At 45.8% G+C, this 144,179-nt stretch overlaps 1 protein-coding gene across 1 annotated transcript; it reads right to left on the bottom strand.

Annotated features, from left to right (window-relative positions):
• Positions 1-68,979: 68,979 nt before the first annotated feature.
• Positions 68,980-134,793, bottom strand: LOC144167129 (diuretic hormone receptor-like). Its single transcript, XM_077696502.1, has 9 exons — positions 134,713-134,793; positions 130,418-130,538; positions 89,073-89,223; positions 81,366-81,453; positions 76,936-77,002; positions 74,202-74,287; positions 72,583-72,715; positions 69,968-70,009; positions 68,980-69,275 (listed from the first exon to the last, which is right to left on the bottom strand). Exons 1-9 carry the CDS (start codon positions 134,760-134,762, stop codon positions 69,015-69,017), a joined length of 999 nt encoding a protein of 332 aa, XP_077552628.1. The 5' UTR covers positions 134,763-134,793; the 3' UTR covers positions 68,980-69,014.
• Positions 134,794-144,179: the final 9,386 nt, after the last annotated feature.

The raw sequence follows: 144,179 nt of genomic DNA, 5'->3' as shown, positions 1-144,179 counted from the left end.
GCCTCCGCTTATGTACCCTCTCGCTGGCAATTCTAAACCGAACTAAGCCTAATTTGATTGCGATGTGCGAATTGGCAAGGCAAATTTGTGCGTCTTGTTACGAGAAAATGCGGTGGTGAGATAAAAGAATGCAATAAAAATCTGCTGAAATTTATCATAGGCGTTTTCAAATTCACAGCCTTCTTATTATCCTGACATAATTGAAAAAATGCATTAACAGGACGGGACTGAGGGAAGGAAACACAAAACAGCGCAGACTAGCAAACTGAGTTTATTGATCACAGCATATATACTACCACTTATCGGCACGTGGGCAATCAACAAGGAAAGATAAAACACACATCACTAAACGCACAAGCAGCCACATATCGGTAAATAGTCCTGGAACGCGATTTCTTTGGTCGATAGGGATATCGACGCAACGCTTATGCAATTATCACCCGCATGCGCAATTTCTCGTGCTTCTATAATCTCCCGCGTGAGCGAGTCACGGCTCTTGGCAATCACCTCGGTTTTGTTAAAAAAGGGGTAGCAATTTCTACAATCACGGCAATGAATAGCTAGATGCTCATTGTTAGAGTTCCGGACGTTATTTCTATTTTCTCGTAGCCTATCGTTAATGCATCTGCTGGTTTGGCCGATGTATACTTTTTTACAAAAAAGGGAAATCTTGTTTCACGTACTCCTTCGATGCAGTCCACGAACATGGTGCCGTGCCTAGTGTGACAGTCACTCTCCTTCTTGGGTCCACATATGCGCACCAAGGTTATTTCGTTTTCGCTGTTAATTTTCACGACGAGGCTATCTATGACCAGGTTTTAAAACATTCTGTTCATCATTGTTAGAACTGTATTCAGCTGGATAGCTACGAATTTATTCAGTATAAGTTAGTGTTTTGAGTTTCCTTCTTGAAAGGCGTCTCATGGGACGTTTTGGCTGGTCTTTTTCCCGTACAGCCTGAAAGGCTCTCAAAGAAACATGTTGACCAGTGTGCTTAATATCTAAACACCAGCTCGTCATCAGTGGCCCGTTTATGCGCGCATATGTTGCGGGGCATGGGGGAGGGTTCACAAGGAGCGTGCACACTCAGGCTTCATCTGACGTACGGTTGAGGTGTTGCGTGCTTCAGCGAGTTAGCTACGCTCTGCCGCTTGCAAGTGATGAGTCCCGCTACGGCGGCTCTACAGACTTTCTACATCACTGATTATCTCTACTGATAATCCCTCTGTTGAAACGTTATCGTCCTCTTCCATGCACCGATAAGTTATCATCATGCCCGTCATCACGCGGGAGCCACTCTCGCTCGAGCTGCTTCGTGTACATCTCAATCGCTGTCTTTGTAAAATAAAACCACTATCGTATTACCGGGACGTCGCGGTTCTTGGTCTTTCCTCTGATTCATATTTGCCCCACACTGCATTGTATGCTGCCGTTTGCTATAGCTGGATACAATAATATCGGCACAGTGCGTCGTTCTCTTATCATTTCCTTTTGAATCAACCACCCACAACAGAACAGGGATGACATGCCAATTGTACTGGTGGAAGAGCTCAGCATGGGCGCTTCACGGCCCGATCGCCCTGACTGCTGTCACCCATAGTCAGGCGGTTTTAGTTGGTGTGTTACACAGAGAGTAAGGTGAATACGACACCGGAGGGGGCGAATAGACAATCTGTGATGGTGCCCCTAAAATAAAACCGCAGTCCTTTTTTTTTTTAGCTGAAACGCACTTAGCGGCATCTTGAACAGCAAGGATTCTACACAGCTACTGAGCTTGCAGGTATGTTAAATCGCAAAGTAAAAATATGCTTTGTTTTGTGCACTTCTCGGACCACGCCCACCTCTCGGGTCATCCTTCTTCACAGGGTGGGAGGGCACATAATTTGTAATGTTCGTTGCCTTTTTTCGGCTCTTTTCGTGTCTCTACTTCGGGGGAGTGGCGTGAAAATTGTGTTTCCGATTTGTTAGTTATTATTCTGAAATAATTATTTTTTTATTTACTCCTCTTTCTAAATTCTGTTCAACTATTCTACTTCACCTACGCTATTTTTAGAAATACATGTCTTACAGCCGCCAGTAGTACATTTTTCATCAAATGCAGGGTGCTGGTACATGGGTGGCCTGTTTGAGCAATTTGTAACCCAAAAGCCTTACATTTCTGGTTTGATAAAAAGCGTCAAGCACAAAAATTGTTGCGATTGGACCAGAATTTTCCGAAAAAATTTAGTGTTGTACGGGGGTGGGCAGCGAGAACCGCAGATTGCTCTTGGGGAAGGGAAACACAGTGCAGTAAGGAGTGTCGCAGGAGCTTTTTGAACGTACCAACGCACGCCGGGTAAAATCGACACCTGCGGAAAACGAACGTGGGCCGCTCCCGGCACGTCCAGCCTCCTGCAAGCAAGTCGGGCGTGAGCTGCCTTTTAAAACAGACTTCCGAACTACGAAAACAAAAATGACCGCGTAAGACAACCGCGTCAGAATTGGAGGTAGCGAAACTGTACGCAACCTTAAAGGTGATCACGACGGTTTTTAGCTGCCGAAACAACCTTCACTCCATTATTGTTGCTATAAGTGGAAAATTCCTTCATTTTGGCGGAAGTTATAATCATTCGGCATCACCTTGGAGAAGCGTACGCAATGACGTGTCCTGCTCGTTCCGATCGAGTGTTGCTACAATTACGGCGAATGATGGAGTCTTTCTTGTTCCGAGTAATCGTTGCCACGAATGTTGGAAGGCTGAAATTTTCAATGCGGAGCATTTCTTAAAATCGCGATGTCACTCGTCGATGTTGTCGGCGCCGTCCACACGCTCACTGCGCATGCGCTTCGCGTCGAGGCGCAGGTGCGCGTCTCTCCCCCGTATACCCTCCTCGCTCTCAACAACAGGTGCGGCGGTGCGGGAGGAGCGCGTGTACCACGTGCGCTCCGTCACTCTCAACAACAGCTGCGGCGGTGCGGGAGGAGCGCGTCTGTGCGCGCATGCGTCGTAGCTACCCATGGGCTGCGTCGCGCTCAACAGTAACGGCGGCAGGGCGTGTACACGTGATAATGGTGTGGTGGGTGCGGGGAAAGTTTGCGCGCTTGTGTACGGAGGTGTGCGCATGCGCGTCTCTCCCCCGCACTCCTCTCCCTCGAACGCGGGTGGTGTGTATATAAGCGGTGAAGCGCGCGTTTGGAATTCAGTCAAGGGCGTCTTTGCTTGGCTTTCGCTTGACTTGACGCCTTGCTTGACGGCACCAAGCAATAAATACATACTTTTAACTTTACACTCCTTGCCTTCGCTTCTCCTTCATTCAATAAATAAGAATAATAAAGAAGAAATAACAATTAAGCATTCCCAAACATTACCCAATTACGCAACATTCACGCGATACCCCCACCACTCTGCGACGCATTTATTCGAGTTCCTCCCGTGGAAAGATGGTGGCGGGTTTTTTTTTTCGTCAATCTTGGCCAATCTACTCAAGGGGGTATGTTTGGCTTAACAAACCTGCGCTGGGGACGCATGGCAGTTGCCGCTAGGCACGCACATATAAGCGCACGGCATTTTATTTGTTTTCTTTTCTGCGGACACGAAAAATTATGACTTGCTATACGGTGTCCTTTTTATAAGGGGTAAGGGCCACACATTTTCATCCTCCAAAAACCAACGTCTTCACAGTGTTATGTAGGTTTGTAGGACATAAATGCCTGCGTCAACGCCTGCTACTCGCTACATAATCTAGAAAAGGAATTGTTGTTAAATTCCAAAAAGGCGAAGCTGAAAGACGTTTAAAGAGGGCGTACACTGGACTGCACTCCTTTTAAGGGGGAGAAGGGTAACCTCTTGGCCAGAATACAGGAGGCTACTTGAGTGATGGTCAGTGGTCATGCGCACGATTTCGCAAACAGTGCTCTAGCTTGCAGAAAACAGCAATAAAGACTACGGCTTTTTCCTTTATCTGACCTTCTTATCGATTTACGCTATAGAGTCCGGTCTAAAATAAAAGCGAGAGGGCAGGGTACTTATATCACCCACGGGAATTTCGATACACCTACAACCAGCAGGATCGATGCTCGGAATACGGGTGGTTTCACTGCTTTCAAGGGATAAAACTATTTGTTGGAGTAAAGAGGTTCTGTGGAAAAGCACCGACTGTATTACGGTATCTTTTTCTTCTTAAGATTGTGCGTTGGAGTTACTAGTGTGGTCTTGCTTTTTCTCGTTCACCAGCTGAGGGTGGGCTCTACGTCTTGTTATGCTCTTTCGGGGTCTCTGGTGAACCCAAACTCTACTGCCAAATTTTCCTTGTCTCACTTCAATAACCTGCATCCTTCTTCCATTCGTTTTACTATTTTCCAGTGCAAGAAATGTGGTCCGGGGCCAAAGCAAAGGCACGGAAGGATACTTGTTTCGTGGGTCTGCATTTTGCCTTTGCTTCAAAGTGCCCTGGAGAAACTGCGCCAGCATTGTAATTTTCCGTTGGTAATCATCGAATGAATTCGAAGTAATTCCAGGGATGTAGGCTGGAGATAACTCGATCTTCGACAGCTTCTGCTTTACCACTGCTGTGTGAGTTGTTTCCTGGAGCGTTGACGCAATGGTGGGCTAGTGAAGAGGGCGTAAGGCCATTGCACTCGGCTCTTGAGGTCAATTAATTTTGTTGCGAGCATTAGTCGCGATAATAAAATGGCGATAACCAAGAAATTCAAGCGGAAAAAAGGGAAACGCGAACTCTGGCTATATACGTGTTGCTATACAGTTTATTGCTTTAAAGAAAACAGACATGGGGTGTGTAGCACGCGATAAACAAATTTTAGGAAACGGGCAAGTGTTTATTCCCAAGACACTCAACGATATGGGCAAGGCGTTAATGTTTCATGTAAGTGCTCTGCAAAGTCCTGTTAACGTGTGCGAAGGTTTATAACAACCGAACGGGCAGATGCGTTAACGACCGCTTACGCAAGGACTCTGCGTTTACCAACGCTGACGGTGCTTGACACCTACTGTCATGAACGCAACTGGGCGCTAATTGGCGAAAATAGTACAAATCCATGCAAAACCGTAAGTAAAAATTAAGAGAGGAAAATGAAGAAATTTCTGATATTCAGCAACAAAAAGGAGATTTCATCAGGGTTCCTTTTGCCCTTGTGAGTGGTAAATAATGTTCGTCCTAAGCAAGTAAGATTGATCCTCAAAGCAATACCAAGAATTGCCGTACTCGAATTTTATAGGACTGTTTTTATCATAACGATTTTTATTTTGCTGAAAGCACTGCGCCTGCTTCCGCGGTTGGTTGCCTGTACAATGTATCGTTCTTCAGTATTATGTCAGTTGATACTATAGCGTTATTGTGTCGTTTTTGCTCTCCTTCATGTGCACGTGTTATTGTAGGTGCATGTTCGCCTTTGAAGCTTCAGTGTGAAAGCAACAGGCCCAACAAGCCGAAATACTGCGTTAAAGTAAAAAAATTATAGTACCTGGAGCCCTGCTTTTATTAATTCTCCACGGGTACACCGCTTCGGTATGAAACTTCAGGTGGTATGGTGCAAACACTTAGCGCAGCTTTGTTTTCCTTGTGCCACTTTTACTAGTGTGATGGAATTGAAAAAAAAAACATTCAAATTCAATGGTTCATGTAGAGTGAATGATGTGGTACAAATATTGTCGCTTAAGAACTTTGCCTTGAGTAATTTCTTGGAAAAAGAAGAAAGTAGAAATTCCATTTCTTAATCCTCCATTCCGAGCTTACTCGAATAGCGGAAAAGAACTCATACTCTAAATAAGCGGCGCAAGAAAACTACGCATTAGTAGACAATTCTGTGAATTTCTGTAGATTTCCTTTACATCAAAGCTATTTGCCTCTTGTTGGTCGGAAAATTTTCTGCCGTAAAGCAAAAACTCATGCAGAACTGGGGAGTTTAAGGACCCACCAGTTTTCGCCAAAGACGGTGAGCGCTTGCGTCAGGGCCCAGCTGTAGCCACCAAAGAAACCGAGTGCAAGCGACAAGCCCTCCGAGAAAACAAGGAACGTTTCATAGGCTCCCCACTCGGCATGCGTAGTGGTTTAAACCGGCTTAGCTGAATGTCCACTCTTGCAGGAAGGGATAGCGTCCACTAGTTTTGTTTTTGCATTTAAGCACCGCTCGTATACAAAGGTGATCAATTTGTTAGATGCAAAGCATCTCTCCCTCTCGGCTCCTTCGTCCGTCGTCCGTCCATCCACCGGCCCAGGAAGACATCGGCTACAATGCCGCTCCAGGAGCCCTCTAAGGGGAAGCGTGCTCGTCTCGTGCCGGCCGAGGAAGACACCGGCAACACTGTCGCTCCAGCATCTCATGGTCAGGGCTATGCCCCCCCCCCCTTTTTGTGGAGCCGTCCACACCCCCCCCCCTGCGCATGCTCGGCTCATCTCGGGCCCGTCCAGGAAGACACCGGTAACACAGTCGCTCCACGAGCCATTAAAGGGTAAGACACCACCGGGCGTACAGCAAGCCGAGCATGCGCAGTGGGGGTGTCGACGGCGCAACAACGACAAGGCAGGGACATAGCCCCGTCGCATTTATTAAAATTACACCATCTTCCCGTAGGTGAACCCTGAGTACTATGCGAAACAGCCATGGGTTCAATGCAATTTCCCATTTCGTAGTTCCGGTAAGTGAACAGTGTGGTAGTTACTATGGAAACCAAACTGTATATATAATGGTAGCTACGTATCTCAACCTAACAGAAACGACGAACTGAAAACTAATGGGCACTTGAATCGACCCCCTGGTTGCTTTGCATACTACTCAGTGTTCCCCTACGGGAAGATGGTGTAATTTTTTTTGGCTGTTTGGTAGAGCCTGCATTGGTTTTCAACAAATTGTATCTACAATCATTGAACGGCAAGAAAAATGTAGACTTTGAAAAAGCTAATAGTCGAATCGGAAGTACAACAAGTCAGAAAGCAAGGCAGAATGATTGGCTAAAATGAGCTGCAAAGCTGCTTGAATTAAGCCAAAATCTCAGGCTAACAAGAGGCACTGCAATATTTTTTTTCCGGCCTGTGATGGAGGCGATTCTAACTTGCGTTATAAAAATGACTACCTTCACTGAAGACAGACTTCATAGCACATATCTATCAGAGCATAGTATTAGGACTGAGGGACATTTTTTTCTATGCTTCCAAAATTTTCAAACTTTCTTCCAATTTCTTATGCAGTAAAATTCTTTGCTTGGGTAATTTCGTATTGCACGGAATCTGATCTGAAAAAAAAAGGTCTGATAACAGCACAGTAAGTCTCACTTACGATTGAAATATTTTTATTTATTTACACGCCTACTATTTCTCAAATCATACCCTAGGAGTCTAGCTGCCATCAACCTCCACAAGGAGAGCAGTAAAATACCTATAAGCAAGGGCGTCAGTCAATGAGACACACTCTCTCCAATGTTATTCACAGCATGTTTACAAGAAGTATATTCAGAAAATTGCATTGGGAACAGGTGGGAGTAAGGGTTAATGAAGAATACCACCTCAGTTACCTCAGATTTGCTGATGACGTTGCCTTGCTAAGTAATTCGGGGGGCGAATTGCAAAGCACGCTTACCGCACTGGACAGAGTACAACCATGGGCCTTACAAATAATATGCAGGAAAATAAAGTAAGGATCAGTAACCTCGGGACAGCACAGCCGGTTTGAGATAAGTGGTGAGGCAGTGGATGTGTTGAGCGAATATATCTACTTAGGCCAAGTTGTTACCCCGGATCCCAAAACATAAGGCAAAGATAATCAGAAGGGTAACAATGGGGTGGAGTGCACTCGGCAGGCATTCTCAGATAATAAATAGCAGCCTACCATTGTTCCTGAAGAAAGTGTATGACAGCTGCATCTTACTGGCACTCACCTACGGGGCTCAAACATGGAAGCTCAGTAGGAGGGTTCAACTGAAATTGAGGACGACTCAGCGAGCAATGGAACTGAAGGGGATTTGTGTAACATTAAGGGACAAGAAAAGAGCGGAGTGGGTCAGGAAACAAAAACGTGCTAAATACATATTAGTAGAAATTAAGAAGAACACATCGACGTGGGCCGGGAATGTAATGCGAAGGCGAGGTAGCTGTTGGTCATTAAGGGTAACAGAGTGGATCCCTAGAGAAGGCAAGTGTGACAGGGGGCGGAGGAAAGTTAGATGGGCAGATTAGATCAAGAAGTTTGAGGGTATAAATTGGTCGCAGGTAGCACAGGATATGGATAATTATGGAGTAATGGGAGTGCCTTTGCCCTGCAGCGAGCGTAGATAGGCTGTAATGATGATGATGATGATGATGATTGTTAACATGTCCCTAAAAGTGGTATGTTTTTGTTCTCTCAGCCATCATAAGCAGATGGAGTATTTAATATGGGAGGGCGAAGTAAATCCGCAGCATTTAGTGCTTCTTGAATGACATAGAGCTTTGGGTAAAATACTGGCAGGCCCTTCTAAACCAGCCCGAACACTTCTCAGACTATTCAAAGGTCCCGAACGGCTACATAGCACGGGTAGCAAATGCCACGGAAATATCATAAAGCTTCCTTTTCGAAAAACCGAAATTATAAGGCGCGAAGGGCGCAATGCGCTACGAGGCGCGGGTGCTAAATGGCTGCGAATGAATTTTGACCTCCTAGGTGTGTTTAACCGGAGTTATCAACACACGGCGTTCTTTTTGTGTTCGCTTCTTTCCGATTCGAGCCAGTGTGCTTGTGAGGGTATTTTCTAATAGTTCTGGCTCCTCACGGGTGAGCAATCCGCCGACGAAGCTGAACAGTAAAATGAACTGTCTGGTACTGCATATTCAAATATTATAAAGTGCTTACCGCTGTATAAATCGGTAGCAGTTTTTGCAACATCACTGCTATTTAAAATTAAGGCATAACATTTTTTCGCAGTTTCTGTGGGAAAAAGGCAACGTTTGAAACTAGCCTAGCTGGTTTTTTGTTGGGCTGTCGTATGGAGGCTTGCAGCCCAGGTACGACTGCTTCCTACCCCTTGCCAAGCGAACTTACAAATTTTAGGAGGGAAGACGGACGAACAATTTGGGTTATTGGAGACCGTTATTTCGATTTTTTTTAATTTATATCTCAAAGTCAGAAATCTTTGGAGTCCTCCGCATGGGCATGGCTCCACGTTTGGGGCAAAGAACGCCCGATCACGCAGATCTCTTTTATCTCGTCGCCTGAAAAAGACTTGCACGCGCCTGTAAGTATTGGAAGGTTTAGGGGAAAATGAAACCTGCTTTGTAAAGCAACCAGCATTTGGTAACTCAATCGGCTCTATTAAAGGAATGACAGGCGTATTTAGATAAGAATTGGTGACGGTCATGATACTCCCTAGTTGGAAATTTCAGCGCCGCACGAACTGCAGTCGTCCCGGAGAAAGCGAATAGCCGCGATGTCACAGGACGTTCCATGACGGCGTGCGCTATTGGCTCCGTGCACCGGTGCTTCGAACGAGATGTCAGCGCTGCCAACGTAAATTAAAGAACTGCGCGAATTTGGACGGCCACAAAAAGGGAGGGAACACAGGACAGGCGCAGACTTGCAACTAACATTTATTACATCAAATTCACATATAAGTACATTCGGAAACAGCGCCACTGCGCATGCTCAATACAAACACCAATAGGACTTCGCATAATGATAATAAAAACCAACAAATCAAACACCGTAACTCCGGTCATCAATGAATTTCTTCTCACAGTTGTGCAACCAGATCGACGTTTCGCTGACGCACTCATGACTAAGCTTTTTTATGTAATATGCTTCGCGTATCTCCCTCGCCTGACCTTACAACGGCGGCGTCACTATGCAAATGTTGGTCAGCCCGTACGCTTCCTGTTACCGTCCGGAGATATCACAGTCTTTGCGAAAAGGTTGGAGGCGGAATGTGCACTTTTGTGTGCTCCTGTGTTTACGGCTGCCACAATTACTACAAAAACACCACAAGCAAGCTGCCAACGCTCAAACTGTATCGGTTTTCTTCTAAATTATACGAAACGGAAAGACGGAAAAGATGAATCCGGGAAGTAGAAAGTGTGAGGTAAACTATGCCGAATTACGGCCCTAGAAGCAGCCTGTCTTGCTACTTTTGCGAATATGGTTTACATTTGCCAATTGTCTGTCTCTCCGAGTTCGCAATCAGCCCAAGCGGGGACATGTGGAAGGCAGTGCGGGACAAGACACGCATATGCAGCGCGCACTTCGCAAGGAGCGGCACAACACCGATTGCAATGCACCCAGATTACGCCCCAACCATCTTCCAGGAGTGATATCGAAGACAAGACGGAGGGCTGTGTGACACAAAGCTGTAGAAGTTCCAGAGGCAAGTATTACCGGCTAAACAAATGAAGCGCAAATGTATGCCCTAATTACCTTTGGTAAAGGCACTGTCTGCAGTTTTTTTTTGTCTAGGTACATAACTCCTGCCGCACAATAGTAAGACGCTTAGCTTATGTGTTAACGATGCATATGTTTTCCCTACAGAGGTTCGACGCTCATCGCTGCTTACTTCTTTCTGAGTGTCAGCGTCGAGCTTCTGCCGCTGCAACGGCGGTTGCATCGAGTAGAGGCATCGTGACGGATACCTTCTTGCCTGAGGCTCAGGGGGAACGAAATGGTGCTGAACTTTTCTAAAAGTGGGCAGTTTCTTTCCAGTGTTCTTAGTAGAGCAACGCCAGTACAAAAAGAAAGCTCGTTGTCTGTATTTGTTCACACCTGTAGTGAGCCACCAACTTACTTTCGTTACGACTAGATGTTGCCAACGGGGGTTCATTGTACCCTGCTGCCTGTTTGCCCCAAAATCACGTAACTTTGTTTTTACCTAACTTTGTTATTTCCTTTTCTGCCGTAAGCGCGGGGGGCTGTAATAGTTGTCTTTATTTATTACAGTTTTGCTTAGTGGCACTGTTGGTATTGCACTGCTGAAATGGTTTTGACTTCCGTTTCATTCGATTAACCTTGAAAGTTTTCACATGTGTACGTGCATGTATTTTACGTGCATGTATATCATATGTATTTTACATGGGCTGTGTGTGACAAGTTGTTGAATAATGGTAGATTTAATTTCCCCAAGCTACACGTGAGGTATTACGCGCCGTATAGTGCGGGGCTCTTCGGGATGAATTTTAAACGCCTGGTTATCTCATGTGCACCGAAATCTCAAAACGTGGGTGTTTTCGCTTTTGGCTTCAATGAGAAATGCACCTACCGCTGTCGGGATCAAACCTTCGTCCTTGGGCTCAGCAGCATAAATCGTTATCCACTGAGCCACCGTGTCGGGTGATGTGGCAGCCACTACAACAGTTTGGACTCTGCTACGGGGTGAGTTCAGTTAAAGCCGCTGCAATATGTATGCCATCAATAAAAGCACCATTGTGAAAGGTATAGAGCACAATTGTCTGCTTTGTTGTTTCATGAACACACTATTCTGTGCAGCCTGATAAAAAGAACCGAACATAATCTACTTGGCATTTGCAATTTTTATCCCACAATAACAAAGCCTCATATAACTAGAGGCACTGTTTCTGTTCTAGAATTAAAAGCTAGAATAAGTAAAATAAAAAAAGATCGCAAATGGCTAACATGATTTAGATATGCAGTTTTTCAGCATGAGCACAACACAACAAAGTTACGGTAGGGCTTTAAGTGAGACGAACTTCATTGACATACGCTCCTTTCACAAACTGCACGAACCACTGTGGAGGTAGTTTCAAGAAAACCGATGCAGTTTTGATTTTACAAAGCGAAAAGAGGTATTAGAAGGACTACTGATACCAAGGCACTCGGATTGTGCAGCCGGATGGATGTCAAGAACAAAACCCAATAGGCTATTTTGCTTTCAATCATCCTAGCCATAGACGCAAGACAACGGTGGTATGAGGAGACAGTTTTTAAAGGTTTTAGAGCGCAAGATTAGCGAAAAAAGGGTAGAAGCAAGAATTATAGAAGGAACAATATAAAAAATAATGAGCTACAACCAACTAATAGGTAATCTGTTCTGCTGATTTCTTTTTTTTTTGCACCTCTTCAAAAGGGTGAGGACAAAATATACCCTACCTCCGCGGTTATGGCATGTTCAAACCATTCAAAATTGATTTACAAGGCGGATTGCCCTACAAAGGTCGTTCCAATATAGCAACAAATAGTGCTAAAAAACACGTGCCTCTCTAGCAATCAAATAGGTAAATGTTTGCTGCGTATGCTTGACAGGCACGTCACATGACTCCAGTGGAAAGCGGTTGATGCTTCAAGTCGTAATAATACTCAAACAAAGGGCTTCACTGTACATACAGAGAGCAACGGGGACAATGTGTAACCCTGACGCACAGACCGTTGACGCTGGGCGGGTTTGGGGAATACTTTATTACGAGAAGCTTTTATGTACAAGCGATATACGTCATGTGCACACCGTCAAATGTAGCAATAATTGGTTTAGAAAAGTTTAAAATACAGTTATGCTGTACCTGATTGAAGGCTTTTGTCAGGTCAATCTGAAGCATGGCTAACGTACAATGAACACAATGATGACAATCTGAAGCACTTCGGGTGTTGTGAACATTCGTGACTATATATATTCCTTATATTCCGCTCTTTGGTGTGGCCCCAGAGTGCCTTTTATTACAGTGTGCAGGCGGGGCGCTAATACATTCATTACAACCTTAAAGTTGACCTCCGTCAGACTAATGGGGCGAGGTTCCAATATCTGCCAGAGTTTGGCGTCGTCCGCTGATTTTGGAATAAATAGTGCATGTGTGTTTAGAAATGAAGGAAGAAACACGCTGTTCTGAAATGGCCCCAAGTGCACTCTACCCTCCACAGGACTAGAGCGATCTTTAAACTTTCCGTAGGAAGCTGCAAAAAGAAGATCAGCGCCCGGTGTGTTGGAGGGGCTCAACTCATCGATATCTATTCTAACTTTTTCGGCAGTGGCAACTGCTTCAAGATATTGTGCAATATTTGGAGCCCGGCTAGGTAGCAAACACGCAAACTCGTCTGTAAGCTTAAACGTGCCTGCAGCGTGGAGCACGAGTAGCTTCCCGTAATAATCACAGAAACCCGTTGGATATTGGCACGGTTATGCACGCTACCTTTGTGCATGGTTTCAGCTACCACGTAGCGTCGACCTTGCGGAGTCGCAGCTTCAAGTCATTTATAAGGAGAGTTATCACGGCCCGCTTGTACGCGCAAGGCCCCATGTTTTCTGCTTAGCAAGGCGTCCAGTAAAAGAATGTGACGTCCGGAAATAAAGTAAGCCAGTAGAAATGCGGTAGCTAAAACCGTAAACACGTAGACTGCAGCATGCTAAGGTAGGAATGAAATAGTAGGGGCATCTCTGTATACACGCACCTGTGCCCCTACAACTATGTAAAAGTGGAAGCACAGTTGCACACCTTCGAAAACATTACTCATCGCGACAGATACAGAACAGCAAAAATTGCATAGAGTCAAGAAACAGAGTTCGGGAATATTAACTGAACCAGCAATGTTTGGACATTGCCAGCGTGCATGCCTACCCCTATTCAGTGTTCCCATTCTCGGCTGTTCCTTTAGTTTGACTTCGAAGTTCTAATTTCTAACCATCTCATGTTTTTAGCTTCTCAGGAGGAGCCAGTGGCAGGACGTACCGGTTTACTTCTTGCAGCGTAACCAGGTGCAGGTCAATTCCGGGGTAGACATGGCCTCAGGATGGTCCGAAAAATGATCGGCATCGCAAACTAAATAAAAGGAACGAAACGCATATAAAGTTGGTTCGACGGATACAAAACAACAGCAAGCTTCATCTCCTGCTCCACTGCTGAGGTTTGGCGTTCCAAACAAAACGGTGGACGCACTCAAGGCTGGGGTGTGATTCATGCTAGAAACGTGTCAGAGACGCGAATTTAGACCTATCGCAGTAATTGACGCCGGCTGATTGCGGAAATAACAAAGCATGTTCATGATTTAACGAATATTCAGCGCATGGATAGGTGCAAAAAAATTAAACAAAAGAGAGGAAAATGATTTACCTGTGTTTGCGGCGGTATTATGTTTACAGATAGGTGCAAGCTCCGCAATTGCAGGGCGATGTAAAATAATAATCTGGCTGATGAATCGGTGGTCGCACTATACGTATAAACCTACTTAAAGGTACCAACACACTCTTATTTGCAATAACGATCCGCAAAAGAGCGCTAGAAGAACAGTTGAGAGTATAGGAATCAAGGGCGTGGGTAACGAAATATAACTATAACTGCGGCTAGAATTCCGGGAGTTAGTTTAAGAACCCACGATTTTGCTCCTATGTTACTGAGGCCATTTTCGTTCTCCACTAAGTATTTATTGCACTACAAGTCGATGTAGAAACATCAGCCGAACTCCTTTAGCAGTTAATTAACAGAATAAAAGAAGTGTACCAAGACAAGCATTAGCTGACGCTGAGCGTGCACAGCAAGTTCCGGGCTCGCACCCACGAGAGGAAGGACTCTTGCGTGATTGCGTGCCAGTACTCTAAAGGAAAAGAAGACAATTACAAAGAGGAGGCACTATAACCATATACATGACCAGGGCATGAAGACAGAAACGATAGGCACAATCCGACTTTCTAAGGTTTAAATGAATACTTTGAGCGTGTTGTTACGAACGTAACAAGGCGTTTTTCCGCTAAGAGCGCATATGTATGAATAACCTGGGTGATTGGCGAAGACATTGCGTGAAACCAACAGAAAGATTAACGAAACGACGCAAGAAGGACGAGATCATCTGGACGGGAATCCGTGGACACGCTCCCACCAATTCACAAACAGACCAGTAATTTGAAACGGCTAATTAGAAAACCTCGCATCTTTCTCTTAAGCCTGGTTATGAACTCCGACATCGTCACTGCTTTGGTTTCTCTCACTCAAAAAGCTTGTATTTATTAAATCCGTCCTTCCAATGATGAATTACGTGGCGGTAACTTGGGGTCTCCCAAATGACTTGAAAAGAAACTTAGATCGGTACAACCTTCCTTGAAACGCCGAATTCTAGGGGTAACGTTGAGGGACAGGAATACAGCCCCATGGATTTGGGAACAGACCAAGGTGGAGGACATTCTAGTTCAAATTGAGCGAAGAAAATGGGGATGGGCTGGTCACGTATTGCGAATGAGGGACAACAGGTGGACCACCCGGTTGAAAGCGTGGGTGCCAATAGACCTCAACCACAATAGGGGTCGCCTGAGAACTCGTTGGCGAATGAGCCACGAAAATTTGGGGAAAAACATGGACTCAGCCAGTACTCGACGGCCGTGGCTGGAAAACTTTGGGAGAGGCTTTCGTCCTGCAGTATAGAAAAACAGGCTTACGATGATGGTGATGATGATGATTACTTACAAAACAAAAAATGTGTGGCCTGATAGCGTATATGTGTTCATAATTTGGACAATCAGCCTAGACTCCCAGCAATCAAAGCAGACAGAGAAAAACTACCTAATCGGAGGAAGCCGCGGCCATGATAATGAATGAACAGACGCAGCACTGGATGCGTCCCGGCATGTAAACGTAAAAAATCGTCAAGCATACAGGGCATACGAAAGTTGGGCATTTACGTTTCCGTGTAAAATGAAAGGGGCTTCACTACGTTCGAAGCGAGTGCGAGTCCACTGGGGGCGAGGCAGGGAGGACGGCCGCTTGGTTGTGCACCATCAGCAGTCGACGCTCTTTGAACTTTGCCGCCTACGGCGCCGCCCATAAAGAACCACGGGTGTTGCGTAGCAACGTGTGTTTTGGCGCGCGCGGTGTTTGGTCACTCTCCAACCTTGATTTGGAAGATTCGCACACCATAAAACCGACATTTTTTCCCAATTCTATTCTCAGGGGCCGCCGACAGGGGTCTCTAAACAATGAACAATGCTTAAAAGAAAATGCGCCTAAAAGACATTGCGCCAATTCACGCATCAGCTTACTTAAACAATGTAATTTGGATGGGGTCGCTCACTTTCTATCAGATGGCATCAGCCCTTGTTCGGTAGGTTCTCGTTCACGGGAAAATGCCCCACCCGCGAACGTGGCACCACTACACTGGACCAAGCCGCACCAAGGTGAGTGGTGCGGCAGGTAAATATCTTTTTTGGTGACAAGAAAAATAAAGCGAAGTGTGATAAATGGTGCAATAATTTAATCAGAAATCCCTGTCGCTGCCCATGAAGACAATTCACTGAAAGCCCACTGACCCAGAAGAGGCATATCCGCTATCACCGCGAAGAAACGTTGGAACCGCGTGAGCCACCATGGACGACCAGGTGGCTAGTCACGTCCAAGTTATGTTTTCTGGTTGCGGCTGGTCTCGTGTTGGCTTGATCGTTGGGGCATCAGGCTGGAGGAATCATTAGGATCATTAAGATGATTAGGCTGGCAGCATGGAGCGGGTGTCATGTGCGTAACGACGTCTTCGCCGGCCGATCGGTACGCAGAGATAGCTAGATAATTCTTGTCTAATCAACTATTCCTAATGCGTAGCGAAATCCTAGAGGCTAAATGCGAGACTGCACTTCAAAGTTTCAAATGAAAGCAGCAATGATGAATTACTCAACCAAAAATTATGAACCAAATGAAGTATTGAATACTCGATAACCATTGCCTCCATTGTTCTAGCGACATCAAATGTTCACACTAAACTTTTTTACACCCTTTTAGCAAAAACTGTGTCGCATAAGTGGAAAAAGGGTGTTGGGAGGCCTTACACCCTTTTTCTTGAATCTCAACACCCTTTTCCTAGCTCTATACTATTTTTGTGTGAAAAAAGTGTGTTGATCAACTTAAAAACCCTTGGTTGTTGCTTAGGTTGTTGAAAGGGTGTAGAAAAAGTGTTCAGCTGTTCATTGAAAAAGGCCATGCTTGGAGACATAATAGCACTGCAAAGAAGAAGACATTCCCTCATACACTCCTCTACTCGCAAGAAATTTTCAAATAGAAAATTCATTGCTCGTATGCAATGATCGCTCGTTTCCATATGCGGTGCACCTCATGCCACATGTTTAGTTTTGACAGGTGAAACACCAATTTCAACCCTCAAAATTAAAGACTATAGTCGTGTGGCGAAAATGGTGTCTACCGACTGCAACAACCTTGGCTTTCTGTAGGTTTGTGAAACGCTGTGAAATCGATGTTTAGTTGCAAAAAAAGCAGCGGACCTGGGGGCAGAGGTCGGCGAACTCACTCATGCGTCCACTCATTCAGACTCATTTGCACTCAAACTCACGCGTGAGTTTGAGTTTGACTGAGAGCGAGGCTAGAGTGGCATGGTGAGTTTGAGCGTGAGTGAGTTTGAGCCGAGTGATCCTGACTGAATTTGAGTCCGATTGAGTTTGAGTACGCCTGAGACATAGTGATTTATGAGTCCATTTTGAGTTCTGAGTACATTTTGAGTTTGAGTTCATTTTGAGTTCTGAGTAAATTTTGACTTTGAGTCCATTTTGAGTTCTGAGTACATTTTGAGTTTGAGTCCATTTTGAGTTCTGAGTACACTTTATTTTGAGTCCAGTTTGAGTTCTGAGTACATTTTGAGTTTGAGTCCATTTTGAGTTTGAGTCCAAGTTGAGTTCTGAGTACATTTTGAGTTTGAGTCCATTTTGAATTCTGAGTACACTTTGAGTTTGAGTCCAGTTTGCGTTCTGAGTACATTTTGAGTTTGAGTCCATTTTGAGTTTGAGTCAATTTTGAGTTCTGAGTGCATTTTGTGTTTGAGTACACTTTGAGTTTGAGTACATATTGAGTTTTGAGTACATTTTGAGTTCTAAGTACATATCAGTTTTGAGTCCATTTTGAGTTTGAGTACATATGAGTAGCCTAGCAGGCAGCTATGGTTGGCTGTTAAGTTTCATGCGTCACGGCGGGCTCGGAATTCAGGTTACCTGCGGGTACGGCACCAATCACGATCTCCATGATCGGTTTGGAGGGAGGCGGTGTCTGATTTTTTTTAGTTTCTTGTTGAATTTTTGTGTACATAAGCACTTGCTGTATACCTAATTTTCGCAGCTGGGCACGTGAGTGATAATTGACTGGTGACGTCATAAAAAGGGTTGTCCTAACTTTTCCTCCTAACGGATCCACTAAAAGCGTGGGAAAGGGTGTGGGAAAGCACACGGCGGCGCTGGCGTGCTGGTTGTTCGCCTGCTACTGTTAACGGCTTGATATACTAGGGGTCACAAACGAAGATGTGAGAGCCGGAAGGAAATGCGGGCGGGGGTTGTCCTTTCAGCTGTTTCAAATAAATTAGCTGAATTAACTGGGCAGCGCCCCTTAGAATAATGACCACATTAGATTGGGTAAAAAGTGAAACTGATGAGGCTAAGGCGTGTAAGGTATCAAATGAAAGGTTCGGATTAACGGAATCACGCAGGGTAAATAAAAAAATGCTTCCTGATTGTAGTCATCAGGCAGTCATAATGAGTCATAGATTGGGTTAAAATTCAAAACGACGCTGCGAGGGCATGTGGGGAATCAAATTAAAGTTCTCGTTGTGGTGAATTATTCGGGACGAAGATGCGTTATGGATATATCATGACGTAGTCAGGGTAAGTCATAGATTCGGTTAAAATTCAAGTTCATGACGCTAGGGCGTGTGGCATATCAAATTAAAGGTCTGGATGAGGGTAATCACTTGCTTCCTGATTCTTATCATGACCTAATAAAATGGGTTTTAACTTAGGTTAAAATTCACAATGATGCCACTGGGTTTCCGGAGCATCAAATTGAAGGTTCTGATAAGGAAAATCACGTGGTACAAAAATGTGGTAGGGCTATTTCATGAGATAGTCATGGTTAGTCATTGATTGGTTCAACATTCAAATTGATTTCGCTAGGATGTGATGGGTATCAAATTATTGGTCTTGATGAGTGGAATCACGTGGGGAAATACAAAAATGCGTCCTGGTTATAAACATGAGATGGTCATGGCGAGTGTTATATTGGGGTAAAATTGGAAGTGACCCCGCTAGGGCGTTCAGGGTATCAAATTTACGGTCTTGACGAGGGGAATCACGTGGTACTAATAAAGGGCTTTGTAGTTCGAATCATGAGATAGTCATTATGAGTCATAAATTGGGTTAAATTCCAGGTGAGGCCGCTGAAGCGTCTCGGGCATCAAATTGAAGGTTCCAGTTAGTGGAATCAGGTCGGACACTTAAATAATGCATCCTGGTTACAGTCATGAGAGTCATGGTTAGTTTGACTGGCATGAATTCTATATGACCCTGCTAGGGTGTGTGGGGTATCAAATAAAATGAATCATCGAGGGGAATCACGTGGGACGAATATAAATACGCTTTCTGGTTTTAATTATAAGTATATAGCAAAAGGCGTGCAGCAAAAGGTATTCACTCACACTCACACGCATACTCTCACTCACACTCACACTCACACTATGACTCTCCATCACACTCACACTCACACTATCACACTCACTCTCACAATCTCTCACACTCACACTTACACTCACACTCTCACTCCAATCACACTCTCACTCACACTCACACTTACACTCACACTTACACTTACACTTACACTCACACTCACATGCACACTCAACTCACACTCACACTCACACTCTCACTCACACTCACACTCTCACTCACACTCTCACTCTCACACTCACACTCACACTCTCACTCACGCTCTCACTCTCACTCACACACTCACACTCACACTCACATTCACACTCACACTCACACTCACACTCACTCACACTCTCACTCACACTCACACTCACACCCTCATTCACTCTCACTCATACTCACACTCACACTCCCACTCACTCTCACACTCACACTTTCACTCTCACTCTCACACTATCACACTCTCACACACTCACACTCTCACTCACACTTTCACTCTCACTCTACTCACACTCACACTCACACTCACACTCCCATTCACACTCACACCCTCACTCACACTCACAGTCAACTCACACTCACACTCACACTCTCACTCTCACTCTCACTCTCACTCACACTCACACACACACTCACACTCACTCTCACCCGCCGGGGTGGCTCAGTGGCTAAGGCGTTTCGCTGCGGAGCACGAGGTCGCTGGTTCGATTCCCGGCCGCGGCGGCCGCTTTTCTGATGGAGGCGAAAAGCAAAAACGCCCGTGTGTACGAGATTTCGGCGCACGATAAAGATCCCCAGGTGGTCAAAATTAATCCGGAGCCGTCCACTACGGCGCTCCTCATCGCCTGCATTGCGTCGGCACGTTAAACACCACAATATATCACTCAATCAAAACTCTCACTCTCACTCACACTCACCCCCTCACTCTCACACACTCACACTCACTTACACTCACACTCTCATTCTCACTCTCAATCTCATTCACACTCACACTCTCACTCTCACTTTCACTCACACTCACATTCACAAAACTCACACTCACACTCTCACTCACACTCACACTCTCACTAACACTCACACTCACACTTACACTCTCACTCTCACTCTCACTCACACTCTCACTCTCACTGACACTCATACTCACACTCACACTCACACTCTCACTAACACTCAAACTCACACTCTCACTCTCACTCACACTCACACACCCTCTCACTCTCACTCACACTCACACTCTCAATCTCAGTCACACTCACACTCACATTCTCACTCTCACTCTCGCTCACACTCACACTATCACTCTCACTCTCACTCTCACTCACACTCTCACTCTCACTCACACTCACACTCTAACTCTCACTCTCACTCACACTCACACTCACACAATCACTCTCACAAACACTCACACTCACACTCTCCCTCTCACTCACACTCACACTCAGACACTCACACTCTCACTATCACTAACACTAACACTCACACTCTCACTCTCACCCTCACTCACACTCACACACACTCTCACTCTCACTCTCACTCACACTCACACTCACACTCTCACTCTCAGTCTCAATCTCAGTCACACTCACTCTCACACTCCTCACTCTCACTCACACTCACACTATCACTCTCACTCACACTCACACTCTCACTCTCACTCAAACTCACACTATCACTCTCACCCTCACTCACACTCTCACTCTCACTCACACTCACACTCTCACTCTCACTCTCACTCACACTCACACTCACACTCTCACTATCACTCTCACTCTCACTCACACTCTCACTCTTACTCTCACTCTCACTCACACTCACCTTCTCACTCTCACAGACTCACACTCACGCTCACTCACACTCACACTCTCACTCTCACTCACACACACTCTCGATTGATTGTGGGGTGTAACGCGCCGACGCAACGCAGGCGATGAGGCGCGCCGTAGTGGAGGGCTCGGGAATAATTTTGACCAACTGGGGCTCTTTATCGTGCGCCGAAATCTCGCACACACGGGCGTTTTTGCTTTTCGCCTCCACCAGAAAAGCGGCCGCCGCGGCCGGGACCCGAATCCACGACCTCACACACACTCTCACTCTCACTCTCACTCACACTCACACTCACACACTCAAACTGTCACTCTAACTCACACTCACACTCACAGTCTCACATCACTTTCACTAACACACACTGACACTCTCACTCTCACTCACACTCACGCTCACACGCACACTCTCACTCTCACTCACACTCTCACTCACACTCACACTCTCACTCTCACTCACACTCACACACACTCTCACTCTCAATCTCAGTCTCAGTCTCAGTCACACTCACACTATCACTCTCACCCTCACTCACACTCTCACTCTCACTCATAGTCACACTCTCACTCTCACTCTCACTCTAACTCACACTCTTACTCTCACTCACACTCTCACTCTCACTCACACTCCCACCCTCACACTCTCACTCACACTCACACTCTCACTCTCAGTCTCAATCTCAGTCACACTCACTCTAACACTCTCACTCACACTCACACTCACACTCACACTATCACTCTCACTCACACTCACACTCACACTCTAACTCTCACTCACACTCACACTCACACTATCACTCTCACCCTCACTCACACTCTCACTCTCACTCACACTCTTACTCTCACTCTCACTGTCACTCTCACTCACACTCACACTCTCACTCACACTCACACTCACACTCTCACTCTCACTCTCACTCTCACTAACACTCACACTCACACTCAACTCTCACTCACACTCACACTCACACTCACACTCTCACTCTCACACTCACAATCACGCTCACATGCACACTCTCACTCTCACTATCACTCTCACTCACACTCAACCGCTCCTATTCTCAGTCTCAGTCACATTCACACTCTCACTCTCTCACTCTCACTCACATTCACACTATCACTCTCACCCTCACTCACACTCTCACTCTCACTCACACTCACACTCTCACTCACACTCTCACTCACACTCTCACACTCTCAATCACACTCTCACTCTCACACTCTTACTCTCACTCTCAGACCCTCTCCCACAAACTCTCTCTCACACTGTCTCACTCTCACTCTCTCACTGACTCTCACTCTCTCACTCACTCTCACTCTCTCACTTACTCTCAGTCTCTCACTCACTCTCACACTCTCACTCTTCACTCTCACACTCTCTCTCTCACTCTCACACTCTCTCTCACTCTCATACACTCTCTCACACTCTCTCACTCTCACACTCTCACGCTCTCTCGCTCTCACAATCTCCCACTCTCTCACTCTCTCACTCTCACTCTCTCTCACTCTCTCACACACTCTCTCACTCTCTCACTCACAAACTATCTCAAACACACACACACACACTCGCACACGCGTGCATGCTGGAAGTTAACAGCTCTGTACGGTGGCGGTCATTGCTTACGACGACAGCGTGGTGTTTTTCCGAGCTACGAGGGCTCATCCCACCTAGCAAATGCTAATAAAAACTAATACAAGTGCCTCAGCAAACGAGGCACTTTTTTGTTTGTCCCACGTGATTTCCTTCCTCGAGACCCTCAATTTGATACCTCGCATTCTTTAGCGCCACACCTCTCTGCACTTTCACCCAATCTGAGACGATCTATGACTCCCGTGTTACACGGTTCACCATTTTCGATAATTTTCTTATTTATTTTTTAGATTTTTAACATTTAGTTTTATCAATTCTCAACATTTACGCTTTTATAATGATTACAGGTTGAAATTCTATGATATCGGCATTTTTGTGTATATGCAGGGCGTTACAAGATCATGGACAGGTGTACTCGGCAAAGAATGCTACGCAATAAAATAGTAAAGGTATATCCATGAACGCCTCGCGCTTCAGAGATTCGCGGGGTCAGTTCGCTTTGCCACAAGGCCTTTTTTCAGGATGCAGAGCAAGAATACACGGATCCGTAACCCTAAACAGCTTCGACATAAATGAAGGGAGTAGTGAGCGCACGTCCCCTCACCCAATATTGCTTGTTTCGACCTGGGGACCCAGCACACCATCGAGCCTGGACCGCCTCGGTCATGAACACGAACACGCAGCCTACATCGAGAGTTTGGTATCCAATATATACGTACAATTGCTTCCAACCAGCGCTACTCTTCATGGGCAACATGTATAGCTGTATTAAATATGCAACGAAAATTGTTTCTGACCTCACAGGAGCTACGGTGTCATGTCGTGGCGAAGGCAAGAGTTTGAGCTCACGAATTGGCACCCGTAATATTTTTAACACGCGTGAATTTGAAAACACTGACTGCTAATGAAATAGGAGTCCATCTGACCACGAGTAAATTCCTAGCACTCTCACTCAGTCACACTCACACTCTCACTCTCACTCACACTCTCACTCACACTCTCACTCACACTCACACTCTCACTCTCACACTCTCAATCTCACACTCTCAAAATCTCACTCTCACTCTCTGACTGTCTCAATCTCTGTGAGGCCATGTGAGTTCTGAATTCATTTTGAGTTCTCAGCCCATTTTGTGTTCTATGTTCATTTTGAGTGTTGAGTCCATTTTGAGTGTTGAGTACATTTTGAGTTTGAGTACATTTTGAGTTTTGAGTACATTTTGAGTTTTGAGTTCACTTTGAGTTTGAGTACATTTTGCGTTTTGGGTACATTTTGAGTTTTGAGTAAATTTTGAGTTTTGAGTACATTTTGAGTTTTGCGCCCATATTGAGTTTGAGTACATTTTGAGTTTGAGTACATTTTGAGTTTTGATTACATTTTGAGTTTGAGTACATTTTGAGTTCTGAGTACATTTGGAGTTTTGAGTCCGAGTGAGTTCTGAGTTTTGCGCTCAATGTGAGTTTGAGTTTGAGTGAGCGCAGATGTGCTGCTCAGCATTGAGTCTGAGTTTGAGTGAGTGGTGATTCGAAAAAAAAATCGTGAGTGAGTCTGAGTGAGCCGCGCCAACTTTACCGAGGTATGCCTGGGGGTCCACCTATTTTCTTCCAGTGTTGCTAATTTTGTTATGTTTGCTAAGCTTTGCAATGTTCTTGCTAAGCTAGGGTGACCGTTAAAGGCTGAGGCCAAGTTTAACCGGGTTTTACAAGGCTGTTCCAGTGTGTGTGTGTGTGTGTGTGTGTCGCCCCACTGCCAGGGATCGAAGTGCGAAACAAGCTAGGTCGGCCCAGAGCTATGCGGTTTCTGCAACCTTGCATTACTATTGGAAGCTGCACATATTTTTTGCCTTTTAGAATCCGAAGCATACTATTACCTTTGAAATGGTATAGTCCGAGGTGCCCATACGCATACGCCGCTTGTGCTCACACCCTTACAAGCTCGAAAGCTGACTTCACTGTTATAATACCTACCTGCGGTGGTGCATCCTTTACTGGAGCTGCCGTTCTTTTTTGTATTTTTTGCTAACTCCACCGAAACAAGCTCAAGCTTAAAAAGCTTGATTGGTAATAAATTACGCCAATTCATATTGCTTCAAACATCGTGAGGTACAGAAGACACCTCGCTTGTAGAAAATGTTCAGTCCACCCGAGTAAACAGGTACAAAATGCCTCTAAAGTTGAAGGTCTCTTCACCTTTCTTCTTAGTTGGTGGACTTTTCTTACACCCCTTTTTTTAAACCGTTTTTCTTTCGCCCTTTTTCTTAGTTTCGAACACCCTAGATTAGTTTCGGATGGCCAGCGTAGCCCAAGGCATCCCGGACTAAGGAAGCCTCCCACCGGGCGGGTGCCCTAACATCAGCACCTGGTCTCCAATAAAGTTTATTCATCATCGAACACCCTAATTTGCAGCTTTACACCCTTCTCGGGAAAAGGGTGTTGAAATAATGAACACCCTTTTTGATGGGTGTCCGAGTGGATGCAAATATTTGTTTCGTATTTAATAAAATTCTATAAGGTATTGCACACAAAAAGTACCTCGTGATTAAAAATGTTTGCGAATCCGTGTGTTAGCTTGTATACTTTCATAGTAAAATCCCTACTTCGAAAATTACCGCTAAAATATGTTTTTTTGCGACAAGCCCACCGACACGATAGGGAGGTTTTCCTCTGCTGGATATACAAGCAAGAACAGCACATTTATTGTTAAGTATATTGCATATTGTGCGTATTGACTGTTTGTGTTGAATGCTGCGCGCTCGGCCGATCCACATTGCCACTACGCATGCCGGATGCTCAACACCCTTTGTTTAGGGTGTTGAGCATCCTCCACATCCTTTTTTAAGGATGTTGAGCCCCACACCCTTTTTTAATCCGAACACCCTTTTTTTGCCGAAACACCTTTTAAGGGTGTTTGCTATGGGACAAGATTTTTACAGCCTTTACGGCCAAAAAGGGTGTAAAAAGTTTAGTGTGTTAATTATAGAATACCAGACCGAGCTTGGTACAAAGCTATCACCGGGTTCACGGCATTTCGTAAATAGCGGAAACGTTGGCTGAATTGCTCAAACCGTCCTACTAAACTGGATAAATTGTTTAGACTTCCTAAGAGAAGGTGAAATATTTTCTTTACTGTTTGACGTTCGCGAATACTGCCACTGAAACCTAAAACATAAAATATTGCCACCGTATAGCATCCGCATGTCAACACAATTAGTGATTGCTTTTTTTTGCGTAGCGCTAACTGGAAACTTTTATTGCGGTTGTGATTCAAGAAACTCGAATTTAATCAAATTTAAACGCAGAAACTACCCTGAAGTTAAGGAATATATTTTGGGGGCGCTGGCACGCGGTATGGGCATATACAACAACAGTAGTGCAAGCTTTGCACAATCGATCGATTTGCGCAGCCGTTAGGTTTTCTGTATCCACAGCTGGCAGAATATGTTAGGTAAGCTAAGCTCGACAGAAAGAAGAGCCATCCCCTAATGGAGCCACTTGATAAATGCCTTCCTGGAAGCACGCTAGGACGCGATACCATTTTTGTAACAGGACGTTGTAAGCATGTGTCCCTGGAAGAAATTTCTACTCGTAGAAGGCGCAAAAGAACTGAGAATGAACAAAGGTAACACAACAAGCCAAGCACCTCTGAAAAGGTTGGATTGTACTTATAATCTCACGTGTGTGCGAGAATGTGAAGGCCTATTATGAAAAGAAACATTTGACTCGTCGCAGTAAACGGAAACAAGTAAGCGAATACCACGTGTTTTAACCGGTTTCGTGAATGATATCCTTTTGCGAATGAAAATTGTTACGCAACATGGAATGTCTGCTTTGTTGTGTATAAAGTATGACCCCTGCCGTCGTACAAGAACGCGAGCTGCAGCAGGTGAACCTTGTGCCACCTAACGCCACCGTTGCACGGTGGTCCTAAAAAGTTGTATACAGCTATGCTGTTTCCGTCCCTCTTGGAAAAAAATGAATAAATAAGCATTCCAACTACCGCAACTGATATTCGGCAATGTAACCCGCACAGTAAGACTTGCCTCGTGTGGATATATTTTATCGCGAAGATCTTCATTGGAGTTACCCGAAACTTTCATCGCTGTAGCTGAAAGGAAACTTCATTATACTCGCAATGTATTTCTTAAAAACTAATAGGCTACGCATCTGAGCCCAAAATTACTCGTACACAGACATTCAGAACACCGCCATGAGTGACTGTAAATGCCTCTTTAAAAGTGCAGATAGCGAATTTACAGCGCATTTATCATCAACCCATGCTTCTGCCATATTGTTCTCTGACTTAATGAAGTGCAAGATGTAAAATTATTGCCCGTATGCGTCGTTTCAGGTGAAGTTGCTGATGCTTGGCATCTTCAGCGAAGCCTAACCTTTCGCAGAGTCTCTCAAACCGACCTGTTTTAAAACGGCGTGTTCCTAAATTGAAGTACGACAAAATGGTTTAACCCACTTACAAATTATGAAGGGGATTGCTGTAGATCAGCAGGGAAGGCGTTTCGTCTGATGCGGAGCTGATATGTATTAAAATGTTCGCTGCAAGTGGCTTAGAAAGCTTCCCATGCAGGTTTACATGTACTCTTTCTACTGTGTAAGGTACACATTATTTTGGTGAGAAAGGGAAATGCATTCGAATTCAAAAATATTATCCTCCCCGATTGTGACTCACTTATCCATCTCTCTGCCCTTTTCACTTGGGGTAAGAGAGGAAGCCTCTGAGCATGAGGTACCCTTTTTAGACATTCACAAGACACCCATCACTGATTTTATACCACCATGGAATTTGCGCCCTGTGCTCTGTGACCTGTCTTTTACGGATCTTGATAAGAACAGGGCACCAAGAATTGCGATTCAGCAGCATTTCATGTATCTGCAGGATAAATACAGGGCTGCAGAGTTTTTCACTGATGCGTCCAAAACGTTCACGGTGTCTTGTGCTGCTCACGGACCCAATTTTGAAGGAGGTAGAACCATGAATGCAAAGACAAGTATTTTTTCGGCATAAGCATATGGCATCTTTCTGGCTGTAAATCACATAGTTGAACATAATATTCCTAAATCTATCATTCATACAGTTTCGCTGAGCATCGTTCGTGCATTATCAACCGGAAAGTCATCGAAAAACCATGTAGTTAACCTTCTCTTGAAATCAATTATGCTGGCGTATTCTTCAAACCTTGAGGTGACTGTGGTGTTGGGTGCCAGGCCACTCTGGCATCGGCGGAAATGAACTGGCAGATGAAATGGCCGCCAATGCTGCACTCCGAAACACAGTAAACATAACAACACTTCCTTACACAGACCTCAAGCCACACATAAGACAGCAACTCCGTAAAACGTGGCAAGCAGACTGCAGCGAACAGACAGACAACAAACTACAGGTAATAAAACCACACTTGGGACAATACACTACTGACTCACACAACAGGCACATTGACGTTACCTTAGCTAGATTACGGATAGGCCATACACATGTGACGCACTCGCACCTGCTCACGGGATCTCCAAGACCCTTGTGTAGGAGGTGTGGGGAGGGCCTGTCCGTAGTCCACATACTCATACAATGCAAGGCACTTGACACAACACGACACAAACACTTCAGAGAACTCTACCGACAACATATTCCCCTACACCCATCGTTGTTTCTGGGTGATCATGCCATGGTTTCTGTGAAACGCGTATTTAAGTATCTGTCAGACGTGAAGATTTTAAACCTCATTTCTTATCATGTATAATCAAATCTGGCCCTATACACCAGCCATCACCATTATCTTTTTTTATCTTACAATGTCCATTTTACATGTTTTATACCTACCTTTTGTGGTAATCACTTCTTTTCATTAAATGACTTCTCTGGCGCTCTTTGCCCTCGTCGGCCTTGCGCCGTTAAACAAATACCATAATCGATTCTGACTCACATCGCATAAGTAGGGTATTCTAGTTGTCTGCAGGACTTGGCTGCCAGGTTTAGTGTTTGCAGTGCTTATATGCGTAACAATTTAACACTACCTGTTTCTTTTTGCATCCTCGCAATGAACTGGAGGCTGCAATCTATCCCATGTTAGGTGGAAGCCACTCGGCTGACCATTACACAATGACACAATGGGGCCACCTCAGTTAAAGACAGAGAGAGTGGGGGGATGGGAAGAGAGCGGGATGGAGTAAAGGAAAGATTTAACAAATTCTGAAGTATTGACTCCAAAAATGGCGGCGTGTGCTACTTCAGGGGCAGAGCATTGATAGCGAGGCGAAGAAGTAATGCGAAAAAGTTGGTAGAATCAATGATATAGAGAAGAAAGTACATCCCATAAATACATTCCTTCTAGCCTCATAAATCAGATTCCAACTGTAAATGGTTTACAAACAGCTAAAATCCCTCTTCAACCGAACGAAACGCTTGTACAGATCGGCTCACCTAAGCCAAAGTCCAACTGCATGGGAGCGCTACCCCTCATGCGCGAAACAGTACTTAACCGAGCTCAAAGCTGCAAAAATTAAATTCTTTTCCGATGACCTATTATCGATTCTTCTATCAAACCCCAACAAATTTTGGCGCATGCTTTCCCCTACGTCGTAAACTAATAGAATAGACCTCACTAATGCTGACGGAGAACCAATCGACGCCGCACAGTGAGCTTCTGCTTTGAATGACCACTTTTCGTCTGTGTTTTCCTCTGCTTACACCACTGATACCGTAGCATTTCCGGATCCAGAAGCTGTAGCGATGCCAGGAATTGAAATCTCTCCAGAAGGAATTTTATACTGATTAACCATCTAAAAGTATCATCTTCGGCTGGCTGTGGCCGTATTAAAAGTAAATTACTAAAAAGTACCATTTCACTCTCTAGCCAGATACTTTACTTGATCTTCACACAATCGTTACAAATAGAAAACGAACCAGACGATTTGAAGAAGGCTAAGGTCATTGCAATTTTTTAATCAGGCAACCGCGCAATCGTAGCAAACTACCGACCTATTTTCCGTAACCAGTATGCCATTAAAATGCTCGAACATATCCAAGCTACAAATCTCATGACTTATCTGGAATCCATCAATTTTTCTTTGCTGATCAATATGGTTTCCGGAAACTTCTATCGTGCGAAACCCAACTAGCGGAATTCACACATGCTATACTTCACTTCATGGACGAAAATCTTCAAACTGACGCCATATTTTTAGATTTCTCTAAATCATTCGACCGTGTCCCTCATAACCTATTACTGTCTAAACTATGCAACCTTGGAATCGCTCTCAACATAATTTCCTGGATAGAAAATTTCCTAAAAAACCGGAAGCAGTTTACAAGCGCTAAAGATTATGACTCACGTCTCTCTGACGTAACGTCAGGTGTCCCCCAGGGTGCCTGCCTCTCCCCGCTTCTCTTTCTAATATACATAAACGACTTGCCCAATAATGTGCTAACAAAATTAAGACTCTTTGCTGATGACTGCGTTTTGTACCCAACAATCTGTACACCCGATGACAGAGATAACCTTAAAGAAGATCTAGATGTAATTGTAGCTTGGTGTGATCAATCTCTTATGCCAATAAACCTCACTAGGTGCATAATGATGTCATTCACCCATGAAATGATCCCAGCACAGTACACCTACAGCATAAAGTCTCTTCCTGTTATCGCTACACTATCATACAAATATCTCGGAGTGCATCTATCATCGTCGCAATCATGGTTAAACCGTATTCAAATCATCGGCTCGGGGGCCTCACGCACTCTCGGATACCTGCGCCGGAACTTAAAATTAGCCTCGCCAGACATTAGAACGCTAGCTTATCACACTTATGTCCGACGGATATTAGAATATGTTTGCTCAATCTGGCACCCCTCATAAACTTATCTTACTAACGATTTAGACCGGATTCAAAACCGCGCTGCCCGTTTTATTTGCCCCCTATACTCTAAGGATATTAGTGTTACTGTACTGAAATAATCACTGAAACTGCCGTCACTTGAATCTCGTCGCATAATTTCTCGGTTGGGTCTTCTGCATGCTTTCTATTATCATCCTAAATCACTGCACGTCCTGCTTCACCCATCGCACAGAACTTCAACCCGCATAAACCACAGTCATCCTATCGCACCTATAAATGGACACACATCTGCAATGACTACCTCCTTCTTTCCCAATGGGATTACACTCTGGAATAGACTACCCGATAATTTAGTAACATGCATTAACCGCCAAGCCTTGCACAAAAAACTAAAAATTCACATGTGACAACCAAACTAAATTTTCGGTTCTCCTGCCAGTTTTTAGAATAATTTTGAAGTACTGTTTAAAATGTTTCGTAGTCCGCTGAACGTATACCCTACTACGTTTACGTTTACCTTGCACTTGGTAATGTTTACTGTATACATTGCATTTTGTACCTTTTGTATTATTATTGTTTTCTGAATGTTTACCCTTGGTACCTTTTGAGTTTTTTTTGCGTTGTTTCCTACACCTTGAAGCCCCCCACCTTATGTAAAGCCTTCGTGTCTTTAAGGTGGAATAAATGAAATGAAAGAAAATGAACTAAATAGGCGAAGTTGAAAAACATGCAGCATGTGGAGAAAAGATGTCGGGACCTCATGGTCATACAACCTATATTAATCCTGGATCAGATAAACAAGTCACGAGAGCTTTTCTCTCTTGCGCCGCGTCAGCGTGATCCTGCCACAACCCAAGAAAGTGAGCGAGTGAGTTAAAAACATTTTATTGAGCCGGTGAAGTGGGAGTGCTTCCTTATTCCAGGAAGCCATGTGATGAGCCGGGAGCCTTCACTCTGGAGGCCAAACGTGCCCGGACGTCCAGATTGCTGCTGGTAACCAGGTTCCCCCACAGCTCTGGAAGAGGGAAGAGGTTGGGGTTGTGCTTGCTAGACTCTAATATGATGTGGGGAAGAGTATCTGGTTTTTAGCAGAGCTTGATTTTGGCCTGAAATTGTGCTGGAAACATGCGATGAAGGCGGACTGGGTGAGGGAAAATATTGCTTTGCATTCGGGCAAGTAGGGATTCTTATTCTTTTGAGAGTTTGGGATGTAGAGGAGGGAAGTGCTGTCGTTCTAACCGGTAATGTTTTGTGATATCTTGAAAAGTCAGTAGAGGGACGGACGGTGCGGTATCCTCAGTAGCCTGGAGGGAGAGGGCGCAGAAAAGTTATCGCCCGTCAGTGAGGAATGGCCAGGAGTCGAAATGAGGGTGACTTTCCGGTAGGGTTGATGCAGGGACAGTAGTTTTAAAGTTGAGCGGGCCACCCTTCCGGCTAGAAAGTTTTTGCAGGCTGCTTGATAATCTGTGATCATTATGGGGTTCTGTGTATGAATGAGAGCTAATGCGATGGCTAAATTTTCGGCAATCGATGTTGACGACGCCTCGATTGTTGCAGAAGCTACGATGGTGGTCTTGGTGGTGACTACGGTTACTTGATGCTGTCCGTTGGGGTCGGTGCTAAACGTCCGTGTAAGAAACATCTGTACGCTTTCCATAGACGGTCCCATGAGCTTGACTTCGCGCGTTTCGGCGGCCGGGTTGTAAGTCCGGGTACATATTTTAAAGGGGCTAACCCGGGTAACACTTCTCCAGTTATGAGGGAGGGGCTGAGAGGCAGTGGATTGTCATGGGACGTGAAGACTTTTCAGGAGGGCTAAGCCCGCAGGTGTTTGGGTGAGACGGAAACCTTGACTAGATAAATAGGCTTCATTAAGTTCTTACACCATCTTGTGGAGGCCCAGTTGTTAAAGACGGTACGTGGAGGGGCTTATAGGAAGATTAGGCACTTGTTTAAAAGCTTCCCGTATAATCAGGTCAATGGTGTCCGTGTCACGTTTGGTGAGGATAAGGTACGGTGTGACATACGTGGCACGTGAGATAAGAAAAGACTCTACCAGTCGGACCGTGTCTTTTTCTTCATGCCACGGCCGCGTTTAGAAACACGTTGAAGCATGTGGGAGCCTTGGTTAAAAGCCTTTGTGAGCTTAGATAAAGTTTCATTTTTCCGTGTATTGGCATGGATGGTGAGGCCTAAAATCTTAAGGGAGGAGCCGGGCCGTATAGTATGCCGTCCAGGTGGATGCAGACTGGTTCTTTCTGTAAAGGAGGTGGATGTTTACGGATGATGACAAGCTCGGATTTTTTGGGGGAGAAATGCATTCCCACAGAGGAGGCATAGTTGTGAACGACGTCGGTAGCCTGTTGAAGATAGTCTTGGATGATTCCCATGGAGTGTTCGTCTGTGCATATGGTGATGTCGTCTCCGTAAAGTGCCTGATGTATTTGACGGATGGCGCGAAGTTTGTGGCACAAATTCAGGAGGGCGAGATTGAACAGCAGTGGAGAAAGAACTAAACCTTGAGGTGTGCCCTGGTCCTCCAAAGCAATAGGCTGGGATTTAACGTCACCTACATGAATAACAGCTTGCCGGTAAGTAAGGAAATCCGCGATGTATGAGTAAGGACAGTGGCCTCAGCCTGTTTGATTGAGGCGGGATAAAATGGAGGAATGCCAAATATTGTCAAGTGCCCCTTTTAAGTCAAAGCCAAGAATGGCCCGAGGGTGCAATGAGTCGCTGGAGCTAGGACTTCTTTAATTCGAAAGAGAATATCTTGTATGCTGAGATGCTTCCTGAAGCCATACATGGTGTCGGGCATGAGGCCTTTTTTTTCAAAGAAGGGTTCGAGGCGCTTCAGTATCATTCTTTCCACTAACTTGCCCACACAGGAGGTCAGAGCGATCGGTCTTAGGTTATAAAGATGAGGGGACTTATTTGGCTTGGGGATAAATTGTACTGCAGCCGTCTTTTAGTGTGGAGGGAGGTGACCTGAGCTCCAGTGCGAATTGATGTGTTATAAAAGGGGACCCAGCGAGCTGGCGTCCAGGTTGGCAAGAAGCCGGTAAGTGGCTTGGTCCGGTCCCGGGGCGCTATTTTTATTCAATTCCTACAAAGCTGCTTCCAGTTCGTATAGTTGGAAGTCCTTACTTAAGTCACTGTTTGTCGATCCCGTGTAAGGAGGTGGGTTGAAGAGGCGAGAGGTGTTCAGATATTTAGCAGTGAGTTTTTGGATGAGATCTTGGGGAGATCCGTTGAAGGATCTGAGGGTCCGGGTAATATTGCGTTGGGTCCCGCTCTTTCTTGAGTGATTAAGTCTCAAAGAGTCTCCCCGTAGCAGTCGCACAAGGGTTCTTTTCGTTCTAACACGCTGCGTTCGATCCTGTGGGCAGTAGCGGAGAGATGCCGAATGGCCTCTTTCACAGATTACACAGAGTGCAAGGGCGAGTCCTCCCAGCGTATCTTAGATAGGAAACTGGGAGGGAAGGCAGCGTTTAGGCGCACTTGTTAAATGACACCCTCAGTTGGTTTTCGTAGGTCGCGCTGTAACTGGAAACTGCACTCGGAGGCAATCGCATGCTGATGCAAGGTTTCCTACGAGCGTCTTTCTAAGGTGACAGTTGCAGTTGGCACCCCAGCGCATAGACAGTCGTACTTCAGTCTTGTCTGGAATACGGAATTTTAACAACAACAGGCAGACTGTGTGCGCTGTTCGTTGCTGCGTCAGAGATGACGTTTCCCTGGACCCCTGACCAACCTAGCAGCAACTGAAGCAGGATTAAATGTCCGAATAGTAGTCCATGTGTGCGCATACCGTTTAACTCGCACACAAAGTATCTCCGGCGATGGAATAGCTTCACCAGGGCTTGTAAGGCAGTCCGGGAGTCGGCAAAGATTACCCGTTTCCGATCGGGACTCTTGGTGATATAAAGGAGTGCCCCCCTAATAGCAGCAGATTTATTGATAGTGTAAGGCGTCTTGTGACTGAGGTTCTTCTTTACGGAAAGTCCTGGCCACGGCATGCACACTCCTGTAGCCGGCGTAGGAGACTTCATGGAGCCCGCTGTATACACCTAAAAGTGACCAGGTTAACGTGCGCTGATGTGCTCCAGCGTGAAATACTGCAAGGTTGGGGCACGCAGAGATAATTTGTTGCCTGTTCCTGTTATTGTGACGCACATATCCCACTATGCAAACGTGCACTGCGGAAAGCCACGCTTTTCTGGGGGTGTGCGACCTGGCAGGAAGTAGGTCGCACACATGTAATACAGGCACACGGGCTTGAAGATGAAGATGGTCGGCATACCGGAATATTGACAGAGGCTGATGCGGAGGAACTCTTGGGCTTGCATTATTTTGGCTGACAGGCACCTAATTTCTTAGAGTTCCTTTCGTGGATGTGCGTATTGCAAGGCCGAGGCACATACCCAGAGCTTGAGCCTTTACGTTTTCTAGCACTGTGAAGTTTGTGTGGGACAAACCAATCAGGGCTGGGCGCGTGGTACAGCGGAAGACCAAAAAAAGTGCCATATAAAGGTACAATGGCGAAGGCATTGAACAAACTTGCGTTTTCTTTGTCGACATCCCAAAATAGACAAAAATTAGTGCAGGCGTTCCCTGAGGCAACGTCTACTGGGTCCCATGATAGTGATCAATATAATGTCACCGTAAGAAATAAATGGATTTAACAGACGGTATTTTTAACACGAAAGTGTTTTATCCCGGGATTCACGAAGACATCACTTACGTCATATCCGTCGCGAAAGTGGCACCAGAACAACGAAGCAAGCGGCGTGTAACGGGTGCACCCCTGTACAAAGAGTCTTCTGGTTGGGAAAGAACCTTTAGTGCTAAAGAGGCCGTTCTTCTTCTTGTTGTTCGTTTTAGAGTTTTATATTTTAACACGAAAGTGTTTTGTGCCAGCATCCACCAAGATTTCGATAACGTCATATCCGTCACTGAAATGACGCTAGTATACTTTTGCAGAAGGAACCCTTCAGCAGGACGTCGCTCGCCAAACACACCCCCAAGAAAGCCGCCTTCCCGAAAATCATGCTCACCTACACATTTCGCTGCTGCAAATTTCACTTTTGTGTTTTACAGATTGCTTTGGCAGAGGAATAAACTATAGTTTTTATGTCATTGACATTAGAGAGTAACGGCGCACATCAGGCCTAATAAAGGCAATTGCGCAACACTTATCGGGATAAATTAGTAACCAGCGGGCTCAGAGGTTCTTTTGATATCAAGGAGAACTTTCTGTAGTTTGGCTCGTTTACGTATTTGGTTTTTTCAAGAAGCACAGACTTAAATCTCATCAGGATAAAGAAATACGTGGACACCCTGGTGTAGCACTGCCGACATATATATGAGGCAGATGCTAAAGAGGCAGGACTTTAAGTGTCTTGAGGGACCCCTTGTGAAATATCATGCTGCCTCATGACACCTTTATTCGTGCTCATGCAGTCATGCCATTTTCTTCCGAATAGCTTCATCAGCAACGCTGTCGAAAGCCACGCTGATGTATAAAAACAGCTAATGCAAAACGTTTGCAGCTTTTTGGTCATGAATGGCCCCACCAAAGCAATTACGTTTTCGATGATACTTCTGCCTTCTGTGAACCTTTGAATCTCAGGCGGATACACTTTTTGGTAGTCAACATGTCAGACGAGTCGTTTCGGAAACATTTTCGTCATTAGCTCTCCTAAGCAGCTTTGTAGAGCAACAGTAGGGTAAGAGCTAACGTGTGATCGATATTTTTGGCTTTTAACACCGCAACTAGAAGTGCAATTTTCCAGCTTCGTTCAACGCGGGCTGTACGCCACGAGTGGTTCTAGATTGTAAGCAGTCGCTGGAGGATGTTAATGTTTCTGCCGAGATGTCGGAAAGCATGGTACATAACACCATCCGTGCCTGGTGAAGAAGCCAGAAAAGCGAACGTCAACGCTGTCATTAGTTCATGGTCAATAAATATTTCATCCCTGAGTATGGCATTCGGATTGGAGAGCAAATCTGTCAGGACATCGGCAATTACTGCAAAGCTCCGGGTAGCTGTAACATTAACACAAAATTTGTCAGCTGCGTCTACTTCACTGACATGACTCCGGAGAGTCGATGACACAAGAGGAAGGATTTTGCTCTTTGTTGCTCTCAAGCTGTGGAAAACTCGCCGAATGGTGATCAGTGGTTTGCGTGGGTCAAGTTTAGAAAACAATCGCGCATTAACTGGCTTGCGAGCGTATTTATGTGCTTCTGAGTGCGGTTCTGCCCATACCTGAAAACTGGAATATTGTAACGTTGCCAACGACGACGCAGCTGTCTTCCAGGAAAACAAGTTTACTAGAGCGCACTTGTGTTCCCCTAACAACTCAAAGAATACACAGGCGGTGAAGCAGCAGTCAGCAGAGTGACGCACGCAAGCGAGCGTCGGCGATCGGAATCCCGCGGCGTCTACTCTGCAGGCTTTTATCTTTCGGCACGAGTGTTTCTCGAACCGTCGATGTACATACAGAACATTGTAGATCTAAGAACAGTAGGCGAGTTGAAGTTACGACGAAACGCTCTCCTTATCCGAATGAGATAACCTGTGCGGCATAAAAATAAAGAATATAACATGCGCTTCACTTGGGACACAGATAACACAGCCGGGTGCAGCCGGACAGTAAAAACAAACCATAAATAACGAAACGCAATGCATGGTTCGCGGCATTAGCCCCCCCACCCCCCTTTGAGATTCCATCGACCCGATGCAAAATAAAATGATAGTAAAAAAACAACAAAACGTTCCATCATCTTCCGCAGCAAGGTTTGAGGCGAACCCCGTGGACGACTTCGGGCCGCGTGCGTTGTCGTGATGTGCCTTAATCACCACCGGGGACCACGTCGTAGGTACGTTTACCAACACGTCGTAGAATCCGGTAGGGTGCGAAATACCGTCTTAGAAGTTTCTCACTGAGTCCCCGTCATTGGATGGGAGTTCAAACCCACACACGATCTCCTGGCGCTAGTCAGAGTCTCGGCGTCGAAGGTTGTAGCGTCTCGCATCCACCAGCTGCTGGTCCGTTATACGAACTCGAGTGAGCTGGCGGGCCTCCTCCGCACGTTGAATGTATCCTTGGACGTCAGCCTTGAAGTCCCCGTCTTCTAAGTGCGGAAGCATGGCATCCAGCATCGTAGTCGGCTCTCTTCCGCAGGAAAGCTCGAACGGTGTCATCTGCGTAGTTTCCTGGATAGCCGAGTTGTACGCAAACGTGGCATACGGGAGGACTTCGTCCCAAGTCTTATGTTCAACGTCAACGTACATAGACAACATATCCGCGATCGTCATGTTCAGACGTTCCGTAAGTCCGTTCGTTTAGGGGCGGTACGCAGTCGTTCTTTGGTGATCTGTGTTGCTGTAGCGTAAGATTCCTTGCATAGGCTCTGCAGTGAAGGCCGTTCTGTGGTCCCTGATTAGGATTTCAGGCGCTCCATGTCGCAGCACAACCTGGTTTATTAAGAACTTCGCGACTTGTTGTGCAGACTCCATCGAAAGAGCGGCGGTGTCTGCGTAGTGCGTCATGTAGTCTGTCGCTACGACAATGCACTTGTTCTCGGATCGTGACGTAGGAAACGGCCCCAGAAGGTTCATATAAATCTGCTGGACGGGCCTCGACGGGATGGCAATCGGTTGCAGAAGTCTGGCGGTTCTCCTCGGGGGCTATTTTCGTCGCTGGCAGTTACGGGAGCTCCGGACATAGTGGCTGACGTCGGATGTAAGGCGGGGCCAGTAGTACCTCGCCTTGATTTTTTCTATAGTGCGAGCTGTGCCGAGATGTCAGGAGGACGGGTCGTCGTGGCACGCTTCCAAAATGTCGTCACGAAGGTCGGCGGGGATGACACGGAAGTAATTCGTTCTCCTTCCGGGGCTGAAATTCTTCTTCACGACGACGGAGTTTCTCAAGCTGAATCCTGGTAAGTGGAGTTTGAACGCCTTAGGCACGGCGACGTTGCGTCCATTGAGGTAGTCGATCATGGCGCGTAAGCCGGTGTCCGCACGCTTCTGGGTGGCAAGGTCGCTCTCGGTCCCGACTCCGAAGAACGCGCTGTCTTCATCAGATTCTTGTGGTGGTGGGTCGACGGGGGCGCGGGGCAGGCAATCGGCGTCGGAGTGTTTCCGGCCGGATTTAGAGACGACTGTAACGTCAACCTCCTGCAGGCGCAAGCTTCACCGCCCAATACGGCCGGAGGGGTCCTTCAAAAATGGCGAGCCAACACAGCGCATGGTGGTCTGTCACAACATCGAATGGTCTTCCATACACGTACGGGTGAAATTTTGAAATCGCCCATAAGATAGCCAGGCACACTCTCTCAGAGGCAGAGTAGTTTTAAATGCAGAGCATTTCTTTAACTCACATGTAGCGTCCGCCGTGCGTCCGCAACAGCTCAGCGCGCAGGCGCGCCCTCTCCCCCACTCCTCCTCTCCCGCATCACGCTACCCTCCTCGCTCTCAACAACAGGTCCATACCCCTCCCCCTACATTATATAAAAAATAGTACGTACCGGCGCGTGGTTTTGATCCCACGACCCTGCGGGCGGAACGCAAGGTACATGGTGCTCTACCCACTGCGCCACAAAGCCGACACAGAATGGGAGGCTACGAACACGTCTTATATCCTTGACGAAGGCTACGAACGCGCCTTATATCCTTGACTCATTCAAAGTACGTCAAGAAGCTGCTGATACAACGCATTCACTACCTGTGGGCGGAACGCGAGGTACATGGTGCTCTTCCTACTGCGCCACAACACCGACAAAGAATGAAAGGCTACGAACGCGCCGTATATCCTCGACTCATTCAAACTACGTCAAGAAGCTGCTGATACAACGCATCCACTACCACCAACTCCCCAAACACTAAACGTTAACGCAATACACCCACCCACTATGCAACGCATTTACTCGATTCCCCCTCGCGGGGAGATGGGCCCTTTTTCTCCTGCTTCGACAAACCACGGCTGGCATAGGCGCTTACCTTTTCGCAACTGCTTTGCTTTTGTACGAGAACGTCACCCAAGGGTTTATCACTAGCGTTAGTGTGCATTTTTGTTTCGGTGCTTTTGTCTAAATGAGCGAACACGGGCGGGCTTTGCAGTGTTTTTCAGCTCGCCGAATGCTTTTCCTTGGTCGTTTTCCCAGGTGAACGGGGTGCTATCCTTTGTCAAGCGTGTCAGTGGCTCTGCAATGCGTGCGAATTTGTCGATGAAGCGCCTGTAGTATGCGCACAGTCCGAGAAATATTTGCACACCCTTCTTGTCTTTCGGCCTTGGGAAGTTTGCAATGGCTGAAGTTTTTGCCGGGTCAGGTAAGACTCCCGCGGCGTTGATGACGTGGGCCAAGAACTTCAGTTCCTCCTAGGCGAAACGGCACTTTTCAGGTTTCAGCGTTAACCCCGACGTACGAATGGCCTCGAGTACAGACTCCAACCTTGCGAGGTGTTAGTCGAAAGTTCGGGCGAATACGACAACGTCGTCGAGGTATACGAGGCAAGTGTGCCACTTCAGGCCAGGTTGCACAGTGTCCATGACTCTTTGAAACGTTGCTCGCACCGTGCACAGCCCAAAAGGCATGACCTTGAACTCGTATAGACCATCCGGGGTTACAAATGGAGTCTTCTTTCGGTCTCCCTCGTCCACTTCAATTAGCCAGTAGCCGGTCTTCAGATCCCTCAAAGAGAAGTACTTTGCGTGGCAGAGGTGGTCGAGGGCGTCGTCAATTCGTGGCAGGGGGTGTACGTCCTTTTTAGTGATCTTGTTCAGTCACTGGTAGTGAACGCAGAACCCTGATGTGCCATCCTTTTTCTTCATGAGTACGACCATCGCAGCCCAGGGGCTTTTTGATGGCTGTATAATGTCGTGACACATAATGTCGTCGACTTGATTCCGGATGGTTTCCCGCCGTGTGAAGACACGCGGTACGGTAACTGTCGGGTAGGTCGGGATCCATCTTCGGTTATAATTCGGTGCCTCGCTAGGGGCGCCTGACGTAATTTTGAGTTTGACGAAAAGCATTCGCTGTAGCGACGCAGCAAATCCAGGAATCTGTCACGATTTTCTTGCGAAAGCTCTCGGTTCACGTCGAAAGGATGCGGCAGCTTGGGAGCATCTGCGCGTGCTAGTTCAAAGTTAGCGACCGTGATCATTTGACTCGCTTCTTGCGTTTCTTTGAGGAACGCAATTGCAGCGCCCTTGTTCTGGTACTCCTGGGTGAAATGGGTGACTAAAATGTGGGATTTGCATTTCTTAACGAGCGCAAAGCCTCTTGCGACGGAGACACCGCAGTTGAGAAGCAAACTTTGCTCACACTCTATGATAGCGTCAATGTCAGGAACAGCATCTTCACAGTAGACAGCGATCATCAAGCATGCGCGGGGTGGCAGGGTAACGTCTTCGTCGGCAATTCTTACAGCAGCACGGTGACCGGGGTTCGGTGGCGGCGTCGTGGAGTGATCAGAGGAAAAACGTATCGGCTTGGTCGGCAAATCAATTATTGCGCCGTTGTCCGTCGAAAATTTCATTCCGAGATTTACGTCGTGGGAGCAGTTAGGTAAAATGACGAACGCAGCAGAGTACGTCGTGCAGTCTATGTTGACGCGGGATGTGCACGTTCCACTTGGCGTTACGAGATGGCCTCCTGCGGTGCGTATGTGCGGACCTGCCCAATTGGTCCTAACGTTCTTCAGCTTAGACGCGAATGATCCGCTCACCACCGAGTTGTCCGCTCCGGTGTCTACGAGGACGACTACATCCAAGCCGTCGATGGACAACGGTACTTCAGACGCCGCCTTCCTCGTGTTCCGGGTGCGTCGGGGTGTCGTATCTCGGCTTTTGCGTCTTTACGGTTAGCACTACGCGTCGTCGTTATCGTCGTTTTTCAGCGCCAGGCTTGGTAATATCCGGTGCGCATCGGGCTGTATTGTTGTCGTCGTGTTCTAGTCTCGTCAGCGCGCTGCTGAGCACGAGGTCGCGGGTTCGATTCCCGGCCGCGGCGGCCGCTTTTCTGATGGAGGCGAAAAGCAAAAACGCCCGTGTGTACGAGATTTCGGCGCACGTTAAAGATCCCCAGGTGGTCAAAATTAATCCGGAGCCCTCCACTACGGCGCGCCTCATCGCCTGCGTTGCGTCGGCGCGTTAAACCCTACAATCAATCAATCAATAGTCTCGTCAGCGTTAGGTAGGGTCGTTGGGATGAGGGCATGTCGTGAATGACATTTTTCCCCTCATCCTTGCGTCGTTGGAGGGTTACCGGTTTTTTGCCGTAGAGGAACTTCACCTCCAGAAGTTGCTGCTTTTAGTTTCCCCCGCGTGGGCTGGGAGACCTTCCACGTTAGACGTCAGCAGTGCTGCGGCGGTTTGGCGACTGGTATGGGTAACGCCACGGTGAACGGTTCAATCGTGCTGGTCCTCGGTTGGTGTTGGGCAGGTACTCTTCCATCTCAGTAGGGCGCTGGCCGGGTCGGGGTCGTGGTGCGTCGACGGAGAACCCTCGGAAACGGAGCCTCTTGTAGGGGCAGCGACGATAGATATGGTCGGCCTCTCCTCAGTGGTAGCACAGCGGCCGATTATCTGGCGTTCGCCAAACGTCGGTCTTCGTGGGTTGGGGGTTAGCACCGCAGGTGGTCGGGCCGGCGACAGGGGACGACGGTGTCGAGCCTCGGGGCGATAGGGGGCAGGCGGGCGAGGTCGACGGAGAGCAGCCCCGTATGCCATGGCTTGCGGCTCGCGGGGTGCTTCTGGCGTCGTTTAAGTTCCCAGCGCTTGCTGCACTTCTTTCTTAATCACGTCGGTAATGGACGTGACCTGGGGTAGCCGCGGTGTTGGGAGAAGTATCCGGAGCACCTCCCTCAGTACTGCGCGGATAGTCTCGCGCAGGCTGTCTGCCAAAATCTGCATGCTGTCGACGTAGTTCGGATTGGCCACGCCAAGAAAGTTGTGGTCATACAACTTAGCACGCATTTCTAGGGCCTTCTCAATTGTGCTATCTCCGGTCACAAATTCGGCGACGGCTTTGGGCGGGTTGCGGACACGTCCAGCCGACAGTTCCTCCTTCACACCGGGCATCAAGAAGCGTAACTTCTTTTTTTCTGTCACGCAAGGGAGGGTCAGCACGCCTAAAAAGCCTCTTCATGTCCTCGACGAACACAACAATTCTTTCGTTAGGGTGTGGTGTCCGCGTAAGCAGCAATACTTCGGCCCGCTCTTTTCGCACAATCGTTGTGAACGTCACTAAAAATTGCGTTCTGAAATAGTTCCAACGCTCAAGGGAGCTCTCATGGTTTTCGAACCAAATCCGTGCTGAACCTTTAGGGTAGAAGAACACTTGCCTCAGTGCCTCCGCGTCATCCCATCGGTTAAACAGCCTGACCCGTTCGACTTGACCCAACCAGTCTTCGGGATCCTCAGAAGGTGACCCAAGGAATGATGGGTGCTCCCTGGGTTGCTGAAGGACGAGGGAGGATTGGTAGTGCTGGTCATGGTGCCTGCGTTCATCATGGTGGTTTTAACGTCTTCTTTCTTCACGTTATCCGGAAGCAGTCCAAACTCTGGCTGTAGACTTTGCCGTCGACGGCTGACACGAGTCGGGCTGGTTTGGCGGCTTCCAGAGGTTGTTGGGAGCATAAAGGGTGCGTCCCCGGTACCTCCACCAGATGTCACGTTGCCAAAGACGACGCTGTTGTCTTCAAGGAAAACAAGTTTATTGGAGTGCACTTGTGCTCTTCTAACAACTCAAAGAATACACAGGCGGCGAAGCAGCAGTCAGGAGAGTGACGTACGCAAGCGAGCATCGGGGATCGGAATCCCGCGGCTTCTGCTCTGCAGGCTTTTATCATTCGGTGCGAGTGTTTCTTGAACCATCGATCTACATCTAGAACGGTGTAGATCAAAAAAGATTATTCGAGGCTAGTGAGGTTAGGGCGAAACGCTCTACATATCAGAATGAGATAAGCCGTGCGGCATAAAAGAAAGAATGAAACACGCCCTTCGCTTGGGACACATAACATAGCCGGGCAGGGCCGGGAACTAAAAACGAAACATAAACAAACAAACCCAATGCCTAGTTAACGGCAATATTATCAAGGGAGTACGTTTTCCTCGTACTGCGTGCTCCTCTCCAGCGAAATCACGCGAAGGCATTCATACCAACCATCCACTAGTCACCATGCCTTTTCACCAAGGCCAGCCGAATCCACGGTGACTGGGAGCAGGCAATAACATCCCGCAGCTCTTAGTTTGTCGAAGATGAACGAGCATCACTCTCAAGCATGTCTCAGAAGGTCATGTAGTTTACAATCGACAGTGGCCACTTGATGATACCACCGCGAAGCCCATCAATCGTGAGGTATGTTGTGATGTGGTCGCTGCCAAAGCGTTAAATTTCCACACATCTGGATACGGCAGGAATCAGACAGTGGACACCACAATCACATCCACTACACTTGAAGACGATCCCCGACAGAACTTGGGGCAACCACTGCTTACCACAGCAAGCCTAGCTCGTCTGGCCAAATAGAGCTGGCGGCTTCTTCCTTGTGCCGCCTTAACGCTACCCGAAGCTGGACAGTGCGCGTTAAATTCTCCTGTAAGTAACTAGGACGGTGGTGTACTGGGAAAGAGGGCTTACAGGTGCTTACCTTCGAGCTTCGCCTCAGGTGAAATATATCCAGCATATATACAGAAGGTTACTTTATTTTGCTTCACCGTTGAAGCGAAACACTCATTTGCGTGAGCTTAGGGGATGTTTCAAATTATTCTGCGCGCTCGTTGCTTTCAACTACCCAGCACTACCCTTCACAGCGTAAGCTGTTGTACTTTGTTATTCTGCGGGGAATCTTTCGACCACAACTTGGTTTGATAAATATTTGGACGTCTTATACATCTTAGTAAATATTTTTTCCAGTATAAGGCGTCGTTTTCTAATATGGCGCACTACTGTGGTGAGGTGACAAAATCAAAACGGAACTAAAGAAGGAATGGACCAGCACAAGCTGTCACCGCATTCTGATCACAGAAATCACCGTCATTGTGGATAGCGCTGAAGGTACCGGCAAAAAAGGCAAGAGTAAGACGAAGAGGAAGACGTAGCAGGCTCGGAGGACGGATTGCCTGGCGCACTCGATGCTCGAGTGGAGTCCGAGGGTTCCGGAAGCCAGTCGTTAGGACGACGAGGACCCAGATGTTCTGCGACCATTGGTAAAGGACGTCCAGACACCACGTCGCCATTGGCAACGCCGTGCCCTGGCGCTGCCTCCAGTGCACCTGTTCTTGTGACCATGCCACAGCATCTTCGCTGCCTGGCCCTCGCAACTTCAGCAGCTGCGCCTTCATCCGGCTGTCACTTCAGAAGCCGTCTGCGTCGCTCGCGCCTTCAAGCTCCGCAACATCTCCGTGCACCGACCACGTGAGACTCTCTCTAGTCACGAGAACCTTGTATCATACTTTTGTGTGGGGACTATGCCCCTCTTTACGCTAGTTTAATGATGTCGAACTGTAGGTTGTAGCTTTTGTTAAGTGTACATCTCCTGGTTAGCGTCCGCCCTTTCCCTAACGATGTCGAACTGTAGGTTGTAGCTTTTGTTAAGTGTACGTCTCCTGATTAGCGTCCGCCCTTTCCCTAACTTGCCGTGTCGCATAAAGTTTCGTTTTCCTCGTTCATCGAACCCGTGTCGCATTTTCTTGCTCCTGGCATTTATATCCGCGTCATGTGTTCTCCCTAACCTCAACATTATCACAACTACACGTACCTTTATTAGGCCGCCTTATTTGGCTGCGACCACCGATACAGAGAAAGCTGTAATTGGTAGCGGTTTATGCCGGGCTACAGTAAGCCTTGTTTGCCTGAATTCCCGTATCATTTTGCACTAAACTATCTTATTACAAGGAAAGAGAGCGACGCGGAACTTTTACTACTGTTTATTGTCCCAAAGGTTCAAGCAGAATGTTAGAACCCACACGCACTGCACTCAGCAAATTGCACACTTGCCTAACATCGCATTAGGCACCTCAGTCGCTAACGAATACGGCTCCCCTGGAGCACAGACGGACCAAAAAACACCGACAAATGACGCTTAAAATGGACTACGCCTCAAGTAGAAAAAATAGGGGAGTTGAACAGAGAGGAATTCTGGCTCAACCTGTACCTGGGTGGGATATTAACAGGGCGCTGTTGGAATATCAAATGAGCACGGAACCACAACACCGCCACACTTCTTTCCCTTCATTTTTAGACGTTTACCAGCGTTATGAACAAAAGTGAGCATAATACCAAAAGGCATTTTATTAAAATCTATTTCCTCAAAGAATCATAGCGCTGACGGCTAAATTATTTCCATATGTAATGAACGTTTTACCAGTGTTAGTGGTTACGGTGAACATAACTTTTCATAAAGAGTAGACAGCCTCATGGAAATACTCCACGACAGGAAGCGCATGTACATCGGAGTGCGCTATATGCCCGTTGGCGTTTTCAAATCTAGAGGAAAACCATCATCCTCTTCAGCTCAAGGATAACGGTACACCAGAACTGCCGTGAAAAAATTTTGACTGGATGAAAAAAAGAGAAAAGTTAGAGCCAGGAAACCTGAGGGAGCCAGGTAGCCTAAAAAAAATCACAAAATGTCTTCAATAATGTAATAAGCGCGGCCAGTTAGCATGGTCAGTAGCGTGGCCAGTCAGAATGTATGCAAGATAAAATGAAATCTTTTCAACATTTCCTACCATCGCAATGCGTTCGCGAACCAGAAAAACGAGGGCGGAACGTTAAGGATCGAGAAGAGTATACGACCTGTGATATTTTATTCTGCCTGTTCATTCGTGCTCCTTACTTTTTAGCAAACCGGTAAATGGGAAGAAGCCTTTTGTCCTTCCCCCTTTTTTTGGGCCATGCGGGTATTCATCGTTTGAAAGGAAAGTTTTCAGGAACCGTATCACGTTTGAGGCCTCATTACTTTCAGATCAACAATCTCGTAATGCGAAGCGTGTTTTTTTATGTGCTTACGGCCCCCATTCATGCTTCAACTTTTCCTATTATCGCAATACATTTGCGAACCGAAAAACAAGGAAGGTTGGAGAATATGTGCGGACCGAGGATAGTATACGGGCTCCAATATTTTAATCTACCCGTGCACCCGTCTTCTCTACTGTTCAGCAGACATGTAAACGGAAAAAAGCCTTTCCTCCTTACCCTTTTTCTGTCATGCGGGTGTTCAACGTTTAAAAGACCTCATTAATTTCAGATCAAAGCTCTCGTATTGCGAAGCATGTTTTTTATTCGCTTTCGGATAGGCTGCACCGCCCCCATTCATTGCTAACCCTGTTTACCTCAGATCATTCACTGTGTCTGGCATCTAAGCGGATTATTAAAATTAGAGTGTAGCGCGCTGGAGAAACAAAATTTCCATTCAAAAAACGGAGTTCTCACGCGTGCAAATACGTAGCGGAATTTTTCCCCAAAAAAACCAAGTTTATGCTACTGCTTCACCGGTTTATCTTTAATTAAAACCAGAAGGGTCCATTCTGGCCAAACGTTTTTTGTTACTGTGGATGCGGCAGCCAATTTCTGTCTACAGGCGTGTCTCAACCTGGAAAACCAGCGCGTCGCTACTCCGCGTAAAACGTGAGGTTTCTTTCTTGACACCGGCTAGCCTCAACTTTGTCCTGCATTCGAAGAGGCAACAATATGTCAAGGCTATACCTGAGCTCAAAGAAAGCCAGTAGAAAAATAAACACGGCGTAACAAAACGAGAAAAGTCAGAACATTTGGTTTAGAGTAAAAACGGTGACAAGCGGATAGAACCACACGTAAAGAGATTTCATATACCTTGATGGCTCACCAAAACTAAGTTATTTGCATCAGACATGGCATAGTGAACCTATTTGTATGGCTTCCACAGCAGGCGTGGTTTTTTACGTGAAATGAAAATGTTTTCCCAATTTCGTTCTTCCGATTTTACCGTGTATGTCCTCTGCATCCAGGTTAAGCCGATGCCAGCCGTCGAAACAGAAGCTGGAACGAAGCGCAGACGGCCCCCTACTTCGTTGAGAAGGGAGAGGGGAGCATAGATAATTTGGTAATCAACAGTGGCCGGATTTTAAAGAAATGCCATTTTTGGTACTTGCGCCCCTGTCGCCCCACTTTGAAGTACAAGCATGAATTAAAGGTTGGAAAGGTTTTAATAGTGTTGGCATCGTGCTTATAAATCACGTTTTTTGCGTTCTCTACTAAATTCCTATAAATGATTATTTTCAAGATAAGCATACATATGACGTCATTTAGACGTAACTTTCGCTTAATAGTGCAGTTTGGGATGGTTATTCATGCTAGCAGCCAGCATTGTCCCTCCGTAACTCTAGGGGTACAATTTATGCTCTAGGAGAACCAACTACCAGAAAATATAGCAGCAATAAAATGAGACGCTCATTGTCAGTAACAAAATGCACAATTTAGAAGCCAGAAATTAGGACAATTTGGTAATTTACTGTTGTCTCCGCAATTTTCCCAGTTTCTTAGACCATGTCCCGCGTTGTCTCCAAACAAATTTTTCCGAACATGTGCAGTGACGTCTTCGCTTCTGCACGCATGCCTAAATCGAACTCAATTTTAAAAGTAAAGATTTACTATCGAACACGCCTTTGTGAGCAGTCCATTCTCGTGTTGAGGAGCCAACCAACAAACATCCCTGCGCATGGGCAATAATATCCACACTGCCGACGGGCTCTGAAACACGCTTTTATATCAAAATCTGTTTTGCTTCTAACCAACTTTTTAAAAATTCTCTTCAAAATCGTGGAAGTGTATTTCGCAGTGTCGGGGGATCTGGCCTTAACAGTTCGGATATCATTGTATATAAGAAGATTGCTGCAGTTTTGTCTAACCCTCCCAATGTAAGAGAGTGTTAATTGCTTGTTAAGGTGTAGTTCCTCCCTTTCGTTTATTATTGCTGTTTTCGCTGCGTCGTCATTAAATTAGGGTCTCGACTGGGGCCAGTTGGTTCATTCTGAACTTAAACAGCAGCGCAAATGACATGGACTAGGACTAGGACTAGGGTCTTTGCTTCGTTCCTATTCCTTGTCATTTGCGCTGTTGTTTAAATTACGTGTGGCATATATAAAGCAGCGCTTTGTTAATCAGTACTTCCCGATCTCAAGCATACCCTTTCTTGCCAGTTTCACTGTATGCCAGGCTCGACGAATCGGCAGTCGTAATTCAACATGAATGTGAGCAGTGAATTTGATCAGTTAAGGCAATGGATCAACATTAGTCCAGTGTTTTTAAGGGACAATTGAAAGTCCATGTTCAAGTTTTGGAGCCTTCTTGCTATCATACAAAGTGCCATTTTCGGTTTTACTGTCGTAGATACAAATCCCGCAAGACGTCATTTGAAAATATGTGTATTTATGTAGAATTTTATGTTGGCTTTATTTACGTAGTAGTGAGCGGTAAACTTTCGTTTGTCTTCCTATTTTTGGCGCCTAGAACGCGTAATTTTACTGCTCAGAAATGCGGTCTCTAGCAGTCAAATGATCTCCTCGAGGAAACTCTGGAGTACGAGCGTGTTCCATCACAGAAGTGACAGAAAATGTTCTTTAAACACTTGACTTCACTTGCGAGTTGTTTTATGGTGTGTCCGATTTTGTAGCCCCACCGATATTTCCTTAGCCTATTTTTCCCTTAAAGCAGAGCAATGTAACCATCAGAAAGACTTATATAAGTCTGACTAGAGAAAGACTAATTTAGTGAATTGAAGAGAAAAAGAGAGGGCGACCTGGTCGTGAAGACGCTTCCCTGATAGTTTATAAGACGAAATAAGAAGGGGAAACCACATAGACAACAATTGACAGGTGTGATGAGTATATAGATGGGAGCGTAAACCAAATACAAAAGAGGACCATTCCACGTACAATGCACTTTTATTAGATCACCGAAACGGCGCGTGGGCTACAATCTAGTTGCCAAACCGCTGTACTTTAAAAATGCCAGCATTGCCTCGAATGCCTTGTTCGAACGCTGAGGGTCTGACCATCATTCTAGCAGAACATCCTCAGGCAGTGCCCGACATTTTCGATTTAACTGGGCTAATAAAGTGGATACCAGCCGTAAACAAACGGGCGGACCACGTGGCTAACTATACGCCAATAACTACCTATTACGGCGATCAGCGTGCAATAATTACAATCTTTCTTGATAGTAGTGCAACAGGCTTGTCACATTGAGCTCGCATTTATGTTTGGTCATAATCATCCAACTAAGTTACTATATTATTAAAGAACTTGTTCATTTGAGTTCTTGCTGACGTGAATGAGAGATTTTAAAGGGTCGATAATTGTAAATGGGGGCGCATATTTTTATCACTGCATCTGTACAACTGTCCTTTTTATCACTGTACAGGCTTCAAGAGTTGCGGAATTCGAATTACGCAAGCAAAAGTCGAGCGTTCTGGGATGCCCCGTAAAAGGAAAACGCCACTAGTGCTCCAGACAGGCATACGTCATGAGCCTTGTTTGAAATTTCACTGACAACGGCAAGCAAACCAACAGCTCGTCAATTCAGAGAACCAGAACCACCCTGGCTACTTTCTACTTTCCCGACATCGTTTGGAAATCAAAGCCGCACCACCCTCCTTTTCTCTGGAAATGCTAAAAAAAGCAAATCACTCAATAATTTCAAAATTATTGTTACAATTTACGATATCTGCTACGTCTATTTTAGTTTTATGGTATCGCTTTTGTTAGTTTATGGCTTTTATCGTTTACAGAAGTGTGGCTTGCACTTGCAGTATATTTTTTTCTGTTGGTGTATTGTGTGACAGTGCCCGCGGTGTAATGGCAATTCATCTCGTTCGACGCGTGTTTAAACGTATGGAACTGCCGTGAAAAACTCTGCTAGTTGGCATGTATTTCTGACAAAAAACAAAGCGATCGTCACTTTAAGAGTGAAATTTCTACTACGCCATATCTTTCAAAGCAATTTCTCGCGACCCAATTATGTCTTTCCGACTGAGCCCAAGAGTGGCAGCTGTGATGTCACTCCATGTCAGCCGCTGTGGAGCGGCGCCGCAGCTGCAGTCGCTTAGAGCCTCACCGCTGCGGTACCACGTGACAAGGGGTTTAACGGATGCTTCGCCAGCGCTTGGTCTCGAAGTTTCGGCTTGGATGGCGCGCCGCCTTGGTCATCTTTTCACGGGCGTTAGCACAAGTTACAGGCTGAATACGACCATATGGTAGTGGTTGCTAAACGGCATGGTGCAAAAAAGCAGAAGTGTCTGATACTTCTGAAGGATATTCCGCAGTTAGCGCAGCCGACCCACTTGGCATTTTATTTCATATCATGCGTTGTGCTCTTTTATGCTATTAGATGTGTACTTGAATACTTGAGTAAAAAGACAAGCATTTCCCAAGTGAGAGGGAAGATGGCAAAGTGCGAATGCCCGAGTTTGCCCGAAGTTACCCGAAGTTACCCGATTTGATCCGCAGGGGCGCTATGTTAAAGTCTTTGGCATTCGCACGTTACGTACCTCTCACTTGGGAAATGCTTGGCACCGTTGCTACGCCGAGACCGTTGCTACGCACGCTCTCTCTCCTCCTCCGCGCCGTTGCTAGGGGAGAGGGGGAGCGCGGACGGCGGACGAGTGATTCAGGGAGCGGCGCGCCGCCCGCAGCTACGCCGAGCAGGAGACCGTTGCTACGCCGAGACCGTTGCTACGCACGCTCTCTCTCCTCCTCCGCGCCGTTTCTAGGGGAGAGGGGGAGCGCGGACGGCGGACGAGTGATTCAGGGAGCGGCGCGCCGCCCGCAGCTACGCCGAGCAGGAGACCGTTGCTACGCCGAGACCGTTGCTACGCACGCTCTCTCTCCTCCTCCGCGCCGTTGCTAGGGGAGAGGGGGAGCGCGGACGGCGGACGAGTGGGTCGCTTATAAAGTGCATTCGCACTTAAAAATCTGCTATACTCCCTTGAAACTAGAAACCAACTAACGTTTCCTATCACCTGTAAATTGGCATGAATAGTTATCCGGCAGGTGCCAAAAAAAACCTCCCGCACCGACTGCTGCGCGACGGGAGCTGCCTGCCGATGACTTGCTTCGAATGAGATCTAAAAACTACAGGCTAAGCCAGTGCTTTCTGAGCGCCGCAAAGCGATACCCCTGCTCGACCATGATTCAACGTTGTCATTGCCGTTAAGTCATCTAAACATCATTAAGTGCTGTTGTTATTGGCAGCTTGTGCACCCTTATCGAATCTTTTTCAATCCTTTTGGTACAAATCCTCTCAATTTCTGGCTTAGTGTCCACTGAATAGGTCGGTAGAACACTTGTTTCTCCCAGGTCTTTTCACTAGTGAAGAAGCCCCAAACAAGCAAGCGGTATGTATGGTATCTTTACGATCTTTGACAACTCAATGGTAAAGGAATGCAGAAAAGCCTTTTGTAAAGGTTACAAAAGGCCTGTATTGTCGCGTAGCACCAACATAGCGATGCAATGCCGTTGGAATTATTGATCTACATTCAGTATTAGCTGCGCCAAAAGTAATTAAATGCACCTCTCCGCCCTCGCCGATCGATTCCTCCTCCCTCTATGCTGCTCTCAAAGCAGCTGGAAACACTGGGAATAGCCATGTGACATCGCGACGCTCGACTTCCGTTCTGCGCTAGCTGCATTTCTACGCCTATGCACGCGTCAATCGCTGCAGACCCGCCTTTGCCTCGGTATCGCGCAGGAAGGTAGGAACAGCAGCCGAAAGCCAATGGCAGGGACGTTGCCAGCGGACGACCTCACCGGCGAGTTGCCACCGGACGACCTCACCGTTGCCAGTAGTACATTAATGGGTCCGTCCGACGTGGTCCCGCCGTGCCCTCTGAGCCTGCCTTGGATGTAGCCGGCTTTACGTTCCAGAGACGGTGGTGCCGCTTTCGCACTCCAGTCCGGCTGTGTCCCCTTGCCACGTGGCACAAGATTAGCCATGGGGCCATGGGCAGATCCAGGTACTTCTGTTGTTGCGCTTGATGCTTTGCCGGGCGGTTCATGATCGACGATAGTCAGCAGCGTGACCTGTACGAAGAAAAGCAGTACGTTCATGGGTCCGTCCGATGTGGTCCCGCCGTGCCCTTTGTAGGCATCGACTAACAGTGTATCATAATAAGGCGCTTCCGTTCGACAGGAAACAGTTGGAGGCGCTGCGGCGAATTTGTAGTTAGTGTCGTGCTTGATCTGAAGTGAAATGGCGATAAGGATAATATCTGGCCTGCTTGACAAAAAAAATAGCAGTTGCATACCTCGGCTATGTCAGAATGTAAGTAGCGTGAGCTAAGGTTTAGCTGGTCATTCTTAGCTTTTCTGGTTGCCTAGGATTAGTTTTATTATTTTGCTTTCTGCTGCTTCAATGACACACACATGGTATACGAATTACGTGACACATGTATATTTATCAAGCGGCTTCGGGGCGGCGTCACCAATCGCACGAGAGCTAAGCTGGTTCCACAGGCTAACGCCGGTGTTGCTGGGACGCACGAGCCATCGGTATCACACCCGGCCACCCCTCGCAAGATCATGAAGTGGACCTGGCCGCCACGTGCGGAACGGAGGTCGGCGAAGGCTCTCGGCGCGTTGAGTCTGTGAGAGACGCCCGGCAGCAAGAAATGTTCTGTGCGCGGTGTGACGTCACTCTCCTCGTGCATGCGTAGTACGGCTTTCCAGGAGCTACACGAAACTGCTGAACCTCGGCCAGGGTAGCTCACGGTACAAAAATAATATTATATCCGGCTCTCTCTCGGGAGAGCCGAGTGAAAGCCGGGAAGCGTAGGCTAGCGTTTTTCGAAATGGCGGAACCACGGGAGACCATTCTGGTTGTTCGTTCCAGTTTCTTTCAGGGAGAAAAAAGCCGTCAATAAGAAAGTAAGCTGTTTCAACCGCCATTATAACATCGACCGTCTCCTACCAACATAGGCAGGCTTAATTGCCGGAGGCAAGCTGTATAATTTAAAATTTCGCTCATGCTTTTGGGGTTAATCTTTCCTGAGGCGATAAAATCCTCTCGGCTTGGTCTTAAATTGATCCGCCGTCTTGGGAGCGGTAGCGATTCTTTGTACAATTATGTTCTCCCTCGTTAAGCTTCACGTCTCATTAGAGGAGACAGTTTCCTTTTAAGTGACGAGGTCGAGAGAGGTCGAGGCCCGTGAGAGGTATGGCGTCCCTCATAATTACCTTCAAGAACAGACTTCAGGAATTCTTTGACCCAGTCCTAAAGTCTTTAAAATACGATTAGTATCTTGAGTTTCCTGTGCTTTTATTTCCAGAAAGCCAACTTGACAACGGTTTTCATAAATTGATCTAATGTTTTCTACATGCTGCTTTGAAGGTAAGCGGCGTCAATGTGTTTGACGTCGCCGTCATTTTTCAGTGCTCTGTACAGCTGCGTGTCCAACTACACAAATCACACTACCTATAGTGTGCCTTCGATTTTCGGCGTAGAAATTCCAGCAGTTAGGCCAAGCATAATTTTCGGCAAGCGATACCCCCTTCGTCGCAGTACCCACAACTGAGTTATCTTGGCAGTTCTCGGAAATACTCTCGCTACGCCGGCTGTGCTATGTAATTTCTCGGTGAATTTTCCGAATTCTGTGCGCCTTTAAAATGAAATTTTTAATCCTGGCCATGATTAACCATTAATAAAAGATCCGGATAAATTTTCTCACCCCGTCTACTTCACTCTGGTCTACCGCACTGACGTCCTTGGTGGTGTTGTTTAATATTTTTATGTTTGTGAATTTATTTGAACTTTCAAGCCTCCATGAGGTGTAATATATGAGATGTGGGCAAATGCAGCAGTAGTTTGGAAAGAAGGAACAATAAAAGGGGGTTCGCGTAAATAAGCATGCATACCCCATGGCACCCTTGAAGGTGACATTGTTTGTAATTGTGGCCCGCTGCAGGTAGAAAACTGGTTCCGGTCGGGTGCAGAAGAAGAAATAAAGAACGTTCAAAAGTTGTAGCATGCAACGCAGCAGAAATGCGACATTTGGGAGGGAACTGGGGAGGGGTGATGGAGAAGGAGGAGTGTCAAAGTCGTTTTGACTATTCTCTGCTTGTTTCCGGATTTTCGGGAGTCCCAGCTTAACCGCAAGTGGCATATGGCTCCTTTTTTCAGACATTCTGATGACACTCCTGCCAGTACCGCCCTGCCTGCGCACTCAAGCATGGGAATGCTTCTCTATGAAGGACACCTGTCCAGCAGATGGAAATAAGGTTGCCTCAAGGTAGCATTAAAGAGGCCTTGCCTAAAGTCTTTAAAAAGCAGGGCTACGCATCCAGGTGACTTCCACGTAAGCGTAAGCAATATCAGCGTTCAGAAAGTCGTGTTGTGTGAATAAATCTAACACGTTAAAAATTTGACTTACTTATTACCTAGTGCTCGCACGATCGCTCGTCCAAAAATTTCGTCCCCACGCACCTCTTTCTACACAGAAGTAGGTGGTTCGTGATTTTATTTGACAGCAGTTTGTGAAAAAACGAATAGGAATCAGTTTATTTCTTGAATACGCAAGAAACACTGAGCGGGTGGTTTTTTTTGTATTTCTAGAAGTCATAATTTGTACATTTTTAATTCATTGCTTTATTTTTCTTTCAGCAGCTAAAACATAGGAATGTTGCTTGAGAGAAGCACCACCTCTGCATACGGTGGCAGTAGCGCCGTCAGTCCGACACTCATGACCAGATGTATATAAGAAAAATAAATGAAATCATAATATATGTACAAGGAATAGGGCTAAAACTGTTTATTACAAGACTTTATGATGCAAACAATACATCAAAGCATATTTCTGAACACACACACATTCGCATCATCATCTTCATCAGCCTATGTACCTCCAGTGTAGGGCAAAGGGCTCTCCCATTGAATACCAATTATCCCGGTTCTTTGCTAACTGCGACCGATTTATCCACGCAAACTTCTTAATCTCATCTGCCCATGCAACTTTCTGCCGTCCCCTCTTACACTTGCCTTCTCTAGGGATCCGCTTTGTCACCCTGTTACCCTGTTAGGAACTTAACACGTAAGGTTTAATTCCATGCTCCACTGCTTTGCGTGCCCGTGGACGACCCCCCCTCCATCTTATCACCTCCACAACAGTCTGACTCTTAGCTTACTCGCCGTTTGCCCGTTAACTGGCGGCGATCGGTCATGCAACTAATCTCTTTCCAGCCTCTTTCTCCCAGCTACCGCTTTTTCTAAGATCCCATGGCGGCAGTAAGGGGTATTTGCGTCACCTGAATTTCTGACGAAATTATACGGGACCTGATCGGCCACTCTCTGCCTCATTTTCCTTGTCTCGGTCTCTCTGGTGTGTTTCCAAGTCACTCAGTCTGCACCAGAGTTCAGTTGGTTCAGCAGCTCGCCCGCGAGTAGGCTGCTTCCGGGAACAAGGCTCTGAAACAACACTACCAACACTCCGGCACTGGCTACTGATGCTTCCTCTACACCACACTGCGTTCTCCACTGTGCAAGCACATGACATCCGGCCTATTCAGCATAACATCGTCATCGCTCGGGAACGTCTTCTGCTACCAATACTGCTCACATCCATCCTCTTGAACTGCCTCTCCGCGTACGCGAGTGCCCAGTACATACTCTTATGGACCGCCGCTCAATAAAGGCCTCATCATGCTAGCGCTTCTCCTTTGAACCGGCTTGTGTGATCGGCGTCAGCGGCCCTCGCTTACAAGTTGGCCATTGTCCCTGTTATGAAAGTTAATCAATAAACCTACGTCATTACGTTAACAAACCCTTTTTCTGTCTCTAACCCAAAATACATACCCAAGTAACCAGACGTGCAATCGTGAGGTCTGAAGCATGGTTTCAACTTCGTGCGGCAATCGCAATGACTTCAGCCTAACAGCACACAAACACTTAACCGTTCTCCCAATGCCTTACTTGCATCCCGTATTGACTTTGCTTCGACGGTGGAGCGAGAGGTGTCTCGGCGAGATTTCTTGCACACAAACAACTTAAATGTGAGGAACATAGCCATATGTGTCACTTTTTAAAAAAGTAACTTCCTGCATTTTTGCAGCCGCCGCTTTCGTAGGGGAAATTTCCTGTGCAAGGGGGGTGAACTTCCCAAGCGTTGTAGTCCCACAGAAGTGCCGAGAACCCCGCTGGAGAGTCGCTCGTACCTATTTTACCGGTAGGTGCCCGGCGCCACCAAAACACAAGGCTGTGGGAAGCACATGGTGCCTCCCACAGCCACGCTGCACGGTCAACCTGTAACCGCCTGTAGAAGGACATACCGCCAGACTCGTTCACCCCCGGCAGTGCGGAAACGCAGCAGGATGGCCGGAGGCGCCGCCAGATGGACAAGGGTCAGGCGCCCCTCGCAAGGGTAAAGGCAGCTTTCCAGGCGTGAGTTCCCCTTTCAAGGGTTCGCACTCGACCAGGGACGGCTGTACCCATTAAAGAAATCGGTGGGTACCCACGGAACGCGGATTCGAACCCGGTAACTCCCGCATACGAGGCGAGTGCTGTACATCTGAGCCATCGCTGCGGTTCCAAAAAAAAAAAAGATCCTGCATTTTTTCAGTATCGCTTTAAAAACGTTGCCAATTACCTTTTTTCCTGCCTGGACATAAAGGCTGTCGGGTTGTAACAAAAGCCAAGTACGGATAAATGCTGTCAGCTTCTAAGCGGGCCCCTGACGGCACGCGACTGCAGAGGGAGATATACCTCTAGTACATTTTAGAATCGAACTACGTTCCGGGAGCTGTTTTGGCCAGCGTGCTTGAGACATTTCGCGAAAACATTTCTTTTTAGCTCTTTCGCGCAAAACGACGCTCATCAATCTGGCGCTAAACGCGGTGAAGATTCCGAAAGTACCACTCAAGGCAATTTCTCAAAAAGAAAATAGGCTGCGAGAGCTGGTGTACGTAGTACAGTGTGGTTTATTCGTGAACGTTTATATGTTCGTCGCTAAGGGGTGGAGATGAACTATAAATTGCTATTGCATACCTACGTTCTAGGCGAGCAGCCTCACGTTGTACTGCGAGCGAAGCGGAGCGTAAGAAGGAGGGGAACACTATAACTCGATTGCGGAATGAAATAGTGCAATTGGGGCAAAGAATAGACGCGTAGGACGAACTACAGCAGCACTTGGATGTCTAAGGGATGGCCTGTATCCCGCGCTTGGCGTAAATAGGCTGATAGTGAGGATGGCGAAGGTGTTGGTGACTGCATCGTTTTTATTGCCGACATGGCTTGTCTCCATTCTTCCCGCCGCAATCGTCACATTTGAGTGTTCTCTTGAACCGTCTACTGCTCAACGAACTTGACGCTTCCAAATTTGTCGGAAGAGCGTAAACAGAATAAACGTTTAAGCCGGCGTGATTGCGTGCTGGGCCTTCAAATTGTCGCTCAGCATGTGCCCCAGAAGAGAAAAAACAAAATGCAAGGTGACCTGAATAGGCGTGTGACTCAATAAAAAAACGGAATAAAAGGCATGGACCATCCAAGTAAAGGACCTAATCAAAGGATATCTAGTCCGCCCTTGAGAGAAAGCAGGGCCCCAAGCCAGGAAGATGGTAAGCTTGTTGAGACCAGCGTTGTAGATTTCAGGTCGGTCGGGTTTTATGTCAGCTCTCCACAATGTTTGTCTCCCGTAGCCGTGGCGGTCACGTACCTGCAGCCACGATGATCCTGCACTGAAGTACTGTTCTGTTCTATTACCGCGCCATCAAGTGAATTCAGCCTTATTTCAAGAAATATAGGAAGAATGAAAGCTGTGACTGGTCACACTGTATTTTATGGGCTGTGTTTGTGTTCTTTTTCTCATTTTTAATGTTTTTTTCTCTGTATTCTTTCTTCTTTGTTATATCTACTTACAGCCGCCCCTGAGAACCTTCGTGCTTTCCAGCACACCATACCCGCCCTGAATAAAACAGGCTTTTAGCGTCACAACACACCGGCGAGTATTGATAATTTTAAACAAGGAACTCCTCTGCTTATATTCTGCCTATGCATTACTGCCGTATAAAAATTATCAAATAGAGAGTTAACGCTGCGTTTTTGACCGTTATGGGTAAAACTTCCGTTATGAGTGCTGAACGAGGGCGTAAAAATTTACGCTGCCTTTCCAAAGTAATGAGACTACCCTAATCTGGTGCCTCATTCAATTTTGCTGTTGGAATAACACTCCTGGATTCCATTTGTTGTTATATCTTGTTGGTCGGTATTATCAACTACAGACCTGAATTTAAAAATTTTAGACCAGGAAATGTACCACATTCAACCAAAGTACATTATCTACCTCTCCCTACTTAGACCGAACTTTGGCAAAGTCTGATGCCAGAAGGCTGAACATATTCCACTGGACGTAAAACAAGGACGTAGGCATGCGACATTCCAGACGAGGCACGGAAAACGGTTACGGGTTAGCAGCCAACCGGAAACACTCTCCTCTGCTTCCTCTTTTTCGTGCCAGGGTACATCTCTACCTACACCAACCAACCGTTTCCCCCGTCATATAACTTACACAAGCGAATGGCTGCAGGCCAACGTAACAGTATGCGACCACATAGCGGCATAGCGTGCTGTAGGTACCACAACAATAATACTGTAACAAGATTACAAAGAAGGTAATAGTACCTACCAGTTTGTTTCACTCCTCCGATGATGGTGAAGATACCTGTAGCGCGTGACATAGCCAATCTTCTTGTTGGAAAAATCTTAAACAATTATCAATACATACATGGCCCGCGTCTGCCATGGTTCGTGTCGCCTTTGTCCGGCCTCCACGCAACAATTTTATTGTCGATGAAACGCTAATTTGACAGAATCCACCAGCATCGCTTGTTAAGCCTCTCATTGCAGCGTTTAGGTATATCAAAGGGCTGTTGATGTAATGATTTTATAGCTCATAAATATAATAACCACACACTGTCCAGAAGAGGAGTAGGTACAGATGTAATTTTGCCGCGCTTGCAAGCTGTATGAAGCATAGATGACATATGAGCCTTTTGACGCAGAATCCCAAAAAGTTTGGAGCAATTGCCCTGCTCCGGCTTATTTCACAAAATCTTGCAAGGCGCTTAGTTTAAAGAAAGAGGCGGCTGGAACCAGAATTAAGTCATCGGACCCAACCCATTCGGCAGTAAAACTTGACGAAAATCACAAAAAAAGTTGCAGAAACAATATATCTTTATTTTCGCCACGATAATGACCATGAATAACACGACGCAATCTCTGAGACTAAAAGACACAGGAATGGCACTTGGAAATTTCAGGAGTTCGATTACATAAACACTTCGAATTGTGAGCAAAGGTCAGTCGTAAATGTATGTACATTTTTATTCCGCGTCAAAAGTAGTATGTACAGCGAAAGTAATTTTTAGAGTGTTACCGGTCAAACTGGCTTTTAATTGAAGCACAAAGCGGGCAGCATTACTAACAACATACCAATGATTGGGTTTGGGTTTTGCCTGAGGGTTGGCATACACTTTTTGCTCCAGCACATGCGACACACGTTTGACGCTTGGTAAACCGTTGTGGTTTTTATAAATAGCTGTATGTGTATATCTGTAAATGTATGTATGTATGTATGTATGTATGTTTATATATATATATATATATATATATATATATATATATATATATATATATATATATATATATATATAATGTGTGAGTGGGTGTGGGTGTGTGTGCGTGTGTGTGCGCGCGGGCGTGGTTCTGTGGCAAACATTCTACATCTATATACGTAAATACAAATGTTTATAAACACAGCTTACAGTATGCTGGCATGAGGGGCTTTTTGAATAAATATTGAATGGAAACCCAACATTCCAGAACTCCATGGAGGATAGAGAAAATGTAGTTCGATTTTTACGTTGAAGACAAAAATATTCAAACATTAACAACTAAATTAGAACACACATTACAGCAATAGGAATCCAAAGCCGCAACCTTGGGCTTATGCAACCGACGCTCTACCACAAGATGTACACGCATACCTGGCCATTGCTGATGCATTTTCGTCTGTCCCAGCTAATTACATTGAATACATTGGCCATAAGCCATTGAATAGACTCTGATGGATTTTGTTGCAGGTGGAAGCGCCCGATAAGTTTCTTGTATTTCGCACTAATCTGCCTCCAAAAGTAAAAAACAGTACATCTTCCTCTTTAATTCAATTCATATAGTTATTTCATAATTGTATCATTACTAAGAGAAATTTATAACTAGTTTTTTTATTAGTCTCACCCTATGATTCTTGATATTCTGGCTCAATGATCGCAGAACCTTCCTAAATCTAAGCAGAAGATTTTTGGGCCGTCATTAGCCATTGAAACAGGTGGTAAGTGTTTTAGCAAAGTATGCACAGGTTCTCTGCCTACTGCATTAAAAGAGAGAACTCTAAGCTGACACGACTCCCCAAATATTTAATAAAAACAGAAAACGAGGACACATAACATTGGTGCTTAAAAGTTCTTAAGAGTGGCTTGATTTTATGAACCAAAGGCAACTAGGAAAGCAAACGAAATACGGCGGGATGACATAATAGAGAGAAGTACCTCCTTTGTTTCTTTATTTTATATGATTAGGCGGCCAGAGGAAGTCCCCTAAAAACAGGGGTCGTCTGCCACGAACAACACCGGGAAACAGAAGAGGCCATCACGTGAACGATGATCACTTAAAGTTGCAGCGATCACATCAACTTTGACTAGCGTCTGGTTTACGGCTGGGTAAGCTGTAGTTTTAGCTTTCTACGGACAATCACCATTTTTAACTTTAGAACTCCCTCAGAAGAGTTTCAGAAGTCCAGGGTGCATGGAGGAGGCAGACCTTGTAGATGCTTCTGAAATGCCGTGTTCTGGCATTGGTGCCTCTAGCTTTTAAGGTAGGTGGCAGGAAATTACGTTTTGGTGTATTTGATAAATCATGCAAATTCAGAATGCAAATACTTTTCCTCATAAAATACATTGATTATGATTTCGTTCATGTGTTTTCATACCCATTTCAACCCATGTGCATTACCAGCTGTGGCGCCAAAATGCCCACATGAGCACCATTACGTCAAAAGTGTGCACAGAACCACCAGAAACATCACCAATGTACGCCAACCCATGTCTTCTCAAATCCACGTTGTCTACCACTAACATCAAATGTCATTCCTCAATGTTGACATAACGCCGCTGCACGCCTCTGAATGCTTCATCCAGGTAACATGTGTATTTAGGGCCGGAGATGGCACCGTAGTCACGGAAATTTCGGGACATCCGGCATACACTATGGGGAAATTCTTTAGTGAATCGATTTTGAGTGTTTTGGATGTCAGAGTAGAGGCTCTGTTGAATTACGTGTCAAATTAATACAAATATCTGCTGTTCGTTTTGTAGGTGAGCTGCTAGTTACAAGTAAATAACCTGCTTTTTAATGGAACAGTTCCGGTGTGAATTTTTAACACCTAGGCGCGGCACAAATACGTTACCTGAGTTTTTTTCCAACTTCCTTCTTCGAATGTGCTCTATTAGAAATTGACCGAAATGTATCATCAATAGAGATTAATTCGACAACTTCAAAGTCTGGAAATGGCATGTCCAGACGATTCTCCCCCTCTCCAAGTAAACGGCACAGAATGGAACTGTGGTACACGAGGTAATTGTTGCGGGTTCAACAATTTCTAAATGTCCCTCCTTGTACTTGTACTGCTTGAGGTAACGTCTAGCGCCCTTAGCTAGCCCACGAAAATCAGCCCGCTTTAGCTTTTTTTACATACAGGGCACTGTGACATCAGCACGCTCCTTGACAGCCTCAGGTCAGAGATCTGGTGAACATTTTACAAAAGGTCCCTAAGGTCAATTCACATGCATGCACGTGCCATACACTTGTCAGGAAATTTTGTATTTATTTAGCGCTATTTCGGCACAATTTCTAGGCACAAAATAAAGCTTCCGCAGTGAATCGGACATATGAGGGATCACGTTTTATTCTTTCTTGAATAGGTTTACTACAATACTAATTGGTACACTAAGGATCAGCCTTGAGCACATTTATCTTGACCTTTTGCGGTGTTAGTATACTCGGTATTGTAGGGACGTTTTCTGTCTATACTCAGTACAGTTAAGATTACAACAGCAAGGGCAGGGAAATTATAGACTTATGTACATTGTATGCTTTAAAATATCCATATTTAACAGTGGAGGGATCAAGAAGCAGAAAATGCCCTGAATATTTTGACTTGGGCAACAAGAAACTCCGGAGACAGAGGCGCGCTGCCAGCAGCTTGCTCGTGCAGACGCACGTTTGTACGTTCAATGCTCGAAGAACTGGAATGAAGTGGTAAGGGTCGAGTTTGCGAAGCACATCTATGGTACCCTGTTTCTCACCTACCATAAATTTCTGTCGAAACTGTTCTTAAAAAAAGTCGATCAAAATAAATGGCCAATATAGCAATTCATTTTAGTGTCTCATTTTATAGTGCGTAACCGAACTTTACCAGATAGGGAAATACCGTAGCCCGCATAACATTTTCCGTAATTCAAATTTGAGAATAGCTTGGCCCCTCTTTGCTTGAACCGTAAAGCAATATCAACGATGTTTACAATATCACAGGATCGTTGACCAATCGTAGGCCAAAGCCTTTTAAGCTCTCTAACGGATAAACTGACCAAACTACGCGCACACACCATAGGCATTCTGCTACGGCAACATCTTCTGCTAGGTTATGCTGTTTGAAGCGTGGCCGACGCAGTTTTTTAAAGTTATCAGGGCTATTTTGCCAGCTGCATTCGATAGCAACGCATCGCCGGCCACCACCAAGCGACTCTTTTGGTTCTGCCTATTTTCGAACTCAGTTGCCATTCCATGTGTATATGAGAACAGCCAGTAACTACGTTTAGGATTATAAATGCATCTACGTCAAAATAGTCTACCGAGATAATTTTATTTTATACGAGCATAGATTGATGTTTGACTACTCCGACATACGCAACCTGTATATGTTGACGCTTTATGGTGTTTCAAACTGATTTTCAAGGCATTCCACAAAAGAGAAACCAAGAATGTACCACACCTAAAATGCTGCCTGCTTTTAAAATATCCCAGGGACGCGTGCCCTGTTCGGCGGTAAAACGGAGGCATGATATTCATGTCGTATATCAGCATTTTGCGTTCATTTATATGGCTTTCCGTAGTTCATCGGCGAATACCTTATTAAAACCCATATGGGATTTTTGCACCTTCAGAATGTCAAAGCATTTTTGACAGTACTTCGCTCCATTTCCGGTGTCGTCCTCGGCTACGTCATGATGGGAAGATATTAAGACGTGCGTTCAGTGTGTGAGCCCTCTTCAGCGCCAAAGTTTATGATCTTATCCATAAAAGTTGAGCACTAAGCTCGCCATAAATAAACTTTCATTAATCCTTGGAGCAGCAAAGGGCTGATATCAGACCGGGTGAACACTGGCCTCCCTTGGTAATGATACCCCAAACAGATTACCCCCCTCTCTAAATCCACCAATCACTTCCTATGGTAGAACTGTCTATCTTCGCGTCTTCACATTCATGGCAAATTCTACATCACACCAGCAACCGCACTGGTCACGTGCCCAGCCGTTGTGCTGCAGAGCGCCACGGCGCCGGTTCAATCCCAACCACTACGGCCATTTGTCTGATCAAGGCAAGAAGAAAGACTGGCCGTGTTTGACACATCCAAACGGTCCGGCCAAACGGTCCGGAAAATTCGCCGGCCTCCACTGCTGTGCGTTTAATAGCCAGTGTGTTGCTTAGCGAAGTAAAACCCCAAGTTTTTATAGTTATATTTCCCAATTGTACAACATACTCCCGTATGTGTGCCGCCGCGAGATTACATTTTATTACATGCTGAACCGCTGCTAAGATAACGCATGCAGAGGAGATCTCATAGAAAAAATGAACACCGAAGTAAGGTATTTTGTTCATTGTCGACAAACTTTACCTCATCGTGAACGTTTATCCATGGACACCTGTCCCTGACTTATCGCAGTCCAAATTGCGTATATGGGAGTCGCATGTCAACTGATTTGCAACTGGCTGCAGATGACATTGGCAACCGCCTTCGGTGACACTTACCCTCCATATGCTTACATTCGTAACGTTTTAGTTCCTGACGCAGGCGCAGGGGAGGGAATATAAAGAAAACAAATGCCCATAGCAACAGGCAAGCGCATGGCCTAGCACCGGCACGTCGCAAACAAGGAAGCGCCGATACCATGGCGGGTACGATGTTACCCAAAGTTTTGTTCATGCTTCGGCGACTTCTCCTTTGTGCCTCCATACCATAACTGTGCACCTCTATCTCTGTGCTATCTCATATATTGCGGCAGGATGAACGCTTACGATGTTGCCCTAAGCGACAAGCCGGAACGAAGGTCATTGTAACAACTCTTCACTTCTGTTGAAGGAGATAGCATCGAAACATTTACCAATGAGAATGTTTAATATTGCCGCAGAGAAAAATAACTGATTTTCGCAAGAAGACGGATCACTGGCGAATGACAAAACCTTCCTTTCAGGGCGGATGGATAGCGCAGGTAGGTGTCGAACTACGTGGCCCGATACCTTCGCTTCTTTTTGAGCTATCGACTGGCCATTTTTCAGTATATATATAGTAGATGTCTACTAACCACGTGAAAATTTTCATTTATTAGGTTTTAAAATATAAATTCTGGGTTTTTGGGATTTTTTTCTCGGCTTAAGGGACCTTTTAAGAAGTGTCTTTAGAACCACAGGGCTGAAACATTTTGTATGTGTGTGAATACCTCTCGCTTTCTTCTCAACCGCTATAATAATGGTGGCCTTAACCATTGATTTCTAACTATATATATATATATATATATATATATATATATATCTATATATATATATATCTATATATATATACTATATATATGGCACAAACACAGATTTTGTTGATTTTTGAGGGAAAGAAGTTTAAATAAATAGTAGAATTTCGGTGCGAACATGCTTATTCTGGTTCAGACTGTCTATATAGAGCATTGAAACTGAAATCACACAAAAATGATTTTGGAAGCTTAAATTTACGAAGAGGAAATGTTACTTTTCTCAGCGGAAGATGTCTGTTGAGAAATCGCACTTCAAAGGTTTCGCGTTATTTTTTTAATTTTCGCAAGAAAAGCTAGGAAATGCTTCTAGGACAGCGGACTTTGGGCTTAAAAGATCACTCTAATATGCCTAGACAGAACCAATTAAGTGCGCGTAAACAGAATAATGGGTGACCGATCTTCCGTAAACAAACGTATCGCAATGCATGCGCAATGCTATTTCAAGCTAATGCCGCAATATTTCGGCTTACAGTGAACAACGGAAACATGCAACTTCGTATGCGCTATATTTGTAAGGAATAATTAAATAAACGTTATCCAACGATTTTAAGGAAAAAGGAACAATGTAAATACCACTGTGCATCACACGAAGCTTGCAGTGACGAGACGGGGCCACTTATGGCGCGTTTGGCGCCATTTATAAATGATTCTGGTGCGCATTTGAGGATGCAACTTCGTGCGGACGTTCTCTTGGGGCGTTAGAACATTGTCGGACAATAACAAAAAAATTTAATTTTAGTCGGTTTTGCTACCCATCCCCCTTGGCATCTCTCGTGATTTGTGCGTGCAAAATACCTTGCGTACAGACGTCTTCGAATTCAATGCGCCAGCATTAGGAGCCATGCCGCTACCTCTAAAATAGTACAATATCTGCAAAAACATTGGCAACAACTTCGGAGAATTCCAAGCCAGAAAAAATATTCAAAGCCTAGGAAATCAATACAGTAAAAGCTCGTTAATTCGATCTCGGTCAATTTGAACTTACGCTTAGTAGAACTGGCGCGCTGGTCCCGGCCCAGCCGTCTACATTTCAATGAGTAAAGCTCCCGATACTTCGGAGGCGTCGGTGTAACGGTTAATTCGAAGTGGGATGCCCTGGTTTCTATCGCTCCTCGCAGAAGAAGTCGGCCGAAAGTGGTTACAAAGGGTTGCAAATCCAAACCAAACAAAATTTACTAGCGAGTCAAAACAACCAAATAAAAAAAACCCAGCGCATCGCGTGCGCTACGCTGCGGCGGCAGCTTATGTCGCTTCCGCAGGGGCACTGCGCCGCCGACGGCGAATGCAGTCACAGGTTTTTTTTGCGGTGTAGTCGCTTGCCTGCGCCTGCGATCACGTGGCGTTCGCAACAAGCGTGCGCAACGTGGCTTGAGTTGCTCGGCGTGGTCCTGCTTTCGGTTGTGCCGTGGCGGGTAGCCAGTCACCTCTTTCGTTGGCTCGGCGGCGCGTCAGCGAGGCTTCATCGACTGTGCTAGCAATGGGGAGTCGGGAAAAAATGCTCCGCGAAGCGAAAGAAAGCCCTTAATTCGCGGTAACGAGTCAATGTGGCTTCTTTGTTTCCTGCCCCCGCAGTGTGGCGCGCTGTCCATTCAATGTAGGGCCTGCACGCCAACTCGAGCTCCGCTGAATTAAAAGAATTTTATGGTACCCCTCGAGCCCCAATTAGGAAGCTTTTATTGTACCTTGCATTGGAAGGCCAAATAAGCAGGTGCTTTAGCCGTGACGTAAACACTGTATTACAGCGTTCTTTACAAGGCCTAACAAAGAACGTGTACTCAGCACCGTTCCTCGGGAACCTAACAAGAACGTTATCAAAGAAGGACAACCATACTGTGCGGGTATTTAAATTTTTAGCGGAACTTCAGCCGTTGTGAATTTTTCATGCAGTTCATCGAAATGTCTGGGCTCAAATATTTGTCGCACGCTAGGAATATGCTTTTGATAGTCAAATGCACAATGCATGAGAAAGTTAGCCATGGTGCCGCGCAGACAAGTCATTCTCTTCACTAAACTGACAGTTCTCATCAGCCACACACTGTTACACCTTTAAGCCGCGTTAATTTTTCTATCGCATTCTGATGTCTTCAGGAGAGCTCGCGTAAAATTACGTGAATATAATTTATGCAGTTTCTGCAATATATGGTTCCATTTGACAAAACCTCGTAGAATCAGCTTTTTTTAATAAGGCTCGAGCTTTGTCGTTTTCTAGAAGAAAAAAAATGGTGAAGCTGTGAAATTTTTTTCCCGGCACACAGCAGCTAATTGGTAGCAACATCTTTCACACCAGGATATTTGTTACTTTTGTTCCGCGGTGTAGAGTATTTCCCAGGCTGGACAGGGCTAAGGTGTGAGTTTTTCACCATTAGCTGTTATAGCATCCGGTTATTGTACGTAGCGCCAACTAAGTCTTATTGCATAATTACAAAACTCACCAATTTGTTGGAGTTAATGATGCTGTTTTGTTGTGCATTCGGGCAAAACTAAAATTTGAACCGGTTGACATTCGTTTGTCAACGTGTCTTGGAATGGTGGCCGATATTTATTCGGCAAGAACAATCCATCCCCCTCGTCAGATGAGAGACGATGCTGCTCTTCAAGAGAAGCGGGTAAAAATGTTTGCCGTATTGGACCTCCGCCACATTCCCACCTTTCAGTGCATGCTACCACTGTTTTCTCTCTCAAGACCCACGGCATAATTCTTGTTTTTTTAGCGAAACAGGCCACTCGTTACAAGAACAACTCCAGGAATTTCTTAAAACGTGTTTTATCGGGCTCTTCGCACATTATATGCCTTTATATCCAGACGGTGCTTGGTACGTCTCTTGGCTAGAAAAGTTTGGTTTCCACGAGTATGGAGATTCACTTAAAGGTAAGCGGAAATATAATGCCACATATACTTCACTAAACACGACGGTATAAGACGTTGAAAAAAGTTTGTGATATTGACATTAGATTATTCTTTACAATTCCCGAAACAACTTCAACTGCCCTGAGAGACGTCGGAAATTTTGCAATCAACATATAAAAACAACACGCGGATTTGAAGACTGAACGGAAATGCGAATTTCCGCTCTACCACTACACATCAGAATGAGGGAAACCAGTAAAAAGCACTAAAATGCACCTTTACCGTTTATAAAGTACACTATGTAGTGTGGGGTCAGGGATTAGGGAAAACCGCCTGTGAACCCGCGTTGGAGATATCAAATGCTTGTTGCTATTGAGAGTTGAATCCCTGACGTTCGCTTTTATGCCTTCACAAAAAAATAAAGTATGCCCTCTTCTGCGCTTAGTAGTGGCCTGAGGCATCCATATCGCTTTTATGTGGCTGGACATCATTATCACCTCGATTCGTAACATTACAACGCAAAATATTTCGACGAAATTTCGCTTGACAATCATCTCCGCTTTCTCCCATCGATTCGCACGACCTCATGAGCAGACCAAACAGCGATGCACACGTGACGACACACGACTACGCTGCTCCCTGTTTTGCACACTCGGTGCCTCCTTCAGACGGGGTTGTCGCTGAAGGGCAGCTGTGCGTAGGAGCCGTTGCTGGCCCTCTTGCTGTGCTGCGACGGGAAGCGGCTGCCCGCGGCCGGCAGGCACGAGGTCGTCGTGGTGGTGAAGCTGACGCAGCTACCACGCTGAAGGGTGAACGGCTTGTGCGACCGACCGCAGCCCAGCGCCTGGCGGCACCGGTCGCCGCCTCTGCGAAGCGCCCGCATCGTCTTCCAGCGCTCCAGGTGGTGGCGCACGGAGTTGCGTACCTGCGCAACGCGTATTTAGAGAACAAGCTACCGTGATTCGACTAACTGTATAGAATAGAATACATTACATTACAAAACATTAGTTCATTTTCTATAAGCCTGGCAAGATAATGTGGCAAGAGAGGGAAAATATTCCACATTAGCAACTTGACATGCCCTAACAGTGTCATCAAATACCAGGAGCAGGGTGAAATGCTGTCCAGAATTTTGATCTGGCGGACACTAAACAAATGATGTCGGCTATTTTGATGGTTGATTCCAAATAACTGGGCTAAAAACCCGCGAAGAAGGTGCCCCGTATTTTATTGAATTTGTTTCCGTTTTTCGATAATACTTTCTTTAGGATCGCTCCTTCTAATCTGTTTCTATTGCTGCAATATTGCGAGCACTAATTTTGCAGTACAGAGAACTGGAAATGTAACTACTGAAGACGTTTGCGAGCTGTCAATAAAACGACGGCCGCTCAATACGAACATACACATTTCGCATCAATTCAGCCCCAAATGTTTTCGCGCCTAAATACTAGCTTCCTTCCACATGCATTCCCAAGTTTTCGCCTAAATTGAGAAAAGAAAGATCCGCTAATTCACGAAGAAGGTTTTGTACATCTTCAGCTATACGTCACGGTACGTCAGCGTTTGTTATGTAGTTGTGAAAAGTAGCTGCCAATTTTCCACTGTATTTCTACCTACCTCGCCATTGAGGAAGCAGTACAGCACAGCAACGCTGAAACCCTGAAAGAAACAGGATCCCATTAGGACAAGTGAGACGGCCACAAATCGACAAGAAAGAAAAAAACACTAAGAAAGGGGTCCCGGCGTAACAGTACGAGCTACAGCAACAGGAAGACAGAAAACACCGCGACAAAATGTACACGACTCTATTACACAACGACAAAGGAGATGATTTTCAAAGCAGTACGCAAACCTATGCCACCAAAATGGAAATCATCCACCAATTTCCGGATACTACAATATCTGCATGTGTACGACATGCCTCTTTCAGTGTTTATTCTTTGCTTCATAAACAGGCTGAAATTTTACTATTTATATAAATAAAGAAACCCAATCGTCACCCTAATGAACACCATAAACAAGTATCCCGTAGCATTTTCCGCATTCCAGCTGCCCCTACACATAACGAGACATCACACGGGAACCAGTCGCTTTCACTGAATAGGGTAAGGCTGCAGCATCGCTCTAGTGCCTAGTTAGGCAGACACTGGGAAACGACAGTGCAGTTTCTAGCCAGTACTTGCTCATCGAGTGGGCGAAATGTAATTCATTGCCATAACTTGGAAAAAACAAAGAATACCGCGGCCGGACAGAAATATCAAGCAAATGTTTTGAGCCGAAAAGTCGTGCGCTTGATCAAGCTTTCTGAAACCTTAAACTAATGTGGAAACCTGCCTCTTACTCAGCCTCTGAAAAAAACAGAGCAGTTGCAGGCCATGTTAAAAATTGTCAAAGCAAAACGGAAGTGAGATTTATGGGACACTGCATCATAAATATTTTTTAAAATACGTCCTTATTACATGTCAGTGTCGGCATCACGGTCGCTAGACGGAGAGATATTACCTTTTGTTTCTTATTACGTCGAGTGCGAACTGCAATGGCTGTCTAACAAGCGAAATTGGGATCAAATGGCGTAGGGTCAGAACACTCGCGGGAATATAAAGTGGAAATCGATACGGCTTTATACTGAGTGACGGGGCGGAGCTTTATTTAAAATGTACGCCTGCACAAAACGATGCTCACAGGAGCACGTGCGTGGCCTTAGGCCAGTGCTGAAATAGGTTTGCTGCGTTTAAGCAGTGTCGTCTTGGGTCGTCGTTGTTTCAAAAATAACCTCAACGTAACAGCCTTCGTTTCGTGTCTTTCTGTGCCTCGCTCTTACATTTTTAATGTTCTCAGACAAGTTTTTTCTTAACAGTCAGCAGCACTGAAAGCGTCGGGTTGTATTACTGCAGAGAGATTGTTCTAGACGTCGCAGTGGCACACGATAAAAAACTGGCGAAGTTGGTTTTATCTGGTGGGCGGGGAGGTAGTAATTTCGCAATTCTTGATTTTTTTGTATGGTAGGCCTTTGGGCTATTACGTTTGTAGTGCTACGGTGTGCTGTCGAACATACAGACAATTAAACGGCATAGAAAATCTATAAACGAGCCCTTGGCCGACTATGACGACATCGATTGCACACAGGAAAGGCCTAACGCTGTGTAGACGCAACAGAATGTTCAGTTGACCCTGCGGCTAAAATAAGCGATGAAGTAACAGTATTTTTAACAGCTTGAAATGTGTTGTTTTGACACTGGGTGTACTTAAACGCACAAGTGGTCAGGCCGCACTGAATTTAATTGTAGCCGGAAATTATATGTGGGAAAGACTTTGTCGTGAATCTGAATTTTATTTTTAGGTATACTATCCCACAAATATTCGTTTTGAACTGTTGACATTTCAGCGCTGCGAGCGAAATCAAGGAAAACGCTTAAAAATAAAATATTTACCCTATACATACATATTTCGCAAGTGTAAGGCAGGAGTGAAATTATGGTCACTGAATTTCCACGCGTAGAATTCCGCTTTTGATGTTACCTCGCACGTATTTATGTGTCATCGATACATCTAGAATTTCTCCTTCCTTATTCAGAAAGAAACATTTGCCGATACAAAGCTATATTTAAACCTGCAGCAAACTCGAGAACTGGACAGCGCTTTCTTTGTGGTTTGTGTGTCTCTCAGGGTGTGGCACTGCCTTGTTGAAGGTGTTTCTAGATGAGCTCCCCGAGCTTACTCTCGTAAGCAAAAAAATTCGTTGCTCTCTTTATTGTTTTTCATCTTGGTTACCGGCTTTTTTGTAAGTACTCGTCAGACATGACTTGTTTTTCCCTTCAACTGAAGATTTGCATTAGCAGATGAGATGACCTTTCGGATGCTCATACAAGATAATTGTTGAAGATATCGGCCAGCGGTTGTTTCTAGCCAAAAACAATGGCTTGTAACCGGCACCTCATACGTAAAAATACTGCTGAGCACGATAGTAACGTCGTGGTTTCCTTCGTTGTCCTGCCAAGACCTGAAGTAATACCGCGTGGTCAATGCGGCTTCAGAATACAAATTGGAGTAGATATTTTACCTTGGTTAAATTTGAAATTTAATTTTAAAAACTTAAGGGCAGTATTTGCACATACAAATTATAGGGTTTAACTCATAACACCTTTTTTTACGAAATCCACATTCCTCTATCGCGAATCTAAATGAATACCCCGCATAACTAAAGTAAAGAAAGGGGTTGTATTCTAACACACCTGCGTGGACAGCAATGCTATCTGGAGGTACGTGAACACCACTTTGGCTGTCTTCTGCTGAGGCGTCCAGATGACCAGGATGTAGCTGACACTCAGGAGAGGAATGAGGACGAGCAGAGCCTTCGCTGCTTTTCTGCGTTAGGAAACAAAAGAACAGCCCAACGAATAAAGATCGCGCTGTTCCAGATGATGTATCATTCCTTAGGACAGCCCTGTGACCTTCAGTTAAGTGTACAAGAATTTCAGGGAGGTGGTGAGGAAGTTTTGAATAGTTTAAGAATGCAAATTGTTTTTCTGGTTGTCGCCAGAATTTCTTCCTCCCAGGAATAGGCTCATCCAATTAAGTAGTCTACTTGGAACAATTTGCCGCGCTGGCTGTGGATTGTCTCATCAACAATACCAAACCGCTATAAGTGTGGCCTTCGCAATCTCACACCCACGCGCTGATGTCACTCGGAGCTGCACACGTCACACATGCGCCGCGATTGATCTTCGACTCGGCCAGAAAGTATGGCATCGTGGCCGCCGTTCTCGTGCAAAGATAAAGTCGAAGATAATGCGGGGCGTGTGTGTGACCTCTGCAGCTCTGAGTGACATCAGCGCGTGGGTGTAGCTTTGCGACGCTGAACTGCCGCACGGAGCCCGTTCCCCGCATCTGGAGTGCTGAGGGTCTGAGTGCTGCAGCTGTGTTCTCAATTAGAATTTCGTAAAAGGCATGATGGTTATCGGTTTGACTGATGATCCTTTAGAATTTCAGCATTGCAATCGTAAGCCTAACTGCAGTAATTAAAAACTAAATAGCAAATTGGAGTAATACTTTCCCTAAATAGCTATTAGAACTCGTTTCACAGCGCTCGCTACGGCCCCTGATCACTTCGCGCAAGAAAAATAATTTGACCTCCGAAAGCCAATTTTTAAACGTACTAATACCTTCCCTGACACAATGGTAACTGAGCCATCTGGTGGCAATGAACTCGCCGTCACTAGTGTCCGCTACGTTCGATCGGTCGTGCGATTGTTAAGCTCCAAGTTCAAAGATAATATGTATGTGGCTTTGCACGCACACACCCACCAGCACATGCAAGCAGACACACACACACACACACACATGTATATTTCTGTGTGTGTGTATGTGTGTGTGTGCGCGTGCGTGCGTGCGTGCGTCTGTGTGTTTGCATGTGCGGGTAGGTGGGTGCTTACATACATACTGTAAAGAGATACTTTTACTTAAGTGACATTTATACACGTGCGGTACGCTCATGCAATGCTTTATCTACAAGTATAACATTTGAACAGGAGCAAGTGGTCCTGCAGCTTGAGTACCGCATTCCCTCGAAACAGTATGGAATATCAGGTCTTCAAAACACCTCTAAACAGTGAAGTTGACATTTTCTCTGAAGAATATTTCTATTGATCCACTCATAGAAAATATACGTACGACGCAGCAAAAATTTACTACTGCTGATGATGTAAAAGTTACGAAAATTGTCTTGCGATCACTTTTCAAATACTTTCCAAATAGGGTTCCGAGCATAACAGGCACTGCATTGCGCTTCCGCTTCCGCACTTGGACGCTGGTAGCGTCAGCAGATAGGCACAATGGCGGCATGTTAACTCACCGGTACTGCTGTGACTCCACAGAAGTTGCCGCCCGCAGTTTGGTGATTAATACCCACATAATTTGGCTCAAGAAGAAGATGTTCGTCTAGAAGAAAGAAAGGAAAGCCTGTAGAATTATTTTTGCTGCAAGTCCGTGGTGTATTTCATCTTCTGCATTATCATTCTTTGACAAAATGTGAAACCACAGCGCACGTTTCATTTTTAAAAATATGTTTGCTCTCTGTTCAGAGATTCGCTGAAACGTTTCCGTAGAACTATAGGAAGTCTAAAGAAACATAACCCAGCTTTTTTTTAGAGAGCGTGTTAATTGCACCAATAACGAGTATGGAGATAATTACTCCAGAGTGTTTTTTAAATGCAGCGTACGACCGTTTTTGCGCACTGCGATAAGCCAGACGTAGCCATTCGACGTAATTTTTCCCGTATGCATGTAACCCACAATAAACATTTTCGGCGCACGGAGCGAGAGCAGAAGTGTAAAATTTAGGAATGAAATTCCTCAATACATAAGAGTAAAGACCTTTTTGAAAACCCGACAGCAAACAGGGGTTTACACTAGAGCCATTCCTCAGTAGGTGTAAAAAACGCCATGCCCTTTAACACATTTATCCTTCCACATGACTGGTGCTTTGCTGGAAAGCCGAAAGTTGTTTAGATGCCCATGGAGCATTAGTCTTTTGATCGTTCCAATTGAGTAACCAACAAGGTGTCCTTACTCTTGTGGGAACTTCACACGAAAACGTACTACTACCGAGATCTTTTTTTGTCGAACGAAGATACATCAAAATGGTAATAACACAGGATCCCCGTGAAGACCAAAAAATGTCTTGGAGAGTTCAAAGGCATATGGTGCAAACCACACGATCATGATCTCCGAGGTAGCGGGGTAATGTTATATGTTTTGAGACGAATATCTGTAATGCAGAAGTCATGTTACGTTATGCTACACGGCTACTGCTGAACACAAGAAAAACAGCTATATTTTTTTTAGGCTTGAACGAAAGGCATGTTTCCAGGCGGGGCACCGGTTATAAAGGCTGTGGCTAGGTGAACAGCCCAAAGCAAGAGCCCAATTTTCCTTCCTTACCCGAACTGAACGGTTAACTGCCGTTCAGAAGACATTCTTGTAGTGACCACAATCTGATACCGTGAATGGTGAAGTTTTCAGGGATTGATGTATAAAATTAGATGGATTGTTACCCTCGTTTTATTGTTGAAGCCTAACTTCTTGTTCCGGAGGATTTGCAGGTAAGCTTTGCAAATTCTGCTGTGTTGAAGTTTGTTGTCACACATGCACATGTATTGGACGTTATAATTCGTTTCCGACCTTCCTCTTAGTACACTTGCAAAATAACAAACTATACCTCGCGGAGGCGATATTTTATGATCCCCTTTAGGATTCATACAGTGTAATCTCGCCATATCAAGAAATGGCTTTCAAATATGGAGGGACTCGTTCCCGCACACAATCATGAAGTGAATATTCATATGACAAACTTTTATGCATTTGAAAACAAAATAACAACAGAAAAACCATGAAAAGTAAAATTGCTCAAATATATTACAGAAAAACTTTTTCGAGGCGTTGGCACAAAAGAAAACCTTATAATCAAGAACGAGACACGTAGAGAGAAACGTGCTACGTATATTCCCGTGGCTCGATACACCATATCTGCCATCGCGAACAGTTCGCTGCTGTTAATAAGCAGATCGCTAGTGCGCCTTCAAAGTTTTAGTTACATTTTCATTACGGCCGGCCAGATGGTCTCACAATATTTTCATCTAAGATATTGCTGTGTGCGCTCTAAATATTTAATGGGTGCCTAAGCTTTCTTTTGTGGTGTGGGATGTCACCGAGCTGGCAATGCCGCGAACATGAGCACAAGAGCTCTCGGTCCTAAGTCACCATGACGTCACTCTGCCGCCCTCTAGAGAAACGCATTGTATCAGCCGTAAAGTTCCGTTCGATCCGTGCCGCCTGCTTATCCCCGGATATCATGTAAGAATGCGTGTGCATTCCTATATCACGAACCTCTCGCGTAAGCATCCTCTGTAGTTAGTCTCCGACTTGTTCTTTCGTTCACCAGCATAATTCGCTATTTCATTAAGTTTGCACCTTCTCCGTCGTATCTTTATTTGAAATCAGCGAAATACTTACCTAAAAACACCGAATTACATGTCGTCACAAAAACATAATTTAGAAGCCACTAGCCCATACCAGTGCCGAATAAATGCATTTAAGTATTCTTTCTTTCTCAACACAAATAACAATTGGAACATGCTTCCAAATAAAATTATGTGATCACCAAATGTTTTGACTACTATTCGAAGCGTTTCCTGAGTGCTAATGTTTTATTTTGTTCCTGTTGACCATATCGTGTTGCTCTGTTGTGAACTGCTAAAAGACAAACCTGTATAACCATTCTCTAGCTTGGTTTTGTATGATCACTTGTTATTTTCTGGATTACTAATTAAGCCCCCCCCCCACATAAACATGCCCATCGGGCGCTGTAGCTATTTATAATAAATAAATAAATAAATAAATAAATAAATAAATAAATAAATAAATAAATAAATAAATAAATAAGTAAACAAACAAATAAATGAATAAATAAATAAATAAATAAATAAAAAATAAGTCTATCTAGACTTGGCCAAGAACCTTTCTTTACACCCAGTAGGCCTGCTCGCCTTTGTAGGTCATGGTATAGTGTCAGTGTCTCGTCCACTTACCAGTAGAACAAGCATCACGGGTCCAATGAATATGCAGTCGTATATGTCCTTTAGCTGCCATATGCACCTGCAAGGAGGAATTCCCTTCTGTGATGGTTTCAGCTTTCAAGCAAACGATTGGAGATTCGTTGAAACAGAAACGTACATGCAAATTTCTCAATAACCACCCTGCTGCCGTTTTGAAGCCAGGAATATCTGGTTCTACCGAATGTATTCTCCGCAATCCTCACTTTCATCTTATTGATAAAGGCGATAGTCTTCATTCGTCTACATAAACTAGCAAATTTTGGTCTGTACATCTGTCCGCCGATACAGCCACCTCACCAATAGATAAAAAAGTTTTAATCGAGAAGTTCAATTCGGCAAAACATTTTTGAACTACTAAACTTGGTGCCACGGTTAATACTTCTCAAAGTGGTTGAGCAAACCGAAATCATTACGCATATTTCAGGCAAAGCATCCAAGCATTACTATAACTACGTAGTGCTTTCCTAATGAAAAATGAATGTGCGGTTGGTATTTTCGAGATCAAGTGTAAAAATTCCCGTTCAAACAATATTTTGACAACAAAATCCAAAAAAAGAGCTCGCACCCCATCCTATACCCCCTGACGGTGTTCCAAGTACTACAGTGCGGCTGTTCGATTTACGGGCGTTCTGGCAGCCAGTGCGATGCGAGAAGCTTGCTCTCGAGGAGGAAGTTGCAACATCACCACGTAGCTCAAGCGCCTCGGTGTACACTGGAAACCGAGAAATCGAGGAGCACGCCAGCAGCACCGGTCACTGAAGGAAGGAACCTTTTTTTCAGTCGTCTCCTATGGTCCACTTCACTAAATGCTGTATCACTGCTTTCGCTGTCTGTCTTGGCGGGGCGCTCGATACCGACAGGCCACTTCCCGATTCTGAATACGAGCACGACGCAGAGGCAGCGACTTATTTCGGCAGCCAATTTCTATCGCTGCACGCCCATTCATTTCGTACTTGAAAAATCGTCAACGTTCATGGGAAGAAAGTTTTTGCTGACCGTTTAAACGCGAAACTTTTTACCTCCACCTCCAAGGGTTCTGTCACGACCGTCGGTGTCAGCAAAAAAACTCCTGAGAACAAATAAAAGAAGTTACTGCAACCGCCAGGAATGTAACCTGCAACGAATTGAGAAGTTTAACAAAAGCCCATTGTCTTAATCGATAGAACAACCACACAACGCGCAGAAGGGGGAGTGAGAAAACGCACTCCCCACACACATCGGCGTGTCTACCCCCTGTGCTCTCACTGAATACCACGTGATAGCTTCACGCGATCTCCCGCGCCGTTCTGCGCTCCCCCCACAGCCCGTGAGGCCAGGTAGACTGTCGCCGCGACTGTCATAATATCTTGAAAGAATGACGTCATATAACGTTTCAGCCAACAGAAATGCGTGACACGCTGTTTTTTTTACGTCAGTAGCTCACGATATGACTGTTACGTCGGTAGTCTGAACACAGCCTGAAGCGACCGTGTGCGCTCCTTGCGCATGCCCCAGGAGTTATAAAAATTAAAAGAAGCTCACACCGACGCGTGGCATCTCGCTTCCATCTTCATCTTTGCCGCCGATCTCTTTACCTCCGTTGGCGGCGGCAAAGACGGAGAGGTGAGGTTTTCTAGATCGGTGTTTGAGCTTTCTTTATATTTATATAAAAAAAGAGTTTTGCATTGATGTGCTTTCCCAATACAACTCAGCAAAACAGCGTTCATGAATTATGCATTGATATCTCGTTGATGTAATAAAGGGTGTGGTTAAGTGCATTTCCCTTGCCTGTCGTTACAGTCTTTTTAGCGCCGCATGTGTGAATGCAAGTGACGTCGTATAGGTAATCGTTTTGGGTGACGTTTTCAGAATCGCTTTCTATCCACCTCCACTGGGAGGATTGGCGCGTATTTTTTTTCGCAGTCTATGCTCCGCTTCGATAGCATGCGGGAGCGCATTGCGCATGCGTGGCGCGCTTGGCCGCGTACGTCAAATCAAATTTAGACTCCTGATGATGCGCCCTCTGCCGCAGATTTTTGAGGACCAGCCGGCATGGTTTGCGGGCGCGCAAGCCAAAACATTCGTTCAAAGGCTTCACGTACGCCCAGGCCATGTTCGTGCAAAAAAGTACTTACTCTAATTACAAAAAGCACATATGTTTCCGTCTAACTTCAGAAAGGTGCTCTCGTCTACGAGATAAAAAATACTTCTGATGTTTAACGTCAACTCAATCGAGAATTAGCGTCAGTTGAAGGGGAACCTTCCGTGTTTTATCGAACTTTCCTGATTAAAAAACAAAGGGCCGCATGTTTCAACAAAACCATGCTTTAAGACAATACAACGTTTCGATTAAGTGAAATCTGCTTGCAAAGTTAAGCTGCGCATCAGTTAAACCGACTTACACCCTTAAAGCATTAACACATGAAAGAACCAAACATCTCCGTAACGTTATACTAAAACTGGCCGCACTGCACGAGTCAATCTCCGATTATCGTCTGTTAAGAGTGTCGTCTGCTGGCTTCCAGACATGAGGCAGCTTGTCGCCAAACCACAAATGTCCTGGCGGTTCTGGCAGCCTTCGGGAGCCAGAGAATATCTGTCCCAAGAAAATCGAAGACAACTGGCGCCTCCGGAAGTGACGTGTAGAGCTGCCCGAGAAAAACGTATCACCGGTTCTCGCCTCTTGTTGATCAAGGGCAGCTCCGAGCAGCCAGAAGTGAAAAATCGAGCAGGCCCCGTAACGAAAGGTTTCAGTAGATGACACGCGAGCAGTAGAACGAGGGAAAATTGAATTAAATTCAGCAAACCTCCTTCGTGTATATTGTGGCAGGAGTGAGACGGGAGAGAAAGAGCCTGAGTGCGGGTGAAAGATGAAAGGGCGCTACGTTGCAGGGCGGCAGAAGACCCTCGCCTTTCGATGAAGTTTTCCGCGAAGTGAGCAGATACTCGGCCACTTTTTTTTTGCTGATTCGCTAAAACAGCACGATTTGTGTAGTCCGCGTTTGCTACTGGCTGTGGCTTATTAAATACAAGAATTGTTAAATGCGTTTAAGGGAGGTTTCAATGGGAAAAACCAAATCACCTCTCCATATAAGTATTTGGCACAAGTACCGGCCGCCAGGTGGTATTCGGGAACTGGTAGCCCTCATATGCGGCGTTATTGAAAACACCCTTGTAGCTGTGGCCGGCGTTATGCCCCATATTTTGCAATTTTACGCTTTTTTTGGAATTTCCGAAACAAGTGATAAAAATTCCTGCCATTTACAATTCTGAAATGAATCCTTAGTGCTTGGAACATTGACTATTTTGTGCTCTGCGGTCCAATCCCTCTCCAGCGCGTGTCCACGCTTTGCAAGTATGCCTGCTAACGTCCAGGCAAGATCAGCGTTTGGGAGTCCTAGCAGGTCGAGTGTTCGTCTCCAGGCTTGCTCATCTAGCCCTTCGATACACGCCCACCCCATTAATTGGTTTAAGCGATGGCCGGCAAGGCTTGGTTTTCGCTTATCGCGTGATGCTGAGAAGGACAGAGATCTAGAGGGACATTTTTTGGGGTCATTGTTTCTGTAGCTCTGAATACAGATCACAAACAATTCGGTTACAAGCAGCGCTCTGCGTCATCTCATTCTGTAACAATGTCTCGCTTGCTGGCAGTCGGGCAACGCTCATTTGGTGAGGTCGTTGGAACTACGATGCAGTAAGCTAAGGCATACGGCGACTTCAAGCCACCCCCGCTCTAATCCTGCCCAATTTCTTTCTTCGACAGTATTTTTAGCCTACATGCAGTGAAATCACTGAACCATTTCGCGTTTCAGGCATGCAAGAAAGATCTTAAAATCTCTGTCTGAATTTCTGGCATTGTTTTTTGAAATAGCTGGATGACACCAAAATATTTCGACACCGTAGATCGCAGTCGCTTGATCCCGGTCGTATATTCGTGCTATACTGCGCTATTTGTTTATTCAGACTTTTTTTATGGCTGACACAGCACTTATGGTGCTTTCAGAGAGCCACATGGTGTCTAGATAGAAGGCGAAATTATTCCTTTCAGACAAAAGCATTTACAACGGTAAGTTCATTGTGACATTCATCCATAAGGTGCAGTGGACACTTCTCCCATTATTCATAAAGGCCAATAAGGAGAACGCCGCGTAAAATCCGCTGCTCTTTTGTGTTCACAGGCAACCACACCAACACTCGTCACATATGGCTGCACTGCACGGGATATGCACTGCATGAGCACTGAGGCGTATACAACACAGCTAGCTCAGCTTTTCAGATTTTGTAGAAGTTTGAAGCAACGCCAGACCACTTCAAAAGGGGGTTCAATGTCACCTTAAGAAACAGTGGCTCAGTGAAAAAGACACACAATACCCATTCACGGAAAAAGCAAACAGAAGCTGTTCTTGGTACATTGCAGCACTCACATGCCTCCCGACAGGTTAGGGTCGTTGTGGTTAGGACTGAGGTAGGCTTTGGTGACTGCCCATACCGCAACCACGACCAGTGGTATTCCTGCAACAGCAAAAACAAAACACAAAATTGAGAAAGAACACCGTTGCGTAACACAGGTAAATACACATGTCACGAAGAACATATTTTTCGTGGTTGTAGTTCTAGTGTGGTGAGTTTTACCCTGTCCTCTCGCAACGCAAAACCCGTATCAGCAGCGAAGCCCACTATCACACCTCATTGGGTAACAAAGTGCTGTGGCGAAAATATTTACAAAACATCTCCATATAAGTATCCCTATTTCATCATTCACACTTCTTCTCAGGGGCGTATATATAGTGCAGGAAAATGTCGAAAAGGTTTGAATAGGTAGCCAAGTACGCCGCGATCGATGTCCCCTTGCTTCAATTACTGCGCTACGTGTTCTATAACATGTTTTCACGTGCTTTGAGTTCAACGTTTGCATACCACAAAGAAAAAAAAATGTTTAAAGCGAAGCTTTTGTGCCCTCAGTAAGGCCGCGATATGCCAGTACGCCGTGCAGGAAAGCCGAATGTCTCGGACGTTGATCTGGGGTAAAGTGAAAAAAATATTAAAGCTGTTCCACTCAATGTGAGAGCTGTCCGAAGTGCAGACCAGTGATTCTTCATAATGGGCTGTAGCGCCGTTTTCCGCTCACTGCTACCGCCCAAGGCAATTCAACTTTCCCATCTTCACAGTGCTCGGGGGCCCAATGCCTGAAACTGCGCCAGGGGGGTTCTGCTGTTTTTGCGCTTGCATTTCCTCCCGCAAGTGCCGGAATTGCACTGCCACTTTTTTGGCCTGCTATCGTGAAAACCAACCCAACGAGCCTTGCTAACTAAATCAGCGCGGGTGCTGCCGGTTAAATACGTATATTTTGTCTCAAATGTACCTGCAATTATCTTTGCGCTAAAATGGGGAGATGTATTTGAAGCGCCAGCGGTTTATGAGTTTCGAACTATTATGACTATATAAACCGCTTGGCTTTCGAAGCCACTGGGTTACGCCGCGACGACAGCCGCTACGACGGGACGCTGTGTGGCTCTACTTGGGTCTAGCGAGCGAGCTACGATGACAAGGCGAGCCCCTAAAGCGCTCTGCCCTTAAAAAACGATGCCCGTTGCCGGAAGCCAACCTGGGTCCCTCCGTTGTGAAGCCGCCTTCAATCCGATTGCTCCATTTCGATAGGGCCGAAGCGAACGTCAAGCAGCAGGTACCGATTCGCGCCATCCACCCCAAACCCAGACGTTAGGCCTACGGAGTATACAACCGAAAGTTGCTGTGGGTGTTCTAGGAAAGGGGTGCGTACCTACAGAGTAGAAGAGGCTAACAGTGTGGGATTGGCCCACCACAAAAATTCGTCACGTGAAAGCTTCGCGTTCGAAAACCGTCGCCATTAGACAGAGGGGTCATGATTTTTGCCTCTGCTACTCATATTCAGAATCCTAGACTAATGGTTTTGCGTCTACACCAACAGTTGCTTAGATGTTCCAAAGGACAAATTCGGGGAGCATATGAAGGGGCGGCGCGTCAAAGCGCACCTTCATTGCAGGAAATATAATGACTAGGTGGCAAAGTATAACATCCTTTCACAATCATACATAGACTTTCGTGCTATAGCACACGCGCTAGAATATTCATGGCCCGCATGCTAATATTCGGGTCCTAGATGTTTACTGCACAATTTTTCATTGTGATCCATTTCTCGCGGTTTTTCAAGCTATCACGTCTCTTCTTTAAGGGAGGATGCGCCTGTTTAAAAGCAATACTTCGTCATTATTCCGGAGAGGAAAGTATGAAGCAATAGCGCCTTCACGAAAAAAGAGTCTTTCTTTATTGGCGTGACTTGGCGTGCCAGAGGTAAACTATGTAAAGCACCTTGCGCCCAACCGGACGAGATGCTGAGGTTTTTATGATCGAGGCTTAGAAAGTGAGGTGGATAGATGCCCTCTGATGATGAAGTGTTCCGGTGCAAACGCCGTCAAAGAGTGAGTGAAAGCTTGGGTCACCACGATCCATTAACCGCCATATACCATGCCCTACCTATGAAAGAGCAGCACTAGCGATGGAGGCTTTCAAAAGCCATTGTTGCAAGCGGAACAGGCGGACACCCTACGCAATTACGTAACAGGGCGCTTCTTTACTTCATAATGGTAGCAAGTAAAATACTGCTTTTTCGAATACGTTTCTCGTCGCCGCACCGTTTGAACCGTTCAAGCCTTTCTATGTATGAGCTGTTTTCACACGCTTTGGCGGTAAGTTATACTTGTAGGACTGCCTTTGAACGTTGTTGCGTGCTGACATATAGTTCTAAAGTGGAGCTTTAGTGTTCTTACTGCCGCCGTGGTGTTTCAGTTGCTATTGGGTTGTGCTGCTTAGCCCAACTGCGCGTGCTTGATTCCCGGATGCGCCGACCCCTTCTGGAGGTGGAGAAAAGCGAAACGCCTGGGGTTCGAGACTTCACCGCACGTTAATGATCCCCAGGTGGTCAAAATTAATCCCGAACCCTTCACTACGGCGCTCGTCATCGCCTGTGTAGCGTCGGCTCGTTAAACTTCATAATTAATGATATCAATCAATAATCAATTTATTGTTTTCACTGATGAGGTCGAACGCAAAAACTGGAGAATTAAAAGAAACAAAGCTTCCTGTAGAAAGAATTGAACCTCGGTCTCTCACGTGATGACGCCGGCGTCTTTGCGATTGCTCCTTTTCGACATTTTTTTATTGGGTTGCAGTTACCGATATTGGATTTTGAGAGGGGTGCACGGAGGTGCCAAATTAGACAGAAAAATCCTGCAGGCCACCGTGTGAAGACGATGATGATTAGCCACGAGGGAGCCTCCTGTTCAACCATCATCGTCGTCAGACGGAGGGGTGCCTGATTTTTTACGGTTTGTCTTCTTTTAAAGTAAGTGGCTTTCCTGCTATCTGCTACTTATGAGTAGAGAGCCCAAGTCATATTGATCGCAGGTGTTCAAGCTATTTGATGGTATTGAACAACGCACATAATTTTATTAACCGCATCTGGTAATACCTGCAAATTTTCGGGGACTTGACACAAATGCGTGTAATTGAGGAACAAACTGAGAGGTATGTCTTCAAACCCGCACTGGCTCCTTGAGTACTCAAGGTGACGGTATGGCTGACACCCCTTAGCCCACCCACTCGCGCTGTACCCAACCGTGGAAATTAGGTATGAAATGGATGGTAGAAACCTAGAATGGTGGCCTTCGGAGCCCTGGTCAAACTCGGGCCTATAGGCTCCCTGCATGTATACCAGGCAGGCAGCTGCGAGACCTCATTGAACATAAGCGTAAAAAAGCCAATGAAGTAAGTACCCAAGCCTCGTGCTTTATACTATGGCGCATGGGATTATTTAAACGCCTTCTTCCAACTACTCGGGCCCTAAAAACGGGCCGCACCTTAGCAGTCTTAAAATCCCTACCCAACCAGTGCACCCCAGTTACTGAGCTTTTATCACGAAGTTACCGTCATTAACCCACAGCACGGTTTTCTTTGGGCCCAACTTTACCAATCAAGTAATAAAAGCTCAATCTAAGGTACATGCTGCATATGTGATTTAATAAACATCATGCTTCAAGTCTAAGGACAAACACCAACTATAATTGTAACTCCACATCACACGTGCATAATTCATATGTATCTACCAAGGCGTTGTACCGGTGTAGTTTGCACATGCTTGAATGGAATAAAAACCAGTGGTAAACACAGGACACAGAAGAAAACGGCGGTACAAGCTGACACTTGTCCCGTCGTTTTCTGCTGTGTCCTGTGTTTACAGCTGGTTTTTATTTTATTCATATGTATCTTTTCTTTCGTGAAACCATTACCGATTCGAGTAAACTTCAGAAACCACAAGATATGCAGGCATCTGAACGATATTTGAGTCGCCCCTTAATTAGCATTGTATAACGCTAACACGCCCTCCGTTATTGCGTTCTTAGGTTATTACTTGCGGCATCCTTTTCGTAATCCAGCTGAAAGTAAGCAGATTTAGCGGTGTTGCTTAGTGCAATTGTTTTCGACTCCACACATGCTTTTCCATGCAGTGTAACCCACCTGCGGAAATCCCTATCAGGGATTGCAGTACAAATAAAATAATAAATAAAAAATAAAAATAAATAAATAAGTAGATAAATAAATAAACAAAAAATTATTAGTGCGAATATGTTGAATTTCTTTCGAGATTTATTTTCCAGTTGGCGTGACGGAATCGGTGAGACGCATGCCTTAGGAGCAGTACAAAATTAAACCGAATGTGTTGACCAAAACGCGCTTGAATTGACCGAGAAATTTGAGAATATGCTATGTACCGGAACTTTGGTGTGACAGAGTATTTCTACCGTGTTAATGTGTTCTTCAAACCTAACTACCGTCGACTGCCCTCCCACCTCAAGGCTAGCCCAGGTGCTTAGAGCCTTCAAGCAGTATGTGGGCCACAGGTGGTGCCTATTTGCGGTAGCATCTTCCAACTCAAAAAGTGCGCCCCACATGTGATTTGGATTTCACCAAGCGTTTCAGTTGTGCGCACAATGGCGTCGCTGTCTCGAAAGGGCGGTTAGACGCGAAGGCCTATAAGAAGGCGTTTTAACTGGACAGGATTATACGACCCATTAGACAAAAGATCCACCAACTTCTTCCCGTCTCTGGGACAGCAAAATGGTATAAAAACCTCAAATGGCTGCGACACGTTGTAAATCGCAGCAAAACTGTATTGGGCAACAATTATACCTCGGAATTTTTATTTCGTGCGTCCGAATGATCAAACACTGTTACATACCCACAGAGATGCACATACCTGCCGCACCCAGGCGCGCAACAGTCACCAGTGAACCAGGGCACTCTGAGCGGTAGTACCAGAGTCCTTCAATTGCTTTACTGGTCACGTAGCTGCTCCGTAACTCAATGGGAGAGATTCATATGCTGTGTTTGGCCGCCGCGCTTTGTGTTTGTGTTTCATTCTAGTATTTTGTAGAGCAGGTGGTCGCTTTAATAAAGTTCGTTCCGAAAAGCTTTGCGTCGTTCTTGGCTACGTGGCAGAATTCTGTTTCCTCCGTGTGCTTCACATCGCACGGCGAAAAAAGAAATTTTTGTACGCTGGACCACGTTATTTTGTCTCAATTCGCAATATTGCAATTTTGTGTTGCGTGTGATAAAATCAGTTTTATTGGTCTTTTTTCCCTTCTTGTTTTGCAGGGGTTGCAAAGCGTGAAAGCGGAAAGACACATGGTGCAACATATATCTCTTCGTGTTTTTATCCTTCGCGTTCATGCAGTTTTTTTCAGATGCTCTCAAGTATGCACTCACTCTTCGAAACGACAATACTATCGGGCTATCTTTTTTAGCGTTCTCTGCATTCCAGAGCAATCAACGGATTCATTAGGCGTAGCCTGAACAACGCGTACTTGGTTTCTTTCAGTTTTTTGATTGTATTATTAATAGGCCCGCAGCAGTCTATGACTACGGAGTTAAGGTATGTGTGTAATTTAGAACTTTTAAGTGCGAATGCACTTTATAAGCGACCCTGAATTCCGTTGACCGCCGTCCGTCCACATAGCAACAGCTGCGGGTGCGCGCGCTCATCGTCTTCCTTGGCAACGGGGGGAGATGGGCGCGCGCTGCCTGGCCGCTGACATGGCACATACCCACGTGGGGGATTGGCCAGGAATCGGGCGTGAGAAGGGCTAATGCACCCGCTTAAAGGAGTTCTGACACGAAATTTCAAAGCTGAGATCCGCTCTAGCAATCAAGTACAACGACAACACAAATAGGTGTCTGTGAATAAATGCATCTTTCTTTCTTTGTAGTTGTGTGTGTGTGTGTGTGTGATCTCTCTTTCGCGAACATTACCGAACCGCGCAAATTCAACTCCTGCATTCGCACTTTCACATTCTTCCCCTCGGGGAAATGCGGGGAAATTTTTGCTTTAAGAAAAGAAGAATACAGAAAATACGTAAACACGACGATGCAGCGCCAGAGGACGCAGAAGCGGTTGCAGTTCGCGGCCGAAGTCTACGGTAATTTACTTGGAAAAATAGAACCCCATTGAAGGCAGGTTATATACACAATGGCTGGACTATTCAGCGCTAACTACAACGACAAACGCACAGTTACTCAGCGCGCAAACACCAAAAGCAGCGAGCGTTTGCACGCCAAGAGCTGGCCAATATGCCGCACGCGCGGTGGCTCGATGCCCTTCAGCGGTGGTGGCGCCTGCAGTGGCGCCCGCGGTCCCTATATGAAACCAGCGCCAACGTTTGGTGACAAGTAAAGCATTGTAGGACTCTGGTAGTACCTACCGTACCGCAATAGAATCGCATGCGGCAACATTATTGGCGGACGCACCCTAGGAAGTTTCAAAATGTGCCTGTCCATGCCAGTACACTACGAATCCTCCGCAGCCAAACTTTAAAAAAAACTGTGTTGTTAAATAAACTCAAACGGTTTGGCATCGTAACTCACAAGGGGTGAATAGATGCATTTCGATTTATTTTTTCTCAACACATAGCTGGTGGTGAAGGTTTCTCCCGGTCTATTTGCTAATTATATCCGTATGACTGCGCTATTTCATCTCAGCAGGCCCATGAAACAGGGGTACTCTACATTACATATATATTTATGTAGTAACGTACGCCGTAAGTGTCAATACCTGCGTGGAAAGCTTTGAAGCGGTATTCGCCAGAATTCTAAGGATGTAAAAATATTCCGGGTTGCATCGCCTTCGAAATTAACAAATCGCGAATCGAAGATATCCTATGTGGTTCGGTGGGTGACTAAGTAGGGCACATTTAAAAGTATTTCTAATTTAATAAGCGGTGGGGTCCACTGGCGAATACTTCCAGAACAGTGTTTGGCATAATGTTTAAATATTTGTGTGCACCTGTGATATTGCGAGCCCCGTTTTAAAGCCGCATAGCCTACTGCTGAGATTAGTGTACGCACTTAGGAATGTTTCACGACCCATGCAGCGCTTCAATCACACGCCTGAGTTCGTTTTCTGTTATGTGTTCTACCACGGCTTTTTCGCATGTATACCGCCGGCGATCAGTTAATGCGGATTTTTTCTAGCGTGGTGGCATTATCTTTATGACAGGGCTGATAAATAAACTCCATCACTTTAAAACTGTTTTTTTTTATTATTTTGGTTGAGCGTACGTGCAGTTTCTGTTGCGTCCTTTTATTGTGTTGGCACGTTTTTTTCTAATTGCTCATTTGAAAGCTCTGTATTTTGTTTTCACTGATATCTTTCTAGCGCCGTAAGGGCTTCATCTTGTCGGATATTTGACAATGGTCGTAGCGATAATGAGCACATCTAGCGACGTTTCACGTAACGTTGCGCCTGGAAAATCTTGTACTGCCCACGAAGCCGCAATTTGTGTATGTTGCTAATCTTTCTGAGCAGGGTAATCATAATTGAGACATCACGTGCAAAGTGTTTGATAATAATTTTGAGAAAACGCAATTTCCGCATTCCTAGAAAATACCCTTTTTAAGTAATGTATATGACCTACCTAAAGTATATTACCTCACGATGTATTTGCCACCCGCGAACCTAAGGCCATCAGTTACGTTGTGCATATCAGAGGATCTTTTGCTTTTCAGCTTTGGGAACAGTGTCGAGGCAGTGCTTTACTCACCCCAGCCGATGACGGCGTAGACATGGACGCGGACGAGCTCGATGGAGAAGGTTTTGACGACGAGTATGAACAAGTAGAGACCCTCGACGAACATCCAAAAGAAGTTGGTCCCCATCAGGTACGTCAGCACCACGTACATGAAGCACGCGCTCTGCGGGTAAACCAGAAAAGGAGAGAAAACCACCCGCTATTGGCAATGAATAGTTATAAAGGACACTCAGCTACAATAGTAAACACACCGAAGGATAAGCTGCGCGGGGAACCACGCGGCAAACGTTTTATAATGGCACAAGGTATGTATACAACGCAGGAGCGCTGGGCCACTATAATAACAAGCGTCCTATGAAATTGTACTGACGTTCACGCGCTTTATTTTGATTCTGGGGTGTAACGCGCCGACGCAACGCAGGCGATGAGGCGCGCCGTAGTGGAGGGCTCCGGAATAATTTTGACCACCTGGGGATCTTTATCGTGCGCCGAAATCTCGTACACACGGGCGGTTTTGCTTTTCGCCTCCACCAGAAAAGCGGCCGCCGCGGCCGGGAATCGAACCCGCGACCTCGTGCTCAGCAGCGCAACGCCTTAGCCACTGAGCCACCGCGGCGGGTACGCGCTTTATACCTAAGTACAATGGTGTGCAAAGCCGAACTTTTGCGTAAACAGCCGTATGGAACAGCTGCAAATTTCCTCTCTTGCAGTGCCTTGTATCTCAAAGAAAACGGCACACCAAGCTTAGGAAACTCATGGAGTGCCAGATTGAGCCTCATGCTTGAGCCCTGTATTTTATATCCAAGCTATCTTGACCTTTTCTGCGAGAATCTGTTTTTGTGTACTGGTACCACCGGCGTTAGTGCCCTTCATGAGTAGCACGTTAGAGACTTAAATGAGCTTGGGAAGTTCACTACACAGGCGAACAAGGATATATGTATCTCCAACGGGATCGCGATATAGTTCAATACATAGAAAATCAATAATTCGAAACATGAAATTCGCCTGTCTGAACATTATCTGATAACTGCACATCACTGCGCGCTTTCCGAGATTGTGACGAGCGCGCTATCTTACAGATTTGTTCTTCACGGCACGAACAATTTAAACGGCAGGGCGACGAGCACATAGTGTTCAATTTGCGTGCTTCTCCTTCTGCATCATTGAGTTGTTCACACTGTGTTCAAGCTTGCGAACGCCGACAAAAAAAGAAAATCTGGCGTCGTACACTGTTGCACAACAGTGGCCAATTCGAACAATGGCGCAAGCTCGGTGGCAATAGCCTATTGAGAAAGCTGTGCGATCCCCTACTAATTCCTGCTTCTTTGGCAGCGGTGAGGTCCAGCCCCCACAGCCTGCACATCGTCATCAGTACTTACGAGCTCATGTGCCGTACATTCGAAATGCCGCATGGGAATATTGGCAGCTCTCTAACTTTCCTCTCGAGGCACTCAGCACCGTCGCCTTCGGTATCCGAAGACCTCTCGTGTGAAGCCGCGGAACAAATCCGCTTTGCACACGACAAGCTGTGGGTCGGCGGAGGAGTGACCATGCTGCCTTCGCTTTTTACCAGAGGCTTGTGCGCAGTGTCGTGCTCAAAACGTTCCGAGAAAGTTCGAATACCTCTTAAGCCGACATCTTTTCACCGGCCTGCACCACTCTAGTACTCTCCGCTCTCGTCGCTAAGTCCAAATTCTCAGGGTTTTTTTATGATCATGGCTCCAAAACCCGTGCCGCGGACCAAACAAACACGCACTATGCCGCATCGGTATCCCTGCCGGAGGCAAACTGGTAACCGCTCAAGCACGCAGAAATAGTGGCAGACAACAAGCGCTTCCTGTCAGTTTCCCTTATTCCTTTACAGCATTTCGTAACCAATCACAATCTGGGATATCACTGCCATAGTGCTGCACCCCAGGCTAGCGTGCGAGCAAGTGTTGAAGGCCATCGCACATGCCAACGAAACGACGCTACGCCGCATCGTTCTCACCGAGCATGGCAGCGCCCGCAAGAAATCATAATCGCAACCACTCCACTCCATCAGGGGAAACGCCCTGGCAGAGGCACTTGCGGCGAAGCGTTCAACATATCCATTGTGCCCATGATCGGGAGCTTGATACGCACGTAGAAGGGCATACACGTTTGCATGGTATCTCCAAGGAGATGTTCCGACAGCTTGATATAGACAATAATTCGACGTATCTCTATTCGATATAACCGTGCCTGACTCTATTAGCGACCCTTGCGCTCGCGATAGCCCGAGCGGATTTAGTGTTCCGTCCCCTCACACGCGCTTCGATTCCCGTACGACAGCCACTCAGTTTGCCCAAAGCAACCGGTATTCAACTTGAATTGCAGGGCTAAAAGCCCTGACAATGCATTTCTGCCCCCACGCCCTCCGTATTTCCTCCGTATTTATCAGATGGCTTTGAGAATGTACCAGGGGGCCTGAGCTGTCGCTCTAGGATATCATGCGCTTTAGCATAGAGATTTCACAAATGGACCTTCAACCCGAACTGCAAAAATATGTCATCCGTTGAAGCTTTCCTCAATCTAAAGCATACCGATGCTCCTAAGTAGTACCTAATTTGCAGTGCAAACAGAGCTCGCTACCGGAGATTTCAATAAGTTCTTTTTTTGTTCTAGCCACATTTACCGCGAATTAACCGCGGAGCTGTACGGTGCCCCTCAACCAAACAGGATGAAGAAGAGGTAAGCCAGCCAACATTCAACACTTGCAAAATTTGTACGCACAGTTCCCATCAATGGGGCTTGTGGGAGCATCTACCGCATAAATTGTGGGGCTTCTTCAAGTAAATGTTGCGATTTTTTGGTTGTCGTATGTCGCAAAAACTAGCCAATTTTTGTGAGAAACTGGGACCACGATTTCACAAAGGAAACACGGTTAGCCATCTGCAGAGGCACAAGTAAAACAAATACCACAAACCAAGGCAGGTGCTATAGCTACTTTGTACGTCATGCAATTTATCGAAAAGAAATAATTTTGGGGTCCAATAAACGGAAATATGGCCGAGGGTGTTTATGCAGACAAGACAGCTAAGACACTTAAGTAGACGCAGAGACACACGAGAAAAACCTTAAAAATTATGTTTACTGACGTTTAAGGAAGAGGACTTCCTGACTGGTCAGTCAGTACACCCTGAAACCAACTTATTCTGTACTCAGAAGAAAGGAAGTCTTCTTGCTGAAACGTCAGTAAACTTGCATTGTTTTGATGTTTTTCTCATGTGTCTCTCACTATACATACCCTAATTTCTCGCGCTCTGTTGTTGAATTAAAGCGGAGAGTTGCGCGAGTTAGGTGCGGGTGCACGTCCAAATTCATGCAGACGAGCGTCCTGTTTAGATGGAAGTCATCACCAGCCTATCTACGCCCACCAGCCTATCTAGATGGAACTCTGTCGCAGGTTTTATGTTTTAGACTATATATATATATATGTATATATATATATATGTATATATATATATAGATATATATATATATATATATATACTTGAGAAAATGGTAGACGCACGATTAAAAACAAAAACAGTGGTTTACTGACGTTTCGACTGCGGAACCAGTCTTCATCTTGAGCATGTTACTCAAGATGAAGACTGGTCCCGCAGTCGAAACGTCAGTAAACCACTGTTTTTGTTTTTAATCGTGCGTCTACCATTTTCTCAAGTATTTTTTCTGGCTCCTCGAGAAGTTTTCTTTTACTGCTTATATATATATATATATATATATATATATATATATATATATATATATATATATATATATATCGGCGTCCGGCTCAGGGCTGACCTTGACGTCTCCCTCTCCACATGCGGTCGCTGTTCTCTGTTTTTAGTCGCCCTCTGCCAAACATCATGACCGCAAATTTTCTATGACTTGACCATCTATTGCACACACGCAGCCATAATTGCGAATCATATCAAAGACGGACGCAAGGTGGCACAATAAAAACTACGGCAATATTTCGCACGATCAGCCTGGGCTTTGATTACTATGCTACCTTAGAAAGTGTCCCCTGAATTTTATAATACCAAAATTGGGATTCTGAGGAGTCTCAGATATACCGATTAATCTGCATGCTCTGTGTTCCCAAGTAACAAAAAATGTGAAAAAACCTTACGAGATGTGCATCAAAGCAATTGTTAACTAATTGTAACCGCACAACAAGCACAATATATTGCTATCCACTGAGGCAACACGCTTGCTCTTGTGAAGGTAACAATAAAATTAATGACATTTGTATTTTAATTCAGGTAGGTAACTCATACTCGCAATAAACAAAACTCCTATTGTATTGCGTTGAAATTGTCTGGGCACCCGGGTGAACATTCGTAGCCGGTAATGAGGCGGCCCACGCAGCTGCGCGGGCGCGTGTACCCCGCGCGAGTATCTATGAGGGACAAACATCGCCTGCTGGTCCCAAAGCAGATCGTCCAGTTTCGTCCTAGTCATTAAAGTCGCACCCCCTGGTACGAAGTATTTATTTATAGTTATTCAAATTCAAGTTGTGAGTGTTTCAGGCCCCGAAGCAAATGATCGGTTACGAGACGTTGATACTACCGGGCTCAGGATTAGTTTCGAGCATATAGGGATGCTTAACCTGCCCAGAAATCTTTACACCCTGGCGTTTTTTTAAGCCTGCATAACCAATAGTCCTCTACGGCCTGCGGGATTCACGCGTGTGCCGGAATGTAAAATAAAAGGTCGATTCCAACACAACCAGCCAAATGTGTCAACATATGCTGATCTACAAACCGAACAATACATTTTTTCAAAATTTTCAAATACATTTTTTCAATACATTTTTTCAAGTGGAAAAAACAATTTTTTCCACTTGGGTTACTGCAAGAATTCCAAGTAACGACAACGTTGTTGACAGAAGTTTATTACGAAGAGCAAAAATAAAGAGCCTGTAGGACTTGCAGGGATCGAGTCAAATGCTGACACTGAGCAGGTGCATCCGTATGTCGCTATGTGGTTCTGACAATACAATGAAGGCCATTCTCACCTTTAAGCGTTCCACAGAGAAGCTTTGAATTTGTGGAGCCTGCCAAACTTAGGAGACTGCGTACTTCCATGTCATTACTTTACACGTCTGTATATCTGTACCCTTAAAATAAAGGGTTCAATTTCGCAAACATTCCTTAGCGGGACAGGATATTGATGATAAGGTTGGTAAAACCCGCCCCGAATACAAACTCCGTTTATCGCCCCTCTAGGAAGCGCCTCATGCACACTCAGTGCGGAAGCCTCTTGAGAATAAAAGAAGCGAATATTAAGGGCCACGAGAAACAATATAAAATCATGCACCCATCCGTCTAACGGCTACGACGGTTGAATGCGAATCTTCCTCGCGACGGATTCTTCGGTAGACGTCTGTGTTTGCACTGGGTTTTGACCTTGTCGAAATGGAGCAATATGATACACGCCGACTTCATAATGCGAGACCGACGTTGGATTCCGGGAACTCAAGCGTTTTTTTACTTCACTTTACCCACGATCATTAATCATCGTCAAACAAGGTTGGCTTTCCCGCAGGACGTCTTCGCGTGACAGACGCAATTAGGGAGAGCACCAAAGCTTCGCTTTAGAAGCGGTATAACGCGCTATTCGCCACGCTCCAGAATATTCTGCAATAGAAGAAGTAAAATTCTTGGCAGCACCGCCACTCCAAAGCGCGCCGTCCAACTCGCGGTTGATAGAAATAAAACCTTAGAATATGCGCCGGGCTTATTTCCCATCTTGACTTCACGCATGCGTTACCATGGCATTTAGCTGGCACGCATTCTTCGAAATGTGCGATACATTCGGGTTGCACCAATAGGAATTGCCTTCATCAACTTTGGTTTTTTTAGTTATATATGGGAAATTGCCTTCCGGCTAATCGGGCATCGGCTTATAGCGAAACACTGTGTCTGTGCAAATATATGAGGACGAGAGAAAGTTCGCACGCGCAGCGGCTGGGCCTTCACCCTTTGTCGGGCAGTGGTTAATCAAAAAGTACAGTGCCCGCGGATGCGTATAACAGCGCATGCACTAGAGCAAGGTACATTGAATTTCCTCCGCGATTTGCTGACGTAGCGAGCGGCAAGAAATACCTCCGTGGCCGTGGAAGGCGCCATTTTTAGCAAACACATTTTCCTCAATGTCACAATGTGCCCCAGATTGATGGCAACAGCAATGCCTGTGGCAGGGAAGCGAGTGAACAATTCGCACTTCACCGCACAGGCGAAGCTCCCGCGAGGAAAGAACCAAAATTAAAACAGAATGGTGTTACTTGGTGTAACGTGATTAGCAGAAATACGTTGCAAGAAATTGGTGGCTCCCACTATTCAACGTGCAGAAACGTTGAGAAAAGTTGGAAGATTAAAGTTTTAAATGCAGAGCATTTCTTAGTCTTGCCTCTTCCTGCGTCGGACGGCGTCCACAGCTCCGCGTCCGCAGCAGGTGCGCCTCTCCTCTATGCCTCCGCTCTCTCAACAGTAGCTGGCGCGCGCATGCTTCGTAGTCAGCCCGTTCGCTCCGTCGCGGTCTCGGCGTAACAGGTGCATGATAGCAGCGCGGTGGGGCGTGGAAGGGCGCGGGCTGCTTGCGCATGCGCTCTCCCCCCCGTACTGCTCTCCCTCTACTGCGCGCGCTGCAAATATAAAGCGGCTAGCGGTCGCTCGTGCTTCAGTCACTGCGTTGCTCCTTCCTTCTTTGGTTGACGCTCGCTCCCACGTTTACTCGTGTCTGCTACTCCAGCATCACGGAAGAAGCGATGGAAGCAACACTGCCTTCAACCAGTACCCAACTACCCACCCTATCGCGACTTTACGCTGCGTTTATGACCCCCAATGCTCTGCATTTACTCGTGATCCCCTCGCGGGAAGGCGCGGGAATTTTTTTTTATCAACAAAATTCGTGAGCTACTAAAACTACTGAACTAAAAACTATAAATCCTAAACGTTAAAACCGAAGGTCTTTTCAGGCGCTGCGGCGCGCTCTCTTAAGTATTTGTGGTATCAGAGCAAGGTTGATTCTGGAAATAGTAAAGGGAGGGCGCCACAGCCCCTCTGGCAAATTACTGCTGCGCACTTCGACAGCTGCGACGTCGATTCAAAGTGTTGTGATATTTTAACAACGAAGCTATTTAGCAACTCGTAATTTCTTGCGTCCGCAGTTAAAAATACCAAGGAATTGTCGAGCGTGCAGCTGATACCGAAAATAACCAAGGGATGGCCCACAACCCCCGTGTCAAATCACTGCTCGGCACTTCGACTACTTCATGTTGAGTGAAAGGGCTTTAATATTTTTAACATGGAAGCTATTTAGCAAATCGCAATTTTCCGTGTCCGCAATTATAAATCTCAAGGAATTTTCGAGTGCGCTCACGTAAGCGCGGGACTCGCGCCGTCGACCCGGCAGTTAACGAAACCAAGAAAATGCCTAGCACTCGCGTGTGGGTGCCTGGCGAAGTGCGGCCAGCGTCCTCTCCGCATGTTGTCAAGCCAAGCATACCCACTTATAGAGATTGGCCAAGATTGCAGCGACAGCCTTGAAGTTAGAAAAATCGAGAAAACGCCGAGCACTCGTGTCTGCGTGCCTCGCGGCGAAAGCCCAGCGTACCCGGAATGATTGTCAAGCCAAACATAGCAGCTAAGGCAGATTGGCCTAGATTGAGAAAAAACTCAAGCGGTCAGCGTAATTCTGGCAACCCTTGCTCGGAACGAGAATGATTCGAGCATTCGCCGTACTCATGGACACACTTGCTCGGAACGGGAAGGACACGTCATGGTGTACACCCTTCCAAGGCGATCTTTAGGGATTATCACTTAAAAAAATTGAAATGAGGTCACACGTATAGCAACAATGAGGGAGAGGAAGTAGTTCGGGCAGCGACGAAGAGGTAAACAGTCGGCAAATGTGGACTTGATCCTTCGTGGGTGCCGTGAAGTTCATTTTTTAAGTGCGAATGCACTTTATAAGCGACCCTGAATTCTGTTGACCGCCGTCCCTCCACATAGCAACAGCTGCGGGTGCGCGCGCTCCTCGTCTTCCTTGGCAACGGGGGGAGATGGGCGCGCGCTGCCTGGCCGCTGACATGGCACATACCCACGTGGGGGATTGGCCAGGAATCCGGCGTGAGAAGGGCTAATGCACCCGCTTAAAGGAGTACTGACACGAAATTTCAAAGCTGAGATCCGCTCTAGCAATCAAGTACAACGACAACACAAATAGGTGTCTGTGCATGGCACATACCCACGTGGGGGATTGGCCAGGAATCGGGCGTGAGAAGGGCTAATGCACCCGCTTAAAGGAGTACTGACACGAAATTTCAAAGCTGAGATCCGCTCTAGCAATCAAGTACAACGACAACACAAATAGGTGTCTGTGAATAAATGCATCTTTCTTTCTTTGTAGTTGTGTGTGTGTGTGTGTGATCTCTCTTTCGCGAACATTACCGAACCGCGCAAATTCAACTCCTGCATTCGCACTTTCACATTCTTCACCTCGGGGAAATGCGGGGAATTTTTATGGTATGTACGATGATAAGATTATTTTATACTTCTTTATACATTATCCAATAATATTTGCCTTCTCAGTAAGCTTTGTCTTTATCCAATGCTGACACTCCCAGCAGTTTCCTCTCCGACAGTTAGGACTAACTTTCTCATCACAAAAACTACCTGCGGTATAGAAAATACGAAAATGAAATAACAAAAGCACTATATCATACATCATCACTGAAAAGAAGCTGAAAAGAAGAAAAAGCCGCGAAAAGATGTAAAGCAACACGAATAAAAATTGCAAAATGGACCATCTGAGTAACCCCTTGTATTTCCAGAAACAGCATAATTTGGAGAGTTAACTTGTTTAATAATTTTCAATCGATAAAGGAACTAATTGGTCTTACAAAAAATTTTAATACGAAATGTTCGGAGAGATAGAAAAGTTGTAAGAAATGAAATAACCAATTTATTCTTTTGCACACTGCTCTACCAAAACGAAGAAAAAAATAACAAAGCCCGTAAGGAACGATGCAAATAATAAAACATGACGAAAGAATAAATGAAACAACTAGAAATTGCACCATTCGTGGGCTACGCCTTGCATTTCAGGAAAATACATAATTTGAGAAGCTGAGGCACATAATGGATATCAACAACAAAATTCGTTCTTTGGATACTCATAGGCAAGTCTGGCTGCAAAAACGTCACAATTAATACAAGCGCCGTAAGAGTGCTTACATAATACTGGACAATTCTCTTAACTTATGCGCTTTTTTCCCAACAATTTGCACTTCGTTATAGGTTACTTGTAGCGACAGAACTTTGAGTGGGAACTACTTGTTGACAAGCAATGCGGACAGTCCATTACACGGAAAAACGCACTACTTGTGATTCAAGTAAACTACGAATAGACACTCCGATCTCAGCGCTTCTACCTGCTCTCGCTTCTATTGATCGATTTTTGTTTTTGGGATGTGTATTGCGCTAATCAGAAGAGTAAACACAGCTTTACGTGACCTACCTCAGCAAATACAGGAACTGAAACCAAAAGGATTTTCGTTGCCCATTTAAGGAACTGTAGACGGTGCCGAGTGGCACGTTCGCCTTTTATAGTCAGGCACAAGCGCAGGAGAGAGAGAGAGAGAGAGAGAGAGAGAGAGAGAGAGAGAGAGAGAGAGAGAGAGAGAGAGAGAGGGAATTTAATTCGGGTTGATTCTATTCAGGTCACGTCTTCAGGCCGGTGGCATGTTCCACTCCCCGTCGTCCTCCCCAGCCCTATTGACTACTCGGACTTGAAGGTCGGAGCTGCGCGGCCCGGCCTCCCAGTGCTCCTCGTAGGTGATTAGGGGGGACAATTCGGGAGCATGCCCATATGATGTGAGATAGCGTGGCCTGTTCTCCGCACAGGTGGCAAACGGCTGTTAGGTAGCGGCTTAGGTATACGTGTGTCAGACGGGCTAGGTAGGGGAAAGGCGAGTGGCCAAATCCAAATGGGTGCTTTGTCACTGTCCAATTTGTGGTCGGCAGGTGGGCAGGTTGGACGGCAGAGGCGGTATTCTGTCTTGGTGTCATGAAACGTGACCAGGAAATTCCTCGCAGACCGCGCCGCATGTTAGGGCTTGAGATTTCGACCCTGATCCTCTGAGGGTGTCGCACAGAAGAAGACTATCTCGCAAAGCCCTTCATCCATCTAAACTCGCAACTTCTTGTCAGTTTCCGAAAAGCACATGTTTAATCATGCAGTGTTGGTTGGGATTTGCGGTTCCAGTCAAGCTGTTCTTCATCCGCTTTTAGCCCCTCAACACTTACAGGACTTAATTTTGGAGAAATAAACTGACACTGACTTGAATATGCACCCACTTTATGTGGTGGTTCACAAGTACGGGAGGCGCCACAATGAACCACACTTCGTGCACGATTACAAGCAGGTCAGTTTTCAAGACTATACGAACACTTTCTTCAAGCCGGGATACTAACATTTACAAACAGAAAACAAACAACAAAAATAACCGCTATAAATCAGAAGTGCTAAGCCTTACGACTCGCTGTTTACGCTGCGTTGAAGATACACCAGTCTTTTCAGTTCCTCGAAACTGTAAACCTAACACAAGGTTTTGTAAATGCTTGACATGTAAAAATAACGAGTTAACGACGTCATAAACGGGTGGAATTTCCTCGACTGGTTTAGAAACCAGCAAAGAAACGGATGACTTTCGGGAAAGCGTGTGAGGACAGCAAGGAGTCGGAACTAAAGGCTTAGCAAACATCGACATGTGGGTAATACAAATAGTGGATAATTAGTTACTTGTACAAACTACGCGTAAAATAGTATCTTTTCATGTTACGCATGCAACAAAGCTAGCATAATGCGCTTGTATTGACACTGGTTTCCATTTTTGCTACCTCACTAGAAACATTAAAAGTGGAGTTTTCTGCACGGAAACCCTTTCCTTAGTACAGATCAGTAAACCTTCCCACAATTCGATGCTGTTTTACAGCTACGCGGTCTTGCGCAACGTTCTGACCAAAATTGCCCGCGTCCAAAGGGTCGCTCCGACTAAGAGCCGCGAGGGCTGAGGCCAGGGCTTGTGTGAAATACTCTATCGCTACCAATGTAATTTAGGCACCTCGTAAAAATGTACTGAAAGTGGCTGCAAAGACCACCATCAGTAATTTGCTTGATTTCGTTTCTTGCGATAATTAGGCAGCTCACAGTGAATTTGTAAACGTTGCAAAAATCACTTTTGATGTGAATAAATTGCTGTATGCGCAGGAAAGATGGTTACAGAAAACGGCTGTAACTTTTTTTAACAACCTCTCGAACCAAATCATAACCGAAGTTATTTAGAATTGGTTCAACGGAAATTTTATAATAATCGGTAAGGGAAGCCGATAAGTAACGTACGTTTATCAGTATAGTAAGTAAGGATACATTACTTATTAGTTTTACCAGCGATACAGCTGCGCTGGTTTTACATCTTCACAGTACTGGAAGGAGTTTACAAGTTTTGTTGTCTTGTTTGGTCTTCCACCGAAGCGTTAGCCTTACCTTATAGGAACGTGCCATACCCACGATTTAAAGGGGGTATTGGACCACAAGCTAATTTTGCAATACTTTCGACTGCGGCAGAAAGGTCCAAAGCACCGAATAAATTTTATTGCTCTGCGAAAACACCATAATGGCCACGGGACTGCCTCAATTCTTTCTTTTCAGGCAAATTTTTACGCTCTTACTCTTCTGTCTCACTCCTCCCATGGTATTCGCTGAGGAGGTTTGCTGAATTTGAATCGGTTTTCCCGCGTCCGCACAGCTGTTGCGTCACCTATTCGATCCTTTTGTTGCTGTTGGCTTGGGGTGCCACCTGGAGCTAGAGCGCGAGCCATTTTTGTAATTGGTGGTGTAATTGCTCGTAATTGGTGTAATTGCTCGGCCTTTTGGTACGTACTTGTTCGTACATCTTGGCGTCATACTCTGTGCGGACGTGACTTTCACTCATGGCATTGACAATATCGTGAAGAAAGCAGTGAGAGTACCTAACTTAACTTTATAGGAACCTACACAATGTTCCTTCGTCTGTGAAAAAATACGCTTTTTGTTCACTGGTCAGACTCATCCTGGAATATGCGAGTGTAGCAGGGGCCCCTCACTAGGAATATTTAATAAAAAAACTTAAGGAATACCCAACGTCTGAAGAAGGTTTACTCAACATATTTACACTTGCGGGGGAAGTGTCACTGAAATAGAAGCATGAATAGGCGTGGAACCTCTTAGGGAGCGACGCAAAAACCGTAGATTAAAACTTTTCCATTGCATATATAACAATTCAACAGAAATTAGCAGGGACAAATATTTTATACAATGACATTACGTATCACAAAGACGGGGTCGTAGTAATAACGTACAAGAGGTAAAGTGCAAGACCAATTATGAAAGGTTTTTTTTTTTCATTGACTATATCGCAGTGGAACGAATTGTCACCTGACATTGGTTCTGCTATTAGTATGACCATCACTCGCCTGCTTAGTGAATTGTGATGTTTTAGTTGCCTCACTCTTTAGTTCTGAGCTCATTTTGAGTGTTTAGTATGTGTTGACAAAACAGTGACTGTGCCAGTGACTTCATTGCCATTTGTATTTTTTCCCTGTAAGGTTCGAGCGCGGAGGTGATTGCACCGCAGCGCCCCCCTCATTCCCCCGGCGCACATGTTACGACGGGCCTCCGCAAATTAAGCCACCTTTAAGCAAGGTGCGCGCAAAAACAGGCAGAGCGGCGCACAGACAAGCCCCTTTGGTGTAGGCGGTGCGGGGTCCGAGCGCAGACGGTGCATGTATGGGGACAAAAAGGACGTGGCATGCTGTCACCACCCTTGGTGGCATACTCCCCGTGCCCTTACGTCAGCGACCGCGGCTGGCGTGCAATGCATGCCTTGCTGTTCATTGCTTTCTTTAACATTTCCTGTTCCCTCACCGAGGGTATTTATGTCGAGCCCGGCGAGAGGAAGGAGATCTTTTGCGTTTCAACTTGCTGCAGGTCGTGGGGAGAGTCCCGTCTGCGCCGGCTAGACCCCGGCACCTTCTATGCCCCACCGCGGGCTACGCTTTGTAACTTGGACATATGTCCTGTAAATATTCTTGTACATAAATTGCGCATAGTTTGGATACCAGTGTCTGCCTCGTCCCACACGGCAACACTAGACACAGCGGCACAATCCTGGATACGGATAAAACTTGAAATTTACTGGCGGAGTCGAGAGGATGGAACGGAGTCTTTAAGAACACGCTTTTCCATGTGATCGAGAACGACGCCAGGAATTGAGACAGGGTCGTTCCCTTTTTAGTCTTGGCGTACTGGCAAGTGCCCCAAGACACGACCGACTTGACCCCGTTCCGGATTCTGTACAGCCGAGACCCGGTGGGACCGCTTGCGATACTCAAGGGTAGTTGGGCGGGGGAGACCGAAGTGCCAGCTGTGTAAGCGGAAGCCCGTGCCGATTACCTCAGACAGCTAAAAGAACAAATTGACCTTGCGGCTGACGTCGCTCAGCTAACCGCATCCAGAAAGAAAGAGTTGTACCGGTAGCTGTACAATAAGCATGCTACGGTCAAAACTTTTGCAAAGGAGACCTGCGTGAGGTGGCTGCGTTGAGATTTATGTTCCAATATAACTCTGACTTCAGGGATGTGGAATATACGCCGCGAACCGCAAAACCGGAGCAGGCAAACGTCGGTCTCACGTTGGAAAAAACCGTGCATCTAGACGACGTGACAGCCGCGCGAGTGCGAGGTGTTTTTGAGATGCACAAAGACCTGTTCGAGAAGAACCATCGCTAACGTGGGGGAGCACTGCATCAAGCTCTTCCAGGGGGCCACCCCCAAGAGTGGCCACCCATACGGGATCCCCGAGGCTCTGAAAGGCGAAGTTAACAAGCAAATAGAAGAACTTCTCGAGCTGGGTTTGATATACCGTTGTGGGAGCTCGTGTGCCCATCCGCGGCCTCCACGATTGGCGTCCGGCGGCGCACCGTTGCTCGCTGCCGGACGCCGATTGCGGAGGAGCAATGGCGCGCTGCCGGACGCCGATTGCGGAGGCCGTCGCCCATCCTATTGTCTGCGTTCCCCAAAAAGGATGGCTCAGTGCGCTTATGCATTGTTTACCGCGCGCCTAATGCGCTAACGGAAACCGACGCTTTTCCTATGAGCTGCCCCCAGGAACTCAAAATGTGCGTAGGATTGGCCAAATACATCACTCATTGGCAGGTGCCGCTGGGAACCGATTCTCAGCTTATTGCCTTCGTGTCGCATGTAGGTCATTTTGCGTGGAAGGTCATGTCGTTTGGACGAAAAACCGCAGCGGAAACTCTGCAGACACACATGCATGACGTGCTGTCCAGTCACAAGCACTACGCATGCGCATACCACGATCACATCGCCGTGTTCAGCGCGACATTCGATGAACACATTGAACACCTTCACTGGGTGTTATAGATGTTGCAGGCAGTGCTCAATCCGCTACTCAGCGGCTTGCTCAGCGCTCAATCCGCTATGTGGGGCATGTCGTGGGTTCCAGCACGCACGGGCCGGACCCCGCGAAACTAGATGCCATTAACGGCCTGCAGGCCCCAAAGACCAAGAAAGAGTCGAGGAGCGCCCTTGGCCTTTGTGGATACTACTGCAACTACGCCCCTAGGTACGCTGAGATAGCCCGGCCGCTGACACAGTTGACAGGCAAAAGGGTGCTGACTCAAATTCCCTAGAGCAGTGAAGCTTACGAGGTGTTCAGATCTCTGAAACAAGCCTTTTGCGAGGCTGTCTCTCTTCCCACTCCGGATCTGGAAAACCTTATGTGCTTTCCACTGATGCGTCCGCTGTGGCAGCAGGCCCCTGTTTGGCGCAAACAGCCGATGATGGCTCTGAGAATCCGATTGCCTTCGCGAGCCATCGGTTCACGCCAACTCAAACGCAGAAGGCCACCATTGAACGTGAAGCATTTACAGTTATTTGTGGCTTAAAGAAGTTTGAGACGTGGGTTTTTGGTGCCCAGTGAACGTCGTCACCGATCATAACCCGATCTCCTATCTGACGAGCAGCGTGCCCCGGGGGGCGAAACTAACCCGCTAGACTCTAGCGCTCCACAGTTCAACTTAACCATTCAGCACCGCCAGGGCATCGCGCATGCAAACGCTGAGGCGCATACTCGTTTGGCCAACGAATGCAGGGAGGATATGCCGGCTCAGGTAAAATAGGGCCGGGGCAGAGGTGAGTCCTCGGGGACGACACCAGTGGGCATGCGTGTACCTGCAAGCCCATTCGTGTGTGTGTGGCAAGTCCGTGGTCAATGGTGTTGTGGTCAATGGTGTCAAGTGCGGGATTACCCGCACCCCGGGTGTGCGGTGGTTGGACGGGGGGGGTGAGTGTGCCCGGCGCTCCTGACACATTGGAACCCTTGTTTCCACCAAACGTCCGCTTAGGCCGCTTCCTACGCACCCCTTTAGCCGTCGGACTCGTGAGTGCCGACGTTGCCCGTGGGACACCACATGGAGGCAGGTGCGGGCTACTACTAGTCCCCCCGTACTCCTACTAGTCCCCCCGGAGCACATGGTCAATGCTCCTGGTCGCATCCCAACAATCGCATCCCGATGGTTCATGACAGCCGCTGACTGTTTTTTAAAGCAAAACGTTTCACCTCTACCCCCCAAGGGTGCTTTCGCGACCGTTGGTGTCAATAAAAAACTCCCGCGAAGAAATAAAAGAATTTACTAGCACCACCAGGAATCGAACCTGGAACGAATAGATTAACGAAAACAGAGCCCGCTGTCTTACCGATTTAGTTATGAGACCAGGCGGAAAAGGCGAAGACAAGTGGTGCACTCACCCCGAACATCTACGGGTTTAACCTCTGCATTCTCGCTGAATGCCACTCGATAGCGAATAAAGGAATGTTACAACAGCCCATGGCATCTCACGTCAAGTAAGCCGACGTGCTAAAGCCTGTGGCTGTCAGTGTTCACGTAAAAATTCTCAGCTCCTTGTTGTCCGCCCTAACGCCAACCGACACCTAAAGAAACACATTCAAATAATCCTTGATGGCCAGATCCTGGTCCTACACCTTCGGAAAAACACCAAGAGTTAAGTATATTTGCCGCGCCTAAAGCACAGCATCAACAAAATCATGCACATGATCAGGAGAGTTGCCACCAAAAACCTAGGCCTCAAGGAATCCGATACCTTTCGATTAGTGGAAGCTTTTGTCCTCTCTAGAATCACTTAAGTCAACCCCCTGTCTTCTTCTCGGCAAGGAGGAGAAAAAGATGCTTCACATAAAGATTAGCAAGGCGGTTCAGTAAGCCATTGTTCTTCCCATGAGCGCGTTTACAGAGAGGCAGCTTAGCACGGGGCTGTACAACACAGTGCAAGAGCTGATAGAGGGCCATCTTTCTACCCAGAAGCTCTGAATAAGCAGAACTGCGGCGTGTAGCCGCATCCTTCACCAGATTGGCTGTGCAGCAGAGAATGTCATTCCGCTTGACGTACTCCTGGACTTTTGGCGACAAGAACTAAAGATGGTCCCTTTACTTAGAGATATGAGCCTCTCACACGACGAGGGTCGCCCACAAGCACGGGCTCAAGAGCTCAACACCATCCTCGGTGGGGATCATGCAGTTAGCTACATTGACGCCTCCCAACATCGAGAGCAGCAGTACGTAATCATTGTGGCTATACCTCCAGAACAAATCTCCTTGCTTGTGCATCACTCATGACCGAAGAAATGACAGCAGCAGAAAAGGCAGCCATCGCCTTGGCTCTCACTCAACCAGCGTTTCGTAAGGTAGTCACCGACTCCCAAGAAGCTTACAGCAATTACCAGTCGATCGGGTTGGGTGTTCCGACCTGCACTGCATGTGCTAAAAAACGGCTGCCCAAAGGGTTCGATTTAGCTCACATTGACACCCCCTACCGCTTCCATGGAGGGAAACGAATACGCCCACCACCTGCACTTTTACCCGCCGTGCCATGGAGCGGCGCGAGGACAGTTACCCGCTCCGCTCGTTCAGGGACATAACCCAGCATTATCGCCTTCATAGACAGACCCTACCTTCGCCTCACCCTCACCTTTCCAGGGAACAACAAACTACCATACGGCTCATACAATCCGCCTCCTTCCCACACCCGACGCGTCTTCACTTAATGCACCCTAATCGCTACGACGTTGAATGTAAATTTTGCTCAGAAGTAGGATTGCACTTTGCCACATAATCAGTGTGTGCGACTTTAGCCCTGAGCACCATCCTCTCTTTCCGTCATCTACGGAACAAGAGCAATGGGAGATGCTGCTGTCCAGACCCTTTCTGCCTACCCAGCTTCAGCTGGAGGACGGGGCACAGGCGGCGCGGAATGAATATTGGCTGCAGTGAATAAGGAACTACTCCTTGGGCCGCAGTCTAGGCCGTTCAGAAGTCTGAATAGAAGTATTTCCTCCTGCTCCTCCTCCTGCTCTGCCACCGTGTCTGCCGCCGATCTCGTCTCCTTCGTCCGCGATGGAAGAGACGGAGAAGTGAGATCGTCTAACACTGGGTTTGAGGAATAATGTAATGAAAAAAGAGTTTTCACTCACATGATACACCAATACAACTCAACCAACCACATTTTATGCATTGTGCAATAATTTAACCTTACCATGAATATCTCTTTGAGGTAATAGATGGTGTGGTTAAGTGCATTTCACTTCTCTATGGTTTCACTACTTGTAGAGTGACGTGAGTGAAGTTAATTGACGTTGCATGGGTAATCGTTCTGGGTGCCGTTTACAGTTTTGCTTTCCAACCACATTCGCAGAGTGGATTGGCGCTAATTTGTTATTCTTTTTGGGGGGTTGGCGTATCTGCGTCTGATATATCAGCGGATGTGAACATTTCTTGAGCGGACCCTTGTGTCGCACTGCAAGATTAGCTCATCCTCTACATTGGTGTCCGCGGCTTGTTTTTTTTGTGTGTATGTGTATGCATGTGCCTTTGTTTTATGGACGTGTTTTACCATGGGGTGCGTTCGCCAGCCTGATCTCCTGCTTGCGAAGTTTGTGCGTGTCTCTGACTTGTCGTCCGCGCGGCTCAATCATTTTTTATGCTAATCTATTTGATCTTGGGGGATTAAACCTGAAATATACGGTCCCCCACTCTCCTTCTACAGCACCTCGGCACTGCAGGGTACTCTGTAAACAAAATGACGTTCGACGACGAGCGACGTAACCCAGCCTTGAAGACGCGTACACAAGAGGTTTATGAAACAATGCGGAAAAAGATATTACAGCAAAGTCACACAGAAAGTGCACTACTACCAACCAATTTTATTGTCACTGAACGGGCAGTAAACACAGTCATTAGTCAGCGCCCTGTCTGTGTGCCCTTCCTTTAGTCTCGTTTCGCGTGCTATTTTATAACTCAATTATGTAGTAACTGGCCCGCCTTCAATCCGTATTCAAGGAGAGACTGAGATAGAGAGGAGGGAGTCGATCGTGTGCGTGGTGCTGCTCTCTCTCTGCGTACGTCTTCGATGCTGGGTGACGTCGTTCATCCTTGTTCAAAATATCCCTCGAACCAGTTATGTGTTTATTATTGCCTCATATACGACTCGTGTTTGATTTCGATTAATAATTTTAATAACTATTAGGTGTTCTCTCCGATTTCGTACTTTGGAAATGTTTTGCCCATATATATCTTCCCTTCAAGAATTTTTCCAAGGTTTGGTCAGCAGCTTGACGAGAGGAACTGCAGGCAAATTGCCATACTTTTCACGTTTAGGTAGAAAAAGAAATATATCTCCAAAACCGTCTCCTTCTCAAACCAAGTGACAAATAGATAAAGTTGGAGATTTTGCTGTGTTAAAACTATTCATTAAAATAAATGTCATGAAGGCCAGTCTATGAGTCTAATGGCTGCATGTTATTTTGATGTAACAGCAGTTGCTGATCTCAAGTTTTTTTTTCGTGTTTAAAAAACAGATGTACATTCCCCAGGTGATTACCATTTTCGTCACGTCCCAAAATGCACGCTTTATACGCCCAGAGGCCAAAGAGGCCAACTTAACCATTTGTGCTTGCCTTTTGTTCAATGGTTCAATTATCTGAATTTTTGTGACCAAATAATGATGTACTGTCCTGAGACCGTAGCTGTGGGACTCAGCTCAAAATAAAAGGGCAATCAAGACCCTCCGAGGTTCGAATTTATTTATTTTACTTGGAGGCTTTTACCGTGGTCATTTAAGTATTTAAAGCCGCCTCAGCGCCGGCGTTAGCCATTAAAGTCCCACGAGTGCTGTAGATATGACCCTGAGCCGTGTGCCGAAGGCGAAGGACGTGAGTAGCTCAGTCGCAATGTTCGCCCTTTGCTGTAGCCGGCGATGGTGTTGCCTTTATCCTTACTTGGGGATACCGCTATTTGCCAATCCATAGGAGGGCTTTAAGCCGCTCCTGAACTGTCTCCGAGGCAAATGTATGTGTGGAAGGCTTGCGGCTCTCCTGATAGGAAAAAGCGCCTGCACAGTTTAAGTCATCATCGAAAAGAAAATCTGGCAGCGTAAACAGCCATTCTTATTTCTTCCCCTCTTCTGTCGCAAGCTCCAATTTAAGTTTTAGTATTTCTGTTTTTTATCAAACAAACGCTTGTAGGAGCACCCCCGGTTCTGAACTTGTTGGCGTCACGTAACGACTTCTAATTTGAGGCTTATTAAAGGGAATTTAAGAGTTTCCTGAATTGAAGCGAATTCGTCCTGAAAAAGCCTGTTTATCACACCTACTCCGTTGCCCTCTATCCTCCGGCCCCCTCCGAACCCCAATGCTGTTTTCCTGTCGTTTCGCACCTCTCATGATGACTGCAATGTAAAGCGGTTTGCCGAATTACATTGAATTTTCCGTCGTTTGAGCTACTCGTGCTCATATGTGGGGACCATTTATTTCTATTTTTCCGAAAACACTTCGGCGAAACTTCTTTTTTTTTGTGTGTTTACTTTTGCTCTCTTAAATGTACTATTTTTACCACTTTCTCTTCATTTGTTTCGCAAAAACCAATTCATCCTCAATAAACAATGGAACGCTGCTGCTGAAAGTTACATATTTGAATTCTGCTTTATATGTACGTAAAACCGTTTTAGCAGAACAGCGTTAATACGTACATGGGTTGGGGCCCTTCTCAACGCAAAGTTTGTGGTCACAATTTGACCACACGCCTTGCATTAAGAGAAGTGGATGCAGGAAAACATTTTAATTTGAAGTTGATTGTACGATGCATCACCTGTACCACTAATATAGGCAATCATGCACGTACACTACTGGCCTAAGCTTTTTTCAAACCTTTTTCCACGATGTGTGCACTGAGGTCAATCTGAAACATAAGAGCATGGCTTTTTCAAACGTCATCTGGCAGCAACTATTTAGACTATTTTAGGATGATTTTTGACGTGGAGCTGATGGTGGGATCCCATTCTAAATACGTCCTGGTGAGATTCCTCATGTGTGCCTCCGCAATGGAACTGTGACAAGATCATTGTGCCGCGTTCTTCTCAGCACAATGGGGGAAGTTCCCGCTATTCTGGCGTATGCGTTTTATTCTAACGAGTGATCTGGAGTGCCAGGTGGTGGCGCTAAGCGAAGAACAGCTTCTTTTGCACTGATCCCGCCATTTCATCGTGCTCAGGAAGGTGAGCTTGAGCGTCGCTACGAAGTCGTGGGGCGCTGGTAATCTCTCAACACTTTCTTTGAACGTTGTGAACCTTGCCTTCCTGAAAATATACCCTCGTTGGTGTTTGACCTGCCCCTCCTGCCTGGCGCCCTTTATTTGTAGTGTGTTCAGTCTGCGGATGCCCAAGAACTGATTAGGTGATCGTTTTATTTAGAACAGCGCTGTTATCGGTAGTCGATGCGTCTTGATACATGAGTTAATACACCCTCGTGTCACAGAGGGGCGAATATTTGGTGATGGTCACCGAGGGATATCATCTTTGATGCAGAACGGCTGTTTTTCAGTTATTTTTCAATTATTACACTATCAGTTATTTTGACTCAGTTTCTTCGGGTATCAGTGCACAGCCAACAGTGAGCAAGTGGTGTCGAGTCCTGGCCGAGAAATTCTTGAAGCTGTCCAATGAGAAGAAAACAGAATACTAAGATGTTAGTTGATACAAATGGTTGGTTGGTTAAAGTGATCTACAGCGATGGCTGTAAGCATGATCAAACACGCAGGACACTCAGTGGTTACGGGGACCAGCCAGTACTCACAGACCCTCTTGTTCGAAGTTGAACTCCATATTCATACATTTGAAAAGGGAATGCTATACCACTCCTATTAAGAGCCAAAACTTTAGGCATCTAAATGACTAGGTATAGCCTTTATATTTTCTGCAATAAAATTCCGTTGCACTCGAGTATGGTGCCCAACGAACGGCAGCAAATAAAGAAATAGAAAGTCGACATCAAAGTGGCTCTCAGCCCAAGCACATATAATTTACAATTCTAATGAGCTAAGAAAAATTCATCGGCGCTGGGTCATTATGCCCCCCGAAAAATGATGGAATGCGTTCGTGGCGTTCTTATTTGGTGGCTGATCTGCCTTGATGAGCTATAAAAAGCTCCCTTCTTGTGTTAGCGGCCCCTGATCGGGTGGCCACATATGCGTTCTCTTATCCATGGTCTGGCCGAGAGATGTTTCCTTTGCATCCTTCGCAGCTCACTTCAGGGTATGCAGGGACAAAAGAACACGTGGCAAAAAGTGAACTCGCAGTTGTGAATGCGTGTTTGTAGCACTAAGCATATTAACAGCGAAGCTGCTTAGAAAATTATAATTTTTCGTGTACGCAGTTAAAATACCAAAACATTGCTGAGCGCACGGGTGAGGGCTGGCATAGCGCCGACCACCCGGTATTTACCAGAACCAAGAAAATGCAGTTAAGTTGGCCAAGTGGACTAATTTGCGTTAAAAAACCTACATTATTAATTTTATGTTATAACTACGTGACAAAGAAACTACAACGCATCAATAAAAAAATGATAAGAAACTCCTGCTTTTTTTCCCCGAACCCGATAAAACCTATGTGAACTCCTTCGAACCGATTCGAAGTGGAACGGAATTGCGCTGCGGAACCAAACCCCAACCACACCCCGAAAAAAGTTGTTTGAAGCCCTGACTGCGACAATGGTTCTACTACAAAAAAAATCTTCATCCTATTTTAATAGAATGATGTGCGGCCTACATGACAGCAAGATCGCACTTCGCGATACAGGGTGCCAAGAACAAGGACCAGTAACTACAAAGACTGGTCTAAATCCATATACTTGCCCCTCGAAGCAGAGCCAAAAGTTTCCTGTCTATTTGGATGGAATTGATGACATATGAGAATTGTGAATTCTCCGACGAACCAGACGTCCTGAAGACGTCCACGTCATCCCAGGTCAAGCACAGTCCATTTTTTTCTTCTTGCCCAGTCCTTCTAGAGTATTATTTGCTACACCAAAAATCCTCAGCAGAGAAGCATGTAGGGGATTGCCAACGCCGGCAAGAGCCTCCGATCTTCAACAAAGGGACTTTACGTTTGATATTCAGGTCAGAATAACAAAATTTACGTTTGATATTCAGGTCACAAAAAATAAAGTGCCACTGCCACGCACTAGCACGTCCGCGTGAATGTACACCCACTGGCAGTGACAATCAGGTCTTTTGACTCTTGCAATAGTACGGTGAACATGTGTCCTAAATTCCGTCGCCTATAGGTGTACATAACGTGTCTTTAGGTTTGTCATAACACGAGAGCGAAGTTTTTTCTCTGGCTGTTTTCGTGACGAACCAAAAAGCCAGCTCATTTGATAGCGCACCGCCGCCGCCATAGCGGTCCATCTCGACCACGGTAATATCCATTCGCGTTCACGACAGTATTTTGGATTCATGCCGAAAACAACTGGAAAAATAGGACGCGAGAAGGAGTTAAGACACAGAATCGACCTTCCCCCCCCCTCCCCCGCATCGTTTTCCACCTTTTTTCCCCCAGTTCCCCGTTTTCCTTTTGAACGTTGTCAGAGGAGGAAAACGTAAATATTTTCGCGCCAATTTCCAATTAAAGCATAGACAAAACCTTAGGTGCTGACCCCATTCTTGTGTTGTCAGAAGCACTATGCATGGATTCTCATCGCTCGGGTCGGTTCGTTTCCAGATGGAAAACGTGTTTGCCATTTACCTAGTTTGTGAGTCAGGGTGCTCAAACACGGCACTCGCCCAGAATGCGGGGGCATACTTCCAGACAAAACAATGGGCAGGAAACTCCGGACCAGCCGTGCCTTTTCGTGTCATTTGGTACTCAGTCATGCAGACACTGATAGACATTCAGAATACCCCCTCTAGGCAATGGCAAGGCAGCGGAAAAGAACGCACCATTGTTTATTTTTGTCTGAACTAACTTGTTGCTCCGTTTTAACTCTCACATTCTCAATTCTTGAAGTAACCCCTGCATCTTGTCCTCTTATAGATTCTGGCGCAAAAATTCTGTAGCGTTTTTTGCTCAAAAATAACGTAATGATCAACCTAAGCCAATATTTTTTTCGCGCTATGCGAGATCCCATGCATATTGTAGATTACCGGCGGTATGTAGGTTTTTATTTATTTTTAAGTGAAGCCTTTTATGCCTCTACGATGGCGACTGCATCGTGACCAAAACACAATGCGGGAAAGCCAGCTTTAGTAAACGGGTTTCACAAAATGATGATGACGATAAGGTAAGGCACATGAAGTGTCTTAAGTAAAAATAAAACGCTTGCGTTGTGTGAAAGAAACCTTGGTGCTTTGCGTTATGAAGCCGACGTCTCTCCGATTACGTCATTCCGACATGGTTGACGCAGTTTGGATAAAAACGAAGCATGCTTGGTCTCACTGACCAATTTATTTATTTATTTATTTATTATAGCACTCCCAGGGCGAAGAGGCACTACCAAAACGAGGTGGGACTGGCGGTTACCAAGCTATGACAACCAAAAGTAGTAGTACAGAAGTGGGATTACACAGTGTTACGACAGTTTAACAAATGGCGTTTTCTACGGCATTCCTGTATCAGGGGTGTTCTAAATAGCAGCAGTCGAGGCGGGTAGGTAGTTCGCGTCAACACTGGTTCTTGCGATGAAAGAATCATTGTGTACGTTAGTACGACAAGAAGGAAAGCAAACTTTGTAAAGCATTGTCTTTGCGCGATGAAATATATGCCGGCGGAAGTATTAGCAGTTCTTTCAGGTAAGTGATGTGGAAAAGTGTTTTTGGAAAAAAAGGCACGATGGTAATTGCGACTTGCTAACAAATCAGGCAAGCCACGGAGAGATATTATTGAGGTGGCATTTGAATTATGAGTTCAGTTGGATAAGATGAAACGAGTGGCACGATTCTGGATGGCTTCAGTTAATAGAGTGAGCGTGATGTAAATCCGCAATTGCAGCTGCTTTACTTCTTCGCTGCCGCAACGAACCTTTCTCCATCATTGTTGTAATAGGTGTGATCGCCTTTCATTTTCTTCAAAGCGATAATCATTCAACACCCGCTGCGGTGGCTCAGTGACTAAGGCGTTGCGCCGCTGAGCACGAGGTCGCGGGTTCGATTCCAGGCGCGGCGGCCGCTTTTCTGATGGAGGCGAAAAGAAAAATTCCCGTGCGTACGATATTCGGCGCACGTTAAAGATCCCCAGGTGGTCCAAAATAATCCGGAGCCCTCCACTACGGCGCGCCTCATCGCCTGCGTTGCGTCGGTACGTTAAACCCTTCAATCAATCAAATCAATAATCATCGAACATCACCAAGGAGGGGTGTGCGCTATGACGTGTCTATGTTGTTGCGAGCAAGAGTTGCCACGATTACGGCGAGCACTGGAGTTCTTTTTGCCAATCGTTGCCAGTATACTTAAGTGGCTGTACTTGGCTTGGTAAACGTGCGCTGTGGACGCTGGGCTGTCATTACGAGGCACCCACTCACCAGCACTCCACATTTTCTTGTTTTTTTTTAAAGTTCCCTTGCGGTCGCAAAAATATTGGCCAATCTTCCGAAGTGGGTATGCTTGGCTTGACAAACGTGCGCAGGGGACGCTGAGCGGTCGTCCCGAGAACGGCACACACGAGCGCTAGGCATTTTCGTGGTTTCCTTAACTGCCGGGCGGTCGCCGCGAGTCTCTCGCTCATGTGCCGCCCTCACATGTGGGCGCTTGGCAATTTCCTGGTACTGTTAACAGCGGACACGGAAAATTGCGATTTGATACACAGCTTAGCTGGTAAAAATACCGCAGGTATACCCTATGTTACACGAACAACTCACTGACAAACTGTTATTTACACCCGATGGTACGAAGTACAAGAACCGCCGTATTTATCCAAGCACGTGGTTGGCATTGGATATGTAGTCGAAATGCATATATGAAATAAGATCTTTCGAGCTTGATGCCATAGATATCTGTAGGAGTACGCAGTAGAGAGGGGAATAATATTTAGAAGATACGGATGCGTATTATTAAGCCGCTGAGTTATTCGCATGGTATTGTACACAGTAATATTTAGTTTCATAAGCCATTTTTCTAACCAACTAGAAGCGGCCTTAAGGTCGTCCTGTAGTTCTTGCAAATCATTGGGGCCGTATGTTTTGTGGTATTTAATGCAGTAATCTGCAAAAGGTATTATGGATGAGTAAGTGACGCAGCCAGAGAGGTCATAAATATAAACGAGAAAGAGAAGTGGCCCCAGGACTGAACCCATCTGGCAAGCCAGAAGAGGCAGGAGATGATGCGGATGAAAAGCCATTATCAGGGACGTATCGCCTCCACCCGCCGCGGTGGCTCAGTGGCTGAGGCGTTGCGCTGCTTAGCACGAGGTCGCAGGTTCGATTCCCGGCCGCGGCGGCCGCTTTTCTGGTGGAGGCGAAAAGCAAAAACGCCCGTGTGCACGAGATTTCGGCGCACGTTAAAGATCCCCAGGTGGTCAAAATTAATCCGGAGCCCTCCACTACGGCGCGCCTCATCGCCTGCGTTGCGTTGGCGCGTTAAACCCCACATTCAGTTCGTATCGCCTCCACTTTCAAAAAAAAAACTTTGGAGAGAGATAAATACCATGTAATCTATGTTGAGCTTTCTAAGTTTAATAATAAGTAAATAATGCGAAACAGGGTGAAACACTGTTGCGAAGTTGAGGAAAACACTTTCAGTACCACAACACATATCGCCATTATTGAACAGATCTTTGCTACCGTGAAAAAAACCGTCTTTTATACGATAGATATTTTCCGAAAGCGTATTGGCGAATGCTGAAAAGTAAATTGGGCTCTTTATACCTAATGCGATAGGTGCACAAAATATGCTCAAGCATTTCACTGGGAATACGCGTTGATAATATGGGACGGTAGTTGCCAAGAACATGTGACTCACCAGAATTATGAACCGGAACCACCTTCCCTTTTACCCAATCAGAAGGAAGGGTACTTTACTGTACAGTTTGCGTAAAACGTTTGGACAGAATGATGGCCGAGCATGGTTCTCCACATTTTTAATTCATTGAGTAGGGACGAGCAGAAGAAGAAATTTTCAGCTTCTTAATTAGTTTGCGAACATCTGCCCAGTCAAATTTTCTGGGTACAACAGAAAAAGAAGCGAGAACATCAACGTTGAAAGCCGCAAGAAAACGTGTTGTTAAGGACAGTGAAGCAACCACCAACTCAAACCGCAACATCATCAATGGAAGTGATCTGAGTGAAACTTGTTTTATTCCCACATACAATGTTCCAGACGTTTCGTGGGTTTGTTTCTAAAACTGTAGGTAGTGTGTTGTCACAGAAATTTCTCTTCACAATGCACACTGCCCTTGTGTATTCTTTTTTAGTTCGCTGACAGTCCAACCAACGGGATGTATTATTCGCACGTTTTGCCTGGCGAAGCAAACTCTTCTTTTCGTTGCGTAAACGGAATGAATTGTTTGTAAACCACGGGGAACGTGGGTTTGGGAGGACACTTTTCTTAATTACGGGTTTATTGATCAATGATAGAACATTATCTCTGTAAAGGACCAATTGATTGAACGTTCCTCAGATTTTTTCAAAAATATCTCCGCGAATTGTCCCAATTCGGTAGTGCTTAATTCTACCTCTTCTCTACAACAATGGTGAAATATTATTTATTGTTTTCTTTGACGGTATCTGAGCTCATTGCGTGAAGTAATAAATGGTCGCACATATTAGTAAGGATAAGAAAGCGGCGAGAACAATTCGCGAGTAGTAGTGTGAATTATATAAAGTGTCGGCTCCACTAGCAGCAATATGAGCGGGTTTCTGTACAATTTTTTCGACATTATCGTCGTGGCATAGATTGGTAAACTTTGTACATTTAGATGCGGCATATTTAGGCGTGACCGACTCACTGTTCCGCACTATATCTTGCAAGTCGAAGTCGCCCAATGAAAACAACGGGGAGTTGGGTTATGCAAAAGTTATTGGTTAAGGGCATCGTGTGGTTCACAGCAAAAAGAAAATTGAACTGATTGTTGCTCTACAACAACCGCAAGAAATGAAAACCGAATACAAACAGTAACCCGCACACCGACAAGTCTTATCGCTGTGGGGATAAGGGCCGTAAAAAAAAACAATGGTGTCTCAGACAGCAATCGGTACACCACCAGCAGACCGAAAATCAAGGTAAAAATTATATAATGTGCACAATTCATTGCACTCCAGTATTTCCTTATTTATTTTTGCCTAAAGCACGTTTCTGTGAGAATGACCATATCGTCCTTACAGGAATAAAGAATAGTGGAGAGTTCAGTAAGTTTGCTGATAACAGTTCTAATGCTAGTAAAAAGTAATGACCGCTCTGGGGCTGCGCGGTGGTGCGTTTTTTATGCAATGAGGTACGACTATCCGAGCCTGCGGGAAAGGCGCTACCTGCCGCGAGCGTGTCCCATGGGTAATCAGCTTCACAGACACTGTCCGTACCCGAGAAGTGGACTTACTTTTTTTTATTTGTGGACATGCAACGTCTGTTAAAACGCAGCGTGAAAGCTTTTCAACTCGCTGTTCCAAATTTAATCAGTAGTTTTCTGGTCAGCCGTCTAAATCTACAAAAGTCATCACTCAGGCACACACGTGCTCCTTTCAACATCGCTTTCTGCGAAACAATTCTGTCTTTTGTTTGTAACCATGCTAATTTGACGTTAATTGGACGGTTTATTTTGTTTAGAGCACGGACAGTAGCCCCTGAGCTTTAAAGTTCGGGGTACCTGACAGTTTTAACTTAACGGGCTTCGAAAGAATGTCGCCAACGGGAATTCTGGTTGCTCTGACGTTACAGACGCGTCATCGCTGATTCCGTAAAATATCACGTTATCTCCAAGAGAGCAATGGCCCACCTGGCGGGCGTTTTTTCCCCACTTTCTTTCTTTCGTTCCAAATTCTTTATTTGTTTCAATGACCTAGCACATCCTCCCCTTTGCTTTCCGAGGTTTTCTTGACTGCCAACTCTTATTTCTGTGTTATTTTCAACGAGCCCCTCATGTCCCATTCTGATTCGCTACACGCACACACACACACACACACACACACACACATATATAAATATATATATATATATAAATATATATAGCGAATCAGAAAGGGAAATGGGGGGCTCGTTGAAATAATACAGCAATAAAGATTGACAGCCAAGTATGCCAAGGAAAGCAAAGGGGAGGGTGTGGTAGGTTATTGAAACAGATAAGCAATTTGGAGAAAGAAAGCGGAGAAAAAATGCCAGCCGGGTGGGTGGTCATCGCACCAAATGCGTATTCTGGAGATCGTGAGTTCGCATCCCACCCGGCGGGCATTTTTCCTCCACTTCCTTTGTGTCTTTCCAAATTCCTTTATCTGTTTCAATGACCTAACACATCCCCCCTCTGCTTTCCAAGGTTTTCTTGAGTGTGAATCCTTATTTCTGTGTTAATTCAACAAGCCCTCATTTCCTATTCTGATTCGCTGTATGCATAGCGAGGGTCTCTGTTGTGGCAGTCTTGGTGTCATAGGGACTTAAGAGGGTTCAACGTTGGTCGACCACTGTGGACATGACGTATACAGTCGAGTCACGGCCCGGGGGTATAAAGAAGGTCCCCTTCACCCCGAGTAGTCCGAGTGGCGCTGGCTAGCACCCCCAAGAGCGGGAAACAAAATCACCTTAACATATAAACCCCAGAAAGTGGAGGGGAAAACAGCCCCGCCGGTGGCGTAGCGCATCATCGCATCAGAAGCGTATTCTGGAGGTCCTGGGTTCTGATCCCACCCGGCGGGCATTTTTTCTCTACTTTCTTTCGGTATTTCCAAATTCCTTATCTGTTTCAATGAGCCACCACATCCTTCCCTTTGCTTTCCGAGGTTTTCTTTACTGCCAAACGTTACTTCTTTCTTTATTCAACGAGCCCCTTATTTCCCATTTTGTTTCGCTATATGCATAGTGAGGGCCTCTATTCCGGCAGTCTTGGTGCCATAGGGAGATTAACAGGGTTGAACGATGGTTGATCGCTCTGGACATGTCGTAGACACTCGAGTCACGGCCCGGGGTTAAAAACACACCGAGTAGTCTGAGTGGCGCTGGCTACCACCCCCAAGCACAGGAAACAAAAACACCTTAACATAAATACATAAATACCCCTCTCTCTCTGTAATTGCGATTGGCCTATAATTATTCTGGGTAAATCAGCTTGCGATTGCACTATCGCAGTACCTGCCGCTTGATAAGCTACACGGACAAAGTCAATTGCAGCCGCAGTCAGAAGGTCTGGAAAATATGGTTTCCCTCGTCTAAGGTGTGATGCAGACCTTCCTTGTCGTGAAACGGTTTTCCTTTGCACGCAAATGCGTCATCCTTTTGGCTATCAAGATGGCCAGGCCAGTTTATACACATGTAGCGAACAATCAGAGTATTCTTTTCTCCCAAATCAGATATATTTGCTCAATTTAGAAACTGCCGTTCGGGCAGTTGTGACTGACAACTGCAATTTCCAACCGCTGCTACTAAGATGTTCTGTGAAATTAGTTGTGAACTTTTTATTTGGAGTTATATGCACTTATCGCGTGTTTAAATTTTAATTAGATTGTGTTTATGCTCGGAGGATGAGTTTTATTACTGATTGATTGATTGATTGTTCCGTTTAACGCGCCGACGCAACGCAGGCGATGAGGCGCGCCGTAGTGGAGGGCTCCGGATTAATTTTGACCACCTGGGGATCTCTAACTTGCGCCGACATCTCGTACACACGGGCGTTTTTGCTTTTCGCCTCCATCAGAAAAGCGGCCGCCGCGGCCGGGAATCGAACCCGCGACCTCGTGCTCAGCAGCGCAATGCCTTAGCCACTGAGACACCGCGGGGGGTGAGTGTTTAATTATTCTTCGTATCATCATACCGGTGTAACTCAATGACCACTGGCGAAGTTGCATTGTTACGGGGAAGAGACTATATTTGGAGGATTCGTACTGCGAGATGCAGGCACCGGGCAAGACGAACAAGGCTGAGAGCGAGAGAGAGCCGTGATGATAATGACAGGGTCAAATGATGGTGATCGCAGTTAGTCGCGTAGATTTGCCACCTTATATAATGGGTCCTGTTCGCCAACAACATAACCATGCCTGGTAACAATATAGGGCTAGTTTGGGTGGCGATAAATCATCTGCTGATCCAGAACCTCGCTCTTACGTGCCTACGACCTTCCGACGAACTATAATGCTAAGTACAGCCATAGATCAACACATATTTTCGGCATCAAATGCCACCGCGCTCCCCATTATGGTTTATAGGGCAATCCTTTTTGTGTATTGGAACCTTATCAGCCGTTGTAGCAGGCGAAATGACGATCATTTTGTGGAGGGCTACTAAGATCAATGCGGCTTCCTTTCCTCGTGTGGATGAACAGCACGGAACATCCCTATGAGCAATCCCAGTTTCATATAACCTTTTCCGTTCACAAGGAACAAGGTGATGGGCTCAGTTATCCGGGCGGACGGAGTTGTTTTATCCCTGATAAAGCAAACGCTGCAATGCAAGGCACTCAGGAAGAGCCAGCTGCACTGTGCGCGTCTACTCATCTAGGAGCGCCGTGTGCGGATGATCTAACGGGGTTGCGCCGAATTGTCCGCGCCTTCCACAACCAACGCCGCACTCCTGCCACTTTCACTGATGGACCTCTGCCTTGTTAACCCAATAAACGAGATCGCTGACCACCGAATGGACACCAGTAATCTAACAACGGGGTCCACGCAAGCGCAGCAAGTAATCCATACTGGGACTATACGTCAGATCAAAGTACGAGGTTTTCTTGTGTCTGGTTTAAAGTAATTTGACTTTGTTTTATTACGAAGTAACTGCCACCAGTACGTATCGCTCTGATTATTTGAAAGCACAGGCATTTTTTTTGCATGGTCTTAGGTTTTGAAGAAAGTGCAGTGAGTATGAGCGCTTTGATATCGGCAGGGTGTATTTTCAAGGGTAGGGACACCTTAAGGTGCATTTGTTGGAAGTTTCTGTTCCAGCCAGGGTAGCAGCAGATTACCACCGTTAATACAGCAGGCTAACTTCTTTTCTAGCCAGTTACCAGCCAGGTTACCACCGTATTATGGCTGTGTAGAACGCGACGCAGCGTGGGCTGCGCATATTTGAGGCAATTTAAGTTCGCATGAAAAACTATACACAACGTTTTTGGAAGGTGCACTACACCATGTTGCTGAGAGCGTTTACATCAACGCAGTCTAGCGCACCAACAAGGCAAGTCGGTAGCGGCTGCGGCAGTGCTTCGTCAGGCTCAAAGAGGCTCACCCGACGGAACTAAACGATAACCTGGTTCTGCACGCAACGTTGCCGCAAGGACAACCCAGAGATATAACAGGGGATGTGTCGCAGGCGAAGCCTGTTCGGCCGTCTCCTGCAGATCGGGCGTCACGCGGGGACACGGAGAAGGAATATAAACAGAAGGCGAAATGGCGCACTTCTGCTTGCGTGAACGAGCGACCAGATAAGTCACAATTCATTCATTTGTTCATTCATTCATTCATTCATTCATTGATTCATTCATTCATTCATTCATGTTTTATTGCGTGTCCAATACACCATACAGGCTACTACATTGGTACACAAGTCAGATAGTAAAATGTGATAAAGTGAAAATTAAAAACATCACTAATTTAATATAGCTACAAGCAAATGCCGATATCGCGAGCACAGATTTATCAGTGACATAACCGTGCATGGAAGGCAGAACTGCAAGTCATGCATTAGAAACAGTTTTGTTAAGCTACGACTAACAACATAACGAAAGCGAACGCGGACTACAAAGCTACGTAGCTGCGACGGTGAAGGAGAGAGTGTGGGCATTGAATGAACAAAATGATAGCGACCACAAATATTTCTTGGGTAGGAGGAGGTCTCCAGGATAGGTGGCGTCCTTACCGAAGGAGGTTACCAAACCACCTGATAGAGAACGCACTGGCCTCGCATACGCGGGTTGTTCTCCACCGTGGTACAGAAAGGAGAAAGAAGGGAGCCTCCTCCGGTGACGTTTAGCCGCTGATTCGTTTGCGCGAACCGCGGAATTTGCGCGGGGAGAGTGCTGCCGATTTCTGTCGAGCGACCGTTGACGTTCAAGCCGACTCAAGAGAACCACCGCTCCGTTGTTTCATCAAACTTTACGCTGAGTGGAACTGGATTTATTGTTTGTCAGATATTTGTGCGGCTTTCTGCGTTGCTCAAGGTGAAATTCAGGCCATGCAGTGATCCGAGTTTCTTCAATTCCGGGCTATTCACACTGACTTTAACACCGGGGAGGGATATCTTTTTTGCCATAGTATGCTTGCCGACGCCGATATTAACTACACGTTATACGTTAGCGGAATGTGCCCTATCATAGTGTAGCCCTATTACTCTACCCAAGTTAGTCAGCGTAGTACCTAGTTGATGAGTAGCAGGTGGCTCAATTTCTCAACCCCGAATAGCGAAAAAAGACAATGATACTTTTGGTGACTGACGTGGAGCATCGGGTATTTTGCGTTATGGTAGAGCTGTAGAACTTGCGTTGCGTTGTGGTAGAACTGGAAGTAGTAGAACTAAAGATTCCTGTGCCGAGACGACCCCTAACGGCAGTCAGTGCGCCACGGTTATTAAACGGAAAATATGTTCCAGGTGTCACCTCTCCCAAATGGCCGTTACCTCTGACAAATGTAAATTACGGTATTTCTACCTTACCAGAAAACTGTTACACCACCCATATGAAACCGCCAACATACAAAAAAACAAGTGAATTTTATAACTGCAATGATGTCACACTCAACTCCTAACATTTTATGGTGCACGTATATTTTTTACATGATGTCATAGGCTAACCGATGTATAGGATTTCTAATACGCCATCTGCATCACTCAGTGTACCCCTTGAGGGCTCTGGTCCGCCAACAGCTGATACAGTCCAAAATTCAATGCACATAGCCCATCTGCAACCTTTACCAAGATGGTTTGTATTGGGCGTATTGGACGACATCATTCCCACTCAAAAATTTTGAACTGGATAATTTGTTTTCCTACCATTAGTTATGACGACGTTTTAAGAACTGGTGTTATTGGAAAAAATTTTGAAACATCTGCCTTTTACGTTGGTGCAATATGCGCCTAACCAGAATAATTAGTACGAAACATGTTTTCCTAGACCCGTCAAAATCGGTCGATTTCCCACGGTAACGAAAGAGTTAACGTTTGCCTGTTCCAGAGTAATGCAGGACTGCTAGCATTTTATCTGCAAAACATTTTGTGACGTTTCGTGGACATTGTTGGTGTAAAAACCAATCACAAGGGAGGTAGGGCCTTTATGGTGTTCAAAATAAACTAACTTAATAAATAAATAAATAAATAAATACATAAATGAATAAATAATAACTACGAAAACTGGATAAATACACTGACGTTCCAGGGCACGTACGAATTCCTTGTTCCCCTATGAAACCAAACAAGTTATTTTAGTGGGTCTCTGTCCGGCCCCTTTTACACCAGAGGTAATAACCGCTGCCGCAGAATATGAATTGTGCGCGAGTTTAAGTTACAAAATAAAAATATATCCTAATGGCACCCATTCGCATGTTAGAACACTTCGTGCTCTCTATTTTAGAGCCGTTTGTGGGGAGATTTTGGAAACGTTTTTGTGATTGGTCGATATGGCTAACTACCCTGTTACTATGCCATTGCTAGCCATGTCAACCGATTGCTCAACCTGGTTTTTTTCGAATCCTCCCGCAACATAACAAATCATGCACCCACACTGGAGGTATGCACCAATTTTCCAGAATAACTGCCGCAACTCTGGGGTATGCTAACCCCCGGTGTAATGTTTCAGCTGTGGTCTAAGGTATGAATAGGTACCTGGGGCAGGGTGTACAGTGAGTACTTTTTGAAATGGACCAAGATTCAACTTTTTTAAATGGGGACGTTAGGCCTAACGCTCTTGGGACAACAACCTTAAGGGATGTAGGGCAACGCCATTCTCGCCTTTCATCGAGCTGTGGGTTGCGTCTGTCGAACATCACGTCAGAACATGATGTTACGCCTATATATATCGCGCCGTCGCACACCTGCTTCCCCTCATCCCTCTGCTGCGCATTCACCTTTAGCGGAGGGGGCCTAATGCAGGCGCTGCCAAGCTGCGCATGGTAGCGTTTTATTTTTCTACACGCCAACCATCGTCAAAGGAAGGTGGCTTCTTTGCGGCTCGTTTTCACGTACGGATATCATCAGTGAGGCTGAAAGCTTCGCTTAAAAACGTCCCACTGATTCTTTCGCCTGTACAGGGGATAGTAAGGGGCGGTAAAAATCTGTGCTCGGGTACAACTTAAGAACTGCAACGGAAGTTGCGTCTGTGCTTCATCACCGCATCCGGACCCGCTCTGCGCCAGTATTGCATTACTAAGAATATTTCGAACGCGGAACGAGCCGTTTCCGTGACTTTTGAACCTAATATAATTACAAACAACTGCAGCGATGACAAACAACTATGTTACAAAAGCCATCCAATGTTCCGCATTCATAGGAATCACCTTTCAAAACGTGCGCACCCGTTGACATCTGGGACCGTCGCGTAGGCGGAGTGGCACCGTACATGAGCTATTTCCGTTATTAACTTGTTCCCGAGTATAGGAGAAGATTACGGAATAGCCCTCTTCTCAATATTCTTAACGCCCAACGCACAGTGAGCAGGGTATAAGGGAGAAGGAGGAAATAGTGTTTTGTCCCGCTCTTCTCTTTTGTGCCGAATATCAACTGCCCAGTTATTTGGAACAGCTAACTCAATTCGCATGGACCTGAGTAGCTCAAGCCACTGTGGTTAGCTGTCCATGTGAGAAAAAATTCAGAACCACCGGTGCGCCTTCTCGCGCATGTTTTGCTAATAGGTGAGTGTATTTGTTGCAAAGTGTACGCCCAATTGACGTTTTTGCACTAATCGGGATGTTTGCTTCTAACCATACCATTGAAAAAAAAACTGTGGCTGATTCCTATCGGTAACACACGAAAGTGAAATGTGCAGTGAAACCTGCAGCTGAGCATGATTTGCGGGTCGGCGGCCGTCTTGTGGGTATGCTTTGCGAGGGACGTCCTGCTGGCGGATCGCTTCGGCAGAGGTGTACTGGCATCATTTCCGTAACGGATATGACGTAGTGAAATCTCGGTGTATCCCAACATAATTAAATTATACAACCCAAAAACTAACAACCCGAAGTATAACGTACTCTTAAGTTCTAAACGTTGCTTCTCCGCAAGAAGAACCCTTGAGCAGGGGTGCACCCGTAACGGGCCACTTGCTACATTGTACTGGCGTCACTTCCGTGACGGATATGACGTAAGTGAAATGATCTTGAATCCCGGAATAAAACGCTTTGGTTTTAAAAAGCGAATTTTCAATCAGCTCCAGACTTGACATCAAGGCGCGATAGCTAAGCCGTAAGAGCATGTGCCAGAATCGGTCCGCACAAAGACAGATTTCTCCTCGCTTTGTTCTGAGGCCTCAAAAACATAGCGTGCCTTTTCATTGCCTGCGGAAACCCTTTTACTTAGGTCACCTCAAAGCATATCGCGTTGGGCATAGCGTGTTTTCTCTGTCAGGTTGCGATTTTAATGGTAATCAATATAAATGTGAATTTGTGAATAAACGAAATAAGTGCCTCAAACCCAACTGCGGCACGGAATTCTGTAACTCTGCGGAAAATTGGTGACATCGGTCGGTTTATACACAAAGCTCCTAAAAACGACTATGTATCCATGGAACCCTTTGAATAACCAAAAACGACCGTAAATAATTTCGAAGTTTTTCAAATTATAACGAAAACTCAATATCTGTAGCTAACAGACGAGGCGACAGAAATAAACCGCTGGTTAAAAACTCGGTACCGCTAGCGCAGGATATAGTAATTGCGAACACCAGTGTACACAATTATTTCACAAGCCATTTCCGGTATATAAACTGCTTCAAATCATGCTCTGTTGTATGCAAACGATTTGATAAAATGGAGATTTAACCTCACACATAATGTCGACATGTTATTACCAGCTAGCCTTAGCATTTTCACGCAACAAAAAAGAGCCATGTTACGGGGAATGCAAGATAGGCCCATAAGAACATTAGTCTTCGTTTCGGAAAAAACACCCCAAGCAGTTCTACTCATTTAAAAAAAAGCCTTCCTTCAAACCCCTGCTTTTAGAGCGTTGAAGGACCTCTGGTTGATTCAAATCCCGTTCTAGCAATTTTGAGAACCCCGAGTGTAAAAACAAGCTCTGGAAGCGAGTATACACGAGCAAAAAAAGATAACGACATCGTGAACCCTCGGATTATTCACGGGAAAATTCTGTGTTTTCGGAACGGATGTCGATGCAGCGTATTCCTTTCATCTTGTAAGTACAATTTTGTCATGGGAAAAATGGCTCGAAATCGAGGGACGAAATCGCTTAAGCACTCGGGAAGAAATATCTGGAGCGATATAAATCTTGAACAACGCAAGAGAAGTTATCCCTCTCGGGACTAAACGTGAATCACAATAACCTTCGTGTCAAGCCCGCACAGTCGTTGTAACCCTGTTTTGTTTGCCTTGCTTGGATTCGTTCTAGAGAAACAGAAAACTGCGATTCAGGCAAATGGAGATCATCGAGCGAAAGCGCTTGAAAGCATTTGTGCCTGCTTCTCGTACACTAATGTTTAAAGTGTCTGCCGTGCAATGTAAACACAGTCATGATGTGTTGATTTTTGCTTACACATACGTCGTACGTAAAGTAATGAAATGGTTTTACAGACTTTTTTGAGATTCCTAACACATCAATCAAAACGCTGTAAACAAGCTGGGCGCTGTTCGAAACATTACTTTCCACTGTTGTTTTTATCTTGGAGTCTTCCGAAGAGCCCCTGAAATACATGCGTTAGGCAACAAGAGGCAGTGTTTGTCACTACACTTATTCTCATCGTACGTGGAGGGAGGGCCGACAAACAGACCTCGGCTAGCAATCGACCAGAGGGCACTCGGTTGGTTGGTGGATTTCACCACATTTTGGCAGATACCAACGTTGGGGATTGGCTAAATATGCCTCCCAAATTAGACTACTATCTAGGCTAACTGGGATGCGAAATGACTGAACGGAAATAAAGCACTGAGAAAAATTTGAACGTGGAAGTGTAGCCTGGAAGAATGAAATAAAGGTAGTCAAGTTGCTGTCCAGAACGAAAACTGTATTTGTCCGACATGTAAGAATGAATGCGGGATGGAGCACCTCTGTGGCAAATCGCTAGGGCGGGAGCGCCTAGTGAAAGAAAATTAGAAGGCGCAAAGAAAATAGAGGCTGTCGTCGTATAAAAAGTTGCTTCAAGATGCGGGCATCGCGATTGAGAGAAGGTGCGGGGATTGAAAAGAAAGTGTAATATACAGTTGCTGGTTCATCGAGGCAAGGGAGAAGGAAGGCAGGCCTAATTTACGAAAATAAAAATTGAATAGGGAAATTTTCTGTAGACGTTTACTGATTGCTGCCTCGCACATGCTACACGCACAGAACACCGGCCCCAATGATGACAGAGGTGGCAAATCCGTATAATGGCTGAATATTGTTCTCAATAAAAGCATCCAATTGGACTTCCAACGGCTACGGGACCTATTTAAGGCAACTTCCTGTCCTTCAAATAAACAGTTGTGAGTTGCGCATTCTTTGCCTTCCATAATTCATGTGTGCAGTTCCCGCTATATTTTGTGTGGCATTCGCTCCCTCGCACTTACGGATAACGAGATACAGTTTCTTGGGCAAGCCAGCGGTTTATCGTAAAATTGCAATCAGAGTGCCACACTAAGAGTTTGGCAATGCAAAGAGGGAACGAGGCAATTCCTTTCTTTGTCATTTCTTGTTTTTTTGTATGTCTGTGTAAACGATAGAGTACCGGTATGAATGTTTAATTTTGAATTAGTAAAATTTGTTTAAAGTGCGCTCTGTGTCAAGTCGTTTTGCTTTAGTCTTCGCCTCCTTTTTTTGCCTTAAATTCAGGGATTACGATACCTACAAAGACGAAAGCAAGACCCGCAGTGTCATACTCATCTCGAAGTGCTTCACGACGCAGCAGCACCTGCCCCAACACAGGGTCGAACACACGCTCGTTGAGTTGATACTCGGTAAGAAAAATCTGCAGAGTCTCTTCATGCTCTACCTATACACTACACCCACCAACAAATCGGGAGACTTGGACGGACTCTGCCGTTCGGTTCTCAAAGTGACCTTAGGGATTCTAGTGGTGGGCGAGTTTAACGCTTCTCACGTAGATCGGGGTTATGCTAGAACGCCAAAGACAGGACAGCAAGTTCACAACGTTGCCCAGCACACCACCGGACCTCGTGGAGAGATAGGCAATACTCCACCCAAACCGGCCGCAGTATGTCTAGGTGCCACCCTGCATACCTAAATTTTTCTATTGTAATACCCCACCTAGAGTAGATGATGTTGCATTAAACACTGCAAAGTGATCATTATAATATATTATTAACCATTGACCACCACCATAAACAGACACTCACGAGAGCGGGGAAGGCCAGGTTAGCGGATTGGAAAGGCTTCAGCGAGAAGGAGCAGGTAGAACAAGACAGACGACGATTACTTATTTGACCTCGAGGAATTCTGCAGCCGATTGGTGGAGGGGGACAAGAAACCGACAAGATAGATTTATTTACTTCAGATATTCCTAACGCGGACACGTACCTCTTTCACCTTTCGGGGGCTCGAAAGAGCCTTGCCCGAAGGTAGAAGAAACAGAAATGCAGCAAGAAATTGCAAGGTCGTATCGCCCTTTATACAAAAAAATGTCGCCGAGTTCGACAATCAATAAAAACAAGAAACGTTAGAACCAAATGTGTTACAAATTACAAGGAACCCTTAGAACTATGGGAACATAGAATATTTAGAGGTCACTCATTCCACACAATTAGAGTCAAATTCTACCACCAGAAAAAGAAACGACAAGCGACTCATACTCAATTTCCGGGGCGCAGAGAAAGACTTCCTCCAAGGAGTATAAAATTTTTTTTTTGGGGGGGGGGGGGGGAAGGAGGGGGGGGACACGGCACCAGCCGTCACCCACCCGGACTCAGAGCCAGAACCCAGGGTTGGTGGCTCGGTTGTATGGCGGCATGTAAGGTTAACACCAAGGAGGTGTAACCTCCTTGGTTAACACCTATAGACAATTTAAATGGCATGGAAGCCAGGAGAACTATGAAATAAAAAATCCCATCAGGTAGTATGCTTCGCAACACAAAGCGTCAGAATCGATTGCCTCTGATTTTTCAGAATAATTTGTCGTTTCCAGTACAATATGCACGTTTCCAGTTTTTTAGAGCAGTTCATTGTTTTTTTTTGGTGTTTTACTGGTGACAACACAGGTACTTCCACAGAAATGCCTAAAGGAAAATACCCGCTTGTGAGTCGTGGAGGTCGCTGTATCCCTTTTTGCGACCTCTTCTTCAGGCTTTTTTTGATGTATCTGCTTCGCAAGCTGGCAAATCAACACGTGTTTGTGACGTGCACTCATCAGTTAGTTTACAGTTGATTCTCCACCAACCTATTGCACTTCATGAACACCCAAGCTGAATCTGAATCACATATCACGCAGCCCCGTTTAAGGAGAACTTTTATAAATCTAGCGAGGGCATTAACATAAAGCAGACGCATGTCAAGGTAAACTAGAATGTCACCCTATAGGCCGCAACCGCCATGTCACTGCCGGAACCTTCCTTTTTCACAAAGCACGCGGCGGCACTGTTGGGTGACTTCGAGGCCCAGCCACTCTGCCGCATAGCTGGCCCGGATTAATGCGTCGTGTGGAGGGTGGCTACACGGGAAAGCATCCATGCTCTCTTCGAACCCGAAGCATTTTTATAACATGCGCACAGAACCATTACAAACTCGTCCCTGTAGCACAATTTGACGCAAACTGTGTTTGGAATTCATGTAGGCGGACGCCTTATATGTCTATTATACGGGAAAAGGTGGCGGCGTTGTTATGCGCGAGATACGGCCATTAAAATACGCCTCTAAGCACACAGCAAGCCTCACACGCAAAACGGTAACTAAAACGACGGTGCACCTCCATTGCAACAATGGGTGTGCAATGTGCAGCCAGCATTGAAGGGGGGGAGGTTGTGTCTGCAAACACGCTATGCCCTTTATGAAACCGAAGTTTGAGTATACGAATTTCCTAAAAGAGGACGCGTCTTGGTGAGTGCCTCTCTTCTTGAAGGTGCAGGATGTATGGCGCAGACAAGAATTTCATAGCGTCCATTGCGGACGCTTTCTCCCGAAAAGCCAACAAATTTTGACGGTTTCAATGCATGCCGGACACTGCGGTTAAATTGGAGCTTACAGGCGTTAATACATAGTGTATATCGAGGTCTACAACATATCAAACTATCTAGAATGCTCTCACAAACCATCGCAACTAAATCTTGAAGTACTACAACGATTGTTAATGAAAGAATCTCGGTGCGAATTCGGCCAATGCACTCAAATATTTTGTTCCAACAGCACAAAAAACGAAAAACAAACATCTTCAAATTCTGAACCTCTATCAACTTTGGTTATTCGCGCTTAGTAAGCGTGGTACCTCTAGTTTAATAAGTGCGGCGACATGCATCTTAAAAAAGGTAATTTAAGAAAACAAAGAAGCTCTATCTGGTTTGGCTGATTGACCATACACGAGTAGTTATACTATTTTTCCAACATGCACTGTTGACTGGATGAAGGCACTGAGCGCGTTTCGTAATTTTGATTTATTGCCTGCAGGTAAGACACTCACCTTGTGGTATGCGGCCGACGGAACAGACTGGAGAGTTGCCGTGGTAATCCACGTGATCGATATGAGGAAGTAGATCACCATGAGGTTGACGTGAATGGTGTTGCGTAGGCATCGCAGCTCTCTGCAATGAACCACGCCGGAGATAAAGCACGTTAATCCGACGTCCTGAGCCCTCCCTGAACAGAATATGACCATGACTGCTGAGGTGTAGTTTACTTGTACATACTGGTTTACGAAAGAAACGTTAATTGAAGTATGCTGCAGCTCCGGAAACCCTAATACTTTTGTTTCGAGAATTGTTACGCCTGAACTAGGTCAACCAGGTCAATCATTTTTACCTACAGCACCAATTCAACGTAGAACATAATCCTCGATGTGTCACGCCGTCAGTTCTTGTGGCTAAAATATTTATTAACAACAACTTAAAGGACCTGGGGCACAAGAAACTGCGCACTCCAGCAAATTAAACCACCTACACAAAAGGAAGATCTGACTTATTTTGGAACTTTTCTAGCACGGGAGATTAGAAAATATCTCGTAACATGGTTGTGGATGTTCTTCTATCTCGATGTAGACAACATGACTCAGGCGCTTGCCGCATTAATGTCCGGATCAAGATACACGGTATAAAATTCGGCTATATACTGAAGAAAGTGCAAGCAACTCTAGAAATGTTTTTGTAAATGCACAAAACAAAAAAAGCTTTTCGTGACAATTTCTGACTCCGTAACTATCAGACCATTACATTGCACGACGTCAAAGATTGTGCAAAATTTTCAATAACGTATGAGTTCGGGCTAGTCGGCGTTTCACGATCAACCACGGTTAGGCCCAAAAAATTCTTTCCTACCAACGACGTGACACACGAGGACAGGCGCAAAGTGTCAAATGATTTTTGTTTTCCTGGCTACAAAGATATATGCAAAAACAAACACGAACCGAATAATATACACCTCAACTGCGCAGTGCACAAGTGCGCACCTCCTCTTCCACCATGTATGTGATCTCCCCAAAAAAAGGCGAGCTGCTACGTGGCCAAAAATAGGGAGGTCATAATGCAGAATCAGTGGCATCGCGCTGCATTTCGGCTCCCTCAACAATTCCAAATTTCGGTGATCGCGGTTCCGAAACACAGCATCGCATTCAAGTTACAGGGATGTGCAAACGCTGTCGTGATTGTTTGTAGCCATTTTCACAATTTGTATGCGTTTTGCATGAATATATATTGCGTGGGAAATAAAAACCATTTCGACGTGCGCGCCCGTCCACGTTTCTCACATCCTCCCAATGAAACATTTTCTGGGCCGACGTGGGTTGAGAAAAGCTATCGTATACCTAATGAAATCGTTAGAGATAACGTATCCTGTGGAACAAACTCCCAAAGGAACAAGCCTCGAAGAAGCAGTCGAAAGGATAAAATTTATTGTTGAGAGTAGGGGATATGGCCTGCGGCTATGGCCTGGCTAATGCCTAGGCTATGGCCTGGCTAATGCCTAGGCTATGGCCTGGGTGCATTTATGTTATAGCTCGGCTGATTTAAGGAGCATCCTACCAGATCAAAACGGTGTACATAAAACCGTTAGACTTTCAGCCTCACGGGCGTATTGTATTCCCTATAAAACAAATGGCACCGCTCTCAAGCCAGAAGGAACAACGGGATTCACTCATTACAGTTCAGAGTGAGAGAGCCATGCGCTGTACGTGCTGGCCGCAAAACAAAGAAACTTTTGACAAAGCATGCTTCATGACAATATGCACTTCGAGCTCGCCGCAACATCATAAAAAAGCACTACGTCCTAACTTTTATTTCCATTGATGTTAGCTGCATCTCGCTGGCACGATGCGTATTTTTGATGCTGAAGAAGTATCACGTAGGCGGTAAGTGTATAGAAGGCTGAAAATATTACTGCGACGCAGAAGCAGCACTGTGAGGTGGATGAGAGATAAGGTAATCATCTAACGACTTTACATTCTCAGTGGCGGTTCAGATGCATGCGGGAGTATTCGCACGAGGCAAGATGCCTCTTCCGTATCTTTGCTGCTGTCTTGAGCGCCGTTCTTTGCAGTTTCTTGAAGCGTTGAAGAACGAGTACTGTTACGTATCACTGAGTAGCAAGAGTAACTTCTTTCATAATTAGCATAGTGGCAAAGTGGCAGATTTCTCGAGAAAATGGGGCCGGCCATATTTACTGACACTTTAGGAACACCAGTTTGTTTTTTTAGTTGTCTGTGACGATGCCCAGAGGTTATGCCCAGAGGCCCTCAATATGCACCGGCTGCAAAGCTCCGCTTCAGAATCCGGGCCATGCGATATTGTACCAATATGTACTATAGCGACCACATTCGCTCAAATGCCATGCCACAGTGGGGTACGCCGTAAGTCCGTCACTTGCTTAGCCTGACTTGCGAGAAGGCCTGTTTCTGCTCCTGATGCCGAAATGCAAAATACGGTCAACATTTTTTTTTGTTTGTCCTTCATAAACCCTCTAAACTGTTCCTGACATAGAGATATTTTACGAGTGAGGTTTTGTTAATAAAATACCTCTAAAACAGTTTTTCACGGGACTATTGAGATATTTTGCTGCCGCAGTAAACTTTTGAGCGTATTAAACCATAGAACGCGTCTCGAAAGTACATGATGGCACGCAATGTGAACGGCGGCTTGCTCAGACACTAGCGCCCGATTTCCTTTTAAGATACATTATTAAGACACCCCATTCCTGAAACCATACGTTATGCCTTATTCCCAGCTTACACAGAAAGTTACTCTGTTATCCTAACAAAGTACTGATACGTACGCACACAGTAGCACTTGCACTCGGCTCTGTATTGTCAAAGCTTCTTTCCAAAAGAAGGAATTTCTGTGCGCTCCTGAAGCACGCGTTCCATCACACGCTGGTGCATATTCTACACACGGGGGCACTCTACACTACACAACCGATATGTGCTACAATGTATAGCTTTGTCTTTACCAAAACTGAGCCTCATTTACAAGAAAGCCGTGCCCGTACCCTTAATCTGTTTACGTGCTCTTATGCCTGTAGAAGCGTTAAATTTCCATTATATAGAGGTGGCTATTGTACAAGGGTTGATAATCAGGATTGCATCTGGCTTTCGCACGATTGTCCGATTGCCCTGCGTTGGCGCTGCAATAACATCTGTCACGTTTTAATTAATGATCGCTGCCCTATGTACGAATGCTTTCAAGATAGAACAGCTAATGATTTCGGAATACAACGCTTACTATAGTGCTCCATTTTACAGCCGATTCTTCCGTAAAAAAAACATTTTTAAGGAGCGTAAACCTCTGTGTTGCCAGAAGCGTTTTTGCTACAAGACCACTACAAAATTATACAGCTGCAATAGAAACGACTACTTAGCAATAAAATACCACAAATTTTGCAATTATAATATAATTTTTACGTCGTCAATGTTATCGAAGCGGACGTGGGCAGCCCCCCGCACTAGATCAAAATTCCGCCTACGATGCAGTGTTGCTGCGTGATTCTACCTGGGACTGTAGGGCTACAATAAAACCGTATCAGCGTGATTTCAAGAATCAAGACTCTTATTTTGACGGCACAAAAATGGAACAGTAGAAATGAAGGAAGCTCACCGTAACGTGCAAGGCTTGCAAGTAGCGAAGCTGGACACAACCTGCCCGGCCATGACGAAGGTTTAAGTCCAGAAATGGAACCGATTTCCCTTCTTCTTCGCTCCGCCATAGACCTTTACTACGTCAGTGTGGCTACAAGTAAAATTCCTTCATTTTTTGAAGTTATAAACATTGGACATCGACCTCGAGTACGCTATCCATTGTCTTTCTCGTGTCGAGCAAGTTTTGCAATAATAACGGCGAACGCTCAAGCCTTTCTCGTTCCGATCAAGTGTGGCCACGGCTATGGCGAACGCTTGAGTCTTTTTCTTGGTTTTTCAACTGCCGGGTGGTCGCGGCTATCTTCGCCGACCTCGCTAAGTGGTTATGCTTGGCTTGACAAACGCCCGCAGGGGTCGCTGAGTGGTTTGGCGAGGCACTCACGCACGAGCGCTAGGCATTTTCTTGGTTATGTTAACTGCCATGGGCTCAGCACGAGGCCCACGCTCTTCCCAATGTCTTCGTATTTTTAACTGCGAACACGAAATTTACGATTCGCCAAACAGCTTCGCTGGTAAAACAAAATGAGTGAAAACCCGCAGTTGGAGGTTGAACTCTTGCGTCCCGCCAGAAAGTGAGGGCGCTGCCTGGTCTCTCCCCCACGCCTCCTGCGCACGTCACTTGAGTGACCCGCACTTACTTGTAGTAGAGGAAGATCCAAAGGGCAATGCTGAGCGCACACAACGACATGCCGTAGCCGATGTAGTACAGAGTGGTGCCGTCGATCTGCAGTGCGGAGGAGATGCGTACATGGGTTTTAAGGAAACCGTTCTGACAAGCACAGAGAATCAGTGGACATATGAGCCAAAATACACGAGCACACAATCCTTGGCACGATATTTCAAACGCGCGGTAAGTCGCGAACTGCGAGTAGGAGCACAGAACGACAAAAAATTATCAAAAATTATCAGGTATAAAGGGCAGCATGGCAACTGGGCTGTCACCTCTGAAGTATACGGACACGACAAAAGTTAAACAGGTTAGCGTAATGTGTGCCTTCATTCTTGGGCGCAGGGCGGCGCAGATGGAATGCTGACAAAAAGAGCACTCAGCCAGCACGCGCTTGCGTACGATACAAATACGCAGCTGAAATGACGTGCGTGAACTCCAACTAAGGAGATGATCTGCAGTAAAACGAAATACGCGGCGGAGACAAATAAAAATTATCCACCACTTAGAATAGCCATGACGATGGTTAACGCGGGGCTTCCTCGTAAGGGATTCCTTGGTTGTCGTCTCACTCTGGTCTTCGACCACACACGCTCTGGGCTTTTAATCCTTGACCTTTGTGATTGACTCACGCGCAGTTTAGGCTGTTGATTGCAGTGGCTTCGAATTTGACCCTAGGCAATTTGTTTTCGCACGATTAAAGGTGTCCGTTCAGCGACTGTAGTCGTTAGACGGATTGGTCTAAGATGTTTTTAGCTAATTTTGCTCGTTCATGCACCCCTGTTTAAACACGAACTGCTGTGGTTGTGTCCAAAGTTATCAATGGAGTCGACATTGACTTCATAATGTGAAGAATCCAAGTTCGATTCCCACCACGGAAAGCGATGTTTTTAACTTGAGGCACATCCACGAATACCATCACCGTCAAAAATTTTGTTCTCCTGGAGTGTGTTTTCGGCGCTCGGTCACGAATCAGTAATACAACAAAAGCCTCGCTTTAACTCACAAAACACGTCACTTTGCGCGATATCATCTCTCAGCTGGAAAGCGAAAGGGAGGTCACGTTGCGGTGATCCGATTAGAGCGTCGCCTTCACACCAACGCGCAAGTGTTAAATTTCCCGCAAATGTTGTGGACAGTCAGTGAAGAGCGGAAGACGGCCACAGACACTCACCGGTCTCTCCACCTCAAAGACGGGTACGCAGTGCGAGTAATCAGATTTGCCGGCCCACACCCCGGAAGCGGAACAGAACCTCGAGGCGTTCTCTGCAAGAAAGAAGAGAAAGAAAGGCGTGGGATAGGTCAAGTGCGTCAAGGAGCGGTTCCGTGTGATGCGATGACTCCTGCTGTGGCGTCTGAATTATTTATGAAGAGCTGATGACACCGACGAAAAAGAATAACATGCGAAGCGACGGCTTTCAATTTGTCTTGAGAAAACTTGTAGCCTCGCAGTCTTATTTATGCAAAGGCTGTTGATAAATTTAAGACGCCATTCGATAGTTTGTCGAGGGAACTGAGCGCTTCCAAGGGACTCCTGTATAAAGTAAATATTGTCGTCTCTCAAAGGTGGGTTTCCCATACAGCACAGGACATTTGTAGTTGAATGTTTCATTTGCGCTCGACAATGTTGGTGAAGAACGGAAGTTATACCCCCCGAAATGTTGCATAACATCAACGTTTGCGTATTACAATGTACGACGCCAAAGCGTTACTTCGATTCCGAAGGAGCATTTTGGAACGAAGTTGGTTCTTTACGATTTCTGCTTTCCAAGTTGGGAAGGTCGGTCATTACCAGAACACTAGCCTCAACGGTTTTAAATAGCTATCGCAGTGTAAGGACAGGCGCCATCTATGCTGTTGCGGCGTACGATTTAGACGTGAAAGTTTCCAGCTGCTTGGTGTTGTTCAGTTTCAGCGGTCCCCGGGAGCTGCAGCTCCTACCGTACCCCCTCAATCAGCTCGTGCTGATCTTGAGGTGGTAAGCAAGTCAACGGTGCCTCCCAATTCTTTGAAGGAGGGGAATAAGTAATATGTTTAAATTGTTCTCCGTTGAGCATACACTTAGACCGGGATACGTTGCGTGTGAGACGGTGTATGTTTTCCATATTTACACTGTTTTCAGTTACCCTCAGATATCTGCTACAAAAACCTTCTCCAGTCTATATTTGTGAATGCACCATTTCGAATTAACGTCAAATGTTTTGTACCAAACACAATGGCCCATCTACATTTGTGAATATTAGGTTGGTTTGTTTCCTGCTCGGAGTTTGCGATCCTTAAGCCGTGAGAGTGGCCTTGAGAGCAGACGTTCTCCATATTTTTCAGGAAGGAGAGTGCGGCAGTCGCGGCCCCAGGTGCACGGAATGTGAGCACGCGTGGTTCTTGTTCAGCAGCCCCCATTCCTTCCAGACCTTCGCATCAGCATGTCCATGTATTTTGAACTTCCTGGAATGGGGATGCGAGAATCTTCCCAAAGCGTTTAGGTATTCCGTCTGTAATTAGGCTTCAAATGCTGCAATGAGAATGTCTAATTATATTTCACCTTCTATTGGATAGTTTGGCTAGTAGATTACCGGGCGGGTAGGTCCAATATCCGCTCCTTCCGTTGCTGTGTGGGGGCAGGGGGGAGCTGCCGGGACGCAATAAAAATTGCCAGGGTAGTCAACTGCGATGATTGATGTCTCACTACTTTCGCACATTCCGGCGTCAGCGCATACTCTGTTTCCGTGGTTCTGGTACTTTAATTGCAGGAATATGTTCCTAGTTTCTCGCATCATCTTGTGAAAGTTTTGATCTAATGATTTCGGCTTGGAAGGGTTTTTACGGGGAGTCGCTGGATCGGCGACACATCTCTAATAGCGTCTGGTATCTTTACCGCGACGGGTGGGTGGAGGGATACGATACCTATCTTGAATACGTTGGCCAATCCCATTTTTTAACAGCCGCTTCCCTTGCACTGGGAGAGTAGCTTCCCTGATGTCTTCAAAGGTGCTAGAAAGACCCAATCTGAGGGCCTTTTCGGTGACAGTTAAAACGTGTAGGTTGAAGGCTGCTTTATATTCTGTCCTGATGAACGCGTTTATTAGGTTTTCTTCAGTAACAATGAGTTTGTGGTACGGCAAGCTATACAATATCCGAGTCATCATCACTGCCTGCATGAGGATTATCGTTTGCAGTTTCACTGGTGGTGCAACCCTTGTTAAGCTTCAATAAAGCTTGGTGTTGGGAGAGTTGGTATCTAGACATAATGGAACAAATAGCACTGTACTTAACACGACGACGACACCATAAATAGAAAAAAAGGACACTAGAGGCGCATCTTCCGTTTCGTGTGTCCTTTTTTTCCATTTATGCTGTCTTGGTCGTGTTAAGTTCAGCGCTATTTGTTCCTGTATACCATGTTAAGCGTTTTACAATGTGGGCTAATTTGTTAAACATTTTCGGTATTTGGGCGCTTGTGAGAATGTTTCTGCCGTTAGGGCCATGCCTAGAAGTCCTGCGTTCGTGTTCTCGGGGAAGACATCCCTAAATATTTTGCTGCGTATTCTTATCGTAACAGCGTGATGCCAACACTCGTACGCCCTGCACAAATTCCGGTTGGTGCTAAACCGTCAATCTTTCGAAAGTAAATAATTATTAGTGTAACTAAGCACTATAAAGGGGGTTTTATTTCAGACTAGGCAACATTTTAGCTGGATTCTGCTCATAATGTAGTCCTTCCTTGGTTTCTGAGATACTGGAGCTGAGATCTTCTTCCTCCTCTTCAGTTAAAGGACATAATGTTGGTGCCGGCTTTAGCTGCGACGGAAGAGGCGCTTTGGTGTGATGACGTCGTTTGCTAGCACGGCTTGCGATGGTCAGCCGAGCATTCTACCACCGACAGAGCGTAGAACGAACTTCACTGCGCAGGCGTGGTGCCAGCTGTATTGTCGCATTAACGCTTTTGTATTGGCCTTACTATAATTGTCCTTCTATCCACAAATGAGTTGATGCTGGGCGTATTCCAGATTCAGGTGCACCTTTGCATCTTCGTGCATCAATCATAGCTTAAGTTGACAGCGATGACGTATTTCCGCGCACAGTTGGTGAGCACGGCTGATAGGGGACGGCTGGCAGGCACGGGAAAATCGAAAAATGAACCCAATAACACCACCAGGTTCATAAATTTCAGGTAACTTCGACCACAATCTACCCAAAACGTGCAGCGTGGGTATGTGAAAGTTTACCTTCCGGCGCCTCCGGTTTCGTCTTCAGAGACATTGTGTAATAAATCAAGCAGCGGCCTGAGTCAAAGGGTATACAATTACCCCAACGCGAGTTTCGTTATCACGGCTTTTCTAATGCGAAACGATTGTGTTGTGTGGGATACTATCTCCCGTGTCAAAATGTTCCTCAAGGAGTGTTCCCTGCGTCACATAACAAATAATGGCTACCAGCTGCCAGTGCAGTACGTGTGGTGAACTATCTTTGCTTAACAATGCCAAATTTTCCAAGAAATCAAAGAACAGTTTCCCGGGACAAGTTCCCCGATATCACAGCTACCATTTATTTCTCATCATTGATTTGACCGCATTTTTTTACTATTCTTCAAGGACTGAGACAGTTGTATGTCTGCTGTGTACGGCGGCCGTGTCATTAGAAACCTTCAGTTTTTCACGAAGCAAATAGAGCGATCCAGTAGTTCCTGAAGGGGTGTCAGCCTCCTTACTGTTTTCAAACGCACCACTCGCTCACCAGAGCAGCTCTTCCGTCGACAGCCATAAACATTCAGTGTTTTATAATCTCACCGAGTAGCTGACGAGCTACCTCGGCCGGTCTGTAGAATTGAACTTATATACAGCCTGGCACCTCGTTGAAGTTGGGGATAATTTATGCGAAATAAACAATTGTCATAATTATCGGAACGGGGACATTTCAAACATGCACGAACAGAATATTTTCAACGGACAATATCAAATAGAGGACTACTCAGTAAGCCAACTTGAACTAAACGATAGCTTGGGGTATTTCAGTTTTACCCGCGGAATATTTCAAGCTGGCTTGTAGGTACACCCTTTGGAAAACATTTCCAGGCCAATCCTAAGCCTTCTGCACCACAAAGAGATCAATGAATAAGCATTACCTTTAAATGTGACCAAATTATTTATTTACATTGGGAAAAAAGGTTTTTCTTCTAGCTTTCCGGCATAAAACACTCCAGCTTGGCTGGGGCCGTAAGCTTGTACATTCAATTTTTTGTGGCCTGCGCACTTTTGGTTTCGCTTGAGAAATTTTGACAAATATACGTATATCTAGGAAACATGTAGCGATGGCTTTACCGGTGGCCAAGTGTTCGCCATTAAACTCACGAGGAGGCGTTGCCGCCATTATTGCCTTGTCGACAGCCTAGAGTGCTTCTCTATCCGCCTCTTTATGCTCATCGGCTCAGTCGTCTCATTGCAGCAAGGCTGACTTTCAAGCCGTTACAGATGCGCAAAGCGTCCACTTCTGGAAGGACAGAACACAATTCCGCGTCCCGGCCATGAAGTGAACCATGAGCGAAGAAGTTATCACGAGTGCATCCTCTTTGCAAATGGGCACTTCATACAGGCACACTTTTTGTGTCATTTCCATGGTCAATGTCTTCACAGCCAATTTCACAACAAGGGGATCACTCAAAAGAGCTAATTGAAAGTAAGTTTTGAGGGACAGTTTGGCTAATGACGCTGGTTGGTTGCTATCAGATTTTACTGAGTCGACAGCCTAAAATTCAATGCCAGGTAACGGAAGCCATTGTGCCAATAAGCGATACGGTATTTATGCCGTGGAGAATATGGCCGACACTGTGAGAGCTGTGTGTGAGCGGCAGCGCGGGTCTGCAGAGTACGAGTCCAGTAAGATACAGCGGCCCTCCTCCATGGTTTGCCAGCGCCGAAACACGATGCCGCCTAGTACATGGAGTGCTGCTTTAACGCCGACTTACACGTGAACGGAATGGCACGTGACTAGAACAGGAGCACGCCAGCCGCTGAAAACTCGGAATGTGGGTGGGGTAGCTGTAGGGTGAAATGTGCGCAGTGTGTATGTCAAAGGAATTCGTTGCAATCGACGAAGAAACGGGAGCTAAGAAAGAGCCGGAAGCACGATGCCTTCTCGCCATAGTGCTGATGTGCCACTGCCGAAGAGCTTGAGCTGAAGCACGGGAAATAACCGCGAAAACGCAGTAGCCTCAAGGCATCGATTGCTGTGCAGGTAATACCACTATACCCATCGGTCGAAAGCGCTTTATCTCCCCGCACAATATTGCGGTCGCTTTCCCACACGTAACGGCCCTTCAGAGCGAAAGGGTGCGAATGTTCTGTATAAACGTCTACCGGCGTGCTGCCCATGTACTAGCCTGTGTGGATGGGAAGGAAGATAGAAAGGCCGTGATTTAGGTTAGGTGTGAGAGTCACAGGGAGAGTGAAAAAAAGAGGTAAATAAAAAATTACGCCCACCTTACCGCGAGGGAACCCTGGTGTGATGCAACGCATCGGGGGGTTCAATTGGCGTTTCCATTGGGTTGATTCTCTAAATCGGGTGAAACGTGTTGTGAACGCGTATGATGCATTCCATCATATGCGGGTGTTCTCATACGCGTGATGATGGGCGTAATTTTACTTTTCATGAAGGGACCGTCACTTACATCACGTCTTCAACGGAAGAACCAAGTCAAGCACGCAGTCATCAAGCAAAGTGACGCGAAGTCGAACGAGAGCGAGCGCTGGCTGAACCGCCGCAGCGCGATACTCGCTTTATATTCACAGCGTCTCAAGGAGAGGAGACAACGGAGGAGAGTCGCGCATGCGCACGCTTTCGCGACGGGAGCGGAGCGAAGCGAGCGAAGCGCGCACACACAGCTGTTGTTTATGATAAAGAGGCGGAGCGAGGGCGTTGCGCGCACAGCTGTCGGAGAAAAGACGGGAGAAGAGTCGTGCATGCGCAGCTGGCGTGCGGACGCCGGACAACGGCGACGCAGGAGGGACATGCCTCAGAGCAAGAGATGCGTCGCATCTAAAAAGTAGTCCATGGAGCTTCACTTACTGAACGTCGTGAGCGCTTATGGTAACAGCTAAGGTGCCTGAAATTCGCTAATCACAAAGCCAAGCTTAATAGGGCTTCTGAATGGCGGCAGATTGATTCCCGTTCACGCCAATTCATCTTTGCTGTGTTGCACTGCTCGCATCATGTACAAGATTCAGTTCCTTTAGCACTTGGGACACTGCCGCTTGGGGTGCCGCGGGCGCTTTTGGTTTTTTCATAACCTATTTTTCTATTTAACATCGCAAAATCAAGCATCTGTGCCTTTTTATCTAAAATCACAATGCAAATGTCAGCTATGTATTGATGCCTGGACAGCTGCACTGGACATCACTCTCGCAGGGAGGGATGGCAACCTTATCATTTATGGCACTAAAAAGTTGTTGCCTTATTTTGTCCGCTTGTTCCCCATTTCAGGGGCGATATAACTTTGCTTAACTCGCTTAACCATCAATGAACCATGTCAAGGCTTCGAGTTTGCTTACGTGGTGTGCGCCTGGCATTTCAGGTGAACTTTATTCACAGTGCTCAGCAGTAATAGTTGGCTTAGCCCTATACGTGGTGAAAGTATATACTAAAATTTTTTAAGCAAGGCTTGGCAGATCTCATTCTAGTCAACCATTTTCGTTAATGATACAGAGAGTGACCTAGCGTCGCTTTGCCAAAATCCAATTTTTTAGGTTATGTCAGCGCAACGCATTTTTGAAATGAGTGGCGCATAATAACGTGTGCTATCGTAGTTGACTCCGTTGAGCGTTGAGAAACAAGGGATCGAGACGGTGTGGGCCGCGGGCGTACGAGGCCAGCAGGAAAGGCCGTCCCAGGCCGGGAGGCAGCTCAGCACCGACTCCAGCTTCGTGTCTGTGTGACGGAGAAACACACCAAGCATGGATTGTATGGATGCTGTCACTTTAGAAAAAAAAATCTCTCCCTAGCCAATGTTTTTCTAAGTGTTTACCTGGTCTGGGGTCCCCGCAACCGAGCCAAAAAGCACGTACCCAAAGCTGCCCATAATTCTTATCCTCTTGCACAGTTCAGTGCATCTGGCAAAAGGCACGCGGCTAAATTTTAACTTATGTACAAATGAGGATGGTATGCTGGTTTATGCCTTGTGCCTAATTAAAAGCTTGCCTGAGGAGGGTGTAACATCCCGCTTGATCACATGAGCTGCAAATAGGCAAACCTGTGAACAAGTTGCACATAACATTCGTTTGGTATGTTATTTTGCTCAATTTCGATAGCATTAATAGTCTTTATAATGCGCCAGAGCTCAGTGTAAGCTACCACAATATCATGATGACTGCAAGTAAGACACATAATAGGGTAATGCCGAATCCGGGAAACATGGCACTTGGCGCATTGGAAGACAACGACTTCGCATACATTGGTATATAATGGGGTAAGGGTTGCCAACGCGCCCAGCGTTTTCTAAACTGGCAGCCGCTGCGACGGAGCGAGTTTACATTTCTTGGCACACGTAAGAAGACATGACGTAAAGTGGTATGATTGAACTAACGCTGCTGTTCGAAGAAGCGGCCTGCACGGTCGGAGCCGTGCCTCGAATCCGACTGTTACTGAGGATCTCGTCGTAACGCAGTAATCACAGTCGCGAAGGTAGCCCTCTGTTGGTCTTGTAAACAGGTGTTGTATATAAAAATATCGAGCCACTGAAAATTGCGTTGCATGCGTAAAATGTGTGCATCTCAGACCAATCACGTTAGCTTATCTGGCGTATACAGTTCGTAACTCCTAGTTTCTATGTGAAGTCTTATCACCTCCTCCTTCCGTAGAATCCACTTTCGCTGCCCCAAAATCCGTCCTATACACCCCTCGTTTTATTTTCTCCATAAAATACGGCTCCCACCACAATGAGCGGCACGCGACAGTCACCTGCAAGTCTGCGTGTGCAGAGCATACCCTGTTGGTGTGGCACGGACGATCGCGTGTCGCAGGGGCAATCAAACCGTGCATTTTGTCAGAAGAGCCAGGTGAAGCCAAGTCGTTTCTTTAGACTATTCCGCTATCCTCTCATGGACTCATTCATAGATCTAAGTCGAATTTCAAGCAAAACAACCTGCGTTTTCTCTGTGCAGCAGATGTTGCAATATAACAGCGGAACATACCTACACCTTCCTGTGGTTTAGTAGCTCTGGAAGAGTGGCGCATGAATTTTATTCGAAGTCACGGGTGAAGGATACGCCTCCGTAATTTACCGAATGAGAACTAACAACATATTTCAATTTTGTGGAATGAAGACATTACTTTCCGTTGCATGAAGCTTGTGCCAGGTTATGCAAAAACTGGGAACTCTAATTTTAACCGTATCCCGCTTTTGGAGTGAAAAACAAAAGTAATAGAGCAAACTCCTCACCGATGGTC

Source organism: Haemaphysalis longicornis, unplaced genomic scaffold, assembly GCF_048455015.1.
Source record: "Haemaphysalis longicornis isolate Haplotype H1 unplaced genomic scaffold, Haemaphysalis longicornis Haplotype H1 scaffold_2, whole genome shotgun sequence".
NCBI lineage: Eukaryota > Metazoa > Arthropoda > Arachnida > Ixodida > Ixodidae > Haemaphysalis > Haemaphysalis longicornis.
This window is presented reverse-complemented; position numbering and strand designations above follow the sequence as displayed.

Coding starts and splice junctions, on each gene's coding strand:
- LOC144167129 (XM_077696502.1), bottom strand. CDS start 134,762: ATGTCGTTGTGTGCGCTCAGCATTGCCCTTTGGATCTTCCTCTACTAC. Junction 72,716..74,201: donor GTGGAGTCACAGCAGTACCG/GTGAGTTAACAT, acceptor TTCCTAACGCAG/AAAAGCAGCGAAGGCTCTGC. Junction 70,010..72,582: donor TAGCATTGCTGTCCACGCAG/GTGTGTTAGAAT, acceptor TGTTTCTTTCAG/GGTTTCAGCGTTGCTGTGCT.